Consider the following 102,979-nt stretch of genomic DNA (forward strand, 5'->3'; position numbering starts at 1 on the left):
TCGTTTTGTATTTATAATGTGTTCAGTGTAATTTTATTAACAGAAGGAAAATGAAGCTGAACCTGAAGGAACTGCAGAACTTCAAGCAAATGCTTCTTCAAAACGAGTTTTTCTTTAAAAAAAAAAAAAAGGAATTAAAATTAGATTCCTTTACATAAAAAAAAATACTGCTTCAAGAACATTTAAGATATCGAGGTTCTTTTTTTTTTTAATTACTAAACCTGTTTCTTAAAGGGATATGTTTGACTTCCCAGGTGGTACAATTAAGTCAGCTTTTTCAGAAGTCAAAATATACTACTAAAGAATACAGTTCAAAATCTAAGCCAAGCATCAACTGTACTCCAATAACAACTTCTAAAAAATCTAATGCTATTTTTAGGATGATTCTTTAATATCAGTTGATAGGGAAAGGCTTATAAGTAAAAGTCTGGATGGCAAAATCATGGGGAAAATTATAGTTATTATAAACCCAGAGATTATACACGAACATTCAGGGTATCAGTTAATCTCTCTCCCTCCTGACTTATTGGACCAGAAGTTTTATTTGGTTCCGAAAAACTTTTTACAGTCCTATCAGTTGCTTAAAATAATGCTATTTTTAGCTTGCTTTATAGGAGTTGTCATTCATGTGGAGCTTTTGGTCTTTCCTGAAATGTCTACTTACCTCTTTTATATTATTGATCGAAAGAAACATGTCTTCATCTCACCTGGAGCAGACCAGAGTAACAGTACGTTTTCTTCTTGAAGATGTTCTCCCCAGAACCCACCTTTCCAAGTATGCTGTATAGCTGTATTACCAAGATTTCTTCTCAATGCACTCTGATTCCACTGTTTCATGACTCTGATTCCACTGTTTCATGTTGTTTGGTTGGGTGTTTGTTTTAATTAGTCATCTATTTCTTGGAATTTTCACTTCGATAGATTCAAGTAACTTTTTCAGAAAAGCTGAATGGAAAGCAAACAATGCCTTTATTTTGTCCTTGATAGCATAGCTAGGTTTAGAGTTCTAAGAACGAAATTAGGACCCACCCATCCCATATACAGACAAGCACACATAAAAGCATACTTTCAAGGCACTACAATTTTATCTTCTATTACTCAGAGTTGTTCTTGAGAAGTCTAATAGCAATGTGAGTCAGTCTCTTGGAGGTAACCTATTTTCCTGGTGTTTCTCCATAGAGATCCCATCTGGTTTTTTGGGTTTTTTCTTCCTTTCATTGCTTTTCACTTGGCAGTGAAAAGCATCTATATGAAAAGTCCAATTTTCATCGTTTAAGTCCCGAAACTTTCCTGATTTTATTGTCTCCATGCTTCTGTTCTCATTTTCTGAAACAAATGTCAGATCTGATTCTTGGATACCTCCACGAGTCTTAACTTTTTCCATGTCTTAATCTTTTTGCTCTTTGTTCTGAGAAATTTCCTCAATTTTACGTTGTAGTTCTCTAATTTAGCGTCCTCGGCATCACTTCTATAAGCCATCTCATTTAATTTCCACAACTGTTTTAACTTCCAAGAACCTTCCTATTCTGTTCCCTTTTCACAATCTGTTCTTACTTCAGGGATGCAATAGTTTACCAAGTTTCTATGAAAGTAGTTATTAGAATTTGTTAACTTTTATTTCTAGAATTACTTAAATTTCCTCCAGGTCCAGGTGGGGTTACTGTGTATCTTAGAAAAGCTCCTGAAATGATGCTGCTGTTAACCCATGGTTAAGAACTACTTATCTAAATGATCAAATGGTTACTCTTTGTCCCACAGGTCTGAAGGTACAACATTTAAACTTGAAATCAGAGAATGAGTCCAAGGATGGAGCCTGAACACATGGCATAATCTCTTATCCTACTCAAAGATTCTCTGAATTCCAATGTTTTATCCAACTTCGAGACCTATGGAAAATAATAGTTATTTGAACACGTTAATTCTTAAGAATTTGATCATTTCTCAGTCTCCTACACCGTATCGTTAGGTCCAAGAGGACAGCAGTCATATTTTTGGTTCACCCTTGAATCCCCAGTGCCTTGGAGAGCCTGACAGAGAAAGCGCTCAAATGACTGTTATGTACTTAAGTCATCTGTTCCCTTCACTTGATCCTTTACTGGTTCTATGGACTCGCTTTAGGTTTATCCAAAATATTTCTCTGAATGTACAGCTCTTATTGTTAAAAAGACCGAACTTACACTGACCTGGAGTCAGCTTCCTTATAGCTTCTGTGGGTTGAACGATAGCACAGGAGGAATGTTAGGGTGGGGGCAAAGAAGGGGGGTGGTGAGATGACTGCTGAACAGCCTTCCATCACTACTGAAGAACCAGTAACATCTACCAGAGCAACCTCCACACAGGTAACCACGGAGCACAGAAGCTGAACAAATGTACTACTTCTATAATCAGAAAGTAAGTGGATGGAAAATGAACAGTGAACAACTATAGTTGCCCTTTTATTCCCACAGAAGTTATCCTTTAAGGTGGTTCACAAACCCCTAACCATTAGTTGCCCTCTTCTGGGTTTATTCCAGTTTGTCACAATTTCTCTTAAATTTTCTCTTGGCCCCTTACCAAGTGCATAGCAATGAAAAAGTCAGTGCATGAATTTGTCCATTTAAAAGTTTCCAACAGACTTAACATACTCAGGTCTAGAAAGCATTTACTTTGTACAGTTACTATAATGGACAACTCAGCTCTAGATAGGATAAAAGGGTCGTGTTTTCAACACACATACCTGTCCGAGCTGTGATGTCTGCCCCTGAAGAGAGATTTGTGAACATGATTCCTTAGATCCTCCTGGCTGTATGATTGAAACTCAAGCTCTCACTTTCGTCTGTAGTGATGTGCCCTCCCTTGTTTTCAGTTACTATTAGTCTGCCTTAAACTGCCATTCTGAACTTGGCAAAAACAGAGCCTACTCTCCCTTTGATCCCCATTTCCTAATCGCTGCCCTCACTGCCCATATGCTAGTGAAAAGAGAAGTTTACACTGCTTTTGTGTACATCTCATGAAATTAGGAATACCTACAACAATAGACATTTGGTAATCTAGCCTTTGTACAGGCCTGGCCTCTCAATTACACTAATAAAACTTTACAGATTCCTCACATCCAGTGACTTAAAGCATTTTCTACAGCCAGGCACAGTGCTGGATAATATCACTTGCCTTCCTCTACTCAACTTCCCTCACCCTTCTAAGACCAGCTTAGCTGACACAAATACAAATTTCAGGCAGCAAAGACGTGGCCATTTTAATCTCATTTTAAAATCTACAACAACCAATCTTAAGTAAGGCAGTCGCTGATCAGTTGCAAGCTGATGAAATACTGAGGTCTTCTTCAACCACCCCCTCGGCAATCAGAAAGTAGTTCTCTGCAATACTACTGTCAAATGACCAGAGGGATATTGAAAATAAATCTTAAACTGTCTTTTACAATTTTTTGTTCACGAGCTGGAAACACCTACTTCCAAAATACCCACTATTTTAAAACCTCTATATTCAAATTTGGTTCACATCTGCTGGCAACGATTTTTAAATCCTTACTTTGTCCTGTACATAGTAAAGGTTTCTGTTAACCAAGTGTCTAACCTCTTCCCTAATGAGAATGTTCAATTCTTGAAGTCTAGAAGGCCCTCTCTTCATTCATGAGTACACAGGACAGATGCACATATAGACTTGAAAACAACTCAATCCCAAATTCTTTCACAAGATGTTAACATGATTATAATCACGTAACCCAAACTTCTTCAGGGAACATTTTTCAGAACTAATCTTCCAAATTATCCAAGACAAAGTCCTGGGTTACATGCATATGTTTCTTGAAGTGACGACTTGTAAATTTCAACCATTACACATTTGTGGGAAACAAGCTCACGTTTGTGATGTCTTAAAACTGTGCAAGTGCTTTGACGCCTGCCCCTCCCCCCATATTTATTCTCTTTAAAATGACAGGAAAACACCAACCAATCACAGGTTTAATGGGTTTAATAAGTTTACCCCTTCAGTTCCTATTTGCAGCACCCAATATTCCTTTGAAATACCAGACAGACCCAGCAGTGGCCAACAATAAAGTTCAGACCTCCAGAGTTTAAAAGTTCAGGTTCTCTGAACATTCTGTGTTGCAGTGGCACTTGTCCAAAATTGGTACCTCCCTATAGCTGGGGGAGCTTTAAATGTACCAGTGAAAAAAGCTTCTTCCCCTTCAAGGGGAAGAAAGAAAACCACTCCTCAAAACCCAGCAGATCTGGCTGTGAGGTCTTTCCTCCTGTCCCATCTCTTCAGGCTTGTTTTTTTTTGCAGTGGAGCAAGAGACCAAATCTAGCCTGAGTTATAAGAAACAAGACAGTGATGGCTATAACGGGAGTGACCAGGAGCAGCAGAGTGTCCTTTACTTCCCACGTCCAATATATGTGCTTCACAGAAAAACCAAAACAACAGGTCCACAAAATACAACAACTAGAATTACAAAAATCCATTCATCCAAGGGTGGTGGAAGGCAGGAAGGGGAGGTGGGAGGATAAATGGCACAGGGAGAAAAAGTATTCAAATCAGTCCAGGCACGGGGGCTGGCAAATGCTAGAAAAGAGCTGCAGAAAAACCTGTGGTCCTTTCAGACTCACCGGTGTTTAAAATCCATACTGGTGTCAGGACGATTCTGCCTTACGTGCACCAGACAAAAATCCCGATTCCTCAGAGAGAAGGTAATATGCACAGGGCCCTTGGCAGAGTGGGTCCTGCCTTCCCTGGTCGGGGAGGTGAACAAGAAAAAGAGCTGACGCGGCATCCTTCCAATCCCACCCATCCCCTCTGGGTGGCAGGCGACTCAGTGGCCCTCAGCAGCCTTCAGTTTGGCAGGAGATGGGTGTGGTGAGGGGAACTTCTCTGCAGAAGTTGAACTACTCAGGGCAGACTGCAGGTAGACTGTCTTGTGGAAGAGTCTGTTGCTTAAGAAAACCACCAAGGAGAAGAGGCGCAATTGGAAAAGGCTAAAAGGCAAAAGAGACCCAACCTGTTAGACACCCCCAGTTGAGCAAAATTGTTTTAATTATTTGACAACTTACTTGACTACTTTCAATTTAAAACGATACAGGGGAAAACAAGACACCAGAAATTTGATCAAGCATGTACAGAGGTTAGACACACAGATTAAACAGGCAGCAACTAAAGAATGCACTGGGTCCTGTCAGAAGTGCAGTAGTATCACCATTTGCAGTATCGGGGCTTAGAGGAAATAAAGTTCTATTTTAGATTAATTCTGATTCAAGAAGTACCTTTCTAGGGTACAAACTTCAAGCTATGTCTGAAGATATCATATGCTATGTGTATTTCATTTTCAGGAGAGCTTCAAGAGAAAGTTAGTTATGTTAAGATACACACTTAGCATTTACTGGATAGCAAGAACATGCAAGAACCCAAAGCAGATTGGAAATTTCTAATAAGTATATCCTCACTGACTTAACCAAAATTGATCAAAAGATTGGGCTTTTCTCTGAAGTGATAAAACTTTCAGAGTGCTAGTGTTACTAAAGATTCATTTTAAAATACTTTGTTTTACTGTCATTATCAATAAATTCCCGTAGCCAGAACACATGGCCCACTATTTTTAAAAAGTTGGCCATTCTTACAAAATGAGCTCAATTACAGGTATAAGTGCCTTATTCGGTGAACTGTTACATTTTAAGAATATGTATAATAGCAGCAATTTCTGAAACACATATGTGCACATATGCATGGGGAAAATTTTGGGATACATCCCAGAAGTGTTTCTCTTGTTGAACTGTATATTAATAGTTTCCTGCAATGTAAGGTTATTTTTAAAAAACCTTAACAAAAATGTCTCATTCACATGATTGCAGTGTTACGGCCCCAACACTTTAGACCAAAAAAACTTAATACATTTTAGCTAATACTGGCTAATACTTACTATGCTTTGCCAGGGGTCTTTGCTTCATTGGCGCTGATAATGAATAAAGGAAAGAGGATAGAGAATAGGCAGCCACTGTTTAAAAAAAAAAAAAAAGAAAAGAAATAATTAGTCACCTTCAAAACAGCCATGACTTTGAAGATATTAGAAGCCCAAAGTTCTTTGCCTCCAGTGCTAAATATCATGGCTTGATGCACCCTTAATGTATCAAACACATCTTTAAAAAAAAAAAAAAGGATTTTTCTAAGCACTGGCTATGTTTAACATTGTTCGAGGAAGCAAAACAGAAGAATATGGCATATATGATCATGCAGACTATATTTTAATGCTGAGAATTCCCTGGCGGTCCAGTGGTTAGGACTCCGTACTTCCACTGCTGGGGGCACGGGTTCGATCCCTGGGTGGGGAAACAAAGAAGGCCGAAAAAGGGGAAAAAAAAAAAAAAAAAAGCTAACTGACAAATGTCTATGACTATCTGTCAGGGAGAAAAAATCCTACAGACCTCCTGATGGCCAAATAAGAATGCAGAATGCCTAGCACAGAACCAGGCATACAGAAGGTGCTCCCTACACTGAGTATTTTTACCAGTCCCCTTCAGTCCCTACAGTCAAATTACCTGACAATGTAGGAGGACTGCATTGCTGTGAGGAAAGCCAAGGGCAGACCAAATCCAAAGTAGTAAGGCCAATTCCTTTCTATGTTTGACAATCGCTGGTGCATTTCAATTCCTAAAACAAGGAGCCAATACAATTAGGCTGCATATTTCCTTTTAGTCAAATGACTAAATATGGTAGACAATTTATTTGAGGTTTGAGTTGTAGGTACAGAATTGCCATTTAGAATACAACTAAAGCATATAAATTAGAATTGTCCAAATCTGATAAAGCTTCTATGCGAAGGTTTTACAATTGAACAATCACAATTTCAAAACTGGCGGGCTAAGTGAATTCTGAATTACAACACCAGAATCCTTTGTAAGTATTAGTCTTGAACAAAGCAAGAATCAAAAAAAGGCAGCTATCCTCTAGGAATCAATTAACCCCTTTCAACCAACCACACCCAAATATGCCAAGGACTTTCAAAATATCCCCCCAAATAATCTGTATGCACCAACATCAAATTAATTTCTCTAATTCAAAATAACTCGTGCTCATTTATGCCATCTTATGGCTGTCAGAGCTACGTGACATTAAGCTCCATAAGGATGATGCTACACTGCTACATTCCCCAGCAACAAAGTTAAGGGTTAACCCCCCAAGCCAAATCTAAGTCCCCTCTTGCCAAAATGTCTGCTTCATTACAAAGACAATTTGCCAAGGGCCTAAGTATTGAAGAATTTAAGAGGTCTACTTAGCAGCACCATTTCCAAATTGGGCCTCCAAGTTCTGAGTTTCTTTAGACAGGCTTACCTTTATTGAACCAACGATATTCGAAGCAGTATAGTGAGTAGAGAAGAGACATATGCAGGAGACTAACCAGCTGACCAACAAGATGGATGGGAAAGAGACTCACAAACATCCCCTGAAGAACAAGTATGGAAAATCTTAATTCCAAAGCTTCAGAGACCTGACACTGTTCACCTGCCACTCTGAGCCATCTACCTAGATAGCCTGATAGTTGCTTCTCAAGTTTCTAAATAGCAGGAGAGTGAAGAATGCTCAGGGTGGCAGGGAGGAGCAGGCAAATTCATGTTTCTTTACGATTTTATGATTTTAAGTCTCTAGTTGTTTCTGTGAAAAAATGATTTACAAATCATTGCCTCCCATAAACGTATCTGCTGAGTATAAATGTGACACCCTGTCTTTGTGAAGCTCCCTCTAGTGAATCTTCTTTTCTTAATCTGCTCCACGTGCCCAGAAGGCCAGTCTCACCTGGAGGAGGAAAAGAGCCTGCAGCAAAAGGTTGAAGAGCATGTCAGCAATTATTTTGCTGACACTAGGGAATGGGTGAGGCTTCCTCCCTGATACCTCGAAGGCCAGGTCAGCTATATCCTGTAAGAGAGAAAGGAGCTCACCAAAACATGAATTAAGTGGCCTCAATACCCAGCCCCAAAGCTAAGGCCACTGATCTGCCATGAGACCTGCCAGGGGAGAAAAGCCCCTGGACATCTGGCCATGAGATGCTCTGGAGACCTGAGAGGATAATTCCATTTTACAAGAGCACAGAGATCACCCACTTGCTGCTTGACCAAGAAAAGTTAAGGCGGTGAAATCGCTCCCTACATGGCCACTAACTTCACAGGCTGAAACCTGCCACCAGGCGATCCATTATGCCATAGAACCCAGACTCCATTCTGCCCTGGACCTACCTGAAACCAAATTGCATTCACAACTTTGCTAAGCACAAACAGGGGGAGCACCCAAAGAGCACTGAAAATTGACGTGAGGAAAAACTCGAGCCACGACCAAACATCCCCATGTAGTGACGGATCACCTAAGAAAGGCGGAAAGGCTTGTTAGTTTAACTGGAGAAATGGAAAACCAGAAGACCAAATGTGCAACCCCTACTCCACACACATACATCTTTGGTTCCTGCCAGCACATCACTGCACCTATTTCAGAGAGTCTTATTCTTCATAGACACACCAAATTCTGGCCACAACTCCAATTCAGAGTAGCCAAGGAGATGTGCTGCTTACCTTGAGACAAACCTGCTTACCGGGTGGTGACTGATATGTCAGTGACCAGCAGTACACCGTATGCAGGAAACCACCCTGGTTCAAATCCCAGCTATGCCACTTACTAACGGTTTAACCTTGGTAACCAATTTCCATTTCCTCATCTATAAAATGCTATCTGTAACAATACCCAAAGGGTTGTTGAGAGATTTCAGTTAAAAACATCTAAAGCTGCAGGTACAGAGGAAGTATTCAATAGACTGAGGGAGACACGGAAACACCTCCCACCTCGGCAATGGACATACTTACCAATAATTTGGGCCGTTACTGACTGAAGCACGGGAATAAACACTCGATAAAACAAAAGGAGACTGAACTAAAGGAGAGAGGAAATAAGGTAAACATTAAAAGCCCTTCTTTAAAACAGGAGTTCCAAGTTTCAGTGTAATTATTTTCCAGATGGAAGTGTCTTTTACAAATTAGGAGCCCTGAAGTGGTACCAAAATTGGACTCAGTTCTATTTCCCAATTCTCCAGCTGAGGAGTACAAACCTGACACTGCCTACGAAAACAGTAAAACTTCTGGGGGACTAGAAGAACATTTCAATTAGTAGTCACACCAAATTACAGGCATATACTAAGTACACAGTCATATTTTATTAATGAAAGCTAACACCTAAAAACATCTGTGAAATGTTTAGATTAACAAGTTGAATTATACTGAATTTCAAGTCCAAGAAAGTACTTAACTATTTGTTCTTCAAAGTACTCAAATTTCACTTAAGCCTGTGTTGGTTCTCAGTCAGCTGTAGGCAACCTTCTGGTGTGAGTTTCAATAGTAATCAATTTGAGGACATTGCTATGACCAGACAAAGGGAGAAGCTTGCCCATATCCATCTCTTTCCCCTCTGAGCCCCCACAGTTGCTCTTAACCAAAATGTCCAGACAATGTCACAAGAAATTGTTACCTATTAACATTAAAACTTGTGAGTAAGTCATTTAAGAAAAAAGTGTACATTCAGGGCTATCTATTCCTGACATTTACATACAAGTTTTCTCTGAGTGGGAATAAAATGAGTGAAGGTGCACAGAATCCTGAGTCATGGCCTTAAGCACGTATTAGCAGGTGAAAGCTACCTGTCTCAGTTTCAAGAAGACAGTTGAGAACCATGAACACCAAAATAATCTGAATAAAGATGCTTATAAGGCACCTGGAATTTGACGAAAAAGAACTTACCCAGAATACTCCACCATTCCAAGCGCAGCACTGAAAAATTCTACTAACAATACGTGGTTCACTGGAAAAGACCACATGTATTTAGCTTAAAAGGCATACAGGCTATTTCCATAGTATCATTCAGTAGCTCTCCTTTTTACATCTTTTGTTGACATTTTATTTTTCCAGCACCTACTGTTATCCCAATGTTCTCTCCTAATGTCAATAAGAAAAGGCTAAAAATATTTCAAGAGAAGCAGTTTTTCTTAAAAAAAAACAAACACAAAAAAAACTATATTTTCTAAATTCCAAGACTGGAGACTAGAAGAGGATGTCTGAGGTTCTTCTATCAAAATCCACACAGGCACTCCTAGAAGTATCCACCAATCCAAGTAATTTTTTTATGGCTCTCTATTCACCATCCTGATTTCTTTTAAACACCACGACATTTTGAACAAGGATTACTGCTAGACACCAGTTTAATTCAATGTGAGGGGAGTGGGGGGAAATCACCTGTAACTTTTTTGGGGCAGAAAGCACAAAAGACAAATAATGGGGTATTGAAACTCCAAGTCACTATGTAGTGTCTGAATTCTATACTAAGTTTAATCACTTCCTAAAGTGCCCACAGAAGGGAATTCAGATGTTTTCTGACATCAGCCTCCACTCCTTACCTCTCTTGCTTCCTCTCTATACTCTGGGCTCTCCTCTGAGCCAGGACACTGCTTGCCCTTCTTCGACGCTGCTCCTCTCTCTTTTGCTGAATTCGAGCATCTAGCTTTGAGATGGTACAAATTCCCCAGATGGAGTCTTTGATTCCCTATACACAAGAGTATCATTTTTAAAGAGGGAAGATTTTGGATCAGAAGACTTTCCAAAGTTACATACAGGAAAGTGATGAAATAACAGTGGAAATCATGGTACTTAGTTTGCTACAAAGCTTAGCGGACCCTTGATACTTTTGTATTTTGAAATAATTCCCAATTTACAGAAGAGCTACAAGAACGGAGAACTCCCTAATACCCTTTCTCAGGATTCACCACTATTTTGCCACATTGTTATTTATTCTTGTTTATATATATATATACATTTTTTTAGATCATTTGAGTAGGTTGCTGTGTCATGTCTCTTTACTTTTAATTGTTCAGTGTATATTTCCTAAGAACAATATTGTTCTTAGGAAATATATATAGTTATCTATTAAAGAAATTAAATATTGAAACAGTTTAATCTACAGTCCATATTCCAGTTTCCCCATTTGTCTCAGTAATGCCCTCTATAGCATTTTTACCCCTCAAGTATCAGACATCAGTTCAGAATCACATGTTGCATTTAGCTCTCATATCTCTTCAGTCTCCTTTAATCAGGAACAGCTCCTTAGCGTGTCTTCCTTTATGAAGTATACAGGTCAGTTATTTTACGGGATGCCCTCAATTTAGGTCTGTGTCCTCATGATTAGGTCCCAGGTTACATATTTTTGGCAGGAATATCACATAAGTGATGGTGTGCCCTTCCAGATATTACATCCAGAGGCATGTGATGTCTGTCTCACCTTGCTGGTGATGTCAATTTTACATATTCAGTCAAGGTGTTATCCAGCTCCATTGTATGGCTGCAAATTTTTCTCCTTGCAACTAATAAGTAATCTGTGGGCAGACATTTCTGATACCAGGCAAATATCCTGCTCATCAAGTCCTCTCCCCTAGATTTAGCATCAATTAACAATTCTTGCCCAAACCAATCTTGAATAACATGGTTGCAAAATAGTGGTTTTCTACTCCCTCTAACACTTACCGATACTATAAAGCCAAGTTATTGCCCTCCTCTATACTCTTCCAATATCAATCTAATGTCTACAAGTACAATCTACATCCTGTACTAAACTAGCAATACTAGGGTAGATTAAACACTGGTCTCAAGAAAGAACCAGGGCTGGACCAAGGCTAATGGAAGACACAAAGAAATAATCACTGTAAAAGTGTGGAAAGCTGTAGGATAAGAGCATGCCACATAAGACAGAAACAACATTGTAGTGTAGCTGGAGGAGAATGTCCTTAAACAGCGTATGCTGAGGAAGAGGGTTGTTAAGCCTATAAGTCACTGATGGGGGCACTTGCCAATGACTGGAAGAGCCCCAATGGCAGAAAGGTTACTGTTATTACTACAAACATCAGAACTGCCTATTACCCAGTTCAAAGGACTGCACTCATTTATCCACCCACTCCCATATTGAGCATCTTCAATGAGCTAGACAACATATGGAAATGCTCAGGAAACTTATAACTCAGCAGGAAAAGTACACAAGTAAACCAAAAGAAAAAAATAAAGAAATAAAAATTTATAGTTTAGTAAGTACCACAACAGATTTATGTCCAAAGTAGAGTGGGAAGGACTAGGGTATTCAACTTCATCAGGAAGCAGAAAAAAGGGGACTTCCCTGGTGGTCCAGTGGTTAAGACTCCACACTTCCAATGCAGGGGGTGCGGGTTCGATCCCTGGTCAGGGAACTAAGGTCCCACATGCCACGCAGCCAGAAAAAGAAAAAAAAAAAAAAAGCAGCAGCAGAAAAAGGCATTCTGGAAGCAATGGCCAACCTGGATTTAAGAATGGCATTTTCACCTACTGTTATGAGCAAAACAAATTTTAGAGAAAACTGTCCGGATACAGAGAAATGGACAAGTTTATGAAGTACCTGCCGACAGGAGCATAAATTGGCAGCATGCACCTACCTGGTCTTTTATCTACGAGTAATGTTTAATCTTATTTTGCTTTTTAACTTCTAAATCTTCTACAAACAGTTTAAAATTAAGATAGTTAAGTTCAAAGGGCTTAGGGCCTAGTATGTGCTAGGATGATGACAGCATCCCCACTTCTGAGATACTTACAGTCTAGTGGGGCAGACAGACACACAAAGTTCACATTGTACAACTGATCCAGGGTTGAAATTTTATCACACAAAAGGACATAAGGTATTAAAAGAAGATCACATGAATTCTCTTTGGCCCTTCTAAGATATTCCTTCAATTCCCCCCCTTTGATTCAAAGATAATAAACTTTTAAACACTCCCACTCCCCGTCAGAACTGGCCTCTCTCCTGCTCCCAGGAATAGAGCTACAGGGGCTACAACTAGGGCATTAGACCTCAGACAGCCACTATAATGGAATGTTATGCTACTGATCATGTGGGTGACTACATCCTAAACAGATCTCTATGGGACATTTTTCTAGAGCATCATCATCTCCGCCTTGTAGAATGGGAAAATAAGACAGGTCCTATAATGTAGATCCGGACAAAGTAGTTCAGGTAATAGCACTGTACCAATGTTCACTGCTTGATCTTCAACAACATACCATGGTTACATACGATGTTAACATTAAGAGAACCTGGTGAAGGATATAGAGGAGTTCTCTGTACAGCCCTGCAACTCTAAAAGTATTCCAAAATAAAGTTTAGGGAATTCCCTGGTGGTGCAGTGGTTAGGACTCCACGCTCTCACTGCCAAGGGCCGGGTTCAATCCCTGGTCGGGGAACTAGATCTCATAAGCCATGTGGCATGGCCAAAAAATATATATATTGATAAATAAAGTTTATCAAAAAAAAAAGAGGGTCTGGGGCCAAGCTGAACAGGGTTTCAATACTACAGACACTCACTAGACAATTCTCCCAAGCTTCTGCGAGATGCAGGATAATACCTCTCCCTCGAGTAGTGTGGATTAGAATGAAAACTTGTAGGTGAAGAACCCAACAAGCATAATAAAAATTTCAAAAATACCTAAAGGATTTTCTAGTCAGTTCCTGCAGCAAAAGGGTCAAAAGATGACTTGACGTACTCACTCTGGCAAGGTCCTGCAGAAAGGTTTTGACACTGTCAGCCATCTCTTCACCGCCCAAACTATCAACTACACAAAGGAGAGAGAAGTGTTCCCAAATGTCTCATCATGAAGCACCTGGAAACAGACGGAGCATAAGCGGGGAAAAATATTTATCTTCAAGTTACTCACGTACATTTCTACATGATGACGTTTTCCACATACTTCTCTAATAGGATTGCAGTAGATTCTAGCACTTAGGTAGATACTAGCACTGTTAACTAAGTGAAGTTACACCTGTAACTACTGAAAAACCTGAAATCAATAAATTTTTAAATCACTTACCACCCTTTCACTTTTACATGGACTAGTAATCCCTTCTCTGGGCCTTGATGTCCCTAACTATCCCTCCTACACGTCCCAAGTACTTTTGAGATTTGAGATCATGAGATGGGTGATAATTACACTACAATATCTGTGCTTGATGTTACTTGAATACAAATACAGGAGCAAAATGAAAGTTCTAACAAAAATTACTAAATATGCACTTCATACACAGGGCCCTCCAGCACACAGATAAGTTCAAAGTATGATGTGAAATTTCCCACCAAGACCCCCAAATATGCCTTCCCTGTTTTCCAACTTTAAATGTATACATATATGTACAATTTCAACAAGCATGCAGGAAACAATGAATTAAACTAGGCCAAAACAAGGTTAAGTCCACGTGTATAAACATTCTTTAACACACTACAGCTTTCCCATTTTATTTATTTCTTAGGTGAATGAGAAATCTAGCTTCATAAAATAATAACTTGAAAGTTCACATGTATAAGTATTTTTAAAATACTACGCTCCCATGTAATGTCTAAGGTGAATGCAAAACCCATTTTCAAAAATTTAATTAAGGACTTGGGATTCTAAAATTCTCAAACCTGACTAAACCAATCTAGGGTATTCTTAATTTAAGAGATAGACCATAATGACAATTTCACAGGCAGCTTCTATACACCTCGAATTTCAAAACATAAGCACACTTTCCCTAATGACCACTTCACCAAACTGTACCTTATTGACCCAACTGGACTACTGCCACCCAGAACAGGAAGAGCAGGGAATACAGCAGAGAGAAGGCAACTTGCACAACACTGTATGTACCATCTTCTCCTTGGGTCAAATCCTACCCAGATGCACTCACTTCAGGTAGAGAAGTTTCTAGGGTAAGAAACTTTTGTTAATGCTCCCACTTAAAAACAAACAAAAAACACCTGAGTGACAGGATACTCAGTGACAGGTGAATAGTTAATGCTCAATGATGATATATAAGACACTAGTTTCTAAAGATTATCATGGATTCACTTTTAACCATCTACTTCCTCATCTATGAATTAAGAGTATTAAAATTTTTCATAGGTTTTGAGTACAAAGTGCAGTAACATGAAAATAAAAACTTAACTTCTACATAAACATAATCCCACTACAGAATGAGCTAACGTGGGAGTTTAAGGAAGCCGATTAGTTAGTCTGGGTTTCTCAAGGTGCTGACACAGCTGGAAGGATGTGGGTCCTAATCCAAGGAGAGGAGCTGTGTTACCTGAACCATGGCCATTAACAACTGGCTTCTGCAAGTACCAAGTGGCAGGTTACCTACTGACCAATAGTGGCCTGTGAAGGACAAGTCACTTCAATTTTATATGCAGATCCTATTTGAATTATCCGGAATATCCAGAAATATTACCCGGTTGACAAAAAGTTCAGGCAGGGAGAAAAGCAACCTGCCAAGATTTGAGACCAGAGACTGTATAACACGGAGGGAACCCTCCAACTGTGGTGGACGTAAGTGAGATGCATCTGGTTCACAGCATTTCACAGACGGAGGAACTGAACCTCCAAAGTTAAATGGCTTGCCCAAGATTACAGCACGTGAAAGGCTACAGCGAACTTCAAAACCCCGGTGTCTGAACCCTCAGTCGGGGCTTTTTACTCAAGCTTTGCGATGAGGATTTTTGTTTAACCCGAGCATCCCATGGACAAAATGTCTCGTAAGCCTGTAAATACAACTGGCCATTAAATTCCTAAACAGTAATGAGAACTTATTAAGCATCTACTGCGGCACGGTCCTGTACTTTCTAAGTCACTAAACCCAGAAACCCAAGTCCGGAAAGCAGGAGGCTGTCACATCCCACTCCAGTTTCACTAAAGGTAAGCATCCTCACATCCCACCGGGCTCCCCGGATGCTCATAGCCCACAGGTCCCAACCCCCCCAACTCCTTGGCAAACCCGACTGGAAGCTGGTCTCCCTCCGCAACCACAGCCGTGCACGAGGCGCGGGGCACGCTCTCATCCCGTCACGCGGGGAGCTAAAGACAGCCGCGCCGCACCTGGGCAGAGGCTCGCCGGCGACTGCGGGCTGCGTCCCGCGCCCCGGCCCTGCCCCGCCGCCGCAGAACCTTCCCGCCAGGCGTCCCCGCGCGCAGCCCCCACCCGCACCTCCCAACCCCGCGCTCGGGCCCTGCTGCCCTCACACGCCCTCGCCGCCCTAGCCACCGGGGCCCCTGCCGCGCGCGCAGGCTGCGCGGCGCCAGGGCCTGGTTCGGCAGAACTGCACCTACCCGGCAGCTTTGCCCCCGCGGCTCCGGCTCCGGCCCGGCCCCTGGCCCACCGCTGGCCCGCTCGGCTCCTCCACGCCCCTCCGCACCCCTTCGCGCCCGGCCACACACTCCCGCCAGGGAGCTCCCAGGGCCGGGGCCGCTGCGCCCACACTGGGCATGCCCGGGCCGCACGGGGCCGCTGGGAAGTCGGGCGGGCGCAGAGTCCAGCCGCCCGGGCGGAGGGGGCGGGGCCGCGGCGGCGGAGGGGGCGGGGCCGCGTGGTGACTGAGCCTGGGAAATGCAGTCCGTCTTCTGGGCCCACCCGCGCCGCTTCCGGGGTTGCCGTCCTTCCTGATCCCGTATCGTGTTCTTTGCTCCCTCCCACTTACTTCTGCAGGTTTGCTTGTCTTTCTATTATGAAGCCTAACAACAGAACAATAAAATGCAGAAGTATCTTGGTCTCTTTGGTTGGAGACTTCAGTAACCAAAGGGTACTAAGCAATGATGGGTTTAAATCAAGTCATAAAATGACTAAGAATAGGTCAAGCTGCCATGCAATTCGGCTGCATTAGGCGTGTTCTCTGACAGCAAAGTGTTGGCTGAGATTAAAACGATCAAGTAAATAGAAATGAAACTGTTTTCATCTCTGTCCCCAGCAGTCCGTCTCTACCCCAGGGACGGCAATTTCTTGGCATCGAACCATCAAGCCTGACCTATAACCTTTTTCTCCCCTATTCCCAGCCTCTTATATCTCTCATTCCCCATTTTTTCCTCTTTTCTCCACTTCCTATTTTCCTTCACCTCTAGGTGTGCTTAGAGCTGCTCTGCTCAGGCCACCTATAAAATCAGATTTTTACAACTGGAAGCTCTTTAGTATAACCTTACATAGTGTGAGCCCAGGTATCAACTGACTTACTCAAGGTCAGTGGCAGAACAACTACCCAGACCTCCTGACTCTCCTCTAGTTAGTTCAGTGGGCTGGGAGGGTGGGGTCGTTGACCTCTTCTACCCTGCCCAACTTCCAGCCCCATTCCAGAACAGACGAGTCCCCTACTCTGAGCCTGTGGAAACTACCTTCTCTTTCAGGAACAGGGTCACGAAGTCGAAACTAACACGATGGGAGAAGAGAACTAAGCATTCAGAGTAGCAGAAGCCCTGAAATAAAAGGTCCAACCTGGGATTTATATATGTAAACTCCTTTGGAGAAGGGACCTCTTTCTTATTTATTTTAGCCTTGGCAATAATCTCATTTTCACTGAGACCAGATCTATGAATACCTACTGGTTTCCTTTTCTTATAAATCTATTGCTTGATTTACTCCACGATTAAAATCATCACAAAGAGGAGACATTCCTAAACTTCCTTTTTGCCCCATATGAGTAAATAGCTTCAACTATTTATTATAAGGAACTACATAGAAAAGATTTTTATTTCTTTTGGAATTTTGATTAAAATAAGCAGTGTGCTGAGGCTTAGATATCTTATTATAAAGAGACTAAGTGGTTTAATGATAAACTGATTATTGTAATTATTAATTACAATAGCAGCAATTCCTCCAAACTCTATCGTTTCTCAAAAGGGTGAATTTAGGGGACTTCCCTGGTGGTCCAGTGGTTAAGAATCTGCCTTCCAGTGCAGGGTACATAGGCTCAGTCCCTGTTCAGGGAACTAAGATCTCACATGCCACAGGGCAACAAACCCTGCCACAACTAGAGAGCCTGTGCGCGGCAACCCAATGCAGCCAAAAATAAATAAATAAATAAATATATTTTAAAGTGTGGATTTAGGAAGAATTTAGTAGATATGAGTCTACTCTAACTTGCTTGATGGAAGGACATCTTACAAATCCCAACACGTATAATACAGTCCAGATTTTTAAAACAATAATAATTATACATTGCATTTTTAAAGAGCTCTTGCATACTTATTAAAGATTAGATGCCATCTGTGAAACAACTAGGAGGGGCATTATTTTCCTAATTTTACAAGTGAGGAAGCTGTGTGGCAGAGCATGAAACTCAGAAAACTTGATCTCCAGTCTAGCTATGAGCCTTAGTTTCTATAGCACAAGGCTGCTAAATGGGACCTATATGAAGGTCCCTTCTTACTCTATGGTTCCTTGATTTAGTGAATTGGTGACAATACCAGATCCAGAGGCCAGATATCCTAGTTTCTAGCCTTAGAATCTTCCAGGGGAGAGAGATGCTGTGGTTTTTTAAGTATCTACCATGTACCAGGGCTTTCCTATTTATTATTTCACAACAACCATCTAAGTGTTGTAACTGATCAAAAAAAATCCAACCAGGTTTGGCGGATTCCCAGAACCATGCCTTTTTCTTTACCATACCTGCCTTCCATTATGGATCACAAGGCCACCCAGATAAATTTAGGCTTTGTATTATCACCACTAAAGTAGCACTCCTCAAATTTTAATGTGAAAAACAATCACCTGGAAATCTTGCTAGGTTCAGATTCTCATTCAGTCCATCTGGGGTGAGGACCAGGACTCTGCATTTCTAACAAGCTCCCCAGCAATCTACATAAGCATTCGCCTAGTGCCTGTTCTCTATCTACCTACCTTGGCTAGACGTTTGGAATACTTAATGCCCTCAACTTGCTTCTCTTCAGTGGGAAAACAGACAAGGTAATGCAATGTGATAAAAATGAAGTCTTGAGGAACAATGAGGAATTAGCAAAGAGAAGAAAGGGTGGGAAGGGAATTCTACTCAGAGGAAAAAACACAAGCAAAGCTACCCAGCATATTTAGAGCACTGTAATTTGTTCATTATGGCCAGAATAGAATAGGAGGAGAAATGGCAAGAGATAAACTTCCAATTTACTGAGTGCCCTCTATTTGCCAGACCCTTTTCAAATAATAGGATTTAGTGGTAAGCAAGACAGACAAGATGTCTGCTTTAATGGAGTTTACATTCAAGTAAATAGATAGAATAGAATAAAATAAGGTAATAGTGATAAGTGATTTTTAAAAACAAGCATGAAAATGTCATAGAGAACGGCTGGCAGGGCAGCTGCCATTGGCTATTTGAAGGGAAGGAGCTGACTTGAATGTGTTGAGATTTGAATACAGAGAAGAAGCCAGCCTTGTAAAGGTCTGGGGTTAGCAGTGGGAACCAAGTACATAGCCCTAAGGCAAAAACGCGCTGGTATGTGGCAGGAACAGAAATAAGGACAGTATGGCTGCACATATGATGAAGTCATAGTTGCCTCCCTCTCCTTCACCTCCCACCTCCAATCAATTACCAAGTAGTTTTGATTCTACCCCCTAAAAAATGTGTTCAAATCCACGCCCTCGATTCCATCTCGACTGCCACCATCACCTTTCACCTAAATTATTGGAAAAGTCTTCCTGCTTCCAATCAGCTACCTCTAATCCATTCCCTGCACAGCAGCCAGATAGAGCTTTAGGAAATGGAAATCTGATTCTTCTTCTTTCTGCCTAAGAGCCTTCAGTGGCTCCCATTCCCAACAGAATAAAGTCTAAACTCTTTATCATGATTTATAAGGGCTGTGGGTGTCTGGGTCTGCATACCTCTTTCACCACATGCCTCTCTGTACTCTTTCAGTCATCATTCCTAAAATACACCAACTTCCTCTTCCTTCTGAGTCTTCCTATGGCATTCCCTCTGCCTTTCTCCATCCTCTACCACACACACACCTTTCTCCTGGCGAGCCCTCCTCATCCAGCATATTGGCTGCGAAACCTGCCCCAACTACCTCCCTGCTCCTCCTTTGAGCTCCTGGAACACCCTGAACTTCTCTTATTAAAGTATTCACCCTGCTAAATTGTAATCACTTATTTAATTATCTGTCTCCCCCATTAGACTAGGGGAAGACCATCACTGCTTTCTTCTGTTTTATATCCCCATGCCTAGCACAGGGTCTAGCATTGGAATAGGGACTCAAAAATTTGTGAAAGAATAAGTGAATAAATTAATGGAAGTTGAGATAGGCAGTTAAGTGATAGCTTTAAGTCATCACATAAAGTTTGGACACTATCTTGGTGGCAGCAAGGACCTACTGAGAGACTTTAAGGGAAATGATACGATTATATTCGTATGTACAAAAGACCGCTCTCGTAGCAAGGAGACACATGGATATCAGGTGAATGAGATTGGCAGTAGTGAATGTAGAGGCTAGAGGCTGGTTGTTTCCATTATTCAAGGGAGAAATGATGAAAACCTGAATCTGCAGAAAACAGTTTAGAGAGATGGCAAGAAGGAAGAAACGTAAGGACCTGGTGATTGGGTGAGGAGGTAGAGAGAAAAAGGGCTCAAGACTGCACTTATATTCCTAGGTTGGCTAACTTGATGGATAGAAATGTCATTCCCTGAAACTGGAACTATATGAGAAGTAGAAATTATGGAGGAAGATAAATTATGTTTTAGGTATGTTGAGTTCCAGGTACCTGCCATATGTACAACTGGAGATATTTTAGGAGGCAATTGGATCTGGACTCAGGAAAGAGATCAGTGCATGCATATGAGGAACCTACTCAAGTTTGAGGAAGAGTCACCTGAAAGGCTTAGAGGAAATAATCCCTGAACCTCACAAAGAACTAGGAATACTTCGTGTTGCCACCAGCCACAGTGGAAAAACCCATGATAATTAAAGGACGTAGGGTATAATAATGCCTGGAAAGATATTGCCTCAGTAGTGAGAAAAACTAGTTCCTACTAAAGGCTGCTCTGACAAAGCAGCCTACCTTTTTTGTCCTCCATGACAATGTTTAAATGCTATCCTCATCCTTGAAAGTACTAAAATGTTTCATGGAAGGTAACTATATCCCAGGAAAAAAAAGCTCAAGAATATGTATATTAATCCAAAAATAGTCAACTCCCAGCAAGGAAACATTCATAGTGTTTGACATTCAAATAAAAAATGACCAGGCGTGCAAAGATGCAGGAAAATATGCATAATAAGAGTAACTGCTCAATAGAAACATCCATGAATGACACAAAGGATGGAGTGAGTCAATAAAGGCATAAAAACCTATTGTAACTGTTACCTGTTCAACAAGGTAAAGAAAAAGATTGAGTAAGTTGGCACAAGAAGATACCAAAAAGGCCCAAATCAAACTTCTAGAGGTTTAAAATACAATGTCTGAGATGAAAAAGTTTTGAAGAAATAATGGCTGAAACGTGTCCAAATCTGATGAAAACTATAAACCCACAGATAAGACCTAAATCAGAAGAAACATGAAAAAAAAAGTACAGCAAGACACATCATAATCAAATCGCTTAGGGGGAATTCCTTAGCAGTGCAGTGGATAGGACTCCGCACTTCCACTGCAGGGGGCACAGGTTCGATCCCTGGTCACGGAAGTAATATCCCGCAAGCTGCGTGATGCGGTCTAAAAAAAATTTTTTTAATAAAAATTGCTTAAAACCAGTCAGAGACGAAAAAGAAACATTATGTTTGGAGAATCAAAAATAAGAAAGACAGTAAACTTCTCATCAGAAATAAAGCCATATGAGAATGTAGCAGCAACTTTAATTTTTTGGCCTCTGGGCATGTGGGATCTTAGTTCCCCGACCAGGGATGGAACCCAGGCCTATGGCAGTGAAAGCCCAGAGTCCTAACCACTGGACCCCACAAGAAACATTAATGGAAGTTTTTCAGGAAAAGGGAATATCACAACAGATGGAAACCCATGTTCACGCAAAGGAATGAGGAGCTCTAAGAAAGGTAAATGTGTGCGTATAAAAGAGTTTTTTCTTATTTCCTAGATTTCTGAAAAACAATGGGATGTTAAGAGCAAAAATAATAATATATTGGAGGTTTATAACATATGTAGAAGTAAAACGAATGACAACAATAGTATAAGGTCCAGGAAAAGAGTAATGAAAGAACACTGTTTTAAGGTTCTCATCATATACACAAGTATAATATTACTTGTAGGTTGAACTGCAATCAGTTAACGATGTAAAGCTATAAACCCTAAAACAACCAGTAAAATAACAAATCGAAGAGCTATAGTTAATAAGCCAAAAAGGGAAATAAGATAGAATCATAAAATATAGTTAATCCAAAAAAAAAGAGAAAGAGAAAAAGGGGAGAGAGACAGATGGGACAAATAGAAAACAACAAGATATTAGATTTAAGTCCAGTCATATCACTAATCACATTAAATGTAAAAGGCCTAAACACCTCAATTAAATGCATACATTTAATGAGAAAATGCATTGTAAATTGTACATCAGTAATATTTTGCTAGCTGCCTCTTTTGCCATTTCTGGAAGCAGGTATTCTAGGAGTCTTGGCCACATGGTCTGTAGATAGATAGTTAGAAGGAGCCCAAATTCAGTTGGCAAAGATCCCCTGCACAAATAAACCAGTGAAAATATATTTTAGCAACTGAAAGGCATTATGAATAATACATTATAATGTCCTATCAGGCAGTGATTTGCAAATAAAATAGTAGAAGCCTTACTTTATTCACTTGAACTAAAATATTCAAGTAAATTATTGATCATCATAACTGCTATTCATTGAGGGCTTCCTACGTATGTGGCAGAAACTGGGCTTGTATATATAAACCTCAGCCAACTCTATATAAGTGTTGTTATCAATCGTTTCTCTCTCAGCTAACAGATAAGGAACTGAGATTTACAGAGGTTAAGTAATTGCCCAAGGACAGGCAGATAATAAGTGGCAGAACCAGTCCAAACACAGATCCATGTTACTCCAAAATTTATACACTTAACCATTGTTCTATACTGTCTCCTGAAATTGAAGAGGAGACTTCTGGTTCAAGATGGTCACTGATACCAAATAATTTATCAAACATCTGCCTTAGACCCAGTCCTGACACAGGTGCTAAGATACACAGGTGTATATATATATATATATATATATATATACATACACACACACTTTTTTTTGGATATCAGTTATAGCTGAATGAGTTCATTGAACTTAGTTTATGTGTCATCATTGGTCTGGGCATGGCCTTGCTTGTTTTGTTTGTTTGTTTTGTAATTGAAGTATAGTTGATTTATAATGCTGTGTTAGTTTCAGGTGTACAGCAAAATGATTCAGTTATATGTATACATACTTTTTCAGATTCTTTCCTTTATAGGTTATTACAAAATATTGAGTATAGTTTCCTGTGCTATATAGTAGGTCCTTGTTGTTTACCTATTTTATATATAGTACTGTGTATATGTTAATCCCAAACTCCTGATTTATCTCTCCTTCACCTTTCCCCTTTGATAACCATAAGTTTGTTTTCTATGTCTGTGGGTCTATTTCTGTTTTGTACATAAGTTCATTTGTATGATTTTTTTTAGATTCCACGTTTAAGCGATATCATATATTTGTTTTCATTTATATGTTCCCCTTTATCACAAATAAAGGTGATAAGGGCGATTCTCCTCTTCCTTTCTCTATCCTTTCCTACATAAATGTTCCAAAATGTTTGATATGTATCATTTTATTTGTATATGTTCTTATAAAATGTGAATTGTTTTATTATATGTACATAATTTTACTTTCCCTAAATGATGTGCTAGGGCTCTCAGCCTGTTTCTTTTTTCTGCCCAGGTCTGTTTTGAAGATGGCACCATGTTGATACTAATTGACAGCTAATCCTTTACCTCTCCTTGCTGCCTGAGGAGGCAGTTTAATCTTGTCTTTTTTCTGCAGACCCAGAGGGACCGTTCAGACATGGCTTTGAAAGTCAGATGTTTGCATACCCTGTGACAGGCTGAGCAGGATGGACTGGGCAGAGGAGGTTGTTACTCAGGTTCAGGTGGTTGTCGCCATTTGGCAATGCAACCAATGTTGCAAGATAATCAAATTCAGTGAGCGAGGCCAGAAATCAAGATTTTCACATGAAATCTCCTGATTTCTTAAATGTTGGAAAAACTGAAGGCCAAATCAAATACTTCTGCAGGCTGGGTTCAGCCAAGAATTGCCATAGCCTGACTCGTACATTCAGACATCAGAGAAGGAATGAGATCGGATTTGTGTTTCAGAAATTAAGAGGAGGATGAAATAGAGTGGAAGGCAGGACACTGAAGATTATGACTTGAGGTTTGAATGTGAGTGAACTGAGGGGCTTATGGAATGAAATTCTGACACGTGCTTCATGGAGGAACCTTGAAAACATTATGCTAAGTGAAAAAAACCAACACAAGAGGATAAATATTGTATAATTCTACTTATATGAGGTCCCTAGAATAGAGACAGAAAACACAATAGTCGTTACCAGGGGCTGGGGACAGGGGGAGGCTGGGGAATTATAGTTTAATGGTTATGAAGTTTCAGCTTGGGACGATGAAAATGTTGTTGAGGTGGACGGTGGTGATGACTGCAACAGTAACATGAGTGTACTTAGTGCCATTGAACTGTACACGCAAAAAGGGTTAAAATGGCAAATTTTATGTAGTGTATATTTTACATACACACACACACAAGTTTACTCCCAAACCAACCTCTTCTGTCAACAGGAGAAAGATGAGTTTATTGCTTAGGACAGTAAGGGAGAATACCACCTGGACAGAACTTCCACAGTATCTGAGCGGGCAAGGTTAAGTCAAAATTTATTGAGAATTCGAAGTTTGGTTCAAGGCAATTCTTTCCATACTTGGGGACTTGATTGGGTAAGACTGAGTAAAAATCATGATAGACTAGGAATGGTAGTAAAAGCAGGGTGAGGATTGAGAGCAGAGATTTAAAGGATCTTTTTAAAAAAACAGCTTTATTGAGATATAATTCCCATACCATACAATTCACCTATTTAAAGTGTACAGTACGATGGTTTTTAGTAACTTCACAGAGGTGTGCAACCGTCATCACAATCAATTTTAGGACATTTTCACTAACCCCCCAAATAAACCCCCTACCTGTTAGGAGTCACTCCCCATTTTCCTCCAACTCTCCCCATCCCCTCTGTTGGGAGAAAAACCTTTCCCTCTGCTAATTTAGGTTCAATAATGGGGGTCTTTGAATTAACAATAGATGAATAGGAGAAAGGAAAACAAGTCTTATTCATAGGCATGCAGGACCGTTCAGATGAAGAGGCTCTCTGAACTGCTGTGGGTAGAGGTTTATATATCAATTTAATAGAGGAAGGAGAAAGGAGAGAAAGAGAGCTTCTATGTGAAGTACAAAAGGTTTGGTGTTTTGGGGTTTGTTTTAAGAAATACAAAAGGGCTTTTAGGGAAACAAATGCAAGACAGTTTTGTTTGTTGGTTGGTTTTTTGCGGTACATGGGCCTCTCACTGTTGTGGCCTCTCCCGTTGCGGAGCACAGGCTCCGGACGCGCAGGCTCAGCGGCCATGGGGCCCAGCCGCTCCGCGGCATGTGGGGTCTTCCCGGACCGGGTCACGAACCCGTGTCCCCTGCATCAGCAGGCGGACTCTCAACCACTGCGCCACCAGGGAAGCCCTGCTTCATGTTTTTTAAATTGTAGTAAAACACACATAAAATTTACCATATTAACCATTTTTAAGTGTGAAGTTCCATACTGTTAAGTATATTCACATTGCTGTGCAACCCATCTTCAGAAATTTTTCATCTTATAAACTGAAACTTTACACTCATTAAACAACAACTCCTCATTTCCCCCTCTCCCTAGCCCCTGGCAACCACCATCCTGCTTTCTGTTTCTGTGAATTTAATCTAGATACCCCAGAATTTGTCTGTGACTCGTTTATTTCACATAACGCAATGTCTTCAAGGTTCGTCTATGTTATAGCATGTGTCAGAATATCCTTGTTTTTTTCAAGGCTCAATAATATTCCTATTCCATTGTATGTATACACTACATTTTGTTTATCTATTCATCCATTGTTGGACACTGGGTTGTTTACCCTTGTCTATTATGAATGATTCTGCTATGATCATGGGTGTGTCAGGGAGGAAAAACTTTTCCTCTACTCTTTTAAGTTCAGTGCCTGGAGCCTGAGAATTAAACTGACAAAAGAATAAATAACAGGAGAAAAGGCACTTAATTTTTTTTTTCATTTTTATTTTTGGTTGTGTTTGGTCTTCGTTGCTACACATGGGCTTTCTCTAGTTGTGGCGAATGGGGGCTACTCTTTGGTGCGTGGGCTTCTCATTGCGTTGGCTTCTTTTGTTGTGGAGCACAAACTCTAGGCACGCGGGCTTCCGTAGTTGTAGCACGCAGGCTCAGTAGTTGTGGCACATGGGCTTAGTTGCTCTGCAACATGTGGGATCTTCCCGGTCCAGGGATCGAACCCATGTCCCCTGCATTGACAGGTGGGTCCTTAACCACTGCACCACCAGGGAAGTCCCAAGGCACTTTATTTTTATAAATGTTCATGTGCACGGGAGGTGACAAAAAAGAAGTAAAACTCAAAGAAGTGTTTACACTTGGGGGTAGTTTACCCTTTAACAAAGGAAAGAGAGTTTGTGCTTCAAGGGACAATAAATTCTGGGGAAGTGACTAGGAAATATAGGAGGAACTGAGGGAGGACAAGGACTATTTTAGTAAGGTCTGTTTATGGAAACTCATCTTGGTGTCAACTCCCTATCTTCAAAGATAAAAGTCTCTTATCTCTCAAAGGGAAATTTACCCAGTTTTCAGGCACAGAATGTAACTATGTTTTTCTGAGGAAGTGCCATTTTTTGTTTGACAACTGATAGAAGCAGAGAGAAAATTCACCATAGCAAAATCTGAATAAACTAAATTGTATTTCAAAAATGATGTTCTACAACTATGTAAGACAAACCAGCAACAACAAACCTGTATATTTTTAAGAGAAGAAATAAATATTTTGACTTTGGAACTGTGAATGATTTTTTCTTATTTTCTTTATTTTTGAATTTTATATTAAAATCCACTTCTTTATATTTGAGAGAAAATATTGGTGTTTATTTAAATAAAAACCAAACAAACAAACCTGGTGTGGCCTATGATAGTCAACCCAGGGAGGAATACCATAAGGAGAAAAGCAGAATCTCAGACAAGATAGCCAATGGTCGAGACAGCAGAGCATGTTTTGCATTTTGCCATTTTCCTAGCTAGACAAAGAGCCCGGATGTATTATTGTATTTACATATTAGCATGATCTTCACAATGTGGTGTCTATTTGGACCTCACATTAGGTAAAACAATGAACTTGAACTAGGGCCAGGCGCCTCTCTCCCTAGGTTTAGGGAAGAGAGAACTTGAGTGGGGTTAGCAGGATTTGGTCCAAGGTCCAGCCTAGAGACATCAAAGATAAACAAATCTGTCTTCCAACATCCGCTGGACTGAGACCCCTTCGATGCCTTTTTTTTTTTTTTTCCTTGGGGCCATACTGGTCTCTTTTTCTCTTTTGTTAGGTAGGTGCTGCCTATGGGAAAGCAGCAGCTTTTCTTAGTAACCATAGGAACCTTATTGGCATGGCAACCTGGCAGCCCGAGGGAAAGGCAGCAAGGGGAGGAGGGATGGGAGTGGTGGGAGGTAGTTCTATGGAAGAAGGGAGTGGGTAAGCAGGCTTCCTTCCTGCTGAGGAGAGAAAAGGAGGAGGAAAGATGCCCAGCTCTGTAGATGGCCCCAAGGAGAAGCCTCTGATAAGTTTAAACCTCACTCCATAGTCCAGTTCAGGAGGGGCTTGGGGCAGGGTTATAAGCCAGACTGGACACCAGGCCCTAAATCTACTGACCTTTTCTGCCCTATGGCATGGCTCAGCAGCAGCAGGAGAGTCATGGGGCTGGGGGCTGGGAGACGCAGAGTGAAGCATCTTATAACATGAGAGCATATTCTGACCTTAAGGTTGTTTTTGTTTGTTCTTTGTTTTTAAAGTTTTTATTTAAACAGCTTTGATGCAGTATAATTTACATATGCTAAAATGAATGTATTTAAAGTGTTCATTTTCATAAGCTATGACCTATGTGTATACCAATGAAACTATCACAGAAATCAAGGAAACAAACGTATGGATTATCTCCAAAAGTTTATTAATGCCCTTTGTCATCCCTCCCTCTTTCACCTCTCCACCTTACACCCTCCCCCAGGCAACCACTGATCTTTCTGCACTATACATTAGTATGCATTTTCCAGAGGTTTATATAAATGAAATCAACTGTATGTACCTCATTTTGAACTGACATTAAGTTTTGATTGCAGGCAAAATACTATGCGGAGCTTTTGTTGGGCTCTGAGAGTCCAAGCACCTTTTGCTAAAGACGTCTAGGGCTGAGGAAATTTCCAAGTAGTATCTAAAGCAAGAAACAGGTCTATGCAATAATGTTGAGGAAAGCTGAGAATGTAGTAAAAACAAAAACAAAACAAGATCCACTAGGGAGAAAGTACTTCTACTGCAGAGGAAGGAGTGAGCAGCAAGGAAGCTGGCACTGCCCTGATGGTCCTGTTTCTAGGCTGAGCTAGAATCCCTGGGTTTCTGGGTTTCTCTCATGGACAGGTGTGAACTGGGCTATCCTGGGCTGTGGAGTCAGATGCTGCCCTGCCCCTTACTTACCTGTAGAAGCCTCAAACAAATTAGTCTCTTAGAGTCCATTTCCTCTTTTCCTAAGACAGAGGATAATAATACTCTATAGGGCCATTGAGAAAATGAAATGAGATTAAAAACTTTAATAAACAGTAATAGTAATCAAAGCTCCTTGCATGATAGACACACAAATAATAGCTACTCATTACTTTGCTGGCTCTAGGAATGGCTCTGTTTGGCTGGTTCTGTAGCATCGACTGAAGATTTGACCAATTTTTTTTTTTTTAATGCATTGACTTTAAAAAAAAACCAACAGCTTTGGGCTTCCCTGGTGGCGCAGTGGTTAAGAATCCACCTGCCAATGCTGGGGACACAGGTTTGAGTCCTGGCCTGGGAAGATCCCACATGCCACGGAGAAACTAAGCCCATGTGCCACAACTACTGAAGCCCACCTGCCACAACTACTGAAGCCTGCGCACCTAGAGCCTATGCTCCACAATGAAGAGTAGTCCCTGCTCCACGCAACTAGAGAAAGCCCGCGCCCAGCAACGAAGACCCAAAGCAGCAAGATAAATAAATAAATAAATAAATTTATTTTTAAAAAGCTTTATTGAGATATAATCATATATCATAAAAGTCACCCTTTTAAAGTGTACAATTCCATGGATTTTCATATAATCACAGAGTTGTACAACCATCAGCATCATCTGATTTTAGTACATTTTGATCACCTCAAAAGAAACTAAAGAAACTACACACCCATTAGCAGATCCTCTCCATCCCCGCCTCCTCATAACCTCTGGCAACCACTAATCTACTTTCTTTCTCTATGGGTTTACTACTCTGGACGTTTAATATAAATGGAAGCATGCAATTTGTGACTTTTTGAGCCTGACTTCTTTCACTGAACTAAATGTCTTCAATGTTCATCCAAGTTGTAACATGTATCAGTACTCTCTTCCTTTTTATGGCTGAATAATATTCCACTGTATGTTCTTTATGCCTTCATCTGTCAGTGAGCATTTGGGTTGTTTCCACTTTTTTGGCTATTATGAATAAAGCTGCTGTGAACATTCAGGTACAAGTTTTTGTGCGTATGCACTTATCAAGTTTTAGTTCATGGTTTATCAAGCCCCATGGCCTACATATGATCAGATAAAGAAATGGTCAATATGAAAAACAGGTTGACATGATTATTTCTTTTAAAATTTCCCCCAGACTGTACTGTACTTTACTCTTATTCCCCTCCTTACTCTTACTCTCATCTCTCCACATAGAACAGTCTAGTCGATCTCATGCATATTTCCAGATATGGCAGCTGAAATGTTCACAAAGGATGTTTCCCCCCACAAAACATATTCTTGAAGTGTGGAAAGGGAGAAGCAGAGAGGGACAATGATATGTAAGCCAGACATTATTCAAGGACAATTAAAATATCATTTAGAAACATTGCTTTAAACTTTATTGAGATAGGCTATCCATTCAAAAAGTGTACAAGTCAATAAATTATCACACACACAGCACCATTTAGGAATTGCCTACCTTTACCAAAGTGAGGATAGATATAGGGTTCTCAGAAAAAATATGGAGATACAGAGTGCCCAGTTAAATTTGAATGTCAGATAAGCAATGATTAATTTTTTAGTATAAGTCTATTCTATGCAATATTCATGACAGTTTTTTTTTAATCCATTGTTTATCTGACATTCAAATTTAACTAGGTGTCCCATATCTTTCCTTGGAAAATCTGGCAATCTTAGAAGGGGAAATTAAAGACAATCCAACGAATGTAAATCAGTTTTATGACAGGGTAGCAACTGAGGTTTGGTTATAGGAAATCTCAGAATAAAATGGAATTTGGAGTTAATTTGTAGATTTAATTTACTTTGCTCTCTCCCTGGTTTTTGTTTTTTTTTTTAGGATCCTTTTGGCTGCTTCCTCATCCCTGGGGTTTTGTACAACTAAGTGTTGTGTCATCTTTCTTTCTTACAATATCTCTATGAAACACCTAGGAGTCTACACATGGAGAAACAAAGGCAAAGGTATTTAAAGACACTCCAAGATCCCTCAGTGAGTTTGGGGTCAATTTAAACAAGTGTTGCCATTGGTGTTTGAAAGAAAATATAGATTTTAAGACAGAAGTGTGTGAGGGATAAATTGGGAGACTGGGGTTGACACATACACACTACTATATATAAAATAGATAAGTAATAAGAACTTATGATATAGCACAGGGAACTCTACTCAATACTCTGTAATGGCCTATATGGGAAAAGAATCTAAAAAAGTAGATATATGTATATGTATAACTGATTCACTTTGCTGTACACCTGAAACTAGCATAACATTGTAAATCAACTATACTACAATAAAAATTAATTTAAAATATAACTTAAGAAATATAGATTTTAGATTTATTAAATTTAAGAGCAGGAAAGGATTTTATTAGAAGCCCTTTATATTATAAAAGAGGAAACTGAGGTTCAGAAAGCCTAAATAATTTTCCCTAAGTCACAAAGCTTACTAACAGTAAACTTGACACTGAAATCCCAAACTCTGGACTCCTAGTTTATGGAGCTTTTCCCAATTTAAACTAAATTGGGTCCCTTCCCTCTAGTTTTCCTCTCCTTTAATGTGGTCTGGATAATCAGATCAGCCATAATCACACAATTATGTGAAACACTAAACTGGGAATTCGTCTTAGATCTTCCAAGTAGTGGTAGAGCACTAGATTACTAAACAGGGAGCAAATATTTTCCCAATATTTGGGAAATAAATAAATATTTATTTACAATACATATTAAATAAACAACAATAATAAATAAACAATAAATAAACAACAATAATAAATAAGCAATAAAACAAATATTGTTCTAAACAAGGGTTTCCTGAAGGATTTGAGAACAATTTCTATTCATTTTTTTTTTAGCTGCAAAGAGCTGCCATTATCAGATTTGGGGGTGATATTTCTTTTCTAACAGACAATGAGTGAGATTCCTCTGATTTATGCATTTTGCATTTTATCCATGTCCAATCATTATACCCAACGAACAAATTCTTACCTCGTAAAGAAGCTGGATTTGTCTGAATATGCAAATCTAAAAAAAATCAGCAGATTTTTGAATGATCATAGATTGCCAAGCCTCTCAAAGCTTCTGGTTTTACATTCATTCTATGTCCAATTGCTTTGTGTGTTTCTAAGACAACAGTTAGTACTTGGCCTCATCAACTTCTCACACGTTCCAGGAATCTGATCAATATCCAAGAATGAAGTTTTCCTTTCACAGCTCTACAAAGCTCAGTCTCAATGCCACGCCATGTCAAGGATCTCGCAGGATATTCTTTAGTCCGTGTATTTCAAAGGGAGCAATCTTGCCCATCACCAGCCCAGCATACCTCTTGGTGTTCAGTGTGGTTAATCTCTCATCTTGTAGGACATGACGACTAGTAGAGACTGGCTTATTTGAATCCTGGCTACAATGACTTTGTGAAAAAGACTAACTGTTGAAAAGAGACTTTGGGGAAGAGGTGAGTTTTTTGCTCATCATTTTCACAGGGTTGAAAATGCTTTGTGACCCAGAGTCCTGCCTTAGAGAAGACAGCTGTGGCCTAGAGCAGGATTTGCAGAGCATGCTGGGCTCTGAGGGTTTGCTGGTGAAGTGAGTTTTACATGGCTAGACTGGTGCAGTGAAATGGCAATTTTTTTTTGGCATTTTTATTCCTTCAGGTTTGTTTCTGAATCATCTCTGAATACCAGGGCATCCTGGAGATAGCAGAAAATAGAGATTTCCTGAGATTAGGGGGGTGGGAGTCAGTCTTCTGGGGTTTATACAAATGATGTCCCTGCTTGGACTGGGGAGGGTCTCTCTTAAAGAACCAAAAGTTAACCTAAAATTGCGCTGGTGGAGCTGAACCATGTCATGAGTGGTCTCCCCTCATGACATGGCTTCTAGGCTCTGTTTCCTATTGTGAGTAGGTGACAACAATAGGCCTATTCTCTCCCGGTTCACCCAGGACACATGCTGATCTGCGTTGATGGATCACTTGGCAGCCACCGAGTAGGGAAGATTAATGACCTTTCTTTTTTGACCACTGTAGATCTAAAAGCTTCCCCCACACTGGGGAACCTCATTTTCCTTTTCCTGGTAAAATCTGTGGTTCTCCTTTCTTGAAATCTTCAATTCTTTTCCTATATAGAAAAAAAAATGTCATCACATTTACATTTATGGAATTTCCACTGTCTTAAGAGACCTCATTCTTTATTTGCCAGCAGCTCATGTATTTGGTCATTTTTCATCAGAAAACAGAGGTGACTATTCTGGAATTTATAATTGTTATTGGGGGTGATTTATTGTCAATTTTTGTAATACTGCTTATTGTTTTTGAAAGTAATATGGTCTTGTTCTCGATGCATGTGCTTTGTGGTAGGGAGTAGTTACCTGCTGACTAGATGGCTATGAATGGAACTTGAATCTTGGGGAATATCCCATTTCCCTTCTGGAAGCTAATCAGGGAGTTTAATCGACCCTGGAGCTTGAGGACTGAGATGCCGAATATAGGCTTGAATTGAATGTTGGTGTTCAAGAACTACCAGTGATAGAAAAATCAAGTAGTCTTACAATGTTAGGAGGTATGAGCTCATCTTTATTTGCTGGGCTGTGATTGAAGTAGGTTTTCAGTAAAGATTCAGCAGTTCATTTCCAGAATTTCATGGAAAATTGGTTTCTTCGAGAAGGATCCTTTAGAGGAAGATAAAACAGGATGAGCACAATACATATCATGTTATCACTGAATTTCTAAACTTAAAAGGCCATTTCTAGCCTTGAAAGCCATTTTTAAAAAATGGAATGGGCAGCCCTGTGATGTCAAGTTTCTCATCATGAGAGGCCTCTAAGTAGAAGCTGTGTGTAACATAATCTAGGAAGGATATTGGTTTCTGCATCAGGTGGGTGTTTAGACTAGATGACCTTTAAATACTCTATATACTCTAAGATACTTTGATTCTATCAAGTAGATAAGTTCAGTTCAGGAACTAAAATAAGCCATGTTATCAGTGTAATTCTAGGAGTGATTGTACTGCCAACAACCAGTGGTTTGTACCTTATAACCCAGTCTTAATTTTTTTTACTGGAAAGGCATGTGTGTGACTTTTCACATATCCAAGCTTTAGTCCTGCTAATTCCCTCTGTAGGAAATGCAGCCCCATCCTAGCAGAACGTTCACTCACTCCTTAAAGATTTACATATAAGGTAGTGGTTCTCAGCTGGGGCGATTTTGCGATTTTTTTCAGCCCTACAGGTCGTCTGGAGACATTTTTGGCTGTTACAACTGGGGGGTTGCTACTGGCATCTAGCGGCCAGGGAAGCCTGCGGCATACAGGACAGCCCCCAATGGCAATCCCCTAGCCCAAAATACAACAGTGCCAGGCTTGAGGATCCCTGGTCTAAGTTAGGTGACCTTTTGGGCAAACCCCCTGCTCTAGTCCCCAATATCACATAACAATCACAGAGCTTTGTTTAAAACACTTGATATCTTCTTTAAAACACCTTTGTCCACTGGGAGTGTCATTTATTTAGAAACTTTTAAAGCTCTAGGAACTCTTAACACGTATAAAATAAAATTGGACTTACTCCTATTGGAGAAGTGGGGAGGTGGGAATAGCTCTACCTCTCAGTTCTATGGAAGATTCTTGAAACTCCTAACAACAACACACAAGCAGCCCTTATCAAGCACTTCCATACACTAGGTCCTATGCCAAAGCTTTACATGGATTGCACACAGGACGTATTAATATATGTTGAATGTTGAATTATTTAATTCTTCTAGGGTTCTGGATTTGTTTCTTAAGACTGCCTTAGCAATGACACCAAATCATTAGATTTCAGGCCCACCTTAATTCAGTATGATCTCCTCTTAGCTAATTATTTCTGCAAAGACCCCATTTCCAAATAAGGTCACATTCTGAAGTTTGGGGTTGCTACGGTCTGAATGTTTGTGTCCTCCCCAAATTCACGTGTTGAACACCTAATGCCCAATGTGATGGTATTAGGGGGTGTGACCTTTAGGCAACCTCATGAATGAGGTTCCTCATTTCCATCTGAGACCATAATTACAAGAAGCACCTTTAAGAGCCATATTTCTTTCTTTCTTTTTCTTGGGGGGGGTGGGTACGCAGGTCTCTCACTGTTGTGGCCTCTCCTGCTGCGGAGCACAGGCTCCGGACGTGCAGGCCCAGCGGCCATGGCTCACGGGCCCAGCCGCTCCGCGGCATGTGGGATACTCCCGAACTGGGGCACGAACCCGTGTCCCCTGCATTGGCAGGCGGACTCTCAACCACTGCACCACCAGGAAGCCCTTAAGAGCCATATTTCTAACAACATTCTGTTCATGACAATATGTATATGTTCTATGGTGATAGAAGCTTTCTTGATAACTCTTCTTTTTTTCTGAGCCTTTGCCAGAATCACCTTTAACCCATATTTCTACCAACAGTGTCTTCAAGACAACCTCGGCTTTTTCTGTCATGTGCCTCAAAATTCTTCAAGTCTCGATCTCTTTCCCAATTCCAAAGCCATTTCCACATTTTAAAGTATTTGTTATAGGACTTCCCTGGTGGTGCAGTGTTAAGAATCCGCCTGCCAATACAGGGACACATGTTCGAGCCCTGGTCTGGGAAGATCCCACATGCCGCGGAGCAACTAAGCTTGTGCACCACAACTACTGAGCCTGCGTGCCACAACTAGTGAAGCCCACGCACCTAGAGCCTGTGCTCCACAACAAGAGAAGACACTGCAATGAGAAGCCCGCGCGCCGCAATGAAGAGTAGCCCCTGCTCGCTGCAACTAGAGAAAGCCCACATGAAGCAACAAAGACCCAGTGCAGCCAAAAATAAATAAATTTATATAAGTAAATAAATAAAACACTCCCTCCTTTTTTTAAAAAAAGAAAAATGTGTTACAGCAGCACCCCACTACTGTGCACCAATGCCAAATCAAATCCCAGAGATAGAGTTTTGGGTGAAGAAGAAAAGAATAGTTTTGTTGCTTTGCCAGGCAAAGAGGGACACAGCGAGCTCCTGCCCTGAAAAACTGTGTGTCTCAACCCAGGAGGATTTGCTGAGGAGTTTTATAGCAGTGGTTCAAGTGTGGGGTTGCCCATAAGATCAGGGTGTGTGCAGGGCCTGCACTCCTTTAATCTGGTCTCAGGTAATCTCTTGATGAGTTTCTTTGGTTCCTTTAATCTGGCCTCAGGTGGTCTTCTCTGGAATGAAGAATACTGACATCTTCCATTTCTTGGGGGTTTTAGTTCTATAAAGAGCTTAAAGATATAGTTATGTGTATCCCTTGAGATGGAACCAGGACCTGTCCCAAGGCTGCACTATTGTTTCTTGGCTGTTCCTCCCTTATCTCTGCATCCCCTCCCTTCCCTGATTAGCAACTGTTTGAATCTGCCCTTTGGAACTCAGGGAAGGTCATGGAGGCTGGAGTCTATTCCCTACAAACAAGAAATGGGGGACATGGGAAGGATTCTGTGCCCAGGAGCCCCACAGGGTCCTGCTCGGTTTCACTACCAAAATCTATATTACTTTCCTATGGCTGCTGTAATAAATAACCACAAATTGGATGGATTAAAACAAGAGAAATTTATAGTTTCATGGGTCTGGAGACTAGAAGTCCAACATCAAGATGTCAGCAGGGCCATGCTCCCCCTGCAGGCTCTAGGGAAGAATTCTTCCTTTCCTCTTCTGGGTTCTGGTGGTTCCAGGCAATCTTTGGTGTCTCTTGGTTTGTAGTTGTGTCACTCCAGTCTCTGCCTCCTTCATCATGTAGCTTCTTTCCTGTTGCTCTGTGTCCTCTCTACTTATGAGGACATCAGTTATTGGATTTAGGACCACCCTAATCCAGTGTGGCTGCTTCTTGACTAACTACATCTGCAAAGATCCTGTTTCCAAAAAGAGTCACATTCTGAGGTTCTGGGTAGATTACACTTGGGGGGAGACACTATTCAACCCCTTACAGTTTCCAAGTAGCACAGTTTGGAAATCAATACACTAAACTCTGCACCTATTGAAGGCAGAGTTTAATACCCTCCCCGCCCCCCCCACCCCACACCCTCCAGCTTCTAGCACACGCCATAGAATGCTTTTTTAAAAATGCTGCCTGGAATTCATACCTCTGCGTTCACAGCATCATTATTCACAAGAGCCAAAAGGTAGAAAAAACCCAAATGTCCACAGAAGGAAGAATGGATAGAGAGAATGTGTTATATACATACAACAGAATATCTCTCAGCCTTAAAATAGAAATGGAAATGGAAATGGGATTCTGCCACACGCTGCAACATGGATGAACCCTGAAAGCATTACGCTAAGTAAAATAAGCCAGACACAAAAGGACAAATACTGTGTGATTCCACTTACAAGAGATACTGAGAATAGTCAAATTCATTGAGATGGAAAGTAAAATGGTGGTTACCAGGGTCTGCAGAGAAGAAGGAATGGGGAGTTAATGTTTAACTGGTACAGAGTTTCAGTTTGGGATCCATGAAAAAGTTCTGTAGATGGATAGTGGAAACGTTCGCAGCTTTCTCGGCCTGAAGCCAACCCCACCCTGCGTCTTTGGGAGGTAAAAGCGTTTATTACTTTTGACTCGAGGTCTGAACCCGGTTCAGCGTGGCAGGCATCCTTTCACTTGCTCACCCCAGCCCCCAGCAGAATAGAAGGGGGAGGCCAGAAAGTCCAGGGAGGTCTTTGAGTGTGTCTGCGGGCATCCGCCTGCCCATCCACTCGGCCACCCGCCTATGCTTTTATGGAGAAGCTACAGTGCCAGGCCCTCCCTGTGAGAAATCCACACTGGGAGTTATTGCAAGCGCACATCTTGAGCTTCTGAATATTCATGAGGGAAGCAGAAAGACCAATGCTAAAGGGGGGAGAAATAGTAATTCATAAATATTAATAAAGACAGGCCACATGCACCAAGTAGGGCTAGGAATGTTAACGAGAAGATGACGTCCGGGTCCTGCGCGTGCCCGTTGGGCGGGTGCCCGGCGCGGGCGCGGCCCCCGGAGCCCGGGCACGAGCGCGGGGGAGGTGGGGGTGGGGGAGGAGGGGGGCCGGGGCGGGAGGAGGGAGCGGAGCCGGGCGCCGGCGGAGCTGCGAGGGGAGCGCTCGCTAGCTCGCGGCTGCCGCTGTCGCTGAGCTGCGCTCCGGCCGCTCCCCGCGGCCAGTGGATGGGGGTGTCCAGCTGAGCCCCGCGATCCGCCTTCCTCCTCCAGGACCCGCACAGGTGCAGTCGCGGGGGGCGACCTTAATCCAGACGGACCCACTGCCGTGGGTGGGGGTGGACGGGGGTGGGGAAGGAGGCCCCGCGACTTGGGATGCTCCGGCCGGCAGGTCTGGAGGCGCCGAAGCTCCTCACCCAGGACGGTCCCATCCCGGAATCGGAAAGGGAGAACCCGGAGGCCGTCGCCCTCCTGCCCAGCCCTTCACGGGAGAGCAGCGGGGCGCAGCGCCCGGCGCCGGGAGATACCGGATGATGGGCACTTCAAGCATCATCGGAGCCGCGGCCCCCCAGCCAGGCGTGTGTGTGTGTGTGTGTGTGTGTGTGTGTGTCGAAAGGCGGCGCGGTTTGGGGACTGGGGGAGGCAGGGAACGCAGCCCGATGGTGCTGGAGCCGTGGGTCGGTACCTCCTCTCAGGACCGTTATCTGGTCCGGCTCTCTCGACGCCCCAGAATCATCTATGCCTCTAAGAACCTGACCCCGCACCCCGCCCGTGCCCCTCCTTGGGACGCCGAGCCTCCTCTCCCCAGGGACCGTGCATTCCTGCAGTGTCAGAACCGCTGGTAGCTGCCGCAGACGCTGGCGGAGCGATTGTTTTACCGCGAACAGGTCGGAGAAAGGACGGGTGTGACGGTGGTGGGGCACGCTGCCCTCCTGTGGGCCCAGGGCCTCTGGGGCTGGGAGCGCATCTGACGGAGCCCCCAGGGGGTACATCACAGCCCTCTCTTCTTCTCTCTTCCCTATTCCTGCCCTACTCGCCGCGACACCTCCCGACCCCCTCCGCTCCCATGTCCCGGTCTTGTTTGGCTGAAAGGGCCGTGGCCGTTGGAGTATGCGTGCGGCCTGCGCGGGATGCCCCCGGCTTTCTTGGAGCTCCAGGCATTGTGCTGCTTGGAGGAGCCTTTCTTTACCCCAACAGAGTGGGGGAGGGGGATGTGAGATGAGGGTGAACGGAGCAGCAGGAGGAGGGGGAAGGGGGAAGCGGAACCACAAAGGGGTTGCTGACTTCTATGCGGTGAAATACTCTCTTTCCGTCAAAATGTGCAGCTTGGCAGGAACATGTACACTGACTGGGCTTTGCTGAGGAGCAGTGGGAAACCGAAGGTGGGTCAGTGGAGGGCAGCTTTAGGGATGCTATGGGGGGGGGGCATAGAATCAACTGGTCTGTGGGGCAAGTAGTGGGAAGAAGGGGAGATGGAATGGGGCCTGTGTGGAGGTGCAGAGGCCCAGCAGGGGGAGGCATGGTGCTCCGCTCAGCAAAGCAGGCACTGGGAAACGGTGCTGCAGCCCCGAGCTGCAGCTACTATGCATCATTGTGCTGCACGAGAGGCTAACCGTGTGTTTCCTACTGGGTCTCTGTTAAGTTCTGAGCCGTCTTTTCTTTTCCAAATTACAGCATCTATTGGGAACCAAAATAAATGGAATAGATTATAGGACATAAGCAAACTATAGTCCTGCACTCTTGTTCTATGATAAAGAGAAAGAGACAAGACCACCCTCCTATGGTTCCTTCTTTCTGCCATTCTTCATGTATTTTTTTTTTTTTCAAATTGATTTTGGAAGTACAGAGAAAGAGGATAAGCTCTCAATTGAATTATCCCTAGCTTTTAAGGGAAGGAAGCTTCTGAAATGAGCTGTGACTGAAGACAGGGGCAAGCTTGCCAGCATGCAAGAGTAGGACATCTCATTTGGGGGGCAAAGTTACCCCACCAAGAGAGAAGAGCAAAGGAAGGAGAGAAGGGGAACCATTTAAGAAGGACTGCCAGCTCTAACCCAGAGACCCCTCCTTGAGGCCTTGGTGGGGCCAGTCAGATGCCTGGCTCTCACCTCCTGTGCCACAGCCTGGGCTCTTTCTACAAATTCTGGGCTCAGTTTGGGAGTCAAGTGACTTTGATTTTCAATGCAGGCTCTCAGTTTTAGTTTCCTCCCCACCTGGTCGTTCATGCGGAGCTTCTTGGCCCCTGGGTAGTGAGTGAATTGATGAAAAGAAATCAGGCTATATTGCACATTGTTCAAATGATCACATTTCTGAACTATAGAGCTGTGATATCCATTTCTTCTTTTATAATCTTCTAGGTGAATCTATTTTCTCTAGAGCCTGGGCTGAGGATAGGTGCTTTCAGGATAATCTTCTTTGTTGCCAACGCTCAAAACTCAATCGTAGCCCTAGGTTCCACTTGGCTAGCCCTCTTGTTACTGGTTAATGTTATAGATCGTGCTGTTTCAAATCAGCACCCTCCTTGATATCACCTTCTCACACCAGCTCCCTTGTCCCCTCCAGGAAGAGTACAGATTTAAAGGAAGCGTAATATCTGGAATACCAGCTGGTTAGCTTTCATGTCTCTCTGAAATGGAACCAGCGATCTGAGTGGCTTTGACCACATGAATTGAAAATAGCAGGGGTGCCTTAGTAAAAAAGATGGTAACATTCATTCAGCAGTAGTTCTCTCATTTGATAAGCATTGTGAAGCATCACACATGGAATATCATGGCAAGGGTAGTTTTTCTTTTCCTTGAAGCACTCTCACCCCACATTTCCACGTAACTAAGTTAGCCTCGCTTTCCTAATATTATCGACATTTACTGGATACTTCATGCATTCTACACGTTGTGCTTAACACTTCCAAGATTATCTCATTTACTCCACCAAATAACCTCCAATATAAGTGCTATTTAAACACCATTTTAGGGATGAGGAAGCTGAGTCAGAGAGGCTTATAATTTGCCCAAAGTCTCATAGCTAGGAAGTAATAGGAACAGGATTGGACCCTGGGGCCCGGCATTAACCCTCAGAGTCCCTCCTCTCTCCATACAAATCCCTTGTCCGTAAAACCTTCCTTACTCTCAGTTGCACTCAGTGATCTTTTCTAAACTCACTTTTTTGGCACTCGGAGGTTCTTAATCTTTTCTGTGCTATGAGCCACTTTACCAATGTAGAGAAACCTTTGGGATCCTTCTCTGAATATGCTTTTAAGTGCATAAAATAAAATATGGTTATATTCAACGAGCCCTTAGGGGTCTGTCGACCATAGGTGAAGAACCTCTAGCTGGTAATTAGTTGTGTGTATATTGCTTAATAGCTGGATTGTCCAATATGGTAGCCACTAGCCATACGTGGATATTGGACACTTGAAATGTGGCTGATCCACATGGAGACATACTGTGAATGTAAAATACACATTTCAAAGACTTAGTGTAAAAAAAGAATGTAAAATGTCTCATTAATATTTAAAAATATGGATTACATTTTGCAATGGCAATATTTTGTATATATTAGATTAAATAAACTATACTATTAAAATATATCAATTAAAAGTATTAAGTTAATATGTTATTAAAATTAACTTTCAGAGGCATTAACTCTATACCAACACCTTCATTTTAACAAACGAGGAAATCAGGACCCACAGTGCTTGTCACTCAGCCAGCCTTTGGCAGGTCTGTTGGCTCCTGAGCCTGTGTTCTTTCCAAGCTGTCATAATACTGCTTTTATATCTTTTTGTATTCCAAGGTCCTGTTATGTTGCCTTTGCAAACTGTAAATACTCAGAATATGTTTTGATGAGATGTGGTGGTAACTGACTTAATCCCAGTAAAATCCCAGTAAGAACTGTCCGGGTCCTCACCTGGCGTACCCTCTGCCTCGCTTATTTAGAGTTTTAGTTTTGTAGGTAGAGGTGGAGAATGGCAGTCCTGGGGCAGAAGCCATGGTTTTTGCTGTCTGTTTGGTCCTCTTGAGGTAGTGGTTCCAATTTAAGCATCTATCTGGATCAGTCATCATGCAGATAGGAGGGAAAATTTGGTTGCCTTGCCGTGTTCCAGGGAAGGAAGCTGAGTAGGTGGAGAAGGGTATGATAGACAATAATGCTTGTGCTGCCTGCAATGGAAAATGAAAACTGTGTGAGGGGGACAGAAGATCATTTGTCAGTGAGCACACATTGATTGATTGCCTCGCCGCAGGCAGTGTGTGCTAGAAACCATGGAGGGTATCCAGAGGACGTCTCTGCCCTCGAGGAATTTAAATTAAAATTGGGGAAGGGCTTGGATGTACGCACAGATGGTTAAATCACAGCGAAAGGCAGTGTATGTAGAGGACCTGGAGCTGTTGGGAAATGAAGGGAGGTGAGTGTACAGCCTTCCAGGGTGTAGTGCCCAAGGTGGTTGTGGAGTCTGGGCTTTGGAGCACATGAGTCTCTGGGTCTTATCTCTTACAGGGTACTAGGTAATTTAATCCATTCTTCTAGTTTCAGACATATGCTGTGTGTCTGGGAAAAACTCAGGTGCTTGTTTGAAAGCCTGTATTAGTGTTCAATTAGTCTATCATTTATTGATGAGAGTAATAATATCCAGGTCCATGAAGCCCTATCCAAAACCCTTGGGGCCAGGCATGTTTCAGAATTTAGATTATCTCAGATTTTGGAAGGCGATAATAGAGTGCATATTCTGCATATCATCCCCCGGGGCCTGGGGTATCAATCTCTGTAATTTAAAAAAATTAAAATTTCTGCAGCAAAACACACTAAATGGGATAAATTAAAACCATGAACAGCTCTATATTCATGTAGATCAGGTTTAGTTGCCAAACGTGTTTAGGTCAGGGCAGGTTTTACCACCAAATAAGTTACGAAAAACTTCCAGGGGTTTTCTTTTTTTTAATTACTTTATTTTATTTATTTACCTCTGGCTGTGTTGGGTCTTTGTTGCTGCGCGCAGGCTTTCTCTAGTTGCAGCGAGTGGGGACCGCTCCTCATCATGGTGCGCGGGCTTCTCATTGCGGTGGCTTCCTGTTGCGGAGCACGGGCTCTAGGCGCGGGGGCCTCAGTAGTTGTGGCGCGTGGGCTCAGTAGTTGTGGCTCGCGGGCTCTAGAGCGCAGTCTCAGCAGCTGTGGCACACGGGCCCAGCTCCTCCGCGGCACGTAGGATCTTCCCGGACCAGGACTCGAACCCACGTCCCCTGCATTGGCAGATGGATTCCTAACCACTGTGCCACCAGGGAAGCCCAAACTTCCAGTTTTGAGAGCACATGGTTAGGGTTGTGGACCTATTGTAATAGTAATAATAATAATAAAATAATAATAGAGAACATAAACTGAACAACATAGACGTTTATTATCTGCCAGGCACTGTTCTAAGCACTTACCAGTGTTTACTCCCTTAACCCTTAGGACAGTCCTTTGAGATAGGTCCTGTTATTATTTCTGTCCTGAGAAGAATAAAAGGGAACACAGAGAAGCTAAGTTACTGCTAAGGTCACAGCTGGTAAGGGGCAGAGCAGGATGCAAACCTAGGCAGTCTGGTCCAGAGGCTGCATGCTTAACCATTAGGCTTTGTCTTTTGGAGCAGGGAATTGGAAGCAGGTGTGCCTCCAAAACGTATGCTAATTGGGTTAGCATTATTCACACTAACAATAATATTTGAACTCCTTAAGGGTATAATAGCGAAGAAGTACGGAAGCGACGGACCAGTAAAGCGGAACTTTTGTTTTTAGAGGGATGAAAGTTATGGAATAAGTGATTATGGTTCCTCAGCAGAGTTGGCACAAAAGTCCAGTCCAAACTCACATCACCCTGTTTAATTCTTCTAGATAAACGGATCCTGAACATTGCAGTTGTCCTATTGCTGTGCAAGAATGGAGGCCCCACTGGTGAGTTTGGATGAAGAATTTGAGGACCTTCGGCCCTGCTGCTCGGAGGACCCAGAAGAGAAGCCACGGTGTTTCTACGGCTCATCTCCCCACCATCTAGAGGACCCCTCCCTCTCTGAGCTTGAGAATTTTTCTTCTGAAATAATCAGCTTCAAGTCCATGGAGGACCTGGTGAATGAATTTGATGAGAAGCTCAATGTCTGCTTTCGGAACTACAACGCCAAGACCGAGAACCTAGCTCCCGTGAAGAACCAGTTCCAGATCCAAGAGGAGGAGGAAACCCTGCAGGATGAGGAGTAAGCTGTCTTAATTGCCCTCTCTCTCTTGCCTCAGATTAGAGCCCTGGAATCTGGGGCTTCTTGACGTAGAACGAGTTTCTGTCCTTGGGTTCATGGCATATTACTTATATTTTTCTCTGTGAGGCAGCGCCCTGGTAACTGCTGACATTGTTCAGTTATGTCCCTTTACAGTTACTCATAGAGCTTTCTTAAGTTGAAACCACAAAGGAATGAAGGGTTTTTAGGAAGTGGGTTTTTCTAGATGCAAAATTGAATTTCAGGAGCATGGTACATTTGGGGGTCTGTCTATCTTCAGCTTTCTTTATATCCGTGGTAACCCACCCAGATATTAGAAATAAGGACCAGAAAAAAATTTAGTTAACTGTGACAGAGGAATATATGTCGTTGGAACAATTTGCTTTACAAAACACCAGGATTGTGAAAATCTCCAAATTGTTTATAACCCCTTAGGACTGGAAAAATTATCTACAAATGTTAAGATATGTCCAAATAAGAAAGCATACACATTGAACCAAGAGAACAGGGAATTACCCTGGACACAATAAAGGTGATAACCAGGTGAAGTGGCTTTTGAGTATGCAGATTCCCTGTGTCACTTACTAGCCACCTTGCAGGGTCTTAACAGAAGTCAAGAAAAGGAATTTGAGAAAAGTGCTGTTCAAGGAGGGACTAGAAAAGAGAAGAAGGGAGTGATTTGTCATATAAATTAAAGAAAGGTGTTTGGGGCATTTAGTATAAATAGGCGTAAATTCCCCATAGGGATAAAATATGCATCAACTGTTCTTTAGGGATCACACAAGAAATGTCAAGTTGTTGGCAGTGGAAGTTTGGAGCAACTGTACTTTTGGTTTCTCTTTTTACGGACTTGGGTGGGAAGAGTTGCCCATGAGTAAGTGGGGGAAGAGGTTTGTCCCACAGGGTTGAACCTGATTGTATTGGGCAGGTAGTTGCTTATCTGATGACTGCTGAGACTCTATCTCTGTGAATACAAGGGTTGTATATCTGTCTGTCTTATTCATTATTATCTCTCCACTGTCTGATTCAGCACATGGTGTGTAGTAAGTGATCAAATAATATTTTTGGAGTGAATATTGAATATCGAATGACCTGGATAAGCAATAATAGCTAGCCTCGTAGGTGCACTTAATGTACTTCTAGGCCCACGCCACTTCCTTCTTTCGTTTTTAATTAATGCTAGCCTGAAGGCATGATCACGAGAACATTTCACTCTGGTGACCAGTACTATAACTGTGGGCTACGTGTTTCAATTCAACCTTAAGTTTCAAATTGATTCTTTTAGATTCTGAGCCTTTTATAATTTGCTCAACTCCTCAAGGTCAAAAAAGAATGGCTCTGGGGCTTTATTATACAGAGTAGCTTTTACTGTTATCTACTTCATTGCACCAGGCAATGGACTAGAAACACGATGAATTGCGATTTTCATACTCTCACTAACTCGCTGTGTGACCTTGGGTTTGTCACTTAACTCTAGTTGACTGCGTGGGTCCTCATCTTTGGGACTTCCCGAGCTCAATCTTGATGAAGCAGGGCTAAGGACTTGCCAATAAGCTAATTTCTCACCTCACCCAGGCTGTGCTTGGAAAATTCCTTTTGCTTCCCACAAATCATTTCTCCCCTGTCCAAACCACCCCTCTGCCTCATTAAGGACAGAGGCCCAGCAAGCAGGTTCTTACTCTTTCCTAGCACATTAGCAGAGGCCACTCAATGTTAATTACCGTCACATGAGATTATTAGTCTTATCCTGATTTTTCTGACTTGCCTGCCTCATTGACTGCCTCAGCTAAATGACCAAAGGTTGAATAATTCCTTAGAGATAAAATATGATTTGGGGAAAGTGTGGTGCGAAGAATCTGGGACGAGAAATCGTAACACAGTGGTTTCTAGGCATTCCGCGTATCTAAAGCTTTACAACTTAAAATAAAAATTTGAATTAAATTACACACTTTGTTTTAGAGACACCTATCAAGCTATTTCCACTGTAAAATTATGATGAGGTAAAGGAAAAAGATAATTTAATATCCAACGCGGTTAATAGTCTCCTGAGCCCTGCTCTGGTGCTCTAATAAACCTGCTTAGGTTTAGTGGTTAGAGATTTATTTCATCCACCAATGAGTGGAAAGTGTTTTGCGTGGGTTAGAACTATACAATAGAGGCTTCAAACAAAAACAATGAAATTCTTGGTCAAACTAACCTCCTGAAAGATAGCACGAATCAGAAAGCAGGGTCAGTGATTCCCTTTGAAGTTTTGACTTCTTTAGTTTTCATTTGGAACTATGTGGCTCAGAGGGAATTGGCTGAGATATCAACTCTTCTCTGATTTGTCAGCGCGTGGAAGTCCTAGGCGTTAAAACAGAGTCAGTATGTATCTATATGTATTTCTTGTTTCTAAATTTAGAAAATATTCCAGAATCTCTTCTTTGCATATGTAGGAACACCCTTTCCTTTGTCATAAGAGATCCGACCTGGAGGCCTACAGAGTGGGAATGGTCAGCCCTCACCCCACTTCTTGCTTCACCGGGGTCCCTGTCTTACAAGGACCCTGGAGACAGAGGGGCCAAACATGTGAGAACACTGACAGTCCTGTCCTTCCGGTAGAATTACTGGATTAAAGGTCATGTTAAAAATCAAGTTCGCATGATAAATAAACACCCTGGAGTCAGCCATGCTTTAAGTCGAAGAGAAGTGACTCCCAAATAATCAGATAGGGAAAGTCGACAGATGCCTGTGATCTTTAGGAAAGTTAATTCTCTTCTCAGAGGTTCAGTTTTCCCCATGTGGAAGACCGAGATAGGATGGATTCTACTGAAGCATTTGAAAGAATCTAAAAAGTTGTTCAAAGTCATTGATGTGTTAATAACTCATAACTCCTAAGTATTACCAGCAAAAGTATACTCATGTTAACACACATCTAAGTGTGGATATTGGCCTGACTCGACACAAATAAAACTGGACAAGGGCAGTAGCCAGCCTAGAGGGCCTTAAGGGAAATGTTCCCAAGTTGGAATTCTGACAAGCACTATAGGTTGTCTACCATATTGTCAGGAATAGGTATGTAGGGGTGTGTGTGTGTGTGTGTGTGTGTGTGTGTGTGTGTGTGTGTGTGTGAGGATTGATGTAGCCTTGATAGCTATGTTGCCAGTTCCAGACCCAGATTTTTGGATACGTGTCTTGTCCAACCTGTTCTGTTTGGTTTGCTCGTCCTCTGCTAGCATCCTTTTCGAAATCCCTAGCCCTCCATGGTGAAAGATACTTACGGTCATTTCTATAGGCATCTAAGCCCATGATATAAAATATGCACATGAAAAGGCTTTTCTGTTATTACAGGGACTGAGGGAGCAAATTGGATCTCAGGCGCCATGGCAGCATGATGACAAGAATGGAGGGAACCTGTTTAATCTTAGTTCTTTGATGAAAGATATAGTGGATAGCTTTCAAAGTCTCCTTTCCCCGAGATAAGTGTAAATAGCAGGATGCTTCTCAGGAAGTGGAGTTTTACAGTCCACCCAGGATGCCTCTAACAGGGAATATATCTCTTCCCAAGAACCCTGCTTAGGATAAGATGGATAACCTCTCTGGGGAGAAAAGTCCGTCCCATTCTCTCCCTCACAGAAAGCTTTGTGTTTTTCCCTCCCACCGCCATTCTTCGTTCCCGTGCCTGCCTTTGCCGTCCATTTAACCTTCCCTGGGCTGGAGATCTAGACAGAAAGCAGACGTGTACCCTTGCTGACCTTCCCATTTCTCCTTTCATAGACTGATGTAAGTACCAGGTCCAGAATAATGCAGTTATAGACTTTTCACGCAGAGCCGGCTGCTGAACTGCTGTTCTAGGTTGTGATTTGGAACTTGGCATATTGTTCTGATGCCCATGCCCATCATAAAGTTCATAAAGAATTGGAATAGTTAAGTGGGTAGGAATATAGGCTCTGTAGCTGTATTGCCTGGGTTCAAATCCAACCTCTGTCATTGCTGGCTGTGTGAATCTAGATGAGTTAATTAACTTCTCTGTGTTTCAGGGTTTTTTTTCTCAGCATCTGCCTTATAGAGTTGTGAGGAATGAATGAATTAATCCACAGAGAGTTTAGGATAGTACCTGGCTTATGCATAGTAAATGCTCAGTAAGGTTGGCTGCTATGGTTATTATTGTTAAATGGGCACTGAATGAATACGGGAAGGGTGTGCAAGTGACGACAAAGAGATGAGAGTCGTTCTATTAAAGGTTGCTTATGAACCTCAAAGGATAAAAAGTATGTTCATCAGAAAGCAAGAAGAAAACTTGAAACAGAAAAAGGATGGCTTGATATCCCGAGGAGATAAAGGTTTAGGGAATTGTCACTAAAAGTCTAGAATTAGAAGGTAAAATCCAGAGTATGTCAGTGAAGGCTCAGGTGAGAAAAGTTGCCACCCTAAATGATTTGAGGCAGTCTCCAGTTGTCACTTTAAGGATATAAACAGTTTCAAGGTCATTGGAAAGTGTGCGGTCCGTTCAAGGTTCCAGCTTCCATCCTATCTAGGAGAGGTACAAAAGGCTCCTGCCTGTTTTGGGCTTTGCTGAATTTTATTTTTCCAGGCGCCTGCTGCAGGGTCAGACCTGAAGGTCAGTGCCTGCATGCAGTTGTTCATTCTCGACGCAGAGAGTGTAATGCAGTGATGCACGGAGGACTTGACTGCTGACCTTCCTAGTGGGTGTGGCGCTGGGACTTTTGGAGACAGCAAATCATATTTGCCTCTTGGCTTTAGAACGCTAATGAGACTTGGATTTAGAATTAGGCTGGATTAATGAAGCTCTAATAGTGCTTGATGGAAACTGGATTATCACCCATGTTTAAGACGTAGACTGAAATCCTGCTGAAGAGATGTCGAATGAACACTTGATGAGGTCTCTCCAAGTGCCTTCTTGTAATTGTACTACAAAAAATGAACAAGTGGATAACCAAAGCAGTGCCATTATATTGTGTTTTCTTGAGTTGCTTCTTTTTTAATCACCAAATTGTGTGCATTGTGCACTAGGAAAATCTCCTTGATTATATACCCATATGTCATATGTCATTCCAGATTTTATATATGTTAAGAACACCCCCCTCCCCCATTTTATGTATCTGATTTCAAGTGTCTGTGCTCTGATATATATATAAATATATATATATACACATCTTGCTATATATATAAAACGTGCACTTATCTTTTCAGCATCTTACACCATACTTTGTCATGTTTTGGATTTGATCTGTATGTGTACATAGTTGCTTATTTTTAAATGACCATTTCCTTATATTAGTATATCTAAATAAATTGTACCTTCTTATACCTTGTTTCACAGGTATCATTCATGTTTGATGTGCACAGGCACCTGAAGGAGATTGCACGGAGCCCTCATTATTTCATTAGCTAATATTAACTCAAGTGCCGCTGGTTTCCATGGATGGTATTCATTATTTTAGGAGCTTGGTTTACTGATTTACATTAATCTCTTAGTGTTGACTAATTTATTCATTTTCCTGTGTGTGAGAGTTTGTGACTTCGGGATTTTCCCCAAACCCCTCCCCATTTTTTTCCCCAAGAAAATCTTTCTGAAATAAGTGAGTTAAGCAAAAAGAATTGTAGAATACCCTTTCTTATAATGTACCTATCAGAACTTTAAAAAAGAAACGTAATAAGGGGAACCCTATCTTCCCCCACTAAAAACTAATTGTGTAGACAGTGGTGTATTTATTGGTTCCTTTCGTATATTTTCTTTGGAGTCTCCATGATAGAGACAGGGCACACTTAGACTCTACATTGCTAGAGTACAGGATTGTGCCACCCTGGGATCCCTAGAACATTTTGGGTAATAAGTAACTTTTAATAGCATTGGCATCATCCCCTTACCTACATTAGATGTCAAGGAGTTAATTCTTGACCTTTTAGATTGCAGGCAGTTAACCCTTGAACAGCATGGGGGATTAAGGGCGCTGACCCCCTGGGTAGTCGAAAAATCCATTTCCTGCTGTTTCTGCCTCAAAAACAAAGGAATTAGTAAACCACAAGGGCAATAAGCTGAAACAATTTGAATAGAGGCAGGACTCAAACCCTACTTCTTTTAAGTCCACATATTGTGATCTCTAATCGAACACAAACTTTCCTCCACACTTAAAGTGAAGAACTGTAAAATGAAAATATTGGTACTACAATATTTATTGGAAAAGAAAACCACATGTAAGTGGATGCTCACAGTTTAAACTCGCGTCGTTCAAGGGCCAGCTGTATATATAAACTAGACAATTGACCCTGATCTTTTTTTTTTTTTTGCGGTACATGGGCCTCTCACCGTTGTGGCCTCTCCCGTTGCAGAGCACAGGCTCTGGATGCGCAGGCCCAGCGGCCATGGGTCACGGGCCCAGCTGCTCCACGGCATGTGAGATCTTCCCGGACTGGGGCACGAACCCATGTCCCCTGCATCGGCAAGTGGACTCTCAACCACTGAGCCACCAGGGAAGCCTGACACTGATCTTAATGAGATTCAGCCAGAAAATCTGCCCAGATCAATCTCTCTCTTCCTCCCTCCCCTTCTTCTCATTCTTCTCTGCCCATAAGAAAGGAAACATGGACATTTCTTAAGCTCGTGAGACAGGAGCCATTTGGCTGAGGGGCAGATTTAGTTTCAGGGGCAGTTTATCTGTTTCCAGAGGTGTTTTACTTGTAGACGCTACCATTGCTTTCTCAATGGTGAGAAATTCCTCTTCTCTTAAGCAAACACCTTTGGCACTGAGGCTCCTGGCCAGGGCCCATTCTCTTGGCTCCTTCTCTCCTGGTAATGCCTGAAATTCAGTTTTGAAGCTACTTCGCTCCTGCATGCTGGAAGGCAGATGATCTCAGCCTGGCACACACAGAAGCCTCTCTCCTCCCCTGGCCCAGCTCTTCCTTCCTCCAGGCCAGGCCAGGCCACAGATGTGTGCTAATGAGAGCTTCTCTTTGTTTACAGGGTTTGGGATGCTCTGACAGACAATTACATCCCTTCACTCTCAGAAGACTGGAGGGACCCAAACGTGGAGGCTCTGAATGGCAACAGCTCTGAAACTGAGGTACCTCTCTGGGGCCCCCAGCTTAGCAGGGCTTGAGAAGCTGTGGATTCCAGTTAGAAAAACATTCAGTAATGCAACAGTCTTCCCCATTATGTAATGAAGCTCGACATCATTGCTGGGAAAGTAGAAGCTGTGGAGGAATTGAAAAATAAGATGAAGGGGGACATCCAGGGTATATGAGGTGATTGGAGTGATTGTAAAGACTGTAAATGCAGATCACTTCTGTTGCTCATCATTGGCCTACAACATGCAAAATAAGGTGATCTGAAGTAAGAGAGGAGAGTGAATATAATGGGCTTTTTTTGTGTTCGAATAATAATGGTTAAAAAAAGAAAATCAGGGTTTCCCATCTAAGATGGACAGTTCAGTCCCATCAAAAAGTGTTGACAGACTTGTGACCAGCTCAGGGCCTGGCTAATGGCCAGAGTGGGGACCCAGATAATAGTGAGGTGACCATGCAACGGGGAGGAATTCTTTATGAAACTCATTAAACAGGCACTTATATGGCTGGACCTGAGTCACGGTCTGTGGTTACTGATGCCGAAGAGGAAAGTAGCCTACGGACTTCTGAAAAAGTAAAGAGAAGACTGATTTTGAGTTGACTTGCATAGGTTATGGAACGTGACCTTTCAGAATATCCAAACTGCCCCTCCTAGCTGAATATACATATAGAAAGCTAAATCACGTAAGGGCTCTGTCCTTGCTAAAAGCCTGTTTCTACCTTGCTTAATCTTCTAGTTTCATTTATAAAGGAAATTTGACAATTTCTTATCAGGAAGGGCTGTCACAATCCTGTACGCACAGCAGGTGAGGGTGGGAGGTAGACCTGATCTTTCTAGGTGCTCCAGGAGTGAGTCCAAGGAAGAGCGAGAACCAGATCTCCCTTACTGGGCGACATTTCCTGCAGATCATTGGCCAAAATAGCACAGCAAAGAGATCAGCAATTGGCCGATTTGTTGAAAAGGTGGCTGAATATCCTTTTTAATTCTTCTAATACTTAGCCATCCAAAATACTTAAAACCACAAGAATAGACTTCGAAACAAAGAGATTTGCTTCAACCCTTCTTAGCATGGATGTGGGATGTCTCAGGTCCTGTTTTGAACTCCCGGGCGCTTTTTTTCTCTTGCAGTACTTCTATGGATAGTGTTTAGTACTTACCCAAAATGCAAAGGAGAAGATAGGCAATAATGGAATAAACCTAGTGACTGAAATGAAATCAGGTCCGTCATGGTGCAAAAGGCAGATTTTGCTTTGTTATCTCCTTTGCCACATTTCCAACTCATTTTGTGGATTAAGCCAAAGTATATATAAGATAGCCTACCCTTCAAAAGGACTCTAATTTATCCTCATTTGCAGATTTCCCTCAAGAGGGTTAATATTTCAGGGCAAACTGAATGACCCTGAGAAGGATGATCTTGAGCTCTGCTCCTTGTAGAATATTCTCCATCTGACCCACGGGAAATGGACGGCGTAGCAAAAGTGGATGGATTAAGGTTGTTTTATTTTAGCCTCCTTTATTATCTGGATTCATTACAGTAGAAGCTCTTTTCACTGACATCAGTTTAAACGACTTGCTATATAACCAGTGCTCTGTATTCCTTCTGTAAAACATGCCAACCGAACGCCCTTGGCATGCGGCATGCACACGACTGGTAGGCTTCTCTCTGGGAAGTCTTATCTCTTCTTCCACTTAATTCATTGCCAAGAATCAGCTGTGTTTGTTCCCAAACCTGTTCGTGCTTGTCCTTGTGACTGTAACCAATGTAATGAAATGTTATGGAAACTGTAGGGTTATGACTGCAAAGACAGTCATTTTTGCTTTTATAAAATCAAACACATGTGTGTAATTTTAAAAGTCAAATAATACTTTTAAAATAATACGAGACAACAAAAAATATAAACAGCAGTCTCTGACATATCTTTCCTGGCTCCATAGAGGCAACCACTTCGACTTCTTACAGCTGTTTCTTTTGGCGGGTACCTACAATCTTCTAAATAACACATTTATGTTACTACTTCTTTGATTATCTGAAATGAATAATTTTGGCTGTTGTCCATTATGGAAGATAAGATTTAAGTCTCTCGCATCACCTCAAATACTCACATTTGGCCTTCTCCCTTGTCACCAATTAAATCAATATTACAAGTACACACTAGGGTAACTGTGTAAATACTGTTTCTTGCTGAATCATGTAGTGTTCTATAAGAATATTTCCTCTCTTGTACAACTTCTTATTTAACCTAGAGTGAAGAATTGCCTTGTTTTTTCATTTGCTTAGCTTCCTGTATATCTATCATTAGTTCAACCCCAAACCCTGAGTGAACTCTACATCTCATAATATGTTTTAAAAAAATCAGATAGTCTTTCAATTCAATCAAAAAAAAAAAAAAATCCAAACTAGTACCCTCCATCTTTCTGCTATAAACTAATCTGGTTGTACCCTAGATCTGGTGCACAGCTGTTGTCCTGGGAAATCTTCATGTCTCTCTCTCCTGTCCTCTGACTGCCATGTTTTTATTTTTCTGGGTATGTTCCCTTGTTTTGGTGAAAAAAATTCAGTATATTCTTGAGAAAGGGTAGAGAGGAATATATTTGTTAGAATAGATGAGAGTGTCTTTATTCTCCCATCATACTCTTGATTGAGAATTTGACTTGATAGAGTTATTTTAGGCTGCAAGTGAATATTTACTCAGAATTGCAAAGCCATCATTATCCTTTCCTCTAGCTTTCAGTGATGATTGAGAAGCCCCATTTAGAATCCATTCTGATTCTTTGTCTTTAATATGTGACTCTCTTTTGGTTCTCTCTAGAAGCTTTCAGAATATTCTCTTTTTCCTTTCTCATTTCTTTTACAGCAATGTGCCTTAGAGTGAGCTTTATTTTTTTCATTCAGATGAATTATAATCCATGGGCCCTTTTGACCTGGAAGCTCACGACTTTAAATTGTGGCATGGTTTCTTGTTATTTCTCTGAAGATGAATTATTTCCATTTTCTGCCTCTATTGAGATGATTACATGGTTTTCTCCTTTATTACGTCAATGTAATGAATTACATGAATTGAGTTTCAAATGTTAAATCAACCTTGCATTCTTGAGATTAAAGGCAACTTGGTCATGGTATATTATTCTTTTCCTTTTTAATCATAGCTTTACTGAAGGATAATTGGCATACAATAAACAACACATGTTAAAGAGTGCAGTTTGATAGGTTTTGACATATGTATATGTCTGTGAAACCATCACCACAATCAAGATAGTGAGCATGTCTGCATGTCCATCACTCTTCCCTTTCACCCCCCAATCTTCAGGCAACTAGCTGCAGTCATCATAGATTAGTTTGCATTTTCTAGAATTTTGTATAGGTGGAATCACGCAGCATGTACTCTTTTTTGGGTCTGATTTTTAAAACTCAATATAATTATCTAGATATTCATCTATTTTATTGCATGTATCTACATACATTCCTTTTTATTGTTGAGTAGTGTTCCATTATATGGATATACTATAATTTGCTTATTCATTCACATATTGATGGACATTTGGTTTTTTTCCAGCTTTTGAATATTGCGAATGAAGCTACTACGAACATTCTCGTATAAGTCTTTTTGTGGACATGTCTCTGTTTCTCTTGGGTAAAAACCTATGAGTGGGATGTCTGAGTCATATTGTAAGTGTCTTTTTCACTTTTTTTTTTTTTTTTTTGTGGTACGCGGGCCTCTCACTGTTGTGGCCTCTCCCGTTGCGGAGCACAGGCTGTGGACGCGCAGGCTCAGCGGCCATGGCTCACGGGCCCAGCCGCTCCGCGGCATGTGGGATCCTCCCGGACCGGGGCACGAACCCGTGTCCCCTGCATCGGCAGGCAGACTCTCAACCACTGCGCCACCAGGGAAGCCCTGGACAGCCTTTTTGATTTTAGTCATTTGAGTGGGTATATAGTAGTATCTTATTTTAATTTGCATTTTCCTGGTAACAAATGATGTTAAGCATCTTTTCATGTGCTTATTCACAGCCCATGCATCTTCTTTGGTGAAGTGCCTGTTCAGATCTTTTGCCCATTTTGCTAGTGGGCTGTTTTGTGTTCTTAGTAATGAGTCGTTGGAGTTCCTCATGTTACAAGATAAAATGAGGCATATTAAATTTCTGAGAGTTTACCTGAGCAAAAATCTGTTCGAATCAGACAATGCCAAACCCAAAGTGGGTAGGAGTGCTCCAGCGACAGGAGCTAGAGGAGGGACTTTTACAGAGAAGAGGTGGAAGCAAAGGAAGGAAATTATCTGATTGGCTGTAGCTTGAGTGGTTGTATTATCTGGAAAAGTCTGGGTGGCTGTTTGTGAGTGGCTGTCCTTTGGTTTGAGTTCTTAACCTTGAGGCATTAGAGGTTTTGGTTTGCTTAGGAGGCTCCTGAAGCATTCAAGTCATCTCAGTCTAATAGCCTCTTTGTTTACTTATTTTAACACGTATATTCTAGATATAGTCCTTTTTCTGTTGTATGTTTTACAAATATTTTCTTCTTGTCTATGGATTGTCTTTTAACTTTATTAACAGTACATTTGAAGAGCAAATGTTTTTTAAATGTGATGGAGTCCAGTTTATTCATCTGTGTTTAATAGTTTGTGCTTTTTATGTAGTACTTAAGAAATTGCCAAGCCCAGGGTCACTAAGAGTTTTTTCTTAAGTCTTCTAGAAGTTTTGTAGTTTTAGCTCTTACATAGTTTATGATCCACTTCACGTTAGTTTCTGTATATGGTGTGAGGTTAATGTCAGGGTTCATGTGTATGGCTATCCAATTGTTCTAGTACAATTCATTGGAAATATCCTTTCCATATTGAATTGTCTTGGCACCTTTGTTGAAAATCAGTTGACCTAAATGTGTGGATATATTTCTGAATTCTCTGTTCTGTTTCACTGATATATGTGTCTATCTTAATGCCAATATTATGCTATATTCATTACTGTAGCTTTATAATAATGTCTTGACATAAAGCATAAGTCTTTCAACTTTGTTCTTTTTTTTCAAAGTTACTTTGGCTATTTTAGGTCCTTTGCATTTCTGTATAAATTTTCGAATCACCTGATCAATTTGTACAAAGAAACTTGCTGGACATTCAACTGTGCTTGTATTAAATCTATAGAACAATTTATGTATGTAGATCAATGTTAATGTGATGAATTACACTAATTGATTTTCAAATATTAAACCAACCTTTCATTTTTAAGATAAATCCCACTTAGTTGTGATAGATATCCTTTTCACATAATGTGGGATTTGATTTGTTTATATTTTATTAAGGATTTTTGCATCTATGTTCATGAGGAATCTTTTTAATTTTCTTTTCTTGTAATGTCATATGGTGAATTGGAAATTTTTCTTCTTCTATTTTCTGAAAGAGTTTGTGTTGTATTGGTATTATTTCTTCCTTAAATGTTTGATTGACTACACCAATGAAACTATCTGGACCAGGGGTTTTCTCCGTGAATGTTTTTGATTACAGATTCAATTCCTTTAATAGATATTGGTCTGGGCTTCCCTGGTGGCGCAGTGGTTGAGAGTCTGCCTGCTGATGAAGGGGACACGGGTTCGTGTCCTGGTCCGGGAAGATCCCATGTGCGCGGAGTGGCTGGGCCCGTGAGCTATGGCCGCTGAGCCTGCGCGTCCGGAGCCTGTGCTCCGCAACGGGAGAGGCCACAACAGTGAGAGGGCCGCGTACCGCAAAAAAAAAAAAAAAAAAAGATATTGGGCTATTTAGATTTTCCACTTCTTCCTGAGATGATTTTGGTAAAGTGTGTTTCTTAAGGAATGTATTCATTTAATCTAAGTCATAGTATTGACCACAAAGTTGTTTATGATATTCTCTCATTCTTTTAATGTTAGTAAGATCTATAGTGATGTTCCCTTTTTTATTACTGTTATTGTTGATTTGTGTTTTCTCTCTTCTCTGTCCCTCTCTCTCACCCCCTTCTCATCAGTCTGTTTTTGGGTTTATCACTTTTATTAATCTTTCCAGAGAACCACTTTTTTTTTTCCTCTGTGTTTTTTTCATTTTCTAGTATGTTGATTTCTTCCCTTAACTTGATTGTATCCTTCTTCGTATTAAAAATAGGGTTTTACTTCACCCTTTATTTTTTAAGCTTCTAAAGTGGAAGCTTAGGTCATATTTTAAACTTTAAAAAAATGATCTTAGTCTATTTGGGCTTCTATAACAAAATACGACAGACTGGGTGACTTATAGACAACAGAAATTTACTTTTCACAGTTATGGAGGCTGGATATCCACGATCAGGGTGCCAGCATGGTTGATTCTGGTAAAGGGTCTCTTCCAGCTTGCAGACTGTCAACTTCTGGCTATGTCCTCACAGGACACATGGTACAAAGGAGCTCTGTGGAGCCTCTTTTATAGAAATACACTCCCACTGATGAGGGTTCCACCCTCCCCAGCACCTCCCCAAGGCCTCCTTATACCATCACATTGGGGGTTAGGATTTCAACATGAATTTTGGGAGGACACAAACATTTACTGCATAGTAATAACATAAGCATCTTAAAACAATAAAATTTCTTTTAAGCATTGCCTTAACTGAATCCCACAATTTTGATGTGGTATGTTTTCATTATCATTCAGTTCAAAATATTTTCCAGCTTCCTCTTTCTTTTTTGGCCTATGGGTTATTTAGAAGAATGTTTATAGATATTTTGTCATTGATTTCTCATTTAATTTTGTCAGAGAACAAAATCTGTACAAATTAAATCTTTTAAAATATATTGAGACTGATATATGACCTAGCACATGTTGTATCTTAGTGAATGTACTATGTATCACTGAGAAGAATGTATATTTTGCAATTGTTGGTTGTGATGTTCTAAAAAGGTCAACTAGATTAAGGTGGTTTATAGTATGGTTGGATTCTTTATATTCTGATTTTTTGTCTGTTTATTTTATCAATTATCAAGACAAGAGTGTTAAAAATTTCCAGTTATTACCCTGGATTTGTCTATTTCTTTCTTCAGTCCTGTTAGTTTTTGTTTTATATATTTCGAAGCTCTGTTATTAACTGCATACACTTTTATTATTGTTATGTCTTCCTGATTGACTCTTTTATCATTATGAAATATCCTTCTTTATCTCTGGTAATACTCCTTGTTTTGAAATCTGCTTTGTCTGATATGAATTTAACCACAACAGCTTTCTTATGCTGTTAGGAATACATTTTTTTCAATCCTTTTACTTTTCATCTATCTGCGTCTTTAAAATGTGTCTTTTATAGATTGTATGTAGTTGGGTCTTTTATATTCAGTCTGACAATGATAATCTGTGCTTTTTAGTTTATTGTGTTTAGTTCACTTGCATAGCATTTAGTTCATTAACATTTAACATAACATTACTAGTTTGTGTTTAGGTGTACCATCTTGCATTTCTATTTGTTCCATCTGGGTTTTTTGTTGTTACTGTTCCTCTGTTTCACCTTCTTTTGGGTTAATCAAATACTTTTTGGTATTCCATTTTATATCTACCTTTGGAATTTTAGTTATACCTCTTTGTATAGCTGTACCTTTTTTTTAGTGGATGCTAGGTTGGCATCTGCTCTCTAGCATCTCTTTTTTTTTTTTTTTTTTTTGCGGTACGCGGGCCTCTCACCGTTGTGGCCTCTCCCGTTGCAGAGCACAGGCTCCGGACGCGTAGGCTCAGCGGCCATGGCTCACGGGCCCAGCCGCTCCGCGGCATGTGGGATCTTCCTGAACCGGGGCACGAACCCGTGTCCCCTGCATCGGCAGGTGGACTCTCAACCACTGCGCCACCAGGGAAGCCCTCTAGCATCTCTTTTGCTGTTGTCTTTTCTCCAGTTCTCTTTGTCCCTGTGGGATATTCTTTTGATCCCTTTACTCTCACTTTAGCAGAGTTTCAGGAGATAACTGCGTGTGCTCAATCTCCCACGTACCTTCCTTCTACTGTTCAAAAACAGAAACAGGAAACAAAAGTTGTGTTGTAATGTGGATGATGCAAGAAAGACTACATGAAATTCTACTCGGAGGCCCATCATGGAAGAAAAGGCCTTGGCCTTACGTTAGGAGCTTGGTGAATGAATAAATGTACATTTATGTTTTTAGGTCAAAATAATATGCTTGAGCTATGTATGTATGTATGATTATTATTCACAATTCTCCACTTTTAATTGGGTTTTTCAGTTAATGAACCTATTCTGTTCCTGACTGTGATGTAAAAGATGGTCTCTTTTATCCCTGTAACTTTAATTGATAGCAGATGGTGGTTCTCTTAGACAAGAGGAAATGGGAGTCTAGGACAGTAAGTTACATCCTTCGGTTTTCAGGTGAATAAGCAGCTCATTTATCTGTGGAGGTGGGACTGAATATAGGAGGTGATAGTATTGCCATTCAGTCCTCTCCTTTTCATTCCTTCTTTCAACAAATATTTGTTGCCACGTGCTGTTTGCTGTGTTCTGGTGCATCTCCCTTTGGGGATATAGAAGCACTGACTTAACCCACACAGATGGGTTAAGTTGCCCTTTCCTTGGGCTGGGTACATATTGGTGATTTTGTCTCTTTCTTTTACTTTTTGACTGGAGGTGAAAATGTATCTTTATCTCTTAAATTTGGTCAAGAAGACAACCACCCATGTGAAACAACCATGGTAAGGGGAGGGAAATATCGTGCAGTAGAAATTCCCTTTCCTGTGAATGGAATCATCTGGAATGCTTTAACAAACAACACTGGTTAATAGTCATTATTGGACACAAGAACTTGATGTCATTTTAATTCTCACTGAGACTCCTGTGCACCTAGATTTAGCACTCTCATAGTCTCCAGGGAAGATTCTCTGCATTTATTTTTAAGCTTTAAGTGACCAAGTTACAGCCCTAAAGGCACACCGTTTACCGAAAGCAGGAGGAGGAAACAGCTTGCTGAATAGTATGGCCAGGCTCGTTTCTGGATCTTAGTCTTCTATTCTCAATTCTGGGAAGAAGTCACTCGGAAGAATGAGTTTTTTTCTGGGAAGAGCCATAGTTCACTTCAATAATATGGAGACAGCTTGAAGATTTAGTCTACAGAGAAATTCAGCCCCAATTTGACAGCCTTCTCATTTCCACACAAGAGGCTAAAGAACTCCCTGCAGTAGTTTCTCTGCATGTGTCATATATTAAGAATAAGAGTATTCATACACTCGTCCGTATACCTATGTGTATGAATATATATGACGAATACTGTTATCAATATACGTAAATGCTGTCATTTTCCAAAATCTTTCTCACCAGCTTTCCACACTCTGTACAAGATGCTGTCCTGGGAACAGAGGGAAGGGAAGGAGTCTGTAAACAGCATTGAAAGGAAATAGGGCTTGTTGAGAAGTGACAAGAGCAGAACAGAGTCCACTAGATAGAGGCAAAACATGGGACCAGGCTTAGAGAGGGTGAGGAAGATGAGGGAACCAGAACAAAAGCTACAGAGTGAGGAGAAAAGGAGAGGGACAGGGCAGATGCAGTGAAAGCAGAGGATGGCAGAGATCTATGTGGGGAAGAGGGAAGGGGCCAGGGCTTTCTCAGGAGGACTTTGTGCATGTGTCTCCTTTTATTTTATTTCATTTTGTAGCGGCAGACTTCTGAGATCTGAGAACATATGGGTTAGGTATAGCTCCCACAGTACTACGAACTCATGGTAACTTTCACAAGCTTATAATTCATTTTCAAATCTCGTTTTACGCATGCCTGAAAAATCAAACCAGCAGGCTTTGTACCAGAGGGGAGAGAAGGCTCTAACTAGGAATCATCCATGCCGCTGCCTGGCTTCCCTTATGTCTGAACAGCAAGAAGGGTCTATGCCTAAAAGCTCTCCCCTGCCTTCACCTGGAGCTCAGAGGGAGGACTTGGGAAGGGCGATGGTGTAGTTGAAAGATGCAGTATTAACAGCTAGTGAGGTAAACTCGCTAAAATTGACCACATCTCAGAAAATGTAAATATTCCATTTAAAAAATCAAATTAACTATGAAAAAAATTCTGGTTATAGACTAACACTTGGTGTCAGATGCTTATAAAAAATAATCCAAACAGAAAAGAAAACTTTGTTTCCCAGCATGAGCCTAACTTCTACCACAGGACTTTCTAGCCCTAAGAAAGTTCTGCCATGTGAGAGTAGTTGTGAACAAACCGTGGCTACAGGAGTTTCCTTCTGCACAGTGGGGAGCTGCAGAAAGCAGGCGGGTACCACAGGTGGTGGACTTGGCGGAGAGAGGAGCATATGGGTTCGACAGCAGAAATAGATGTCACCATCTGGCGCAAAACCCCTCAAATAATCCCATTACCTCCCTGTCCTACCCCTTATCCAGGTTGAGAGCAGAGGGCCTTTGAGATATATTTGAGTTTTTCTTTATGACATAGTCCTGGTTTTAAGCAAATGTAGATAGAAGGTGATGTGTTTTGTTGGGGGTACCTGCCAAGGTGGAGTTCAAGGAAGAGGGGAGAAGTTTCTGAGGATGGACTCCCTCTGACATGATTGCTTGGATTGGAACTGGGATGTTTCCTGCGGGTGCTAATTAGAACAGGAAAAGTGTAATCCCCAGGAAAGAGGGATATCAGCATGCCAGCTGTTGGTGCGCAAGTGAAATTGATTCCTGGATGACAGGTGTCTGCAGAAAGATTTCCTGGAGGCACTTCTTGCCAGACCCTAAATGACTTTCAAATGAGACTCCTGGACACAGACAGCTTGTTAGGTGGTTTAGGGGCTTATCCTGTGCAGGTTTTGAACATCAATACCAGGCTATGGCTGCTTGGGACACGGACAGTAAAGTCTGATATGCTGTGAATACCTTGCTGGACTTCTACATTTAGAATCTCAATGGTTGGGAGCTTTCAGAGCCTTACTTGGGATGATGGAAATCTGGAGACACATGGCAAATGTTTCAGTATTTGCTGTTGCTGTGGAGTTTGTCCTTTGGTTGGTGTGCTTAGGTTGTTCCGTTGGCATGTCCAACGGAGCTTCTGTACATCCTTCATCAGCTACGACACCATGCCTAGATTCCAATGACACGATGACATTTCATCAAATTTTAAAAACATGATTATTTGCACTGGAACAGCCCACCCCTTTAAATGCCTAATAAAATAAAATCTGGAAACTGATCCCCAGGTTGAAATTCCTTATATAAACAAGTGTGCCTTTGCTGCAGGAGTTGGTTGCCATTGTTACTCACCTCAAGAAGGTTCCTTGTTCATGTAAAAATGACCTGTCTGTGGGTTAAAGAACAGTTCTGCTCCCCATGGGTCAGAATGGTGCCGGCCACACATGCCTTTTTGTCTTTTCCTAAGCTGGACTCAGTGATGCGTGCTGTGTGGACAGGGTACCCTTGGAATTGGATGAAACTCTGCACACCTCTTCAGATTTTCTCTTTACACAGGGGATGGCCAGAGTGACCTCTGTCAGTGTCATCTATTCTAGAGACTGGAGAGAATCCTAGTTCTGCTGATGGTCAATCAGAATTCCATCCCCCACCCCACACCTCTTTCAGATCCATGAGAAAGGAGAGGAAGAGTTCAATGAGAAGAGTGAACATTATTCTGGAATCAGTGAGGAGCCTCTGCTCACAGCAGATCAGGTACGAATCTCTCTCTCTCTCTCTCTCTCTCTCTCTCTCTCTCTAAGTTCTTGGAACTTTTAGTTCCTTTGATAGACAAAAAGTCTGAATACATACCTGTCACATCCCTTTCAGGCAGCAGAAAAATGTATGGTCTTGTGGTGGCTGTGTCTTTGGTAAATTTCATGTCTCTTTAAGCCTCAGTTTATGCACCTGCTGTAATTAGGGATGTAATTCCTGACGTGTGTTGGATGTGGTCCATGTTTGATAACAGCCAGAGATGGGCTCAGCGTTTACTGCCTTCATTTCCTACTAAGTGTCTTTATTGCAGCTCATTGTACTTGGAGTCAAGACACTTAAGCAAGGGTCCCAAATAGCTGTTCTACAAGAATAGAAATGGCAGAAGAGGCTTCCAAGTGATGGACATTTTCTCATATTTCATAGAACACTGAAAATGTTGAGCCTTCCAAAAGAAGTATTAGAAATGCTTGTTTTTTTTTTAAAAAAAGATCTAATGCTTCACATTTTATTGAGTTACTTATATTTTGGTTTTAATAATTTGTTACTTAGGGAAAATACTCCTGAGTCTCTGGATTCCTTATTCAACCTTTGAGTCAACAACTATTCATGGGCACTTGCTTTGAGCAGGCACCTTTCAGGTGTTTTCACAGAGTGGTTCTGAAAAAACTCCACTAGGAGTTTTGGTTCCAGAAAGTGCTTTTCAGTAAAAGGAACTCTTTCATATCTGTGGTAAAAAGGTGGGCTATAAACAGATAAGGATCAAGAGATTAAAGGGAACCAGATTAAAAAGAATAGGGGCTAGCAGTTACCTTGTGAATTTGGGGGGAAATACAATTCAGTGACACAAGTTCAATGATAATGGCTCTGAAAGAGAAGCTCAGCCATAAAATTCTAAAGGGGGTTGGTGTACTTTGCTCGTGTTCCATGAATGGCTTGCAGTAGTCAAAAGCTAAGTATCCCTTAAATTTGTGAGTGGAGATGGGAAAGCTTGGGAATAAAATAGAAATTTTCCAGAGGAGGGGACCTAAGTGCCTTTATCTTTGATCCAGCCTAACATAAAGGAACCCACTTCAAAGACCAGTTGGCCTTGGAGATGGAGTCCATCACAGCATCGAGAACAGACAAATATATAGATGCACTGTTCTGACCAGACTCATGGATGGCTTCTTTCAGAAGCGGTCTTTGCTTATTCCATTTCCTTTATGTGTAAACAATTAACGTACAAAGTAGTTCAGCCTTATTCCTCTTGGCAGTTATCTAATTTTACTCTCTCTTCTAGGAGCTGTCCCCTACAAGAGTCTAGATTACAGCTGGGTTTCTTATCGATTTTCTGCTCTCCAGAACCTACCTGTCCTTTTATTATGTCATTATCTTTATTTCCACTTTTGTTGGGCAGCTTTAGTTCCTGTCCAGGTGAATTCTGGAGGAAGAGCTGTTTTCCTCTATGTAAAAAAGCAACTCCCCATTTTGAGTTATCCTGGGAACACTTTGTTTTTTTTCCCATCTTAAGCATCATCACAATGAATGGACTGGATTTTGTATTTGAGTTGGGTAGATAAAATGTCTTTCCACTTAGAAAGAAAGTGCTCAGAAAATTGAAGTAAATGTTCCCTTCCAGGAAGCTCTGCTTCATTTCCTGAAAGAGCAGTTTATTCCCAATAAAGCACTCATCTAAATGATGTTCTTGGAAGAGGTTTGACATTAAAGAGGACTTTATATCAAAGGAAGAGTGTTTGTAAGCCTTTGGTCAGATCTAGTTTTATTATTCTTCAGTATTTATTAAGTAACAATATTGCTTTAGGAATTTTACAGACAGCAAATTAGGAACATCCTTCCCTGATCAGAATTCAAGCACAGAAGAGTGAGCACTCCCTTGTGTACCTTCTCCAGGTGATTGAGGAGATTGAGGAGATGATGCAGAACTCCCCAGACCCTGAGGAGGAAGAGGAGCTTCTAGAAGAGGAGGATGGGGGAGAAACCTCCTCCCAGGCGGACTTGGTCCTCCTGCAGGAGATGCAGGCCTTGACCCAGACCTTCAACAACAACTGGTCCTACGAAGGTGAGAGTCCTGGGGGCGGGCTCACGGAGGACAAACTCAGCTCTGCCAGGCAGGGCACATGCTTCACACGCCACTAAGAGAAGCTCGGATCTAGGGAGTTGGCAATACCTTTCTTACTAGACATCAGGAGAGAAGTTAGCATTGCTGGGGGAGGAAGCAATATTAAAATGATAAAACGACCTGCTGTACAGCACAAGGAACTCTACTCAATACTGTGTAATGGCCTATATGGGAAAATCTAAAAAACAAAAAAAAAGAGTGGATATATGTATATGTATAACTGATTCACTTTGCTGTACACCTGAAGCTAACCCAACAGTGTAAATCAACTATAATCCAATAAAAAATTTTTAAAAATGAAAACAATGGTAAAACAAACCAAAGAACAAGACTAAAGCAGAACGAGTAGAGGAAATCTGAACCCACTATTCACAATGATGCCACCATGAAATCAATGAACAAACCTACAAATGGTAATGATAATAATAGCTCATATTTTTGGAGAGCTTTGGAGGGCCAGGCGCTGTTCTAAAACTTTCTATGCATAATCTCATTTCACGCCCGTGCCAACCCCATTAGGATTGAGCTAACTGAGTTTCCAAGAGGGTAAGTGACTTGTTTCAAGGCCACCGTTGCAGAAATATAATTAAGAAATAAAATCTCCTCCCCACCCAGAAAACCTCTCCACAGAAGTAGAGGTTTTCTTTCTGAGAAAATGAAAACAATTTCATTATTGAATTGATGCATGTCACAGTCAACCCACTAAAGGGATTGCAAAACTGGAAAGAAATCTAACCCGTGTCTACAGCTAACTGGACACAACCCATTACAATTTTGCAATTTAGAGTCAGGTGGCAAGTTAGGCCCCTGTTTTCTTTCTTGGGGATGACTTTTCAAAGCAGTGGCTCCCAGGTCCTTGAGGAAGCACATCTGAGTCCTGAGACTGGCCAGTGGCTTATTTAGCCATTAAAGTGATGCACATATATTTGAAAAACAGAGAGAGAGATTCTGAAAGAAAAAGGGAGGTGAGGGGGGGCTTCCCTGGTGGCGCAGTAGTTGAGAGTCTGCCTGCCGATGCAGGGGCCGCGGGTTCATGCCCCGGTCTGGGAAGATCCCACATGCCGCGGAGCGGCTGGGCCCGTGAGCCATGGCCGCTGAGCCTGCGCGTCCGGAGAGGCCACAACAGTGAGAGGCCCGCGTACCGCAAAAAAAAAAAACAAAAAAAAGGGAGGTGAGGAAGAGGGGAAGTCTCTTCCCTTATTTTCAACAGGGAGCATCAAGCCTCTTATTTTATTTTTTTAACATCTTTATTGGAGTATAATTGCTTTACAATGGTGTGTTAGTTTCTGCTTTATAACAAAGTGAATCAGCTATACGTATACATATATCCCCATATCTCCTCCCTCTTGCGTCTCCCTCCCACCCGTCCTATCCCACCCCTCTAGGTGGTTACAGAGCACCGAGCTGATCTCCCTGTGCTATGCGGTTGCTTCCCACTAGCTATCTATTTTACGTTTGGTAGTGTATATATGTCCATGCCACTCTCTCACTTTGTCCCTGCTTACCTTTCCCCTCCCCGTGTCCTCAAGTCCATTCTCTACGTCTGCGTCTTTATTCCTGTCCTGCCCTAGGGTCTTCAGAACCTTTTTTTTTTTTTTTAGATTTCATATACATGTGTTAGCATACAGTATTTGTTTTTCTCTTTCTGACTTACTTTACTCTGTATGACAGACTCTGGGTCCATCCACCTCACTACAAATAACTCAATTTCATTTCTTTTTATGGCTGAGTAATATTCCATTGTATATATGTGCCACATCTTCTTTATCCAGTCATCTGTCAATGGACACTTAGGTTGCTTCCATGTCCCGGCTATTGTAAATAGAGCTGCAGTGAACATTGTGGTACATGACTCTTTTTGAATTATGGTTTTCCCAGGGTATATGCCCAGTAGTGGGATTGCTGGGTCCTATGGTAGTTCTATTTTTAGTTTTTCAAGGAACCTCCATACTGTTCTCCATAGTGGCAGTATCAATTTACATTCCCACCAACAGTGCAAGAGGGTTCCCTTTTCTCCACACCCTATCCAGCATTTATTGTTTGTAGATTTTTTGATGATGGCCATTCTGACTGGTGTGAGGGGATACCTCAGTGTAGTTTTGATTTGCATTTCTGTAATGATTAGTGATGTTGAGCATCCTTTCATGAGTTTGTTAAGCCTTTTATTTTTAATGCATATTTGCCCCTGTGTCACATTCAAGTCTTAAGGGGTGGAGTCAAAATTTGAAACTAGGCAGGTTAACTGCAGAGTCCACACTCTTAATCTGTGTATCGTATTAACTCTCTGACACAGATTTGTGGTAATTATGATCCTGCAAAGAAAGAGGTGGATGAAGCGTGAAATTAAAAGATGTAACAGCAGTGGCAAAACTGAGTATAAAATTCATCCATCTGCGGGGATAGTGGTAACTAGGTGGCCGGAGGGGACATGTTCCCTGGGAGCAGATCCGAATGGGGGTGACGGGACTTATAAACGACGGAGAGGGAAGGCGGGCTGGTCAGGGTATAAAGGTCCAAGCATAGACTAGAATAGTGGTGAAAATAGAGGCGTGATCTGAAGAACTGCACCCTCTAAGTAAAACCCTGTGGCTCTGAAGAGCAGAGGCAGGGCGATGGCAGCAGAAAGAATCCGCTGTGACGGATGGAGTGGATTTGGCCCTGGTGCTGCATTCACAGCCGCTCCAATCAGGCCATTCTCCGGCATACAAAGGTCCCACACATAGAACTGCTCAGCAAAAGACTCGGGAAAACGGCTGAAATGCAGAGTGAAATGGCAAAAACAGAAGGAGGAGGACAGCTCCAAAGAGTGAAATTAAAGGGGAAGGTTGAGCTAAGTCAGCAAATCCCCCAGCAGAGCAGGAGCGGAAAGGGAAAGGAAAATGGATTCTGATGTAGAAACAAAAGATGCCGCTAGGACGGGGCACATTCAGAAATATGCTCCCGAATCTACTTTAGGTGAAGAAGTCTTAGGGGACAAGAGTTTAAAACAAAGTGATCAGTGTCCTGCCTTCCCAGGTTCCCTTTCCTTTTCTCTGACAGTAGCAGACGACTCGGTACCAACAAGCCAGACTTCATTTTTCTGTACATGTTGCCCATCTTTACATGTTTCACGTATTTTGGGGCACGTGCACCGCGACACAGGACAGTAGGTGTAAAGAAGGCCTCAGATCGCTCTGCTTACTTTGCTGTCGGCTGTGTCTTGATCAGGTTTTGGGAATAAACACCACCTCTCTATTGCTCCTCAGCACGGATGCCAAACCCCTTCATCATGTTTTCTTCCCCCCAATTCTTGACCCATTTCACATGAGGAATATTACAGAGACAGAGGGAAAATAGGGAGACGGAACAAGGGATCAAAACCCACACGTCTGCCCACACACGCTTTTTTGTTTTGTTTTGTTTTGGTGGTACGAGGGCCTCTCACTGCTGTGGCCTCTCCCGTTGCGGAGCACAGGCTCCGGACGCGCAGGCTCAGCGGCCATGGCTCACGGGCCCAGCCGCTCCGCGGCACGTGGGATCTTCCCGGACTGGGGCACGAACCCGTGTCCCCTGCATCGGCAGGCGGACTCTCAACCACTGCGCCACCAGGGAAGCCCTTCCCACACACGTTTTTGTGGACAGAGTCCACAGACTCCACAGTCCTTGGGGGCTGTTTTTCCTCCCTCCTTCGTTTCCCCAAGATGATGTTCTCTTCCTCAGTCGATAACTGGCTCTCCCTGCTGGCACGCCCCTAAATTGTGAAGGTCTGTCATGGCCCTTTGAGGAGCTGTCTGGGGCCGGGGGGTCTCCTGCAGACCTGTCAGGCGGCCAGGGCCCCGGGAGCCTCTCCAGTGGGCTGGGCTTGATGCAGTGACCCTGCAGGATGGTCTTCCCCTGCAGGACTGAGGCACATGTCTGGGTCTGAGCTGACAGAGCTGCTGGACCAGGTGGAGGGCGCCATCCGAGACTTTTCAGAGGAGCTGGTGCAGCAGCTGGCCCGCCGGGACGAGCTGGAGTTCGAGAAGGAAGTGAAGAACTCCTTCATCACGGTGCTCATCGAGGTGCAGAACAAGCAGAAGGAGCAGCGAGAACTGATGAAGAAGAGGCGGAAAGAGAAAGGGCTGAGCTTGCAGAGCAGCCGGATAGAGAAGGGAAGCCAGATGCCACTCAAGGTAAGAGGACAGCCTGGCACGAGGACCAAGCGCACCCACGCCTCCGGGCTCCCCGTTGCAGGTCCGGGGACCAGCCCTGCCGTGGCCCCAGACAGACCTGTCCTAAGCCGTGACAATGAGCAAGGACACCCTGGCAGACAGCAGAGCCACGAGAGGGAGAAGAGCCCACCCGTGTCCTCTGCTCCCCTAGAGGATGCCCGGTCTAACTGGAGGAGACAGGATGTAACACTGGAAAATAAGTGACTATGGCGTGTGCTATCTTAAGCTAGATCTGAAAAAGTGGGGTGAAAGCATTTAGGATTGAAAGGAGTTGTGCCCTGGGACGAGCCTGCTACCAGCACAGCTTAGGGTCCTGACTCATCTCTTTAGGATGTCCATAGGGTGTTTCCGGATGGAACATTATGACGCCTTGTGATATTGACCAGATTCTTCTAACCAGTGGTTCTCCATCAGGGAAGCTCAGCAGAATCAGCTAAGGAGCTTTTTCAAAATACCTTTCCCTGGGCTCCCTCGCAGACCTACTGAATTGGGCCCGGGCATATGCATTTTGGAAAAAGCTTTCCAGATGAGGACAGTCGTTTTACACCTGCCCTTCCCAATGGCTGGCCGTTTTGTTTTCTTCCCTGAGACATTTTCATCGTCATCTGTCCAAGTCTCCCTCTGCTGCTTTATTTTTCTGTGTACACAATGGAGCCTGAAATGAGGAAACCCAGGAGTGCGGGGGGGGGGGGGGGGTCTTGTCGCCCGAGGCACTTACTCAGATAAGAGTCTTTGAGACTCTGCTATTGCTTCTTGCAAAGCTCAGGCTGAAATTTTGGCCCATCTCTTAGCCCAGGTCTTACCTTTGCTTTCTAGTCGCAGAATTGGGGTCTGGATCTGGGACAGTATGGAAGCTGATGGGTCCAGGTAGCTTAGGGAGGACACAGGTGTCCCTGGGGCAATGAATATGAGCGGGAAGCACTTGCCCTTCTGAGTCTCGTTGTCCTCCCCGCCCCCCCCACAGCGCTTCAGCATGGAAGGCATCTCCAACATCCTGCAGAGCGGCATCCGCCAGACCTTCGGCCCCTCAGGAACTGACAAGCAGGTACAACCCATCTCCCTGCTCCCAGCTTCCTTCCCAGATTCTTGCAACTTGGTCTCTCCAACAGAGCAGGGGATGGTGATTCACTAGAATTATCCCCGCACGGGGCCAGGTTGCAGGGGGAAATGTCCTAACAATTTCTTCCATTCTAAGGAGGAACAGAAAGTGTCTTTTTAAAGGCAAAGTTTTTTGAGCTTTAATATGAGAGGGCCTGGATAAAACTTAAAACTCAACACTACTTGTAGACCTATGAGTTCAGTTGTTTTCAGAACAAAATGCATTAAAGGGGAATCCACTTCATGAAAGATCCCATCCAAGAGCTTCATTACCTCTGCCACACTGGGCCACCAGGTGAGCCAATCCCACCAAGACTGCCTCTTCACTTCAGCTGCCCTGTTGACTGTAACCCGTGCTGCGGGGGTCTCCCGTTTAGCTCCATTTAGTCAATCACTTCTCACCTGAGAAGTGGCTTGCATTTCTGGCTCTCAGGTGCCTGCCATGTGCTAGGCTCTGTTGCTTAGGGCAGTACAGAGATGAGGAAACCCTGGTCCGGCCCTCATGCAATGCATAATAGTCTAACAGAGAAGGCCAATTTGTCAATAGACGCCTTTGAGGTTGTGCACAAAAACTGTGTATGTTTTAGACATATTTGTAGCTGAATCCTAAGTGTTAGAATTCTGGAACTACAGCCTGGGAAGAGATTTTAGGAACGTCTAACTCACTCCCCTGAGTTCACAGCAGTGAGAACTAAGGCCCAGAGAGATTAGGCGTTTCCCCAAGGCCACGCTGCTAGTGGCAGGGCCAGGCCTCCTGGTCTAGAGCTCTTCTCACTCACGACCCCCAGGCTCCCTCAGAACCTTCCAGGTCTCTCTGGCCGGTATTCTTTGATATCCCACTGGACTCTAAGATGATTTTGTTGTAGGAGCACCTCATCTCCAGCAGAGGGAGCAAACCCAACATCCCAGACCCAGGGCAGGGTTGAGGTTTTCTCACCAGTCATTTTGACAGAAGAGAAACCATTCATTCTCAAGTTGCACTGCAGAAGATAAGAAAATATCACCCCCCCACCCCCTTAGAATGTTGTCTGCTTTCAGCTTGGAGGAGAAAATGCTCACCAGGATTCCTAAATAATCAAAAAGTTTCTAGTGTCAGAAGAATATATCCGTTGGAGTGGAAGGACATTTTTCCTGGCTAATATGGTAAAGTCTTACTTTTAAAGAGACATTTTCCAAAAATGGGGAAAAAGTCCTGAAACGATGGCGCGCACATCATCACGGGTGTTGTCGAGAATGTCAAATTTGACGGAGCGTGTTTTTTAGAGAAAAGCCCAATCCCCATGCAAGCTGTCAACCGTATCTGAGCCCCCGGGGGCCGGGCTTCTGTCTCACATGCTGCACACCCTGCTTGTCTTCTAGTACCTGAACACGGTCATCCCTTACGAGAAGAAGGCCTCGCCCCCGTCGGTGGAAGATCTCCAGATGCTGACAAACAGTGAGTTCCTCCCATTTGCAGCGAGACCAGGGGCTCATTTCCCTCCCTCCCACCCTGTGAGTCGCACCTGTGGTATCTCATTCCGGAGGTGTCCCCAGAGCAGTTTCTATGGGTCAAAATGTGCTCCACACCGTTGCATCACGTCCCCGGCACGGGGTACAATTAAAGAGTTCTGCAGCGATACCCAGAGCTGCCTCGTCTTTTCCCGGTTCCTGTAAGGGAAGAGGCTTGCCAGAGAAAAGGAGCTGGTGGAAGAGGCTGGGGCGGTGGCAGGGTGGCAGTGGTGTGCAGGGGCTCCCTGTGGTTCATCCACCGGTCTCAAGGCTGTGCATTCTCTGCCTTGCCATTTCTCTCTTCTGAAGCTTGAGGTTGCCTCGCGTCCCCAAGGCAGGGAGCTCCTTCTAAGGGACTGGCTGTATTTACTGAGAAGCAAGGTTTCTTGGGTGGGGTAAGGCTGATTAGAGAGAATAGAGTCTGGTTTTCCTTCCAGGCAATGACTGCTTCCTCTCTTCCACTCTGACTCTAGTGTCAAGTAATATTAAGAAACATTCTGAGCTATGGGAGAAAACAGCCTGTGACAAAGAGCCTTTTGGAGGCAAAATCTCTTTATAGACATCAAACACTACAACCCGCAAAGGGCCGGGGGGGGCACGTGGTGTCAGCCCTCAGTGTCAGCTGGATTCTTTTAGGAAGAGAAAAATCCTAGGCTGAGATGTGGGGACGGGCTCAGTGAATCACGAGACCGTCCATCTCCCTGGCAACCGTGCACTGCATTGAGTGACACACTAACCGGGCTGCGCAGCCTGCAGCCCCGTTGCTGTGCTGCTGCCTCGGCGGGAATGGACCCCTGCAGGGCCATTTGACACCCTAGGGAATGGGAAGAGGTGCTTCAGCTGTTTGGCTGAGGAAGATAGATACCTCCTGGGCCCAGTGCTAAAGGTGCCCAAACGGTTTCATTTTTATCGTTTTGGAGAACTAAAGCAGGAGGTTCTGGTAAACGGAAATCTTGCCTACATCAATAGATACTGCGGCCTTGAGAATCTGGAATTTTAAATTCAAAGTGCATCGGCTTCCTCTAAACTCATTTGGAGCGCCTTTATTTGCATACATATGCACAAAGATTTTTTTTTTAACGGAAGCAGATAGAAACGAGCTGACATTTATAGGTGTTTGTATTTTCACAAGGAGTAAGCATTTGGAAAATAATTTGGACAAATTATGAAGGTTGATATATGTAGAGTACTCTATCGTACTCTTTTTTTTTTTTCTATCATGCTCTTTTTAAAAAAGGAAGAGCTATAAATTTATTACAGATACCTATTCAGGAATTCAGTGTGAAATCCTTTCATTTTAATTAAGAAACACTGGGTTTGTTTACACATTTCAAGTTCATTTTAAAAGTTAGGGCTAGAGTATATCCATCATTTAGAATACTTTGGAAACATAGAAATGTGAACAAAAGAAAATAAGTAACTTCTTGTCCCCTTCACCGTGGTTACTGTATGGTGTTTTTCAGCCATAGTATTTTATGCCTTTTCCATATGGTTGGGATTATACCGGCTATAAAATTTCATATCATGATTTCAGTCACATCAGTTAACATTTGGTTAACATCCTTTTTATGGCTCTCTCTTCTGTCATATGGACATACGACATTCCAATATTTTATCCCTTTAAAAATAAAACTGCCAACTTTCCTGAATACCAATTCTCCTGTAGATGATGAAAGCTCTCTTTTTGGGCACATCCTTGTATGGGTTCGTGAATAACAACTCCTCTGTCCCCAACTCCTGAGTCAAAAATGTAGGCCAGGGCTTCCCTGGTGGCTCAGTGGTTGAGAGTCCGCCTGCCGATGCAGGGGACGCGGGTTCGTGCCCCGGTCCGGGAGGATCCCACATGCCGCGGAGCGGCTGGGCCCGTGAGCCATGGCCGCTGAGCCTGCGCGTCCGGAGCCTGTGCTCCGCAACGGGAGAGGCCACAACAGTGAGAGGCCCGCGTACCGCAAAAAAAAAAAAAAAAAAAGAATGTAGGCCAAAGACTGGCTCCGGGGACTGGGCAATTTATATAAAGTTTGGATTTTGGAGATCACCTTAGTCACATATTGACTGAGTGCAATTATTGTATTTTTACGCCTATCTTCTTGGTGGGCAGCATTTAGTCTGCTCGTGCTCAGTTGCAAAGTATTTTCAGCCTATTACATCGAAATGAATCCATGTCTAAAAATATGGAAGAAATAAAAGAAACCATTGCCTGGATGGCCTGAGGTCCAGTCTTTTTCTGGAGTTGGCCACGGACTCATGCCACCATCAGGCTCTGTTCCTCACCCACTCCTGAGCTTTGGAGTCAAGTTCCATGACCCTGACTTGCAATCAATGGAAAACAGGACCTAGGAATGGACTGGGGGGGGGGGGTCCCTCCATTGTAATGGTTGCCTCCTGACCCCAGCTATCAGGGCCAGCTGATCTTTAGTGTTTTTTCCACTTGCCAAAAGTAATACATGTTCATGGAAAAAAACTGGACACTGTAGAGATATCACAGTAGAAGGGAACAACGCCCGGGGTCTCACACTCCGAGGTATCTGCTTTTTACGGTTTCGTGCACATTCTTCCAGATTTTTCTATGAATATTAGCATTTATTATTTACTCATTTAAAATTAATACATAAAGTTCTGCAGCCTTCTTTCTCCATTCATAAGTATGTCTTGTGCATAGAGATCGCTCTCATCTCTCATGAAGCTGTATGAGACTGTGTGTGTATTACATACACCACAGTTTACTTAAGGCATCCACTGATGAATAACTCTGTTGTTGGATAACCCACCCCTGCCCTCACTTTCCGATAGTATAAGCGAGGTCCAGGTATTTTCTTGAAGGATTTTCTACAAAGCTGACTTCCACAACATGAATCATGAATATGAGAAGATGCTTCCTAGTTTAATAACAGAAAAATCTGTTTTCAAAACTTTTATAAAAAGCCTTTAGGCTTCATTCACTTCCCTATTGTTTGCTTCATGTGTAGGTCATATCCTGTTTCAACAAGAAGTCTGTAAGCTCCTTGAGGGTCATTAATATTCTTGCATTCCCACAAATTCTAGCGCTGTACTGGGCATAGAGTAGAAAATATTTGTGAAATTAAATTCATTTGCTGTTAATAAACTGGAGGCGAGAACTTTGCTAATAATATCTGTTTATACGAATAGAATGTCTTTAAAGACAGATTTATCGGTGGTTCGGTGATGTGACAGCTGTCATTCTTAACATTTGGATTGCATCTGAAAGCTGATTCCTTTTTTAAATTGCTTTGTTTATTTTTATGATCATTAAAGATACATACTTAGGAGGTGATGTGGAAATTATAGATGAGCACACACAAAAAAAGTAAAGGATAAAAGTGAAGTCACCTCATCCATAGGGCCACCCTGACTCTTTTTTTTTTTTTTGCGGTACGCAGGCCTCTCACTGTTGTGGCCTCTCCCGCTGCGGAGCACAGGCTGTGGACGCGCAGGCTCAGCGGCCATAGCTCACGGGCCCAGCCGCTCCGCGGCATGTGGGATCTTCCCGGACCGGGGCATGAACCCGTGTCCCCTGCATCGGCAGGCAGACTCCCAATCACTGCGCCACCAGGGAAGCCCTGACCCTGACTCCTTTGATGGATTTCCCAGCAGCCCCCTCCCCGCCCCAGTAGGTTGAATGCTGACTCTTGCCAGAGGCTTCTAGACTTTGCTCAGTACTCAGTGAATGTCTTGTTTCCTTGACTCTGTCTCGCTCACTTTGGGTTGGTGGGTTGTCTGGCCCCAGAGGTGAGCCCTATGCCCTGATGCATCTTAGCTCCTTTCTCTCTCCTTCTCCAGTTCTCTTTGCCATGAAGGAGGATAATGAGAAGGTGCCCACTTTGCTGACGGACTACATTTTAAAAGGTGAGAGCGGCCCAGGCCTCTGGGAGCAGAAGCATCCTCTAGGGCCCCCTCCCCCAGGACTCCTGCTGGACACGTGGAACCCGCACTGCAGCCCTCCCAGGGCATCCACGCCAGGCCAGATCGGGCAGGGCCAGGGGACTCAGTGGACAATTGTGGGGAGGCCCTCGCCTTTGGATGTTGCTAGGAGGCCTGAGGAGGAGATTCCATCACCCCCGAGTCACCAGAGTGACTCCACACAAAAAGCAGCCAAACCAACAAAAGAGTTATTGTGAAAGTTCTCTGCGGCTTGGGCTATTTAGTGGCAAAAACAAAGCCAGAGGATACCTTTAACAGTTTCAACTACTTGGAAGGCAGCAAACTAGAGTCATGATTAGCTACATCCCTTCATAACTTTTTTGTTTCATCTTTTATTATGGAAATTTTTAATATATATAAAAGTAGAGTGAACGGTATGATGAACTGCCATGTACTTAACATCCAGCTTTAACAATTATTAACTCCTGGCCAATCTAGTTTTCATTTATATCACTTCTCTCTTCCATGTTATTTTGAAGCAAATACCAACCATTATATATATTTTTCATTCATGAATATTTCAGTGCACATTCCTAAAATATAACCACGATATCATGATCACAACTAGAAAAATAAAAAATGTAAAAGTATCTTTGAGGGACTTCCCTGGCCATCCAGTGGTTAAGATTCCACACTTCCACTGCAGGGGGCTCAGGTTCGATCCCTGGTCGAACTAAGATCCCACATGCCTCATGGCATGGCCAAAAAAAAAAAAAAAAAAGTATCTTTGATTACCCAACCAGTGTTCAGGTTTCCCTGATTTTCCTATAAATTTTTTTCAGGTTATTTGTTTGAATCAGGATCCAAAGAAGGTCCATACATTACAATTGCATAATGTATCTCTTAAATCTCTTTTAATATATATAGGTTCCCCTTTCCCTCCTCTCTCTCGTTCTTTGAATTTTATTTCTTAGAGAAACCAGGTTATTTGCCCCATAGCATTTCCTCATTCCGGCTTTTCCTCGGTAGTTGTGTCCTCACGGTTTCATTTAATACGTTCTTCAACCTTTTGTATTTCTTGTTGCCCAGTAGAGCTAGAGGACTGACCACATTCAGATCGTCCACACCAGACCAGACCAGGCAGGGCCAGAGAGCTCAGTGTACAATTGTCCACAAAATTTTTGATAAGTTTTAGGTTATCAATGGTTGTAAACTTCCATTAAGAGACCTATTACCTGGTTGTCTTTCTTTGGGAGATATTAATATCTGTATTAGTCTGCTCAGGCTGCTAAAACAGAAGACCAGGTGGCTTAAACAACAGAAATTTATTTTCTCGCAGTTCTGGAGAGTAGAAGTCCAGGATCAAGGGGCCAGTAAAGTGGGTTTCTAGTGAGGGCTCTCTTCTTGGCTTGTAAACAGCTACCTTCTCGCTATGTTCTCACACGGCCTTTCTTCTGTGTGTGTGGGGAGAGTGCCAGAGCGCTCTGGTGCTTCTTCTTACAAGGACACTAATCCCGGCAGATCAGAGCCCCACCCATAAGACTTCATTTAACCCTCCCTCCTTAGAGGCTCCATCTCCAAAGACAGCTGCACTGGGGGTTAGGGCTTCAACATGAATTCTTGGGGGGACACAAACACTGATTGTGTAACACTCTCCATCAATGGTCATTCATTGTCCAGATTCTGTTTTTCATTAGGTTTTGCTCCACAGGCACAACCTTGGGCACAGCTTCCAAAGGCCTGTGGACCTCAGTTTAGAACCTCTGAGCTGTATTGTTTCCATAAGGCTCAGAAAGATTAATATTAAATTTCCGCAGGATGAATTTAGACTAAACATTGGGAAGAACTTCTGACTCTTAAAGGTTTTTAAAGAGTATCCCATTTCTCAAAGGAGGTGTGTAGAAATGGGTTCTATAAGTCTGGGAGCCCGAGAGCTAGACTTTACCCCTCACGATCCACTGAAATGTCAGTGAATTTATAAAACTAGTTAACATTTACTGAGCACTTTCTATTTGCCTCTGAGCAACCCTGTGGAGTAGGCAGAGGCACAGTCTACTGTATACATGAAGAAACAAGCACAGGTAGGAGAAGTTATTTCCCGAAGGTCATAGAATTAGTAACAGCCAGACCCAGGATGTGAACCCAAGCAAATGGGCAGCAGAGACCATGCAGTTAATCATTACACTGAACAATCGCCTATCCCTGGCTCTTCCTCCTTCTGGAAGGAAGACACGTGATCACCATCCTTCCCTGGTTCCAAGGGGACAGTTCTCTGCTCAGGACGCAGGCGAGAGGCTGGCGTGACCGCTCTCGGCCACGGACACCCTGGGCTGGCAGGTCTGGCCACACACTTGCTTTGACATCCCTTCTCTCCTCTTCTCTTTCCAGTGCTCTGTCCTACCTAACCTTGCCCTTGGGAGCAGCCTTGCTGCGGAGGTCACTGAGCAAGAGTCATCCCACCGCAGGGACTGCATGACACCACGTAGCCTCCGCCGTGTATTTAAACGTGTATAGCTTAACCTGGATTAAACATGAGCAAATGCGCGGGGTCCTTTGCTGTTGGCTTCTAGTCCTAGTAACCATTGGATGCATGACCGAGGGGCAGGGCTGGTGACGTCACCTCCTCTCTGCCTGTGTCGGAGGGAGGTAGACGCTGTCGCCACTCATGGTGTAGTCTGGCTCCAGCCCTCAAAAACAGCTTCCACCCTAAGACTAATTTTGAAATAAACCTTCATTTAATTAATATTCTTCATGTGCTTTGGCGTGTGGTGTCCCTCGGCCCTCTGGTACCAACCTCCAGAGAAAGGATGTGTAGCTGCAACCACATGATGCTCGTGGCCCGTGGCAGCCAACACGGTGTTTAGGGCTGGGCCGGGGGTGGTGGTGCACGCCATGCCCTGTGGCGGGGCTGCAGTCGTACAGACAGGAGGACGAGGCCATCTGCAGACGCCTAAGATCTAGCTGCTTGACAGCTTTACAGGGAGCCGCACGCTGAGTTGGAGGAGCTACTGGTTAGAGAGGAGATTGTGAAGTTAGCGCATGGCAAGTGAAGCTCGGGGGGAGCGGCTGGGCAGCTGTGGTGCCTCCTGTTGGGATGGCCGGGTTGACTCCAGGAGGCCCGGGTGCTGGAGGGCATCAGCTCCGCTGGGTTCTCCCAGCGTGGGGGTCCCGGCTGCTTTCCTGACTGCTCCCACTGACCCCTGGTATCCCCTGGCCGTGCGTGCCCTCCTTGCCCTCCCTGCAGCCCTCGACTCCCATGTGCTGTCCCCGGCATTGCCAGCCTCTTTGGGCCAGCAGGTGAAAGCTGTCCTCGTATCCGGAGGGGGCTCAATTTCACCATGACCTGAACTGTTTTGGCTTCCATCTTCTGGCTTGAATGATACTAACTCTGCAGATTCCCACAGTCCTGTCTTAAAACAAAACTTTTATCAAGTACTTGCTATGCACCTGCCACTAGCTTTGTCACCTCTACAAGTCATCTTGCATCTCAGCAGCCCTACGTAGGTAGTAGCGTTGCCCTGACAGAAGGATGCGGAGACCAAGAAGCAGAGATGCTCAAAGTGGTGGAGTCAGACTGGCACCTTGTCCTCTTATCCAGTTAGATCTCCACCCCCTCTTAGGAGTTTGGTGTTTGTGTGCCACACGGAAAGCCGTGCTTCACCACACTGGCAACTCCACAGAAGGCTACAGATCGACACAGGTGACAATAGAAGGCATCCTTGTTGCCCTGCCTCTCACTTCCTGGGCCTCTGCTTTTCTAGGAGTGGTGCCGCAGAGCAGTAGCAGTCTTCCCTGGGGGTGAGGGGGCGGGGAAACTACCCCAGTGCCTGCAGCTCAAACTCAGGCATCTACACAGAGCAGGACTTCTGTGTGGACAGAGCCCCGGCCACTATAGGAAGGTGGAAACACCACAAGGTACCCAATGCAAATCCTCAGGGGTCAGCGTGTGTACCTAAGTACCAGAGCTTTGACAAAAAGGGGCACCTGCAGCTCTGCATTCTTTGGTGCCACGGCCAAGGGGCAAAGGGCCACTGGCAGGGTGAGGTCCTTAGCACGATTCACACTTTGCCAGCTATGGGGGGGGGTGGGGGAGCAGTGAATTCCCAAGAGCCTTCCTTCCTGCCTTGGATTTGTCAGATCTGGGTCAGCCACTCCTTTCCCCCAATTTATCCTGCCAGCAGGTGTCTGAAGCAGCAAAGACAAGCTAATCAAAGCTGCTGGCAGTTAAAAATAAGCCTCAGGTGCCAAGGAGATGCTCCATCTCGGAGGAGGTGAGTCTAGCAGGGCGGGGGCGGGGGTGGGAGTAGCGGCTGCTGTTTCCCTCCTGTTGTCCACATCGGGAGCCGAGGGGGATAGTAAATCAATGTCTCATGGTTTTGCATCACCCTTTCCTCTGTCCTTGCTACTCAACATGAGGGGCCCAGACCAGCAGCAGTGACAACGCGTAGAAACTTGTTAGAAACGCAAAACTCAGGCCCAGCGCCCAGCAACCCCCCCCGCCCCACCGTTGGAAGCTGCATTTTAACGAGATTTCCAGGTAATTGGTGTTTGTGTTACGTTTGGAGACGCTTTACTAAGCTTTCAGTAAAAAAAAGCTGGAGCCCTGACTCTCGGAGACTGAACCCTCAGAAAGCAAGGATGGTGTGATTAACAGGTGATCTCACTGTCTCTCCCCCCCACTCTGGTCCTCTTCCCTCAGGACTGTTGTGACGTCCAGGAAGAGTCCCAGGGTGGATGGATACTTCAAACTCCAGTCAGTCCCGACGGCAAAGCTCAAGTCGACCTAGGGACTTGAGCTAGGCACTCAGCCAGGGCCACCGGGGAGCCAGGGCCTGCAGGGCACCCTCCTGGGCAGGTAGGACTTAGTTCGGCCAGCAGGCTCCTTTACTGAGGTGCATCCGCATCAATTAAAGGCCTCCACGTGGGTTTGCGAAGCTTAATCTGATCCAGTCTTGGTGAGGAAATGCCGTTGTAGGGCCTGATGCCAGCCTTTGGTTGTGTAGAATTGAAACAAACTATCCTATGTCCCCACATTCCCTTTCCTTGCATCTCTGCTTCAAGACGGGAGACAGATGTGGTATCTCAGAAAGAAAACCCAAAGGAAAATTAATTAATTAATTAATTTTTTAAAAAAAGGGACTTCCCTGGTGGCACAGTGGTTAAGAATCTGCCTGCCAACGCAAGGGACACGGGTTCAAGCCCTGGTCCAGGAAGATCCCACATGCCATGGAGCAGCTAAGCCCGTGTGCCACAACTACAGAGCCCACGAGCCACAACTACTGAAGCCTGTGTGCCTAGAGCCCGTGCTCTGCAACAAAGTGTAGCCCCCGCTCTCCGCAACTAGAGAAAAGCCCGCGCGCTGCAACAAAGACCCAGTGCAGACAAAACTAAATAAACAAATTAAAGAAAAAACCCAAAGGGAAGGACGTTGGGATACTAAGTTTTATGGGATGAGTTGGATTTTTAAAATGAAATAAACCTTTTGCGTGCTCACTGGAATAATATCTGGAGTATAACTGTCTTCTAGAGGCCAGGGAAGAGACGGGGAAAATCATAAGGTGCAATCCAATGCGTGTTTTAGTATGAATGATGACCCAAGTCCTAACGGGCGTGATGAGTCCGTTCCATGGGCTTTGAGCATCACTGTGTCCTAGGGACTCCCCCAGCGGCCCCGTCACAAAGAGCGCTTCCGCTCTCACCAAAGGCCAGGAGCAGGGGGCACCCCAGGGGCCCAGCCCTCCTTCAGGAGAAGCGTGAATCGGGAGGGAGCCGGGAGAGGTGACACCCGGGCCAGCGTCCATGATTAGTATGCGTGGAGGGGAGGGTACTTAGATGCAGCTCTTGGAGAAGAGACACGTCCTTGATGGCGCCTGATTATTTATTTCCTTGGGAGGAAGAGAGGAGACTCCTTAGGATTTCTGTCTGAGCCCGAGCTTTGCTCTCCTCCTCCCTTCGTGAGAGAGGGGACGCAGAGGCCACTCTGCTTACCAGGAAGGTGCTTGGCTTCATATTACTGCCTTTCTTTTAAAAGAACAATGGGCCACCTTAACCCACAGCCTCGCAGCTCCACCCCCCCACCTCCTGCCCAAGCCCTCATGCATATTCATCCTGCTTCAAAGAGCACAGCATGGAATATGCAAATTGGCCAGGCAGGAGCTGGTTGGCATTTTGATAATAGCTTTGTCTGACAAACCCCAGAGACACAAGCACATCTAGTTCCTCTCTCTCTTTATCTCCCTCTCTCTCTTCCCCTCCCTCCCTCCCTCCCTCTCTCCCCTTCCTCTATCCTGTGTCCCCCTCTTCATTCTCTCTTCCACCCCCCATCTGTCAGAGAACAGGAAAATGAAGCGAGTTAATGAAAGGCCAGGTGTCTGCATTCCAGTCCAGTGTATTTCCACTTTTCTCTCCTCTCCTCCTCCTTGAACAGAACCATTTTGTTTTACCCATTAAAGTGTTCCTGATCCGACAACGCCTGGGGCCCCGGGCCTGCCCTCTGCTCTCAGTGGCCTCCCCCACTTCGTCTGGGCCCCATTCTCTGCTCTCTCTCCCAGAGATGAGCTCCCTTCTCTTTGCCCTTCCATCTTTCAACCTGGTTTTACTGTCAACAGTCGAGCCTAAAAATCCCAAGAACCTGGCCTTGCCCTCTGAACAGGAGGGAAGGAATCACCTACACAGGCTGGAAGTGAGGGAGGCTTGGATGTCTGTTGTCATCACTGACAGGTTACCCGGACTCAGCAGTTCCTGACCTCTCGCATCCATCTCTACGACACATCTGAGCAGCCATCAGCAACGGCGCAATGGACCTGCCTTTGCCCCGTTCTTGGTCCCCGTTTGTTGATAGTCAACAGCGGCCTCTCCCCCAACACTATCTCCCCAGCCCCTGCCGCAGCACCGCTCCTAGAAAAGTACGCAGAGCAATTTCTCAAGGACTTAGGTCCTACCCTTCCCCCCTCCAATGTAAATGGTTGCTCCTAGAAAAGTACGCAGAGCAATTTCTCAAGGACTTAGGTCCTGCCCCTCCCCCCAAAATGTAAATGGTTCCAGCTGGAGGTGGTGGGCTACTGGGTAGATGCTCTGCCTTGGGAGAAGCAGCTAAGGTTTGGATCCCACGTCTGTGAAGGCTGTTTCTTCTGGGAAACTTACAGGAGGAAAGCAGAGGCAGGGGCAGGGATGCAGGCACCTCCGAGGATTTCAGGGAAGAGGGGAGTCTCTTCCATTGACCTTGAAGGCCAGCCCTGATCAAGCCAAAGCTCAGGAGGCAAATTACCTCATAGAAGGAGCATGGGTTCAAATCCCAGCTCTACTACCTATTCGCAAAATAATTTTTGAGAAAATTATTTAATTTCTCTGTTTCCTTATTTTAGAAATGGGATATTAATAATAATGCCAGTAATTCCCCCAGGGCTTTTTGGAATCATTTACAGTATCTAGCATATATGCTAAGTGCTCTGTACATTGTGACTTTTATTGTTGCTGGTAAACTTCCAGGAACATAGAGAAAGGACTGGGCCCTATGGCCTCTTAAGCCTCATCATTTTCTCAATCCAGAAGCAACCAGGAACACCTGAAAACAAAACCAAAACAAGATAGGGTGTGGCCTGTTCCCCTCAAATCGGCCTCACCACCTCCACCCCCTTTAGGCTCCCTAAATCCTGCTTAGTGGTGGCCCATCTGATTCTAGGACCAGTGGCCTCTGGGCTCTCCTGCACAAGGCGACAAAGCGAAGAGGCAGAGCTGGGTCATATTCTGATTTCTCAGCAGGTTCATTCAAGGTGGGTGGTGGAGGAGGGACGGTGAAAAGTCACATTTATTTTTGCACTTAGAGAAAAGATTCTATTTTCACTGGCAAGGAGACAGGTAGAATGACAGAAGAGGAAGCACACGGGCCACCCCAGACGCAGTCAGAGAAGCCTCACGTGCTGTAGGATTACAACGTGATCCGATCAGGTGGGGCCATGAGGATAAATTCAAGACGTTGGAGAAAGGCACTGCAGATATCCCGCAGAGGAAGTAAGCCTCGAAGACCACTGCTTCCTCCACGCGCCGCCAGAGGGCAGCTCTCAGCTCGAGGGGTGGAGGTTGGCGGGATCCGGTGAATCTATGCAACGCTGGAGGGCCCCGAGCTCCCGTAGCTGGACGTGGACGGCAAAGGTGGGTGACAATTTACAACGCGCTGTGGATGGGGTTCCCACAGGGAGTGGGCAAGTTGGGTTTACTGACCCTTGGTGCCCTTTCCAGGACTGAGAAACTGTTTTCACTCTACCCTGGGATCCTTGTTGTGTGCAAAGACCCCTGGAGGGGGCGGTACGGAGTGCAACAAGGCCCTTTCGGCTCAGAGCGGCTCACCGCGGAGCTTTTTCTGCAATCAGGCTTGGGTGAAGCAGTGGTTCAGCATCTCCGGGGTGCTATTCAAAATGCACCGACCTCAGCCCCACCCTTGGAGAGTCTGCTCTAGCAGACTGAGAATGGAATTTGGGCACCTTCACCTCCAAAACCCTGCTCAGCAATTCTGAGGTGCCTCCTGCAGAGAACTCCTGAGGTGGGAATTGGGAGAGAGACGAAGATGCCCCTGGGCATGGAGGTGCTGGGGGGATTTCGTCACAAGAGAGCTAGGTTATTTCATCTCCTTCCAAAATGTGACCCCACATGCATACACAGCGCCATGCAGGCAAAGGGGCAGCAGGAAAAGTGGAGTAGGCTAGCTGCTGGGGGCCTGGGCAGTGATGTGGTCTCAGCTTCCCCAGCAGGGCTGGGGTCATCCGCAGGGAGGAGAGGCATCCCCAGGAGAAGCTGGGGGTCCGCTGCACTGTCGTCCGCGGGACTGAGTTTCATAGAAGATCCACCAAAGGGGAACTTAAAGACCCTCCCCTCTCACCCCCTCGCTGTGCAGGTGAGGAAGTCAATTTAGATGGTCCCTGTGGGTGAGGGGAAGTATTGGCAGAGTCTCAGTCAAATCCAGGGGAAGCCAGTGCTCTTTCTTTCCCTGCAAAGGAGTCACGGGAGGCCCGCAGGTGGGCAGAGCTGGCCTTGCATGAGTCTGATATCATAAAATGTTGCAGTACTGTGGGGGGAAGAACCACCCAGAAATTCACGAAAGAGCAGGTGGATGGGAGATCTGCACACCTGAAGTGAGTTCTCTGGATAATGCTTGGGTGTAATAAGATGAAAAAAATCTGAAAATGAAAAGGTATAATGAGATATACACAACTGAAGGGAATTGTCTTAAATGGCTGATTGTAATGAGATGCACATAAATTGTCAGGCTTGTAATGAAATGAAAAAAAATTCTTGCCTGGTAATACTGGGTGTAATGTCTACACCTGAAATAAGTCGTCTCAGTGCACTGAATGTAATGAGATGCACATAATTTTAAAGAGTGTAATGAGATGAAAAATAAATCAAACACTTGTCTTAAAATGAAAGATGTACTAAGACGCATACACCTGAAGGGCATTGTCCTAAATGGTTTTGGTTTAATGAGATGCGTTTAATTTGCAAAGGGGCTAAATGAGATTGGCCCAGAGAGAGGCTGAGAAATATAAAAGTATAGGGTACACTTGAAAGTGGTATCATAAAATCTGCCTGGTATGTGGGATGGAAATAAGATGCTACCTTAGAAATGTGTGAAGGACTTCCCTGGTGGCACAGCGGTTAAGAATCCGCCTGCCAATGCAGGGGCACGGGTTTGAGCCCTGGTCTGGGAAGATCCCACATGCTGCGGAGCAACTAAGCCCGTGCGCCACAACTACAACTGCTGTGCCTGCGCTCTAGAGCCCGCAAGTCACAACTACTGAGCCCGAGTGCCACAACTACTGAAGCCCGCATGCCTAGAGCCCATGCTCCACAAGAGAAGCCACCGCAATGAGAAGCCTGCACACCACAATGAAGAGTAACCCCCGCTCACCACAACTAGAGAAAGCCCACGCACAGCAACGAAGACCCAGCACAGCCAAAAAGAAAGAAAGGAAGGAAGAAAGGAAGAAAGCAGTGCGTGGAGTATGATGCTATTGGCATTCTTTCTGCCAGTCCTCTGTGACCTTTGGCCTGGGCTGCTCTGCAAAGTTAAATTATCCTCTGTCCCCCAAACGATGCCAGGCACATAGTAGGCACCTGTGGATACTCACTGAATGATTAACTGGCTCAGGGAGTTGTAGTGTATTTAGCAAAAGGAAGTTAAGGGGAGCAGCTATAAAACAAGGAACTTCTAAAAGGCACCTGAAAACTATTTTCTGAGAGCGATGTTTCTCAAAGTCTTTAGCATCTTGATCAGAATCTGGGAAAAATCTAGTCGTGGGACCTAATCGTATATAACAAGCAACCTGGCGGTTTTTATGCCTCAAGGCTCATGATCACCTCTGAGGGCCAGGTAGGCAGGCAACGTATGAGTGAAGGTATCTGGATGTCAGACACAGGTACCTTTGCAATTAAAGGTGGGAGATTCTTCACTTCCACTAATATATTCTCCCGAATTTTTTTCAAAGGCAGAGTCCCCCCCCCCTTTTTTTTTTTTTGCGGTACGCGGGCCTCTCACTGTTGTGGCCTCTCCCGTTGAGGAGCACAGGCTCCGGACGCGCAGGCTCAGCGGCCATGGCTCACGGGCCCAGCCGCTCCGTGGCATGTGGGATCTTCCCGGACCGGGGCAGGAACCTGTGTCCCCTGCATCGGCAGGCGGACTCTCAACCACTGCGCCACCAGGGACGTGCAGAGCGCCCCCCCCAACTTTTTTTTTTAAAGGAACCATTGTTTTATTTTTATAAATTTACTTTTATTTATTTATTTTTGGCTGCATTGGGTCTTCGTTGCTGCGTGCGGGCTTTCTCTAGCTGCGGTGAGCGGGGGCTACTCCTCGTTGCGGTGCACGGGCTTCTCGTTGCGGTGGCTTCTCTTGCGAAGCATGGGCGCACAGGCTCAGTAGTTGTGGCTTGGGGGCTCAGTAGTTGTGGCGCACGGGCCTAGCCACTCTGGCATGTGGGATCTTCCCAGACCAGGGCTCGAATCCGTGTCCCCTGCATTGGCAGGCGGATTCTTAACCATGCGCCACCAGTGATGTGCCACCATCACTCTTGATAGAGCAATGGGTATAAAGCTATATTTTCCTTTTTAAAAAAACCACTCAAATATTGGAGGGAAAGGCAAAAAAGGAAAAGAATAAAAGGAGGAGGAAGCTTAATTAGTCAATGAGCCATCCAAGGAGCGGCCGCCCAATAATAAATGACCCTCAGCCTTCCGGTTGGGGGATCACATGAGTTGCCATTGTCATGACAACCTGGAGGCCACATCATCGGGGGCGGCAGTGACTCGAATACATTCAGCTGTAGCCGGGTGGGAATATAGGTCCCGAGTTGCCTGATTGCCCGATTTTTGAAGAGAAACCAGGAATGTGAATTTTTATGTGCAACCTTCTAACTTAAATGTTGGCCCCCAAATTTTACAAAACAATATATGGTCCAGACAAAACATGACCGTGAGCTGAATTTGACCTGAGTGCCTCCTGTTTACAGCTCTGAATGATCAAGCTTGAGGTCATTGTCCTAGGATGCGATCATAACTCATCCATTATGGGGATGTTAGGAGCTCACTTCAGTCTCAATCTTCCCCTAGAATGTGAATTCTCTGAAGGCAAGAACTATGTCTTTGTTGATCAGTTATATCCTCAGTATCTAGAACTGCCTGGGACAGAGTCGGCGCTCAATTAATACATGAATGAATGAGTTCGTGCCGGCTGCAGTGTGACAGTCACTGCCCTCATCTGGTCACATCCAAGGCAGCAGAGAGGTCCCATGGTCGAGGAAGTTGAGCTCTGGTCATGAACTTCCCTGAGCAGGAATCTCCAATCAGTTCATCCCTGATGGGCTCAGGGCCGGGGCTAAAAGTTAGTCTGAACATTTCCCAGGGCCCTGATACCACAGCTCCATTTTGGGGGTAAAGGAACCTCTCCCCCACCCCCACCCCCGCATTGTCCCATCTCTTACTTCTGCATGGATTGTGGCACATCTTCTCCGTGGGTTGGATAGGATTGGGGTCATGCACAGACAGAGGTTGCTGCCTTCTCAAAACACAACCACCCACATCTCAAATGATTTAGGAAACCACTTTTTAGTTAGAAGCATTGTGTAAAAGATGGTGGAACTTGAGAGAAACACTTAGGAAGGGGTGGGAGAGGCTGGGGTTAGAGCCACTGTAATTTCTGAGAGTAGTGTTTCCTAAAATGTGTTTTGTGTGTAACTAGTATAATTGAATAGACATTACTTGAAAAAAAAAGATAAATACTTTTGGGGAACATGTTAAACAGAGACAGGTTTCTTTCCTGCAGGACTTCTCAGAGGCTTTAATGTACTAATGCACATTATGAAACTCCTCTATCAAATATAATATGCAGTTCATCCTAGACTAATTAGGCTGTGGAATTTTTTTTTTTTTTTTTTTTTTTTGGATAGCATATCTTTTAAGACTGTGTTCCTTGGAAATCACTGCTTTGAAAGCTGTCTTCCTGGCTCTGGAAGGTGAGGTTCTAGGTATCACCGTCCTGTGGCTCTTGAGACTTTTTTCACTGCCCAGAGGTGGCATCTCTGCTGTGTTTGCAGAATCTCCAGGTGTGACTGGGGGCTGGGCTCTGGGAGGGCGGTGACCCAGGGGACCGCTATCCACGCTGCGTGGAGATCCGTTTTGCCTGCCGTTTTCCCCTTTCCCATCTTCAGCCTGGCCAGAGGGTGTCCACGGGTAAGTGTGAACTCTGCAGCCTTTTTGAACGGGAACAAGGAACCCTCCCTCCTGCTTCTAAACCGATACCCCAGTACAGGGCCCAGATAAGGAAACCTCTAGGTTGAAAGTAACATGAAAGACTGCCTCTCACTTAGTTGGGGAGATAGCTGCCTCTAACTTTCTTCCCGCCCTAGGGAATAGAGTGCTGAATTATGCGGTTCAAAGGGCAGGCTACGCTCTGGACACAGCTCCTGGATTCAATGTGGCAGTCAAGACTGCCTCTCCTTCCTGATTCCCGGGACCTTTCACCTGAGGGATAGGGCATGTGAAGGCTGGGGGAGGGGCAGTGGTGGCCCCAGCTTGGATGGAGGTCGGAAAAGCAAGGGGCTTTGAGGGTAGAGTGTGGTGGAAGAGCTCCCCTGCTATGGGGGCAGCCTGCCAGGAGAGGGCAGTGCAGAGCCTCCTCCTGTCTTCCTCCTTCATCTCTTTGTCTTGGAGCAGACACGTCTGCGCTGAGTGTACTGCACTTGGCCGTCGTCCTCCCCAGAGAGGTAAACTGAGGACACCCAGAAAGCCTTCTTCCTTGGTCCTTTCATGGGTATTCAGGTCAACAAGGAGTATGCTGAGGCCTCCAAATTTTCTCTGGTCCAGGGTCCCCCTAACCCCTAATCACAGAAAAAGAGAATCGCGTGCCAGAATTATGGTAGGTAATAAGGTTTACTGAAAACTCGGCCACATTCAGTACTGGTTTGGTGGATACATCAGAAGAGGTTGCATAACATTAATTAGGCAGGTGGAGGGGGCTGGGAGGAGGATGTGTGGGCACATGTGTGCAGGTGTGCCTGTGCTGGGGTGGGATGCCTGTCAAAAGTGATAAGTGGAAGGGTGTGCATGTGAACAAGAAAAATGAACCAGAACAGGAAATGTATTTTATCCCACTTCACGTTGCAAAAGTCTCACGCCAAAAAAGCTAGACTTTCCTCTACCTATGGCATCAAAAGGGAGTAAAAAATGATTGGATCACCCAGATTATAAATAAGGTTATTTGTTTCTCAAAAATCCTTATTAAAACATTAGATATCAGCTCTTTTGGGGGAAGAAATACATTCATTTCAGGGAGACCTCAGGAAAGCCACCATCCTTTTGCTCCTCCTTAGGGGGCCCCGCGGGGGCCCTTGAGTTGAGCCAGGCAGCCGCTCACATCCTGCCACTGATGGAGATGGCCAACGCACAACTGACAAATGAAGCTGCAAGTCCATTAAATTAACTTCAATGGAAAACACACGTGTGATCAGTCCCGTCATTCACAGCCATAGGGGTGGGAGGGAACGGGAGGATGGGGTGCCAACCCCGGGGGACTGGATGTTGGGGTGGGGGTGTGTGTGTTGGGCAGATGGTGGGAAGACCCCTCCTCCTGGTGGAGCCCCAGTTTATCCAGTGCTGTGTAAGTGATGGTGTGTAGAACAGTGAGGCGGGGGGGGGGGGGGGGGGCACCTCCTCCACACTTTGGATATTGATGAGAAGAGGGATGTAGCACCTTCTCCAACCCCTGGCTTCCCACTGGGCTGGATGCTTCTTTCCAATGTTTCTTCTGCCTCCTCTGAAGGACAGAGTGAAGACGAGAGGATGAAGGCTGGTGGAGCCGGCCTGGGAGCAGGGGGACAGCAGTGAGGGACAGGAAGGGTGGACAGATTCCAAGCTAACCTGGCTCCACCCTCTCTGATGGCCCCTGGAGGGGGTGGAACGTCTGGGGAGCTCCATCTGAGGGCTGGAACACCTGGGATAAGACACCGCTGTCCTGTTGTTACAGGAGCTGAGTTCTGTGACCACTGGGGATAGCTGTGGTCCCCAAAGTCACCTTGATACGGCTCCTACCCCAGGTTCTGCCATCTCCTTGGGTCCTGGAGCCAACCCAGGTGAAGGGGCTCCGCTTTACCTCCTATAAATGAGCCCACCAGCTTACCACTGATTTCCAGGAGAGAGAGAAGGCAGCTCCGGTGGCTCCCATCCCTCTCTCCCAAGTCCACGGCTGCCTGTGCCCAGAGACAGGGCCTTGGAGGGCTGAGAGGAGCTCCAGGAGTCCAGGTCCCACCCTGGTCTGCCGGATGTGACGCCTCAGGCCGTTCCCCTCCTCCAGCCATGGATTATATGTTGAGGCTCCCTCCTGCCCTTGAATGTCTCTCAGAGGAGCTAACAGCCCTCTGGAGGTGGAACGCAGACCCCCTTTGTCTCTCCCTTTCCTCCTAACTCTGTTCCCTGGCAAAGGCTCACTCTGTGAACAGCACTGATCCACCTCACGGCGCAGGGCTTGTAAACAACTCAAGTCCTTCAGTGGCGGGGGTTTGGGGGCGTGGGTGCCATCTGTCTTCAGGGATTTGGTGAGTCCAGATCTCACTCCTGCCTTTCTGTCCAGGCTGCTCGACTGGCCCCGCCAAACGGAGTCCTCTGCAGCTCTAGGGAAGTGGGGCCAGGGTGCTGGTGGAAGCTTGGTGGTTGGGAAGGAACAGGTGTTTCCTCTGCATTTCCTCCAGCTACTGATTTTGGGAAGCCAGGGTCCAACTTCCTCGGTGCTGCCTGCCCATGTCTCCTCCCCCCGCAGCCTGAAGCCCTCCTGACGACACTCCTGCTCAGTGATCAGTGCCACCTGGGCTGCCCGGCTACTCCAGGGAGTCACTGTGCTCCAAGCCCAGGTCGCTGACATTCGTTGTCTGCAGCTCGTCGGCCTCGTCCTCCAGCTCCTCTTCCTCTTCCTCTTCCATCTCATCTTCATCCTCTTCTTCTGTCCCATCCAGTGAGTCGTCGTGTGCGGCCATCATAGCCTGCTGCATGGCCATGGTGGCATTGTCTGAGGACAGGGACTGCAGGTTGTCCAGGTTGATGGAACCTATGTGGGAGAAGAAGGCAAGGGTCAGGCCCAGGAAAGCCAGTGGCTTCAGTGGTGAGCTCCTACGCTGGACAGTCCCCTGGCGCGAAGTCTCCTGTCCGTTCCCCTGTCAGCCGCTCCCTGCCCCATCCCAAGCAGCAGTGCTCCTGGGTACCACTTCCTGAGCATCCTCTGTGTAACTATGTCAAACACTGTTGCCTTTCGAAGAATTCTGTAAGTAGGTGTTATCACCCCCATCCTCAAGAGGAAGGAACAGTCTCAGACAGTTGAGTCATTAGCTCAGAATGACACAGTCAGGCATGATATAGCTGGGATTCTCTCCCTGGCTGGTCAAGCTCAAAATCTGTTGATTTCTACTCTACCCCATAAGACTATTGCCCACCACACAGAACTGGTACCCAGTCATATAAATGCACGTATACATGAAGCTAGGCCTGCACACGTGTACACCTCCACTCCACTTCCCACACAGAGCTAGCTTCACATGCTAAGCTATAAAACGTTGTCTGGCTCGTGGCTCATTGAATTATTCATTGTGCACCAGGCGACCGGCAATTAGAAACGTGTATACGAAGGGTGTGATGGAGAAGCTGGGAAAACAATGCTCTTCCTGGCCTCCGTTCACAAGCCAGCTGCCTACTTCGGTATTTATAGATGGCCCTGGCTCTTGGGGAACTGTGCAGACACTGGTGCTGAGGAACTTCAGGTGGGTGTGGGACTGAGGAGGGGGGACTCTGCTGAGGAGCCACTGACTCAGATGACCACCAACTGACTCCCACTCGTCTTTGTGAGATTGCTTTTGGCTTGTTAAAGTATACGCAAAAAAAAAAAAAAATTCCCTTCTTTCAGGCTGACATACATCGTTTGATGGGGATCGGGTAGGGATACCTATTGTGACAGAGCTGACACGGCCACTCAAGCGTGTAGACGATCAGCCCCTGACTCTGTGCACAGCTGCGCCCATAGGAGCTCCAGGAGCCCCTCCCGACCAGCCCCCCGCCCCCGTCTACAGTACCCTCAGCCCCAGCTCTTACCATCGGGGTTTGTCCCCGGGGCACCACCCTGCTGCTGCAGCACCCCTGCAGCAATGGAGTTGGGCCAGAATCTTTGGGTGGGCCGGTGCTGCGACTTGATTTTCTTGGCTTTGGGGGCAGGGTCGGGGTTGCTGGCGTCAAGCATGGGCTGCAGGATGCGCCTCCGGGCGTTGATGAACCTGCCCAGGAGTAAGATGGAGACGGGTAAGTCACCACCAGGGGGTGGGAGCATGTGTGCGCAGGTACGTGTGTCTGTGTGTGGGTGTGTGCACGTGTGTATGCACACGTGAGCTTGTGTCTGTGTGTGCGCACGTGTGCGTGTGTGCGCATGCGTGTGAATGTGTGTGCAGAGAGCGCTAAGCCGCTTCCAGATTCTGAGAAGCTGGTCCTTGTACGGAACAGACCGGGGTCTGGTCTAGGGTGTGGAAGCACAGCTGTGATGAGCCCTGGGCACCGAGGAGCTCGTGACGTCACCAGGGGGCTTGGTGACCACAAACCAGCGTGGGACGAATGCGTGAGAAGGGTCAGGAATCTCTGCTCCAGACCGGTCAGGACTGAACAGAGGAAGGAAGAGCCCCCCAGTCAAAGGCACTAACCTCTGACCTGACCTCTCTCCAGAGGGCCAAGGGTCTGCTCCCATCCAGCCAGAACTTGCCCTCTGAGGTTTCTATGACACCCCAGGCGGCCACAGAGGAGGGGGCACGGGAGCCCTGTGGGGTGAGGACTGCCAGCTCCTCCCTATTCTTCCTGCTCCCAGCCCTGCAGAGTGTTTCAGCCTGAGCTCTTTTTACATGGGTGGTGAGTAGACCAGATGACCACTGGTGGCCTCGGGTCGTGGGAGGCAGCCACCCCTGTGTGTCCGTAGTGCAGGTGGGGCTGGGTTTTCTGCAAGGAGGCAAGAAGCTCCCAGTGATGTTCCTGACACAGTTTCCCAGGAGAGGGCGCTGAGAAGCTGCAGATGAAGCCCTAGGTGTTGATTCCGGATATCTGCTTCCAGCCCACATGCGATGGCTGGCATGGTCGCCAGGTTGAGACTGAGGCCAGGCTGGGCACTCTAGCCTCTTTCCCCTGCTATGCATTCCCCTGCCCAGCAAGTGGCCCCTGGGTCTGAGAGCCTCTGGGCAGGCAATACTAACTCACCAGTTATTCACTTGCAGGAGGGTGAGGTTTGTCTGGGCCGCGATCTGCCTCTTCTCATCCTCCGTGGGGTAGGGGTGCTGAAATGAGAGGTGAAGGGCTAGTGAGGGGTGGGCACGTGGTGGCCTGGTCCCCCTAGAGACCGTGCCCACAACACAGGCAGCATCGCAGGCCAGGTAGCCCCAGGGGTTTGGAAGCCCAAAAAGGGGAAAGTGTAATGTTCCCCAGAAAGAATGGCCAAGGGCTTGGAGGGAGGCTGCTGGGTCCCTGAGGAGGGCTACCTGCCCTGAGCCCAGCCCCCCATGGTGGAGGACCAAGTGGTTTCCCAAGGGTCGGTACAGTTCAATACTGATCGCTTCCAAAGCAGTGTCACATTCTCACTTGGTCCACCCCCAAACAGGCAGGTCAGGCATTATCAATATTAGGATTGACAATGGCCTCAAAAGCCCACAGGACTCTCAGAAGGTGGTAAACGGGGGAACGAATCCATTTAATTTAAACTAACTGACATTTACTGAATATCTACTACGTGTGCAATTCACACAGGCATCCTAGGAGACAGAAGATAAATATAATGGTAACTACGGCTTGTGTAATACTTTGTAGCCTATGAAATGCTTTCATGCACTTAATTTCACTTAATAAAGCATATCGGTAAAACTTGGTAAGAGGCAGGTTAGGTGAAGAAACTGAAGGACTGTCTCCACTGTCCCCCAGATGGCGGCATCAGCTCGGAACTCAGTTCTGACGTTGGTCCGGGCTCCCCGCATCACTTCATGCTTCCACTTTGTGAGACGGAGTCAGTGTCTCTGTGGGGGTGAGTGAGGACGTGGGGCAGGGCCTTCAGTCCTGCACTGATTACACGTTTGTCTCTCTCTCGGATCATGCTTCATGAGGGCAGAGACCAGCTCTTATTAATGTATCCCCAGCACCCGCCACATGTACCTGAAGTACAAACGGCTGCTGAGCAAAAGAAAGCAGAAACAAGGCGGTGGGTGCTGGGGTTTGGGTAACAAGCACCGGAGAAGCTTAGAAGTGGGTGTTGGCCAAAGCGCTGGGGAGGCTGAATAGGTCACATTAAAGACTGGGAAAGTTTGGGGTGACAGAGGGTTAGGGGACCTTCTGGATCCCACCGGGTGGTGAGCCCCATGATGTCTGGGTCTATGTGTCTGTGTGTCTTTTCCAGGCTTCTACATAACACCTGGCACCCAGCAGGCTTGCAATATAGGTGTGATGAGCGTCTGAACAGGTCAGAGCCTTGCCCTGGCAGCTAGGGGAGGTTCGGGAGCTCTCAGGGTAGAGGGCCAAGCTGTCCTCAGGTCAGAATCATCCCCTTACTGAGATAGTGGTGCTTGGGCTTTCCAAAGTCCTGAAGACCGGGGCTCAGATTCTGGCTCTATCATGAAGAGCTGTGAGATCTCAGGCACATCACTTAACCCCACATGATAAAGCCATCTAATGATTAAAAGAAATTATACTTGTAAAGTGCTCAATAAGAGATCGCTCTTCATACTATTGTTGGACAATGTTGGCAAGGTGCTTAAAGCTCTCTAAGGGATGAGCTAGAGATCAACAGCCTCCATAGAACTCTCATTATCAGTGACAAAGGAAAGGAACCTCTTCGGTGTCCTCAATGTCCCTCGACTGAAGCAATTAGGGTCATGTGTTGTTTTAATTCACACCTCTGACCCTGACCACAACACCGGGGCAGCCGGGACTCGTGATCCATATAATATTAAGATTCTAACAAGAAGGAAAGCACGTCGGTGTCATAGGAGCCAATTTCATCTAACTGGGAAGGAGCCCAGGGAGATGGGGAGGAGACTGTAGCCTCCCAGGGGCTCCGTGCATCTGACACCCTCTGGGGAGGGGTGGTGGCCAAGCCCTCCTCCCCTGCCGCGTGGAGCTCCAAGCTCAGCGGCCCTGATAGGAGCCGAGCAGCCTCCCTGTCATCCGTGGCAACCGGTCTGAGAACACAGCAAAAATATAGTAACCTTTCGGCCTTCCTGGGCCCCACTAGGCCCTTCATACCTCCATGCTTTTGCACATGCTGTTCCCTCTGCTGGAAAGCTTTCTCCCACTTTTCCACTGCGTACGTTTCTGAGCTTCTGCAAAGACCTTTCACAGGTCAAGTCCTCTGAGAGGCCTTTCCCCCCAGCTCCCCGGGGCAAAGTTAGTCACTGCTGCACTTGAATAATTGCCTTTAGCCCGCTATATGGTGATAGATATCTCCCCCTATCCTGGGAGCTGCTCTCAGGCAGGGACCCAGTCTTATTAGACATTGCATCTCCAGTGTCCAGACCAGTAACAGGCAGAGTGGATATTCAGTGTTCGTGTATGAAACAGATGAGTGAACCAGCACAAGAAGGAGATGGCTGACTTGTTCCCTGAGCCTTGCCGACTGCGCCGGTTCATCAACCACAAATGCTGGGAAGCTGCTACCTCGGAGGTGCCCGCAAGTGAACGATACCTGGCCATAGAGCTCGCAGCTTAGAGGGAAAGGCTACAGGCAAAGGAAAAAGCCTCTATTAAGAGGTAGTGTGTCTTCAGCACTGCAGTCTGTAAACTGTTTTAGTAAAGAGCTCAGATTCTGGAGGCAAAAAAAAAAAAAAGAAAACGTAGTGTGTAAGTACCCATCAGGTGGTAAGAGAAGTCAGGGGAGCCTTCCCTAGGGAGGAGGGACCTCAACTGGATTTTGAAGAATGGCCAAGCCATCCCAGTAAAGGAGGACCTGGGCCTTCCAGACAGGGGCTTTGCACTGGGACTTAGAGTCAAGTCAGTCAGATGCAAATCTCATCCATCATTAGAAACCTCCATAGAAGGAAATGCTTCAGCGTCACCCAGATAATATTTGCTGCTGTCTCTAAGGAGGCTTCGCGTGCGGGCTGCCATTCTGAGTGGATGTCATCAATCCACAGATTAAGGTGCTCCCAATTAATGGAGAGGGAGGTGAGGCAGGGTCCCTGAAACTGGCTGGTTGTTCTCTTATGGTAGGGATACAAAGCCCTTATCCTCCTGGGGGGCAAGTCCCACCACCCATCGCTCCTGGGACCAGTGTCTCGCGAGGCATGCAGTGGAGGCCATGGGGTGAGTGGCTGCATCTGGCACGGCCTTGGGGACAGGTGTGTCGCCAGAACGTTCCTGGCACCACGTCTGGGTGCTCATGGGAGCAGTCCAGCTTGTCCATGCCTCCAGCTTGTCTACGCCTCACACCAGATGATTCCTGAGGACAGAGTCAAAATAGTCCTGGCCCCTGGACAGCCCTCGATTTGGTCAGTGCTACTTTTAGCACGATCGGAAGGGCTCGAGGCCAGGGACGGGGAGAGGAATCCAGCGAGATGGTGGTGAGCCATCAGGCTGTGGCAGCTGCTCTCTGATCACAATTTGGAGGAGCTCCTCTGGAGTTGGGAGGGAAGGGCACAGACAGCAGCCCTCTAGGAGAGACAGAGAATGGACCAGAAAATTACAGCTCCTTTTCAGGGCCAGCGGGGAGCCTCAGGGGGCTGGGCAGTGCTGCCTGGTGGTTAAGAGCATGGCCTTTGCAAAGGTCGCGTCCTGCACCCACCACTTAGCCAGCCGTGTGACCCTGACGATTTATTGTTTGATGTATGCCATCCTCAGTTTCCTGGGCTTAAAAGAGAAATAAGAAGATGGTGACTGCTCCCTGGACTTCGGGGGTGATGGAATGAATGATGCAGGCAAAGCACGTGTGCTGCACTGACTCACTCTGTACCACATGGTGAAGCCTCCCAGACACGGTATCGTTGAATATTTAGTCTCTGGGGAAGGGAACTGCAGGATTTATACTGAGTAGGCGTTTCACGACACCACAGTTGGCATCGGGAAGCTCCTCTGACGTCTGACCAAACTCTTTCCCTGACACCTCCCTTTTGGCCCTGGAACTCAAGTCTCTTCTGGGCTAAACTGGAGCTGAAGGCATCTCTCAGTTTGAACTATGGGTTCCCCCTAGGGCCCCGGGTCTGAAAGCAGCTCAGCCAGGCTGGCCCATGGGCCCCTGGCCACGTCTTCCACTCAAAGCCCACCCAAGATGGTGCACCCACCTCCTAGCCCAGGAAGACCCGCAGGAGGCCAGCCACGTCCCTGAGGGACACAGCGCGTGGGAAGCAGCAGCCTGCAGGTGTGAGTCGGAGCTGCCGCTGGAGCAGGGGCCCGCTGGAGCAGGGGCCCGCTGGAGCTGGCTTTCCCACTTTCCTGCACTGGGGTCAACCACACCCTCCTTCCCTTCTCGCTCCTGACCAACTGTGGGCACGTGATCTGCTGCGGCCACAGCTTGACAGCGTGGCCGCTGCTCTAGAAGGGCCAGAGACCAGCCGGAGGGAGGCAGCCAGGATGGTGAGGGGTCCTGAAACAACCACATTTCATCACATCAAAAATGCGAGGCACACCCTGACTTCCAAGATGCTAGAGCAGTTTGGGGTGGAGAGGGGCACACAAGTCACCCAAGGACCCTCCCTTTCCTGCTGTAGCTGCCCTTGCTTATATGTCCCACTCTTCCATTTCTCTCTCTTTTCGACTCCCCTCCCCACTTACAGCTGTGCACACACAGAAAAGCACAAAGAACTGAAATGCATAGCTTGGTGTAGTATCACAAACACCCATGTGACCACCCGCCAGGTCAAAAACTAGAATTCTACCAGCACCCCAGCAGCCCCTTTTCTGCCCCCTCCCAATCACATACCTCCAAAGATATCCTCCCCAAAGATCACCTGATGTTTATGGTAATTACTTTTTTTGCTTTTCCTTATAGTTTTACTATCTATGTTACATCCCTAACCATTATGGTTTAGTTTTGCCTGGTTTGGGACTCTATATAAATGGAATCATATAGCATGTAGTATTTCACTCCACAGTATGGTGTGAGATCCACTTATGGCTGTTCTATGTAACAATCACATTCATGTTCACTGCCGTATAGTTTCTCATTGTAAAAATCTACTGCCCTCTCGTTCTTCACCCTCCTGCAATTACAAAACCACTCTCCCTCCCTCTGGCTTCTTCAATCCATCCTTCTCATGGCAGCAAGATTGGTCCTTCTTAACCTGCTCCCAACCCCTTAGGTCCCCCCCATGAGCTCTGAGCCCTCACCCTACCCAGGATTCCACACACTACAAGGATGATCTGTTGTTTTTCACCCCAACCAGACAGGCTGCAATGTTTGAGAAAAGGGCCCACACCTGTCTTTTCATCCCCACCTCATTGGTGCCGAGGAAAACGCCTGGCCCATGCCGAGCGTTCAGTATGTCTTCGTTGAATGATCATAGGACCCTAGGGGGTAACTGGTACTTGTCACCATTCCCTTTGTGTGTGTTTGTGGGTGTGAAGATGGGTAGGAGAGGGTGGGGGAATTCTAGCTTGTATCAGGCTGCCTACGTATTAACGGTGCTATTCCCACAACTGATGGTTTCAAGCATATTTGTGGGGGAAGGGGGACGGGGAGGGGGTACCTTCTACACATGAGAAAACTGAGCCCAGAGGCATTAAACACTGGCCTCAGGTTATATGGGGGGTACATGGCAGAGCTGGGACCCACACCCCCGTGTCTTTAACCACATCCATTCCACCTCTGTCAGCTACTGCGCTTTTTAACGTATTGTTGATATTCACCATAGGTAGGTATTATTATCTCCATTTTATGAAGAGGAAATTGACATCAGAGAAGTTAATTGACCCGCTCAAGGTCATATAGTCAGTAAAAAATGGAGCAGGGCTCAATCTCAGGTCTGTCTGCCTCCAAAGCCTTGTCCCTTCTACTGTACCAGGCTGCCCTAAAGGAACTAATCTTTTCTACAGACCCAACATCCCCAGCCTTGAGCCATTCATCATGTGACACGTTTCCTGTCGGAGTCATCTGAACAGACATTTCCCCATCCTGGCTGCCCTTCTCTGGACACGGCTCGTCGAAGGACCTTTTGATATCTGATGCTCAGTCCTGGACACACTATGCTGGATGTGTCTGACCAGCAAGGTGGGCAAGCCCCCTCACCTCTATCGAGTCATCTATTCCCCAGCCCCTTGCGTGTGTGTTTGTGTAACAGCACTGGATTACATCACGGGTTGACCGCTCGTAGTATGTGTATGATTTATTCCCCCAATTAATTTATCAGCCCTTTGAGTGCCGAAATCATGTCTCCTACCTGAAGCTTAGGTTTTAGTGGACAGTTTAGTTAAAGATCTGTGTTCTGGTGGAGAGAAGCCCCCCTGGATTCAGGAAGAACAAACAAGAGATCTTCCTCTACTTTCAGGGAACAGAACTAGACCTGGGTAAACGCTGAGACTGGAGAGGACAGACTTTGTCAGCTTCTCCCTTTTTGGTGCCTTGTTGACTCTTCCCAGCACCCCTCTCACAAATCCCCGGGTCTTCGTGTTATCCTACAGTCAGCTTCCTGAACTGGAGGCCTCTGGCCTCTAGGGCTTCACGGTCAAATGCCCTGCAACTATGTTCATGATGATGGAGATAAAGCTTTCATCAGATTCTCAAAAGGGTCAAGGACCTAGAAGAGGTTGAAAACAATTGCTAGGAACCTTTCCTCTGGCACCCCAGTCTGGCTTACCTCCTCAAAATGCTGTGTTTAAAAATGTTCTAATCTTCATCTTCTACCAATAATAGGCACTGGCACTCTTCCCATGAAAGTGATCTTAGCTGAGTGGGTGTAGAAAACCAAGCTTTTGGATGAATTCATACCTAAGCTGTGAAGGAGTGATGGCCTCAGGGCCTCGCTGTAGGTATTTTGACAAGGATTGGATCATTTTAAGTGGGTCTCTGATGAGTGAGATTTCAGATAAGGGGATGAAGTTAACGGAAAAAGTAGCAGACAAAATATTCTGGAACAAGAATGGTTCAGCCTCCCTAGGCCATTTTCTTGCTTTTCAAGATTTCCTACTTTCCTCCACGGATTCCCTAGAAGCGTCAATGTTTCTCTCAGCGTTTTCCAAGGCAGGGCAGATGGTGGGGATTCCTGGAGGGAGACGGGGGGGGTATTTGTAGCAGCAGCTGTGTCTGTATCAGGACAAAGTACCTTCACATCCATCATCTTATTCTAGCTGGGTATCGTGATTCCCATTATACAGCAGAGGAAACTGAGGCTTCATGAGGTTAAGCAATTCACCGCAGGTCTGCTGGCTACGTAGAGGGGGCAGTGAGACTCAAATCTAGATCCTGCCTCCGAGTACCATACCCTTTCCATAGACTGTCTCTCTCTGTTGTAAGAGCCACCACTGTTCTAAGTCAGCTGTCGATGAAGCCCGTACATGGGCCTCTGACAGGGATGGATGCATGCTTCCTTCAGAGCTTAATACAATGCTAGGCACAGGGAAGGGGCAAGAATGTTTGCTGAGTGACTGAAAGCAACACCAAGGCGCAGAGGCAACCAACCGGATCTCACCTCCACAAGCCTTCCTTGGCTGGGAGCCCTTGTGCAGGGCACACACTGTACCCGGGTGTGCGACAACCCTGTTTCTTCCAGCAGGGATGAGCCCAGCATGTGAGGCTCTAGCCCTGTGGGTGAGGATAGCTGGCAATCTGACAAAGAATCTCAAAGATAAGGACGGGCTCAGGATTGTGGGGTGTACACGAATGTGTGTAGCAGTATCACTCAAGGCCCCAAAATTGAAACAACCCAAATGTCCATAAACGGATGAACAGATAAACAAAATGTGGTCTATCTACACAATGGGATACTGTTCAGTCATACACAGGAACGAAGCACTGCTATATGGTACAATATGGATGAGCCCTGAACACATCACGCTAAATGAAAGAAGTCAGTCACGAAAGACTCCATGTCGTACGATTTCATTCATGTGAATTATCCAAAACAGGCAAACCCATCTAGACAGAAAGTAGATCGCTGGCTTCTAGAGGCAGGGGAGTGACGGCTAATGGGTACAGGGTTTCTTTCCAGGGTGATGAAATAGTCTGGAATGAGATAGTGGTAATGATCACAGAGCTTTGTAAATATACTTGAAACCTCTGAATTGTACAGTTAAAAAGAGTGAATTTTATGGCATGTGAGTTATATTTCAATACCAAAAGAATCAAACAGAGAAGGCCCCTGGTGTTTTTGTGCACTCAGCTTTTGTGACTATAGCCGAGTTTATACGAGGGCCCTGGAGCAAGGTCCTCAGCTCTGTGGGGCAGGGGTGAGATGGCTGCAAGCAGAGTGCAACTGTGACCCTGGCTGGATGCGTGCCGGGCTTGTGGATGTGATGGATACGGAAGGAAGAGGAGGGATGAGATAGTAAGACAGCCTCACTGTATCTAAAACTAGGGCCCGGCTATCAAAATCCTGCAGCTGTCCCAGGACGGGGCTCTGGGCCTCAGCTGAGGGTCGGGGTCCCCCTTTGCTTTACCTAGACTTTGCATGGGAACTGAGAGATGCTGTGGTTTCTTGCGTCAATGCAGAGGCAGTAAAAGCCTAGTGGGTGAGACATTAGAGGCTCAAGCCACACAGACCTGGGTTCAAATCCTGCGGGACCTTGGGGAATGTGTTACCTTCATGGAGCCTAGTTTTGTTATTGGTAAAATGAGGATCATTTCACCCGCCGGCTGGGCAGGTGAAACGAGATGATGCAGGAAGATGCTTGGCCCGCACCCCGGCGCACAGAAGTAGCTAAGGGAGGAGGGGCTCCTCTGATGGTGGCAGGGCCGCTGGGGCTTGGTTTCTTCTCTAGGCTCCCCCCACCCTCAGAAAATACTCTGTAAACTTGCTCCTGTGCTTGGGTAACAGCAGCACAGAGAACAGGCACATTTTTGACGGAAATAGGCAGAATCGCCCAGGCAGGACAGGGGGAGGCTGGGATCTGGACAAGAGGAGATGAGGGCAGAAGTGGGGGCTGAGCTGCGCCCCCCCCTCTCTCCTCCACCGAGAGGACCCTCTGCCAGGGTTTCTCACCCTATCTGGATTTGTAATGGAATGACTGCTTCCAGCAGGAGTTTAGCTGCTTTCAGCCAAAATGCAGTAGCAAGAAAATCTCACTGGATTCTTCAGGGACCCAGAAGCAAGGAACTGATGGATGAAACCATTCCAGTCTCACCGCAGCCTAACAGCAAAAAGGCTCCGGGGTTTAGCCTCCACCTCAGGAGCACGCTGTCATCTGAATACATTTCTATAGCTGCTAGTGCCCCAGAACAGTGGAAATGACAAGGGGCCTCTGACACAGGGCAAAAGGAATCAAAGAATACTAACTTCTGCCTGAGGGAAAGAAGAAAACAGGAAAACCAGCATCTACAACAGAAGTTCTAATAACCGATCTCTATTAAACAAGTCTACAGATTATACCACGCTCTCCTGCTGTCAACCGTTAGAACTGCCGTCCACAGTATCCTGACGGCTCGAGATGAACAGATTACTCTGTAGAATGTTCATTAGCCAATTTATGTGCTTGTCAGAAAGTCAGCAGTGTTTGTGTTGACTAGTTTATGCCCGTTATACGTGTTACTGTAATCATGTAATTTTATTCTGTAAACCAATAAAATATGAGTGCAAAAAGCAAGAGTTGTTGCTAAGAAAACTAAGCGGAGTGCTTTGGAAAGACTCCAGACTCAAATTTGCTTAAAAATTTGCTTACAGGTGAGACAAGTATAAGAGACTGGGATACACAATAAAAGTCTAGAAATATCCTGCAGACAGATTACTTCCCCAAAGCCAAAGTTCTTATTCCATTTTAAATAAAGATGAAATGTATAGATTTTATAGGAGAAGTTTGTGCAAGTAAAATGACAAACTTTAATCAGAAAATGACCTTGTCCTTATAGCAAAACATTAGCAAACAAATATATTATGTATGTCTTTTAAATCAAAATAAAATGTATCTTACATGTACCCCTATGTTCATAGCAGCACTAGTCACAATAGCCAAGACACAGACACAACCTAAACGTCCATCGGCAGAGTAATGGATAAAGAAGATGTGGTACACACACACACACACACACACACACACACACACACACACACACACACACA

General features: G+C 44.6%; 3 protein-coding genes across 13 annotated transcripts in view; 1 reads left to right on the forward strand and 2 right to left on the reverse strand.

Moving 5' to 3' along the window:
- Window positions 1-3,493: 3,493 nt before the first annotated feature.
- Window positions 3,494-16,345, reverse strand: EI24 (EI24 autophagy associated transmembrane protein). Of its 3 annotated transcripts, none has more exons than XM_029208830.1 (12): window positions 16,161-16,329; window positions 14,616-14,762; window positions 13,573-13,685; window positions 10,412-10,557; window positions 9,759-9,819; window positions 8,832-8,898; window positions 8,214-8,338; window positions 7,777-7,896; window positions 7,315-7,426; window positions 6,522-6,633; window positions 5,906-5,980; window positions 3,494-4,967 (listed from the first exon to the last, which is right to left on the reverse strand). In XM_029208830.1, exons 3-12 carry the CDS (start codon window positions 13,612-13,614, stop codon window positions 4,805-4,807), a joined length of 1,023 nt encoding a protein of 340 aa, XP_029064663.1. In that variant the 5' UTR covers window positions 13,615-13,685; window positions 14,616-14,762; window positions 16,161-16,329; the 3' UTR covers window positions 3,494-4,804. The 3 variants fall into 3 exon arrangements, with proteins under 3 accessions (XP_029064663.1, XP_029064664.1, XP_029064662.1); XM_029208831.1 differs by having other exon boundaries at window positions 14,616-14,775; window positions 16,161-16,318; XM_029208829.1 differs by lacking the exon at window positions 14,616-14,762 and having other exon boundaries at window positions 16,161-16,345.
- Window positions 16,346-37,657: 21,312 nt separating this feature from the next.
- On the forward strand, window positions 37,658-77,986 carry FEZ1 (fasciculation and elongation protein zeta 1). Of its 4 annotated transcripts, XM_029206868.1 has the most exons (11): window positions 37,708-37,845; window positions 38,887-38,943; window positions 43,423-43,778; window positions 50,761-50,860; window positions 62,376-62,462; window positions 64,353-64,521; window positions 68,461-68,732; window positions 69,736-69,816; window positions 71,229-71,304; window positions 75,156-75,221; window positions 77,625-77,979. In XM_029206868.1, exons 3-11 carry the CDS (start codon window positions 43,468-43,470, stop codon window positions 77,639-77,641), a joined length of 1,179 nt encoding a protein of 392 aa, XP_029062701.1. In that variant the 5' UTR covers window positions 37,708-37,845; window positions 38,887-38,943; window positions 43,423-43,467; the 3' UTR covers window positions 77,642-77,979. The 4 variants fall into 4 exon arrangements, with proteins under 4 accessions (XP_029062700.1, XP_029062701.1, XP_029062703.1 ...); XM_029206867.1 differs by lacking the exon at window positions 38,887-38,943 and having other exon boundaries at window positions 37,658-37,845; window positions 77,625-77,986; XM_029206870.1 differs by lacking the exons at window positions 37,708-37,845; window positions 38,887-38,943 and adding an exon at window positions 38,342-38,448.
- Window positions 77,987-88,639: 10,653 nt separating this feature from the next.
- The window catches only part of PKNOX2 (PBX/knotted 1 homeobox 2), a 258,304-nt gene continuing 243,964 nt past the window's right edge, over window positions 88,640-102,979 (reverse strand). For 5 of the 6 annotated variants that reach the window (XM_029208079.1, XM_029208078.1, XM_029208075.1 and 2 more), the window contains 3 exons: window positions 92,997-93,073; window positions 91,857-92,035; window positions 88,640-90,822 (listed from right to left, as the gene is read on the reverse strand). In XM_029208079.1, the coding sequence (XP_029063912.1) occupies window positions 90,596-90,822; window positions 91,857-92,035; window positions 92,997-93,073 (483 nt within the window). In that variant the 3' untranslated portion in view covers window positions 88,640-90,595. The remainder of the gene's footprint in view (window positions 90,823-91,856; window positions 92,036-92,996; window positions 93,074-102,979) is intronic. The other variant, XR_003791451.1, reaches the window with a different exon arrangement.

Source organism: Monodon monoceros, unplaced genomic scaffold (genome assembly GCF_005190385.1).
Source record: "Monodon monoceros isolate NGI ecotype Baffin Bay Population unplaced genomic scaffold, NGI_Narwhal_1 Super_Scaffold_7, whole genome shotgun sequence".
In the NCBI taxonomy this organism is placed as follows: Eukaryota; Metazoa; Chordata; class Mammalia; order Artiodactyla; family Monodontidae; genus Monodon; species Monodon monoceros.

Bases quoted from the DNA above. Each gene is read 5' to 3' on its own strand.
- EI24 (XM_029208829.1), bottom strand. From the start codon at position 13,614: ATGGCTGACAGTGTCAAAACCTTTCTGCAGGACCTTGCCAGA. The intron at 8,339-8,831 runs GTAAGTATGTCC...CGCCTTTCTTAG, and splicing joins AGTAACGGCCCAAATTATTG to GTGATCCGTCACTACATGGG. The intron at 7,427-7,776 runs GTGAGACTGGCC...CTTGTTCTTCAG, and splicing joins AGGCTCTTTTCCTCCTCCAG to GGGATGTTTGTGAGTCTCTT.
- FEZ1 (XM_029206867.1), top strand. From the start codon at position 43,468: ATGGAGGCCCCACTGGTGAGTTTGGATGAAGAATTTGAGGACCTTCGG. The intron at 43,779-50,760 runs GTAAGCTGTCTT...CTTTGTTTACAG, and splicing joins GAAACCCTGCAGGATGAGGA to GGTTTGGGATGCTCTGACAG. The intron at 71,305-75,155 runs GTGAGTTCCTCC...CTCCTTCTCCAG, and splicing joins TCTCCAGATGCTGACAAACA to TTCTCTTTGCCATGAAGGAG.